Source organism: Protopterus annectens, chromosome 2.part0 (assembly GCF_019279795.1).
Source record: "Protopterus annectens isolate FY-2018-M chromosome 2.part0, PAN1.0, whole genome shotgun sequence".
Taxonomy (NCBI): Eukaryota; Metazoa; Chordata; order Ceratodontiformes; family Protopteridae; genus Protopterus; species Protopterus annectens.
In genome coordinates, this window is record NC_056728.1 from 893,919,748 (window position 1) to 894,063,926 (window position 144,179).

Here is a 144,179-nt window from a genome sequence, read left to right on the forward strand (position 1 = left end):
TGAACTAGGGGACAGGAATTTTTTAGATCAGTCACGAAAATATAGCGAGATTAGTTAAGTATTGTTTTTCTGTATCTGTGTGAACTTTTTCATCTGTGCTTTTACTATTACCTGTGATTGAAACTCTGGTGTTTATTGTAAATAGATATTTAGTATTTTCATGTTCTTCTATTACTTATTATTAAATATATTTAAACGTTTCATTCTGGCTGTTCTTTTAGCAAATATTTTAACCATCCAAAGTCAGAGGTCATGCTTACAATCTCTCTAGCGGTAGTAGATAAACCCTTTGGTCATGCTTACAATCTGTCTAGTGGTAGTACATAAACCCTTTCTAAGCTTCAAAAACAGGAGGTTCAAGAGTTTATCCTGAGGAACAAGGATATATTTTCTGAACTACCATGAGAGCAATCCTTAATAAATATGATATTCGGACAGTCCCAGCCAAGAAGATCAGCTTGATACACTACTGGATATCAAAGCTCAAAAACCAGCAATGAATGAGAATGTAAAAAGATGATGAAGTTAGGAGTTATCAAGGAGTCCACTAGTAACTGGAAAAATGCTATTTTTTAATTTCAAAATCATACTATATGGTCAGGTTCTGGAGTGAAATCAGGAAGCTTAATAAACTTTGTCACCTCACAGCAAGAGGTTCCGTGGTTCGCTTATTGGCTAGGCTGCCTTCTGTGTGGAGTTTGCATATCCTCCCTGCATTTGTGTAGGTTTCCTCCGGGTGCTCCAGTTTCCTCCCATGTTACAAAGACATGCATTTGGAGTGTTTCTCCCCGGGCCTCTGCTAAAAATTGGCTTCATTCTAAGTCGGACTTTCCTGGTAAAAATTGTTAAACAAATAAATAAATAAAATATCTCTAAATTTGACAGCTACTCAATGCCTAAAGGCAGATGAGCTAGTGAAGAGTTTTGTTCATCTTAGACCTCACAGATGGATATTGGCAAATTCCCCTTGATCAACAAGGCTAAAGAGAAGATGGCATTCTTCATATCAGATGGATTGTTTTGGTTTACTGTCTTACATTAGGCCTCCACAGGCCTTCAGCCACGTTCAACAGTCTAAGGGATAACGTACTAAAGTCTCATCAAGCTTATGCTGCAGCCTTTCTGGATGACATCTGCATCCATTCAGAAGTTTGGAATTCCTATATTCCAAGGTAGAGGCAGTGCTTTGTTCACTGAAGCAGGCTTTGTTTACTCTTAACACCCCAAAATATAGAATAGGGGTGTCTGCGGTAATGAACCTGTTGTACATGATTGGAAGAAGTCTGATAAAGTATGAAAGAGAAAAGACAGAAGTCTGGAAAGGCCTACTCCTCAAACCAAGAAACAATTAACAACTTTTCTAAGGTTGGATAGCTATTACCATAAATTTGTCCGACAGTTTGTCTTCATAGCATGCTCTCTTACCAGCATCACTAAGAGGAAGTTGATGGAGTAAATTGGGTAGACTCAAGAGGTTGAGGAAAGTTTCCAGCAGCTTATTCAATGCCTCTGTGAAGAGACAGTCCTAATGCCCCCTAAATTTTCATGGCCATTTTTCATACACAGACACTCCTCAGGCTGACTTGGAGGTCATGTTAGCACAAAAAGTCGGGACCACTGATCCTGGGAACTATCACCCTATTAACCTGAAGAGCCTGGTCTGCAAGGCTATGGAATGTATCATCATGGAACTCATAAACAAAGACATTGGTATCCTCCAAACTCCAGACCCCACCCAGTTCGGGTTTGTGAAAGGCAGATCATGCCTTCTGAACCTGATCAACATATTTGAGGAAGTCACCAAAGCTGTCGACAAGGATAAGTTGGCTCACACAGCCTATCTTGACCTTGCCAAGGCTTTCAACACCATCCCCCATTCTGGAATTATAGCTAAACCCACTAAACTAGGTATAAATCCCTATGTCACAAGATGGGTTGCCAACTGGCTCACTGACAGAACCCACACTGTAAAAGTTGCAGACTCCAAATCTGACTTCAAACCAGTGACAAGTGGAGTACCACAGGGTTCAGTCCTGGAACCTCTCCTGTTTGGTATCTACTTCTCTGAAGTACAGGCTAACACAGAAGGCCTCTGGCTAATGAAGTTCACAGATGACTGCAAACTAGGAGCCATAGTTGAGTCCCCAAATGATGTGGACATCCCACAGAAGGGCCTCACTGAGACAGATGCCTGGTGCCAGAGGCATGGCCTCAAGCTCAATGCCAAAATGTGCATTGTCATTCCCTTTGGTAAAAACTCTGTACCTATGAACTACCACACAAATGGCAGTCTACTTAACGATGAATGTGTGATAAGAGACCTTGGGACCCAGGTGGACAGTGGTCTCTCCTTAGATAATCACATCACCATAGTAGTCAGGAAATCCTTCTATGTGGCACACCTCATCACAAAAGGGTTCTCATCCAGGAAAAAAAGAGGTCATTGTTCCCCTCTACTCGGCACTCATTAAACCCATTATAGAGTACAACACCCCATTTGGAATGTACCTCACAAGACATCTGCGGCAGCTGGAAAGGCCACAGAAGTACCGCACAAAGAGGATTACTGGCCTCAAACAGATGCCCTACACTGACCGTCTCAAAAAACTCCAGCTTTACTCTGTAGCATATCACCTACTCCGAGGAGATCTCTTCCTAACATATAAAGCTATGTTAAACCCAGAGCTGTTGGACATGCTACACCTTAAGAAATCCCAATCCCTCTGAGCTACATGCTGTAGGGAACTTAAACCTTGTCTTCACAATAAACAGGACATGCTGGAGGGATATATTCCTATCCCAGAGACCTCCTATACTCTGGAACAAGCTACCCATCTATGTCAAGCAAAGTTTCTCATTAGCACTCTTCAAGAAAGGTCTTGATGGGTGGATGGGAAATAGGAAATACACCCCGGGGATCACTTCTGTGGCTCTGCTCAACAGGGGCACAGGAAATTAACTTTCTTGGGTGGCATAAACCAGGGAACCCTGTTGGCTAGGCTTACTTAGGCCCTTGGGCCAATAGTCTAGTACCTATCTAGGAACCTAGGAACCTATGACTGTGGAACATACAGTATGCTACCTTAGTCGTACAACTTAAATAAGATGAAGGCTAATTACTCCTTCTCTGAAAGAGTGTGTTTGGCCAACAAGTGTGACTTAGGTTCCCTGTGTTATTACCTATTGAGTGTGGAAGTCACACTGGCCATAGATAATGAACTCCTGTAATGGATTCAGCAGAAGTAGGTAAAATTCACCACTACAGTATAGTCTAATGGGTTCAAACTCAGATAATCGTCTATAATATAGTGCGGTAGTTCCACTGCATGACTGCCGTGCAGCTAAGGCAAACATGGCAGAAAAAGGATAATTTGGTGTTATGACTCTAGTTTGGGCCAAACATTGGAGTACTTAGATTGCAAAAGAGCAATAGGAAACCTATTGTGTGGGAAAAGGCAGCAAAGTAGTAATGGAGACAGGCTCCTTTAAACCAGAATGTTTAAATTTTCATTAGGAAAAATTAACATTAACCTGCTCTTTTTAAGCAGAGGTCTGTTTCAAGATGGCAGAACCTGTTAGGATGTCCAGATAAGTCTGGAACACTTGTGTTTCTGGAATTATTTAAGGAGAAAAGAGACTACAAAGAAAAAAAAATGCCAGTTGCAGGTCAGCAGTAAAACAGTGAGCAAACCCTATCCAAAAGACAGCCAATAAAATTGACAGGATTCCCTTAAAAAGGTTACATAAAAATCACTTATGGTTTTATAAAAAATAGCCAACAGATTGAGTGCTTTTGTCCACACTGGACATCTTCAGAACCTGCTTCATTTAATAAGATTTCCATTTAAATATACGTACAATAATAGTCACATGGTGAGCAAACACCATTTCAGTTAAATAACAAACATACATAAAAATAAATTTTTTAGTACCACATGAAATAAATAATAGTATATATGACACACAATCAAATCTTACTAGAGTGAGAGTGAAATTGAAGCATTTAAAATCCTCACAAATGTCAACATGTTTAGCTAATGCATTAGATAGATATGTCCTTTTTAATTATGCAGTATGTATGTTGGTAAATACTCCTTTTCAAAGCCAGCTCTGTCTTACTTACATAAAATGCAGAGCAGATAATGCAACAAATGAGGTATACTACTCTTGAAGTATTGCAGCTGACCTTTCCTGTAACCTTTCATTTTAATGATATTCCTAAAAACAGCCTCGTGCTCATCCACATTAATACTGGGGACAATGTTCATACTTTCTTATTTCTGTTGGTTCACCAATATTCATTTTCTCTCTGATTCCAAATGTTTTAACCTTTGTTCTCCTTTTGCAACCTATGTTGGCTCTTGATCCTATAACATCATATGGGTGTCCCTCACAAGTTATAATCTCCCAGTGTTTTAAAATGGCTTTGATGCTTCCTTTGCAATTAACAGAAAACTGCATAACCATCAAGTTGCCATTCTTAAATGTATTTTTCTGTAACAGAGTCAAACTATATTTTAAAATAAGTTTGTAGTTGCTTTTCCTTTTGTCTACCACTTCCTGAGCTCTTCTATTAGTTAAATGAATGGGATAACCCCCCGATACCTCATTTCAAAAAACATAAATATACGTCTGTTAATCTCTAATAAAAAGACCAAGTCATCAGAAACAGTCCTGGTGACATATATCATTTGATTCTTAACTGCTCCCTTTTTCTGATAGACCAGATCACAATTAGTGTAGAATAAAAATTAATTACTGAAGTGTAGTTTTCTCTATAGTTTTACCTTGGCAATATAGCTGTGCCTATGATTTCTTGACACAGTCTCATTGCCTTGGATGAAAATAAGTATGCACATCATTTTACAAATCATACTACATACTTGTTTGGAAGAAATGGTCACAGCCATATATTTATTATGCCAGTCAAACTAGCTATCAGATCAGTGCCAGATTATATTTCAATGTTAATCAAATCAATGCCAGCCAAGAATATTTGGATGTGCAAAAAGGGCAAAATTTGGAAGAAAGTCAAATCCAATCAACCAGGCCATAACATACCACCATAGTCCCTGTAAATGCTCAACCAACACCAATGGCTGAAGGAATCTACAACCAAACACCAACTGTATCCTGGCACCATTCAGCCAGATACCAGTGGCTGTAGGGGGATCTGCCACTTGCAGGATCCCAGACTGTGGCCCCCAGCCTGCCCAATACAGCAACAGCATAAGGTGGCCCACTAGAAAAGGGCTAAGCTGTTTGAGCCTGCACACCCTTTGCAATTTTAGTTTTCCAAGTCTGCCCTTCTGCCACAGGACGATAGCTTGTGCTACATGCCAACAATGCAATTTCCTCTTTACAGTTTCCTATAAATAACTTTGATCCTGAATGTAACCAGTGAACTTCATCACTTCTGTACAGACCTAGCGAACTGATATTAGTCTGGTGTAGTACCCAACCTCCTGTTGTGTAATGAATCTGTTGGTCAACAACTACCTTGCCCTTTTCACTGCTCTGACATTATTTGCTCCTTGTTGCACTGGTCCTGGAAATATATCTGACCACATATGCTTAACATTCAGTCATTTCTGTCTGATCTGCCTGGACCATTGACAAATTTTATTTTTTGAGCTACAACAATGGGCTGTTTGTCACATCATCCCCCCCTATATGTAATACAGTTAAACTTGGCTCACATAATGACTCAGAATACTCTGTTAAAGCTGTCAGCAGATGCCTGCACTGCATTCCTCTCCTTTCCAGCCAGTGACCCTGCATTTCTCTCTCTTTGAAACCCAGGTTCACCCAATTGTTTGCTTGGATGGTACACAAAAGAATGCCCCAGAGTCCACATCTCTGTCAGCTGGTTTATAACACCTGCAAAATAGAAAGCTGATAAGTCATCATGATCTGACATATCTTATGTAAGCTTGCAATCTCAGATCTAAGTGCAGAATGTCAATTTCTGATTTCCATTTGCGCAGGCATGCGATGCAGCTTTTTTCAGGGCTCCCCTGAATTGGTAAGTAGATAAGGGAGCACATGCACTGTGACACATGAATGATGCATCACCACTCGGATACATCACCTGGTATTTCATAAACCATCTAATTATGTCCCCCCTCTATCATTCAGAGGCTCAAGCTTCTGCCATACTCCTTTTGCTAGCTGGTCTGTTTTAGTCTTCATCACATGAACCCCTACCCTATCAGCCTCTAGCTTAATATCATTGACCTCTAGAACTCATGCAGGATTGTCACTTTTATTGCACTGCACTATCTCAGATATCCAAAATGAGCCAAAAAATGCTATTAAATGTTCTGAATGAAGCAGCCATAGTTCATACTCCAAACTATATACCCATCTCAGAACTCTCCATAGTCATGCAAAATTACTTGACCTGATGGGTTGCTGCACATTTGCTCCTCTGACCTCCATTCTTACCCAACATTGAAGCATCTTTGTAATTGCAAATTATTGCATTGTGTCCTGCCACCCTCACACCCTTTGATACCAACTAATTGGTGCCATTTGTGCACCAGCACTGCACCTAGACATACTCAACTTTTTAAACTAAAGTGTAACTTAATATTTGTGGTACAGGTAATGGCTGTTTTACTTGCCACTTTGCATCAGCCCTTGTTTCTATAAAATTGACATTACATTTCTTATACAGTACTCATGTAGCTGGATGCAGTGTGTTCTCTATCATGTCTCATACCCACTTTCATCATGTCCCAAAAGTGTTGTGGAATCTTGTAAGGCTTTGGGTCTGCTGCTGGCAACAATTGCCTGAACCTGTCCCACTGAAAATGAGAAAGTGAGTCAGTGTTAGCATTCTTTCATAGAACATGCTGTGCTCTGAATGTTATGTTGTGCTGCCTGGATTTCAGTACAAAACCCCCCCCACACCTTTTGTTTTGCCTTTTTAAGAATTTGCTTGACAGCAACAATTATGTTAACTTCCATGTAAATGCAGTTTTCTGTATTCATGTATTGTATTTTACCTCTCTGTATATGTACAGTTTCCTACATTCATGTATTTTATATGTTAATACCATGTAGATGTAGAATTCTGGTTTTGTTAATACACATCCCAGACTGAGCCTGCTATTGGTCATTAGTGATCAGTGTTCCACTCCAGTAAACTAATAGAAACAAAATACAATAAAATAAATAAAAATGGCTAGCTGACTACTCTCGTGTTGTGCCCCACAACATACTGTGCTTTTCCTACAGCTCTCACCCTGATGTGTACTGCCCCAGCTCTCTTACCCTAATGTTTACTGCCCCAGCTAAACAGATGCAAGACTGTACTCATTACCATTCCTTAAATCATAACTCTGCAAACCATTTCCCATTCAAATACCTCCCAAAACCTAATGCCTCCTGTTGAAACTGTGAATTGTTGCATCAATAATTCTACATGACAAATAGCATAGTAATTTATGTCATCCTATACTTAATCTAACACTGCCTGTGTGCCAGTAATAAAAGATCTACCATACTTACCCTGTGAAACTTAAGTCTTCTTAGCTGCCACCGAGCACCAAACCACCAACTGTACTGGAGAATGAAGCAACAATCCTCTTGTTATCACTTCAATACTCCCCTTGTCACCACTCCATTTTTCTCCTTGAACTGCCTTATTATCTACCACTCAGGCTTAAACTCAGTTAAGAGGCATCATTCTGAAACTCTGTGTAAAGAGTAATGCTGGAGTATTAGGATAAAAATATTCAAGGTTCTGCAGCAAACCCTAAGTTAGATTTGTTGTTGCTCTTTCAGTGCATTAATCATTGAGACAAAATTAGACACTGTCATCTGTGCTAGCATGTCTGGCTGAAGTTTTGTACATAATTTCAGATTAACCTAAAGATTGATCTATTTTAGTAAAGTATTCCTCATGTATTGTCTTAGTCTGATAGTGGAGCTTTTCTCCTCGGGCCTCTGCTGAAAATGGACATGTATCCAGCCAGACTAGCCCGGTTAACAAATGTAAAATAAATAAATAAAACCTGTATAATATATGTCAGCATGGCTAGCTATGGTATTGTAAATAAGTTCTTGCATGTTGATAAATACTCTGTTTGTACAGGATGTTTTAAGAGTTGAGCCGTGTTCTGTTACATGTCTAACTGCACATATTTGTGAAGGTGATTCTAAATGCAGACTTTCTCAGAGTCAGCTGATCTGCAGATGATGTCATTGGAATGTTTCCAGTTGCTCTGTGTTTACTGTCAGAGACTGAAAGACAGGAAGGAACTTTAATATACAGCTGTCTGTTGATTTTCAAACAGTGAAATGAAAATAAGAACTGGACCAGTTGAGACAGTTAACCTGGTCTATAAAAAAAGCTTGCTGAATATAGTTGAAGTCAGTTATAGTTGTTGTTCAGTTGTGTTCAGTTGAGTTTGCAGTTCAGTTCAGTTTACAGTACACAGTTGTACTGAGCAGTGGATACCCAAAGGACTCACCAAAAACTGTAAGTCTGCCTTTGCTCTGCCATGATATTAATTTAGATCAGGGAAGGTGTTCTTCAGTTAGATAGGAAATTATAGGTAGATTAGTCAGAATTTTTCTAAATGTTAGATTTCTCGCCTTCAGAATTAATTTAATTTTCCTGGTGACTGAATTCTGTTTATTAATTGAAATTACTGTTTTATATTTTTTAATCATTTTGCTCATTACTAAATATTTTTATTATCTTACATTGTGGTTGGTTAATCAGTATATTCTTTAGTGATTTGAGAGTGCTTATACCTGTTTTTATAATTCCCAGGCCACACTGAAAGCTTGGCTACTTTAGGCAATTTGCTACCATTTGTTTTAATACCTAATTTTAATACTTTGGCACCCCTTTGAAAGGGCATGTAGATGCTCTGATTGGTGGCAGTGTTTTACCATATTATTTTGGGGAAAGGGGCACAGCTGGAAACGTGTGTCAGGCTTTCCCAGAAGTGTTTGGATGTGTTAGATTTAATTTATTTAAGTGTGAGTCTATCAGAGATCTTAAACTGAGACACATTCCTCTGGAGTGTGTAATAAGGAGTTACATTAGGGGTGGGCAGAAGTACACAGCCGAGTCCCAAGTTATAGAGTGTGCTCTTAGGGGAAATTGTGAAATATTAATCCTGCTTAAGTGTTGGTCACACATTGGAGTCAGTAGTATGGATTGAAGTTCCTTAGTTACTGACCCAGGAAAGTAGAGGATGTCACATTATTGGTGGCAGTTTGGTGGGATATTGACCAGAAATCACAGTCATGTTGCAATTGTGCAAGCACCAGATGTAGCATACTCATATATGTGATTCATAGGTTCACAGATTAGTACTAGTTTAACTGCCCTTGTGGGCCATTTTAAGCCTAACCAATTACCCCATGTGAGAATCAAATCCTGTACCTTGTGTCTATAAGGTGAGCGCTTTAACCAGTATGGCTACCTCCCACCCTGTCCCACTTGGTAACAGGGTATTCCCAAACCTGGGACATCTTTTTCATTCTGGATCTTCACATTCATTTTATTAATTAATTTCTCTTCCCAGCATGTACTGACCTAGCAAAGTAATTTCCTTTCAGGGTGCAGATCCACACCCCAGGATTAAATATGTCTGTGCCTGCCAAACAGGTCTCATTTAATCGTAGCTTATGACTAAGTCTAAACCCTGCCAATCCTTTATCTTGTTATCCAGTTTACCACATAATCTGTCCTTAACTCCCACTTACTAAAGCTGAGTGGCATAATGTAAGGCTTTTGTATCACCTTTCTGCGTGCAACCCAGTAAAACATACAAATAATGTTTGATGAGATGCATGTCAACATTTCATCTTGTTTCAGCCAGCACACTTTCACCCCACTGACCACCACCGCGTCTCATCCATATATATGCCGCAGTTACCCCGCCAAACTATAGTGTAAGATCTGCTTACTGCCTTATCAAGTCTTCCTTAATACCCATCTGCCTACTTTGTCTACTCCTGTTCATGTCTGCTGCAATATCATGAATCTGGCTGTTGCCAACCATGACAATACCTTTAGAAGCAATAAAACTGTTATCAAAGCAGTGTGATAATCTATGATCCCATCAAGAAAATAAGGGACATATGACTTGGGGAAATAGGCTCTAGCAGTTTTAATTCATACTGCTACCCTGCATTTCTTTGAGTTAACTATTCAGACTATAAGCAGTAAATAATTTTAAGTCTGCATTCCTTACTGAAAGTCTGTATGGTGTATTGTACAACTATAAACTTCTATCTTCAGAAATATAAAATGTATCCTTGGGTTGATGCACACCAAAAAAAAACAGGAATTATTGTTATTATTGTTATTATTATTATTTCAGGTACCATTCCAAATGACAGCTTGGTCTTCATTTAGTGATTTGGAAAGTCTGATCAATCCAAGTACAACTATGCTTGCCTGCAGATCTGAAATGTCATTTATTTGCTTAAACTACTGTTGTATGGCGTCAGCTTTTGTTATTCACCTAGTTGCTAACAAAAAGATGGGTAGGTTATCAGAATGTATATAGACCCGACCCATACTCCATGAAGAGCTCCAAATAAATATCTGCAGAAAAATACACAAGTGATTCAAAGAAGTTGGCAATTTATCTTAACATTATAACTGAAGAGATGAACAGGATGAAAATAAAAAGCCGCTCGTACCAACCACAGTAATTTATTGTAAAACGTAAAAGAACAAAGTTAAGCGCTTTCAACTGATAATGCAGTCTTCATCAGAACAAAATGAAGAAAAAAACATAGTTTTATATAAACTCTAATTACTTAATTACATAAAAAGTGCGCCAAAAAATTAAAAGCTGTACAACATATCTAATGATGAAATTCAAATCTATTACATCACTAAAATGAATAAATAAATGTACATATATACACTATAAATATATCCTATGTTAACTCTAAATATAAAATACTGTATAAAATGCAAATGCTCACTCATCAATAATACTACATGAAACACTCATCAAGTGATACTAATTATTAAATAAATACAAAACATTACTTCATAAAATACCACTTCATATGATTATAATGTCCTACTAACAAAATCTTATGCTAAAGCCAAAAAAGGTTTGATGCTGATATGATCATTTAAACCAGGGGGTCTAGTGGCATCAGTATAGATCTGCCATTTGCTTTCCAACAATGCCAAAAGCATTTTCCAATTCCCTCCACAGGGTGAGCAGATGACTGGATCTATAATAGCAAATAAAAACCTATGTTCATTCCCTTTCTCTAAGATATGTCTACATAAAGCATTATTGCTGTCCTGCTTCTGTATTTTATAATGATGTTCATAAATACGTTTTTTGAACTGACGTTCTGTTTTTCCTATATAATAAGCAGAGCAACGTATACAGGTTGCTATGTAGACCACTTGCTTAGTGTTACAATTCCCATATCTACACTTAATTATGGTATGATTGATGTCATCAAGATGAACTCTAGTAACTTCATTAATGTATCTACACTGATTACAAGAGCCACACTTTAATGTACCCTTAAATCTGTCAGATCGTTGATTATTAGTGCCAGCTTTCTCTTATTTATCTTAACATAATTACGGAGTAGCATTTACCATACAATAAACTAAACAGTATACCCAGTAGGTCTCAACTTGCATGACAACACAAGAATTATACAGCAAAGTAGATCCCCCAAGTGAATACTAGATTGCCGCCCCCCCTTGTTTTTTTTTTCTGTCCTGCCTACAAGTTTGATTTTCTGATGTTTCTCTGATGGCTATAGTCGGTCCACAATGCCAGATATTACAGTTTTTCTTCTTACTGGTGACCATGCACACACATCAGTAACTGTAGTCCTGTTAACTTTGAAGTGCATTACATTAATCCTTCTAAACTTTCCTGATTTTGGCTTTTTTTTCTCTCCATTAAGTTTGGCTTTGCCCAGAATTCTTGAGCAAAGAAGTTGAGAGATTTGTTGCAACTTTCTACCTCAAAACACAGAGATCTTCATTCTATCAGATTAGAGATTTTTTTTTTAATTATACTTATCTACACCTATCAGATTTCTAAGTAAATCTGGAATAGCATTTGCAACTATGTGACTAAGCTTTATTGTTCTGCATTGCGGAAGTCTTCCCAGAAACTGATGTAAATATCCAAAGGCAAGCACTAGTATATTAATGTGCTTGCAGATTTTTAAAATAAACTTACAGGAATATGAGTAAATATTGATTGCTAGGAAAGATTTACAACCCAAGGCACTTACAACGCCCCAGAATTATCAAGATAAAGCTCATAAAACATTCTCATCAGGAACTGTCTGTGGAAAGCCATACAATATTTTTCAATTAATGTAGGGGGTATATATACCTAACTATGCTATCTGTTATGTCTCCACTCAACACCCCCCCCCATGAAACCTAATGATTCTGAGGGAACCAGTTTTACTGCTCCTACAAAAACCTTTGCAGTCATGACCAGGATCAGAGTTTGAATTTAGCAACTAAAATGAAATATTGGCTTTTACAGTATTAACCCCCCCCCCATGCGCAGTAGCAAGGCCCACCCAAACCCTGCCCAACACTCAGCACCAGGCGCAGATGATGTTTTACTAAATTTATGAATAAACATGATGATGTTTTACTCATCCGCATGAATATTCATCTTGGATTGTCAGCATGTGGAAAGCAGATCGTGGGATTTGTTAGTGTACTAAAGAGACACAGGCCATAGTAATTATGTTTCCAGCTGCTTTTTCATGAACCCACATTATAAAGCAAAGACAGCATCTTTCCATCAAGGCATTTTGTTAATTATATATTTGTTAGTGTACTAAAGAGACACGGGTCACAGCACTTATGTTTTCAGCTGCTTTTTTATGAACCCACATTAAAAATAATCTACCCAAAGTAAAATGCATCCCAGATCCAGTAATAACACATGCACCCAGCAACCTGAAAAACAAAATACCAAAGCAACACCACCATGACACATTCAGCCTCAACTCTCAGTGTCTCTGTGTCTAAGCCCATAGGCAGATCACCACACAGTTCAACACTTTGGCCATGGGAGACTCCATTGTGAGGCAGACCAATATCTCACTCAACAGACTGAGCAAGTAGTGAGTTATGGTTAGTTGCTTAACAGGGACCAGGATAAATCAGAACAAGCATACTCTCAGGCCATTGAATGACAAGTACTAGTGTGACTCAGTCATAGTCCATGAGGCAGTGATGGAGCTCTTGGACTACGTGCCCCAGGCCAGTATGAGCCTAAAATTGAGCATCTTTCTACCTTCTCCAAGGGTGATGCAATAATAAAAACAAAAATAATTAATTTTAATAATAAACTTAGTTTTTTATATCATTCAATGTGGTACAATATTTTTCAGTTTGGCAGGATATGATTGACAGACCACGATGCTTCACCAAAGATGGTCTGCTTCTGTCCTTTCTTCTCTCTTGAATATTGTCTAAAACATTTTCTACCTCCATAGCACCCATTTCAGGCATTGTTATTCTGATAAACCATCTGGCATATCTAAATCAACTCAGAATAGTCCAAAGGTGATACTGCTCAATGCCAGGAGTCTAAAAAAAAAAAAAAAAAACCGATGCTGTCCTCACTTACACGTCTGTGTAGTTACTAACACATAGTTTATAGCTGTAGAGAGCAACCTAGCAATGCACAAAAAAAGGACAAAAGGTAGAGGTGTGTTAATTTGCAGCAAAAACACACACTTCAAGGCTGGTCAAGTAGTATGATGGACTTAATCTCCACCATATTAACCATAGGCAAAGACTTATATCACATCTTTGCAAGCTATAGGTTCCACTATATGACCGTGGAAACCCATAGCATATACTTAAGTGAACTCAAGTTACTCTCCCTCTCCATTTAATCCAACACCATATAAATAGAAGACATGAATTACCCCACTATAAAACTAGGAATCATACATGACCTCAAACACTAGGGGCGGCCAGTATCCTTGATCTAGTTCTCACCAACACTGGCCTGGTTGGATCTTAATGCTGTCTCATTCAAAATAAAAATAAAACCTGGACATCAGGTAACCCTGGAACTTTTAGGAATTATTCTACAGCAAACATCAGACTTTTAAGTGACACCCTGGCAGAATTTCAAGCCACCCCCCCCAACCCAAGGAATAATGTTGCATATGCATAGTTGGTCACAAAAAACCTTTACAATCATGTATACACTGTATAGAGATAGTGTTACCTACCTGAAGTAAGACCTGGACAAGCTCAAAAAACCAAGCCATGCAAGTGGAATCCCAACATCAACAGGTCGTACAGCAAAAGAAAGAAAATCATGGCCAAAACCAGTAAGTGCGATGCCCAGCAGGGTGTAAACTATTTCATTAACTAAATAAACAATGCAGGGCACTAATTAAGCCTACGTAAGCCAAATCTGAGGAAAGAGTAGCCTCCCAGACAAAGGAAGGACAGCCACAAAACATTCTTCAGCTATGTCTGAAACCTCAAAGGCAATACACAACAACGTGACAAACTAATTGTAAATAGAGCCACCAATACTGAACCAAAGGATATAACAAATCTACTGGCTGTTAAACTCATCTCCAGTTTTGACCCACTTTCTCCCCAAAACACATCTCAAAAAAATACTCTCTTCACTGTCACTAGGGAAGAGGTCCTTAATACATTCTCCAAGTCCAAAAACACTGCATTAATGGGACCTGATGATATCCCATGATACCTCCTTATGAGCATAAAACAGGACCTATTGGGTCCACTAAAATGACTGCTCAATCTTAGCCTCCAAACAGGCTTCCTGACATGCAAAGGGAAGTATACAACTATTATCCCTCTGCACAAGGGCAGGCCATTCATGGACTTGGTGAAACTACTGACCCATAAGTCTGACTAGTCTGTCTCATGTAAGGCCATGGAAAGGATAATCACAAACATAATAAGTAATGGTGTAGCAAACCTTCAGACATTGGATCCAACCCAGTTTAGTTTTGTCAAGGGCAGATCATCTATACTCAACCTGGTATACTTCTTTGAGAAGGTCACCAAAGCAATGAACAAGGGCAAAACAGTACATACTGCCTACCTCAACCTGGCCAGGGCATTCAACACAGTATTCTCTCAGACATTGTAGATATATTTACAAAGTTAGGTATATATACCCCCTACATTATCTGCTACAAAGCCAGTTGGCTCATAGGTAGGGCATACAAAGTCAGGAAAGGTGAATCTACCTCCACAAAAAGGCCAGTCACTAGAGGAGTTCCCCAGAGATCAGTGCTGGGGCTCTTCATTTTGGTATTTAAATCTCTGAAGCCAATGGTTGACTTAGTTTGCAGATGATTGCAAACAAGATGCAGTCAGAGAACCACCTAAAGACACAAACATCCCTCAAGATGGCCTGACACAGACTAATGACTTTTGTCAGAGTCATGGTCTAATACTCAATGCCAAAAATCCTGTGGTCAGAGACTTGGGAATGCATGTAGACAGTGAGTTGGCCTTTAGCCATCATGTGTCTAAGTTGTGAAACTTATAAGCAAAGGTATGGCATCTAGGTGCCAAGATGTCATTGTTCCATTGTACTTTGCCCTTATTATACAAAGCAATGGGTAGAATGCTCTCTTCAGTATGTAACTGATCAGGCACATGCAAAAACTAGAGTGTTCTCAAAAAAAGTATACATGGTGTAGCTAGCGTGTCCTATGGTCCACCTTGTACTCAGTCTCCTGCAGACTGCTGAGAAACAATGCATGATTGCCATTCAAAGCATCCTTTGATCTGATCCTCATAGACCTGTTACTCCTTTGCAAAATGAATAACATTAAAAACACCCAATCTAGGAAACTAAACATTGTCTGCAAAATAGACATGTTGGAGGGAAAGGTATGTGTCTCAGATACTACACTTTCTTTGGAAAAGGCTTCCCATCCATGTGAAGCATAGTAACCCCCTGCACTTATTTAAGTAATTTGAATCATTGGATAGGGTATCATAAATGTACCCCAGGGTACATGTCCCAATTAGAAAGGAGAAGCTTGTAAATACTTAACCAGTCATACCCAAGGTAAAAGGAGTGGCATTAAAACTTGTCAATTACATTTGGGAACCATTTTATGCTCTGTCCCTCATCATTGCATTTATTCCCACCCTTTTTAAACATCTATTTCTACTATACAGTCTCATTTTCTGATAACCCACTGATCCACCTCAGCAATCTTCAAGTAGGCTATACCTCTTCACCCAGCCCTCTTTTTTCAACAAAAACTTTTATTCATATTATGCATAAACAATGTGTACATACTGTGCTTTCATGAGCTCCCTATTGAAATGCTCGGACTCACAATGCTATGTCCAGAAATACAGAAAACAAAATACAGAAAATATAGAAGAATGAATATCAAGCATTGTTTTTCTCCTTTAAACTTGATTTTTTTTATTGCAAAGGGCAAGATGTGATGTGCAGTATCCTCTAGGCAGGAGAACATGGATTATTGACTGTATGAATACTGTCAGAGTTACCCATTTCATGGTGTAAAAAATGCCTCTAGGTGATTTAATTGTGTTGACTAATGTCACCAAAAATGGGCATGCTTATTTGCTGGTAGTAAGTGGGTTGAGGACCTGGGCTACTCTGACTTATGCCAAAGATCCATGCTAATGGTGTGAGGGGTTTATGTGCTGTTTGGCAATGTGTGCCTGCCATAAAGCCCAGCAACCATAGATGAATAAGCTACTAACCGTCCAGTGTTCAGTTGCACAGCTTGACTTACATGGACGTAAAACCAATCAATTTGCCAATCATGAATTCAGCGCAGATTCGCTGACAGACACAGCTTGGAAGCTGATGACTTGATGGTTAAGAGGATGCTTGACATCCTCTGTATCCAGGACACAAAACGAAAGGACAGTGCAGCAATGCCAAAAGGCTTGGCATCCAGAGTCTACTACTCAGGGGAAGGACAGACTAGAAATGGTGTAGATATTGTGGTGAGGGAGAGGTTTCAGAAGACAGTGAGCAATGTCATCAGAATTAGTGATTGACTCATGGCAATCAGGCCCAAATGTAAGGATAGGGCAGTATTCATAACCTCAGCCTATGACCCACAGCAAGGTTCAGACAGAGAGGAAAAAAGTGCATTCAGACAGCAGTTGCAGGACTTACTAGATGATGTTGCAGGACAAAATGAGCTGGTGTTGATAATTGGGGATCTGAATGGACATATCAGGACAGAAGAGGATATGAGGACTGCCAGGGTCAACATAGGTGAGGAACAGGAATAAGGAAGGACAATCCATTCTAGACTTCTGTCTGGCAAATGTCTTGATGGTGGCAAACACATGGTTTAGCAAGAAAGAAAATCAAAAGATCACATGCAAGAGATTTCAACATTCAACTCAGGCAGGCTTCCTCCTAGTATGGAAAGAGCACTGGGGTAGAATCAGCAACTGCAAAGTGATCCCCAGTAAAATAGTCATTCCACAGCATAAACCACTTGTTGCCCTTGCCAACAGCCAGTGGTCAGAGAAACCTCCAAGGTCAACGGAGACTAGGCTGAAGACCTGGAGGTTGACTAGAGAGAGACCACAAGAGTTCAAGGAAATAATCAGAGCTCTGGCACCACAGTAAGAGGTGAAAATATGCGGAGTTGAAGAAGAAGAATGCAGTGCCCTCAAAAAAGCATGTGTGAAGGCTGTAGAACAGATTAAAATACACAAAAAAGCTTGGTGTTGAAATGCAGAAGTCCAAGAAATCATCCAAAGAATGAAGGGGTGCAGGACAAAGTGGGAGACAGAAAAAATGAAGAAAGCTAAGAAGGAATATGGATTGGCTAACAACAGGCTACAAGAGCAGTCAAAATAGCAAAACACAAAGCATCAGAGGCACTCTACTAGCTTCTGAAAAGGGACTCAGCAGTAAACTCTTTCAAGTTGCAAGACAAAGACAGAAAGATAAAAAAGAGAGTCATCATATCCCCTTCATAAGGAATGCTGACAACAGCCTGCTCACCTGCCCAGATGCCATCAAAGGCAGATGAGAGGAGCACTTCCAGCAGCACATTTCCCCTCCCTCAACTGAGTACCTCCTACCATAATAAAATCCCACACTTTAGCTTGCACCCAGTCTCTGTTAAATACATAAAAAACTACTTCAATAATTGAAACCAACCACGCTAGCTGCAGATAGTCTCCCTGCTGATTTTCTAAAAATTGCCCCTGATGCCATATCCTATCCAGTAGCCATTCTCATAAACAGATCTATTTCTGAAAATCAAGTACCCAGTATCTGGAGAACCTCCCACATACCGCCACTGCACAAAGGAGATAATTCCACAGAATTTACAAATTACCGCCCTACTGCAATCCTATTTCCCTTGTCCAAAATACTAGAAAGAGTAGTGCATGCCCAATTTATGAACTGACTTCTCACCCACAAACTATTATCAGACATCCAACATGGGTTTTGACCATATCATAGCACCACAACCTCATTTATGTCCTTTACTGACATTACCAACATACGAACAACTGACTGCATGTATCCTCCATATTCTTACATCTGTCCAAGGCATTTGACCTGGTAGATCACAATAAACTTATTTCCATTCTCTCCATCCTAAATATTAGCAACTCTGGTATTACATGGCTCCAAAACTACCTAACAGGACATCTACAAGCAGTTCAATGGCAAAATCAACTCTCCCCTCTGATCCCAGTTCTCATAGGGGTTCCTCAAGGCTACATCCTTGGTCCTCTACTCTTCTCTATATTTACCAACTAACTCAGTACCTCCATACCTCATGCCTCTGTAGTTCAATATGCAGATGACTCTACTCTAATTTCTGCAGCCCCCACACTACAAGATCTTCATATCTTAACCCAAGATTCCTTCCTATCTGTCGAAACATGGCTCACTAACTCCAGACTCATTCTAAATCCCAACAAAACTAAACTTTCTCTTTAACCCAACTAGACATCACTCAGCTTCCCACTCATTTGCTATCTTGTCCAAAAATAAAACCGTGACCAACACAGTACCACATACTAAACTGCTTGGGGTTGAAATTGACAATCACCTAAACTTTGATATACACATAGCCCAAACCATCAAGAAGGTCCACAAGAAACTTGGTGTCTTATACCAGAAGAAACTATTTCTAACAAAAAACACAAAAACTACCATAGCCAGTGCACAGCTCCTGTCAACCCTCCCTAGTACTAACCAACCTCCACAAATCTGATTTAATCAAGCTAGAAACTTGCTATAATAAAATTGCAAAATTTGCAACAGGTGCCTCCTATAGGTCACATCACTGTACATCTCTGAAACAACTAAAGTGGCCTGAACTTCCTCAGCTTCTAAACTTTAACCAGCTTACCATTGCACACACAATTCTTCAACAACCTGAAAAAACTCCTGCTCTCCAAAATATTATTCACCCAGACAAAAGCTGTCATTGTCTCCGCTCTAGTAACCTTCACCTTTTAGACACCACTAAAGCCAACAACCATGCCGGCGATTTTCTCTTCTCTAATTACATTCCCAAAATATGGAATAAACTTCCACCCCCTGAACTGCAAATAGCTCTACTTCACAATTTAAAAGGTTCTTTAAATTATACCTGAAAGACACTTGGCTATGTCCTTGTAACGCTCTTGGATAGACCCCCTTTTCTCTCTACTAGCTTAATACTCACTTCAACTGCCTCTTTCACTGTGGTTGATGCACTCCTCTGAATGTTCATGTGAACACTTCCAACTATAGAGATTATTGTTTTTACATCTCAGTTTTACCAGCGAGGTAATCCATGGAACAGACTTATGTGAATCTCTGCATAAATCTCTAAACTTATCCACTGTTGATCCTATATATGTTGATAAAAATTTAACTTGTTTTATTGCTTCTTTCTCAGTTGTTTATGTACTTGCTATGCCTGATATATGTACTTGCATTTTCATACATGTAAATTGTTATTACTGGAGCTTTTCTCCCCAGGCCTTGTGTCCAGTCCTACTTTCCCGGTAAACAAATGTAAAACAAATGTAAAATAAAATCAAAGTTCTGGAGAGGATGATTGGATGATTGATAAACAAGTAGAGTAGTAAAAAGTAAGATGGGAGATGAGCAGTTCAGATTCAGATCAAGACGCTGCACAATTGCCCTCATTTTTTCACTGAGATTGATATTTGAGAATAAGCTAGACATGAAATTCCCAGACTCGGAGGAAGCATAGGACAAGGTCCCAAGAAAGCTGACTCGGGCAGTTCTGTTATGGTTTAAAGTCTCAAAAATGCTAGTAGAATTATTGCAGGCTATGCACAAGGACTCGATGACAAAAGTAAGAACAGTGTCAAATTCACAGAGGGGTTCCAAGTGGGTGTACATTAGGATTCACCTCTTAGCCTGCTGCAGTTTGTACTGGTGATAAACTACATCAGCAAACAGACTGGAGGGAACTAATTAACAAAGGTGATATATGCAGATGATGTGGCATTACAAGCAGACTCTGAACAAGAACTTCAGAAAATGATATGGGAATGGAATGGAATGCAAAGCTGAAGGCACATGGGTGAAACCTGATAAGACAGTTTGTAATGACAGCAATTGGGAAAATCAGAAGAAGTTAAAAATTAAGACTGAATGGAAAGCAGTGGAATAGGTTAATAGCTACAAGTAACTTGGTGGGGTGGTTTCAGATAAGGGAAGTTTAAATGAGGAAGTCAAAACTATAATCAGATGGGTGCAGCCAACTGGCACAGTGTCAGGGGTAATGTATGACAGAAGAATGCCAAAGAAATTGAAAACTGAGGTGTATCAAACAGTGGTGTGACCAGTACTACTGCATGATACAGAAACCTGGGCAGTAAAGGCAGAGCAGTTAAGGACGCTAGAGGTGATGGAGCTGAAGTACCAGAGATGGGTGGTAGGATGCACACTGTGGTACAGATGAAGAAATGATATAAGAGAGGAAGCCTGTAGAACAGAGAGTGTGTATGTACCTTTAAGAAGCATTTCCAGATGTAGGCGCGTGCATATAAATAGTAAACATGTGCAGGCAGCAGTACCATTTTGAGAGAATAGCCAGAGTATTAACATGTATGAGTGTGGTAGTCAGTCTGTTTGTAAGTTTATTTAAGTTTAAGTTACAAAGCCTCATTCCTCATGTGTTTGTGCGCAATAAAGTTTCTTTAACTTAACCCACAACCATTCATCTGTTTTATCCTGACCGGATAAGTGGCATGGTGTCAGAACTGGGAATGAGAGTGCAACTTCTTCAAGCCATGAGGTGCAGAGTTGACGGTGAAGGTATACTGAACAGGCTGGGTGATAAAGAGCTCAAACAATCAAAAAGGCTCAGAAATGAACTTCAGGTAACCAAATCTTGCACAAATGACTTATCTTGCAAAGAAAATGAAATGGAGCATTCATGAGGCACAAAACACATTAATTAATTAAACAAATAGCACAAAAACAAATTAATCAAATGAAAGACACAAAATGCATTATAAGTAAAAAAAAAATGCTCAAAACCGTGATATTTGATAAAGCTAGCAGAGATATTCATGAGGCTCAAAATTACCTCCAGTTTGTATAACGAGCATGTTTAGAGTAAAACAATTACAAGGAAAGTATAACGGGCATGATAAGAGGTTAAAAGGACATAACAAGTACAATAAAAGGGCAAAATAAGCTTAAAAAGCAAGGTGACTGCATGTTTTTAGTAAACAACTGTGTTTTGGGCACAAACTACTATTTTGCATTGACTGACACCATTCAAAGCATAACTAGAGTTGTTCAAAGTATCTGTGTGTGCAAAGTGTTTGCAGAGTGTGTGCTTTATTACAGTGCAATTGTTCAAAGAGTTTGCTGTGTGCAAAGTGCAGTTATTTTGCAAAGAGCAGTCAAAGTACAGCCATTTCAAAAATTTTCTTGTGCTGTGTACATTTATTCACAGAGTGGCACCATTTCAAAGTGTTTCTTACACTGTACAGGGTTATTTCGTAAAAGTCCAGCCATTTTGAAGAGTTTTTGTGCTGTATACAGTTCATTTGCAAGGTGCATTCATCTCAAAGTGTTTCTTGCTCTGAGCTTTTTCAGCTGTGTACAATTTATTCACAAAGTACAGTCATTTTGAAGTATTTCCTAAACTGATAAAGAGTGGTTTTATAAAGTACAGTGATTTTAAGGTGTTCTTGCTCTACAGAGACATATTTGGCAAAGTACACTTATTTCAAAGAGTCTGTTGTGCTATTGGGCATAATTACAAGTTCTGGAATATTTATATGTGTGTGTATATTTGTACATAATTCCAGGCATCTTCACTACTGTGTGTTGATATGGCAGAGGCATTTTGCAGACCCAGTCCACTTGTGTTTGATCATAATATAGCAAAGAATTGGAGAGTATTTGACTAGGAATACAATATTTTCATGCAAGCAGCTTGTTCTGACAAAGATGCACATATGAGGGCATTCATGTTGTTTAACTTAGCTAGGGCAGAAGTCAATGAAAGAGAGTGTTCATTTATGTATGCACTAGACGCATATGCAGGAGAGGGAGAAAACCACCACATTGCTGTATCAGCTGAATCAAGAGAGGACCTTGAGTGCTTGAAACATAAATTCAGAGAAATGTGCAACCCCCAGACAAATTTTACATTAGAGAGGCACTTATTATACACAAGAGGCCAAAAAACAGGTGAAAGTTTGCAGTTTATATCACTGACTTGAGAAATAAGGCTAAAACATGCAGATTTGGTGATGTGAAAAATGAGTTAATAAAGGGCAGGCTTGTGTGTGATGTTAATAATGATGCAGTGAGTAAGATTTTGCCTTGTGACATTGATTTTATGTTAGGCAAAGCCAGACAGATTTGCCAAATCCATGAACTCACAGAAAGGCACACAAGTATGCTTGTAAGTGATAAGAACATGGTTTCAACAGCCTTTAGAACAAGCGTAGACAGCATGCAGCACATTGCAAGCAGAAGCAGGCCTAAGCACATGGCAGCTGCAACCCCTGTGAGTTTTCCTGGGAGGACCCGTAACTTTCTAGCAAGTTCCAAGACTGGCTCAGTAAAAAGGACATGCTCCGTGCAGTACAAGGGTGAGTCAGCAAAACCCAAGTCAAGTTTTATTGTTATTGTTACAAGCTTTCTTTATATTATGCCATTTTATTTGTCACAGAACATTTTCCTTTCATTAGTAGTCAATTTTGATGACATTTTCCCAGATTTTATTCTATTTTAGTCTCTGGAAGTATTACACGTGACTTCTTCAGAATAAAATCATGCAACGCAGCTCTTCTTTATATAACCTGACTGGGCCAGGTCACTTAATTAAACACTTAAATGTTTAACTAGGTAGTCTGCACAAGACCTTACCCTATCCTATTACATTTTTAAATGAAGTTGAAACAACCCAAATATAAAAATAAAAACCATGCATTAAATGAAATACATAAGTGAAACCTATTTGAATTATATAATACTTTTCAGTTAAAACCACAGAAAAAATTCCATAGCAAATTATACATATATAATAATCTAACCAAATATACATGCATACATCCCTTTCCCTTTTATTTAACTAATTACTCTCACCACATTATATATGAAATACAGCTTTGAGTTTCAGAACACTGGTTAGGGAAACTACATCATTCAAACCTGGTGAACATGTGGTATTCACCCTAAGTTGCCACATAAGTTCCTTATATTCAAGAAACAATTCCCCCTCTACTATTATAATCTATCTGGTCAATAACGATGAATCTAAAACTATGACCAAGAAATTGATTTTGATGCAATGCATTGTTCAAATGCCCTTTTTGTATATCATATGCATGCTGATACATATGTTTTCTAAAAGCATTCTTGGTTTTGCCTACGTAAAAAGTTCCACAATCCTGGCACTTAGCTGTATATACTAGCATTTTACTACCACTATTGAACTTATGTTTGAGACTAATTGTTCCAAATTTTGGGATCCTTACATTTTTACCTTCCATTTTATACCGACATGGCCCACAATGTCCACACCTACTCATTTTCCCTTTCTTATAGCTTCCAGTCCCTTCTTTATTTCTTTCGAAAATATTTTTAAAACTCATATGTTTTTGAAGACAACCACAGGCTTGTCCCCTATTCTTCTTATATTTTCTTCCTCTCCTCTAAATATGAACCAGTTTTTATTCAAAATATCTTTGATACCATAGAACTGTGGTTGAATGTTAAAATCATTGCGTTACTATAACTCTTTGTTCTAGTGCCACCTTGTTCCCCATTATCCACATTGTCATTAAGAGGGGTGCCAGCCTGGGATCCTATGCCTAATAACAGGTAAAAATATCCTGTCATTCTCTTCTGTGTTACTTCCTTCATAATGGGGTCTAGGAATGCTAACGGGTAACCCCCGCTATTGACCAGATAGATTATAATAGTAGAGGGGGGCCGGTTGAATTGTTTCTCGAATATAAGGAACTTATGTGGCAACTTAGGGTGAATACCACATGTTCACCAGGTTTGAATGATGTAGTTTCCGTAACCAGTGTTCTGAAACTCAAAGCTGTATTTCATATATAATGTGGTGAGAGTAATTTGTTAAATAAAAGGGAAAGGGATGTATGCATGTATATTTGGTTAGGTTATTATATATGTAAAATTTACTATGGAATTTTTTCTGTGCTTTTAATTGAAAAGTATTATATAATGCAAATAAGTTTCACTTACGTATTTCATTTAATGCATGGTTTTTATTTTTATATTTGGTTTGTTTCAACTTCATTTAAAAATGTCATAGGATAGGGTAAGTTCTTGTGCAGACTACCTATTTAAAAGTTTAAGTGTTTAATTAAGTCACCTGGCCCAGTCTGGTTATATAAGGAAGAGCTGCGTCACATGATTTTATTCTGAAGAAGTCACATGTAATATTGATGAAAGTGCTAAATAAAAAGTATCAAGTCCAGTTTCCACTTCGGAGTGTCTTCACTTGGTGAATTTATCAGTTTTGGTGTTTTTTCATGTTATTAGTCTCCAGAAGTGTTAATTAATCTGTTATACATATATCAGTACATTTTATTCTCTAGGTTTGTTCAATCAATATAATGTCATACTTATTTTAGTTACTAATGTATATTTTTTGATCAGACTAGTTGTACTTTGCATTACTATTCTATTTATATTGTCTTTGATGAGCTTTTTTCCCCTGGGTCTCGGCGGAAAATGAGCTTCTGGCCCAGTCGGATACTATCCGGTTAAGAAATATAAATAAATAAACTGTCGTAATTGTGGAGCCAATCATGAGTTTAAAAGAGAGAAGTGCTTAGCATTTTGGTCAGCAATGCTACAAATGTAAAAAAATGGAACCACTTTAAAAAGTTTTATAAATCAAGCAAGCCTCATTCATTTATTAAGAAAGGTCACTCAAAAAAGCAAGGTGATGATATAGAAAGCTGCAACCCTACTTTTTATGTAGATGGTGTATCAATGGTCGATGAAAAGGTTAATGCAGTAGATCTGTTGGCAAATAATGAAATATTCTGTACTGTCCTGATCAGTGGTAAACCCATGGAGCTCAAAGTAGACATTGGTTCAAAGTGTAATGTAATGTCAGCAGAAAAATTTGCTAAAGTGAGAGCTGGTTACCAACTTAATTTGGCCAATTATGGGAAGCTTGTTGCTTATGGAGGTAAAGAGATTCAAACCAAAGGCTCAGTAGTGCTTTCCTGCTATTCATCTGGGAACAGTTACAGCTTGCATTTCTATGTAGTCAGAAGACCTGTGCAGTCATTATTAGGTCTCAGAGACAATTTGAGACTAAAACTGCTTTCTTACATGTCCCAGTTCCAGTTTCACTGATGTTATTTTCTAGGAGTATGCTGATGTTTTCGATGACAAGCTAAGCAAACTTCCAGTTGTGTACGCCATGAAAGTAGACCCAGAGATCAGTCCAGTGGTCAGAACAGAAGGGAGAGTTCCAATAGCTGTGCAGGACAAAGTTAAGGTTCAGTTAGACAAAATGGTGGTGCAATGTGTGATTTGTCCAGTCATAGAACCAAATGAATGAGTTTCTTCCATGGCAGCTGCTCATATGAAAAATTCTGATGAAATCAGAATATGCATTGACTCAAGAGACTTGAACAAGGCATTAGACAGACCTCATCATCCTATGCATATGGTTGAGGATATTGCCACCCTCATGACAAATGCCACTGTTTTTTCTGTCTTAAATTCAGAGTTCATTTTGGCAAGTAACCCTTGATCGCTTCACTACTGACTACATTCAGTACTTCATTTGGTAGATACAGATTCCTCAGAATGACTTTCAGAATAAATTCTGCCAGTGAAGTCTTTCAGTGTTCAATGGAGCAAATTTTTGTGGGCTATCCATGTGCAATAATAGTGGATGATTTACTGGTTGGAGGCAATGGTGAAGCAGAGCATGACAGAAACCTCAAGAAAGTTCTGGACAGAGCGCGTGAAGTAAACTTGAAGCTTAATCCAATGAAATGTAAATTCAGACTACCAGATGTTACTTATGTAGGTCATTTATTTACCTGTATAGGCTTACAACCAGATCCTTCTAAGCAAGCAGCCATTATTAAAATGCCAGCTCCAGACAATGTCCAAGCCTTACAGCATTTTCTTGGTATGGTTAATTATTTGGGAAAATTTACCCTGACTTTAGTGAATTATCAGTACCTTTAAGAGAGCTGACATGCAAAAATGTTGCTTAGTCATGGTTAGAACAACACCAGAGAGCATTTGATAACCTCAAACAGCAAATTGTGAACCCACCTACATTAAAGTACTATGATGTTCACAAACCAGTAGTTTTTTCCTGTGATGCTTCAAAGTTCGGTCTTGGTGCAGTTATTCTTCAGAAGGGCAGACCTGTTGCCTATGCATCTAGAACTCTTACCCAAATTGAGATACAGTATGTTCAAACTGAGAAGGGACTTTTGTCAATTGTGTTCACGTGTTCAAAGTTCCGTGATTATACTTATGGTCTAGCTATCCAAATAGAAACTGATCATCAACCTCTAGTTGCTATTTTAAAGAAGCATATGTGTTCAGCTCCAGCAAGACTGTAAAGAATTATGCTTAAATTACAAAAGTATAGTTTCAAAATTGTCTATACAAAAGGTAAACTTCTTTATCTCGCTGATATCTTATCCAAACCACCCAGAAATACCACCGAACAGCTTGTTGCAGAAAATTTCAACTTCGATGTCATGGAAGTATGTAATTTTTCTACCACGAGACTTGATGAGCTGAGAGATCACACAAAGACTGATCCAATTTTGCAAAAGCTCAACCACTTCATTAATGTAGGATGGCCATCTAGGAAAACTTGTGTACTGCCAGAAATGTAACCTTACTTTCTATATAGAGATGAGATGCTGATGGAAAATGGTATCATTTTCAAAGGTCCCAAAAAGATTGTTCCTACTTCCTTACAACGTGAATACATTCAGATTTTGCATCATGGCGACCAAGGTTCTGAGTCTACCAAAAGAAGGGCAAGAGGACTAGTATTTTGGCCTTCTCTAGCAAAAGACATTGATAAAGTTCTTTCTTCTTGTTCAGTGTGCAACAGTGCTAAGCCACATTTGCAAAAAGAGCCACTTCAACTAAGCCAAATTCCTGAACTACCTTGATCAACAATAGCCAGTAACATACTTGAATGAAATAATCAGCATTATTTAGTGTTGGTAGACTCTTATTCAAACTGGTTTGAGATCAATTTGCTACCTAACCTAACATCCAATACTGTTATTACTAAGAGGAAATGTAATTTCTCAGTCCATGGTAGTCCACACAGTTATTTCTGACAATGGTACCCAGTTTACCAGTGAATTGTTTCAGAGATTTGCTAAAGAATGGGACTTTATCCATGTTACTAGCAGTCCTGAATATACACAGCCAAATGGCCTTGCTGAACATGCATTACAGAGTGCAAAGCAATTATTAGAGAGGTCAAAGCACGACAATACAAATACCTTCTTGAATTTACTCAATCTCAGAAATATACACCGTGACAACCTACTTGTCTCCTCTGCTGAAAGATTTCTATCTAGGCAAACCAGAACAACCTTGCCTATCAGTCCCAGTTTGTTAGTGCCTAATGCTAAAACAGAGCAATCAAAGCCCAACTTTGTAAGAAGCATTCTTCTCAGAAGTTCAGCTATGATAAAATGAGCAGATTTCTTTGTCAGTTAAAAGAAGCAGAGGCAGTGAGGATGCAAACAGCAAAAGGCTTTGATCAAATTGGTCAAGTGAGAGGTATATGTGCCGAACCGAGATTGTACTTAGTGGAATCTGAGGGTATAGAATACAGGAGAAACTGCAGGCATCTTCTTCCTGTATCAGAAACAATATCACAGCATCGTACCTGTGGTACAGACTCTAGATCTCAGAGTAATACTGACAATGTTCATACAGAACAACATGTCTCAGTATCCATTTCCATTCCTGATGATGTCCCAGTTGTCCACAGAGTTGAACATTCCTTGAAGACAGCCCTGTTGCTAGATCCAATTCTGGCGTTTATGTTACATGGTCAGGTCATATTTCTGGAAGTAGTGTGGAATACATAGCAACCTGGATATGATTGTTTTATGTGTGTTTTATTTTGTATGATTGCATGTCAAATAATTAGTTCTGTATAACTGCATGTCAAAAGATCATTTCTGTAAATTGCATGTCATTGAATAGTGTCATTTAGTATATGGATCATTTCTCAAAGAGGGAGGATGGAAAACAGAGTGTGCGTATGTACCTTTAAGAAACATTTCCAGATGTAAGCCCGTGCATATAAATTGTGAGCACGTGCAGGCAGCAGTGCCATTTTGAGAGAACAGCCAGAGCGTTAACATATATGAGTGCATGTAGTAAGTCAGTTTATTTAAGTTTAAATTACAAAGCCTCATTCCTGATGTGTTTGTGCGTAATAAAGCTGCTTGACCTGAACCCACAGCCGTTTGTCTGTTTTATCCTGACCAGATGAGTAACAAAGCCCAGGTAGATTCAATTGCAGAAACTGTCAAAGAAAACAAGTTTAGAGTGGTTTGGGGAAAATGTGCAGGAAAGCAAAAGACAATCTGGTGAAGAAGATTTTGGAGCGACAAGAGGAAAGCAAAAGAAAATGTTAGCATTAAGCAAAAAGCTGGATAGATAAGACCTGAGGCAGTCATGTATAACTGTTGAAGAAGGTAGGACAGTGTCATCAAATCAAGAGATGGCAGCAGTTGATGTAACACCCAACCCCATATAAAAAAATTTGGGAAAAAGGGATCGATGATGATGATGATGATGATGACGATGATGAAGAAGCCTCTCATTCCACCTGAACTTATATCATATTTTAGAGAAAAGGGAATGGTCTGAAAAATGGCAATGTTGGACTTAATATTTGTAAGTCTGGACTTTTTCCCATTTAGTCTTTACATTCGAGGACTTAGCATATTGCTTGTCTCAGCAATTCGAACGATTACCACTTTTATGTTGTAATATGAACTGCCTCATTCAGTGTACTCTGAAACAGCAGTATTTGTCTAATTGCCTACATTAATATATTCTATTATTTAAAATAATATCTCTGTAAAACTGAATTGTCAGCTGCTTTTTTAGCGTCTCTTGAGTTGTTATTTCTATGTCCGCAAGCTGACCTTGAAAACTGTCAGTCTGGATCAATACTGTCCCCAAGGTATCAAACAGGCAAATAACAACATAAATAGAATTCAGGTGCAATATTTTAGGACAGGGGATTATGCTAAGCTGAGGTGGAGGCTTGACAATGATTTGGAAGATGGGGAACAAAATAAAGCTGGATCATGGATGGCATATTCAGGGTTTGGTTAAGGATGTGATGGAGAAGTAGAAATGAACCAGAGTGGAAGACCATTGTAGCTTCACAGGAATGTGAGTCTAGCTATTACTGCAAAGGGTCACGTCTTCAGCTGTCAATAGGCCTGCTGCAGGACTCATTACCACTATTAACTATTTTGCAGGATTACTCTTTTACATCAGAGCTGAAGGTTAATGTTGCTAAGACTGGATTGCTCCTGGCCAGTGTTTCAGCAAGAAACTTGCAAACGTTATGCACTAAAGCTTAAGTTTTTTTTTCTTGTGCAAGTCCCCTGTAACTACACTAGATTTCAAATTCACACTTCCCAACTCTTCTGTTAGAATTAATTGATAAATTACTCAAGGAACAGCTGAAGGCTTTAGCATCCAGATCCTTTCACTGCATGTTTTAAGCATGGGAAAAAAATGAAAGTATTCAAGATAATAGTCTATACAAACATTTTTCTCTACAGCCAGGCATATGGTCAGGAAAATACACAAGCTAGCCATTCAGTTTACATGGACTGGAAAAAAAATCAGTAGCCCAATCTTAATAACTCATCATAAAGAAGGTTGTATTGTATTTTACAACCTAAGGACGTGTTCAGAAACATTCACCACCTATCCGCATGTATTCCAGGCACTACTTCCCATTTAGCTATGATCTGGTCCATTTCTGTGATTCCCAAAAATTACAGAAGAGGGTACAAAATTCACACTACCTACAATAGAAAAAGGTTGCAGCTTTAAGCATTATCCGAGAATCAACTCTTCTCACACGGAATCAACATAAATTCTAAGTAAATTGCCTGTTATCTGGTAAAATGAAAAAATAAAAAAGGATTTAAACTTTTAGCTAATATGATATACACTGTGGAAAATAAACTTTACATTTGTCTCTTTCATTAGTTAAAGACACATGCCGTGAAATGATATTTGGATGTATTTATAACTCCTAGACATCAGCACCCATTCACCAATTAAATATATTCATAATTAGATCACTGCTATAGTAGCCTTTAGCAATATGGGGTGCCCTGTCAGGGATCAAGTCCAGATGACCACTATATGAAGCTTTATAACTCCACCACAGCTAAAGCCACTTGTATGCATGAAGGATGCTGGGGGGGCAAATACTTCAGAACATTCTGGCCACTGAAGAGTGTACTGCTCTGTTGGCTTCAGCAGATTGACAGTTGGCTAGCATTTTGTCAAAGTTTAGTAGATAAGCTCCCCATTGGGTATTACCTTTCACATTTATTTAAAAAATAGAAAGAAAAAATAAATTCTTCTTATTATTATTAATATTTGATTTAAAGGCATTTCTGCCTGTTGAAATACTTGTCACTAGAAAACTTTATCTCAGAGCTTCCGTTTTATTGTTGGGACTTCTCTGAGGTAAATTATGTGTAAAATTGTTTTCTTTTTAAAACTAATAATAATTTACTTCAGAACATTTCTGTGGAGCTTATGTTTTCTTGCACAGGGAAATCTTTCACATTTTTTCAACAAAGTTTCCTTTTCTGTTTGAAGTGGAGATCTTCTCTTCTTAACTCCACTGACCACTTATGAGACACAGTACTTGGCTGTAAGCCATTCATGAGTCCCTGTGGGGATTCCCCTATTTTTTTTGTAAATTTTAGTGCATTTTGTGAAAGAATATGTCCTGCTTATATACATAGGGCCAGATTCACAAAGGCTTGCATGAAGTCTAAAAGTAGAGTAAGACTCCAGACAGCCAATATGTCTGCCGAGCGATCCAGGAACAGCCGGCAGGGGCGTGCATGAGAGTTCCTAAAACTACCCTTGCACGGACAGTGTTATGTTATGCAAATTACCTCATTTGCTGCTGAAAGCTATGCAAATGAGGTAAATTTGCAATCCAGGTAACACTAACCTGTCCGAGTAAGAGTAGTGTTATTTGCAGAAATGTACTCAGTTGGTAACGGAGTACCGTTCTGCAAATAGCAAAACGGAGCTATGACAGCTCCAAATAAAGAATGCATCCAGTTGGGGAAGCATGCCAATGACCAAATATAAGGCTATTGGCATTTTTATCTGTTGCAAAATAATAAAAAATATTTTTTTCCCCGATTTCAGATGTTTAAGCGTAGCTCAGCGCCGCGCAAACGTGCAGCGCTCTAAAAACCAGAAAAAAAAATAAAAGCCAAAAATAGGCATTCTATTAAAAATATTCATCTGCCATGCAGGTGAATGGCAGGCTGAAGACAACATGGCTACTGAGTAGTGGTTGCTATGGGGGGAAGCTCAGTCTGAGAGATGTAACCAAGCATTAGTAGGCAATCCTATGCAAATGAGGATAAGGATAGTGAATCCCAATTTTCCCTGCCATGTGAACCATGTCCCTAGAGTGTAAGAGTAGGATTAGGGGAGTAACAGATTAGAAAATAGGTGACATCATGAGGGGGTATGTATCAAAGAGTGTAAGCTTATTGGAGCAGAGTGGCATGTGTTTGCTGTAAGTTACTCAGGACTGGAAGAGGCATGTCTACAGTTGTCTTAACTGAAACACAGAAACCGAAGGTGTACGCTGTGGATATCACTAAAGTTTCTTGCAAAGATGCTTACACTGTGTGCGTGCGTGTGCATGCCTGTAAACCCGTCTAAGCCTGTGTGCACGTGTGTGCACCTGTGTAAGCCTGTGTAAGGCTGTCTAAGCCTGTGTGCGTGCATGTACACCCGCCTAAGCCTGTGTAAGCCTGTGTGCGCATGTGTGCACTCGTGTGCGCATGTTTACACTTGTTTGTGCATCGCTGCCCCCTGCGGAAACAGAAAGGGAAAGGGAAGGAAAAGAAGCAATAGGAAGTTAACCAAGGAGAACTAGCAGACCTGCCAGGTGAAATCAATCAGAATCAGCCAATTACACAGGCAGTACACTAGCTCAGCCCAGCCCAGCACTTAAAACTCTGCAAACAACATTCTCCAATGTTTTTCTCAGAAACACTGCAACACTGCAGTCTACAAAGAGAAGTGAAAACTTAAAAAGCTTAACTGACACAAAAAATGTTAGGGGCTGCCATTGCTATTATAAGGCAACATGTGCAAGATGCTGAGGGTGGTGCCATTGCAAATGCTGCTGAGCAACCCACAGTGAGGAAACGGAGAAGAGTGTACAGACCCAGGGTAACCTACCAGGGGCTACATGAACTGGAGATAGTGGAGCACTATAGAGTGGACAGAGACCTCCTGCAGCAAATTGTTGAGCTGTGCAGGCCATGCCTCACACACAGAACCAACAGAGGGGAACCCATCCCAGTGGAAACCAAGGTATGTGTTGGCCTAAGAATACTAGCAACAGGTACCTTCCAGAGACCAACTGGTGATATGATGGGGATTTCACAGGCATCAGCATCCAGGGTACTGCACCAGCTCTGGAATGCCATGTCAGCACATGTCGGTGATCATGTATATTTCCCCAATTCCCGTGAGGTATCGGCCAGCAATATGCATCTCTTCCAGCAAATAGCGGAATACCCTGAGGTAGTGGGTGCAATTGACTGCGTGCACATACACATCAAAGCACCAGCCAGTGAGCGGGGTAGGGCCTACATCAACCGCAAGGGCTTTCACTCCATCAACTGTCAGGTTGTGTGCGATGCCCAGGGCATAATGCTGAATGTGTGTGCTGGCTGCCCTGGAAGCTACCACGATTCCCATATCTGGCATCTGACACAGCTGTACCAGACATTTGCCAATGGGGACATCCCTGACGGTCACCTAGTGGGGGATGCTGGATACGCACTGGAGCCGTGGCTGATGACACCCATCAGAAATGCACACACATACCTGAACAAGAACACCATAATGAGGCACACGCACAAACATGAAATGTAATTGAGCATGTGTTTGGGATGCTCAAGTCATGGTTCCAGAACCTGGACACATCTGGTGGAGCCTTGCAGTATTCACCAACTACATGTACCCAAATTGTCATGATATGTCCCATGCTACACAATATGATCTTGCGAAAACAGCTGCAGCAGGAACAGCATGGGGCAGGGTCAGACAGCCCTCCACCATTGCCAAGGCCTGCACAGGCACAGCGTGACTCAGAGGAGGAACAACCTGAGCCTGCCCCAGTAGGCAGAAGGAGGCATGCCCAGTATGCCTTGGCCTTGGCAAAGAGGCAACGCATAGCATATACACTGGCTCAGTAGGAACCCTGGAAATTATACCTCTCTCTGACTCACACATAAAATAAAAGGGATGCCTAACTTGACACTACCTGTTTCCAAACATGTATAGGGAGTCTAGTATGTGCATCCGACATAAACAGCCCTGCAGCACCACCTGAGGCATGATTGCCATGTTTTAAGCAATATAAAGCAGTGCTAAGCAGCTTTTACCAATATTTAGTATATGTAAACAAAATTTTCTATGCTAACTAGCGCAAAGTCAGGCAACATTGAGCAATGTTGGGCAAGGTCGGGCAAAGTTGAGCAAAGTCAGGTAAACATGCTCATATTAGCTTTACTGTCCCTTAAGCAGTCTGGTCTGCCCAGCATGAAAATAGAAAGCAGTGACAGGGCTCGAATCCAGGATACTGTGCATTACAGTCACAGTACTGAACCACAAAGCCATGATAGCATTTCAGTGGCACAGACACAGCAGGACAACTGTACACTAACACAAACACAAACAAATGCTGTAACATGGCCCTAAAGAGGCATATGGTAACCTCCCCCACAGGCCTATGCAGACAGAGAACATCAGGCCAGGTGGTGTGATGTGGGTTGTGTAGGCTATGAAGTCGCAATCTAATATACGTGACATTGGATGGTAAGATGTGTAGTACAGTAGTATGCCTCAAGCCAGTACAATAGGCAACAGTACAGACTGAAATGGTGTACCGTACATAACAGTGCAGGCATAGCGAATGTGTATAAGTGTCAGGTGAGCCCCTCATCCTATGTACACCCACAGTAGCAATCAGGTGTGCCCCCGGGTAGAAATGTACAAAGAATAGCTGTCCCCCCTGTATGTAGAAATGTTGATACGTCTCTGCAAAGTGTCTCATGGAAGCCCTGCAGGTACAGCATGATCCCTGCTGATCTATGACATAAAGGTGAGCCCTACTGTAAAAATACAACTTGATTTTCCATACACATATAGTATAAATGTCTAAACCGGGTGTACTCACACACTCCAACAAATGTAGTGGATTTCATTCAGGATCACACTGAAAGGTCATACCAGGCATGCTCACACACTTAAATAAATGAAGCAAATGTCAGGCAACAACATATTGAAAGGTCATACTGGGTATGCTCACACACATGCTAACTATGGAGGTGATAATAAGGGATCTATGGACAAATGTGGATAGTCATCTCTCCTTCAAGAAACACATTCACAAAGTTGTCAGAAAATCATGCTATGTGTTCACACAAACTGCCAAGGTCTGTGCATTTAGGTCAAAGGAGGTTCCCACTACTCATCAGGCATCAGACCCGTCAGAGAGTACCACAACACACTTGCAATGAATCTGAATAGGCACGTTCAGCAGCCAGAAAGACCACTGAAGTACCCTAACAAGAGGATTACTGGCCTCAAACAGTTGCCCCATGCAACAAGACTGAATGTAACCCAATCTGTACTCTGTTGCATACTGTCTACTCAGGGGATCTCTGCCCAACAGACAGGTTCATGTCATGGCTACACTCAGATCTGTTCTGAGGCACAGCTCAATGGCACTAAATATACAGACCCAACTGATATTGCCAACATCCTGGCAGATAGGATGTGTTAACTTTACCCCCCTTTCACCCATGAAAGAGCACATCTCTATAATGGAAGACTGCAAAGTTGCTGTCATCATGGCTGCACAGGTAAAAAACACTCTCCAAAGCCAGTATCACAGCAGCCATGGGACCAGATAACTTCCCAGGCTGTGTTCTACACAAACCACAGAACGAACAGGCACCACACTGACGTACCATGTGCAGTCATAGCCTCACCTCATGCTTTGTGCCTGCTGAATGGTGTACAGTGATGATTATCCCACTACACAAGGGTGGAGACACCACGGACCACAGGAACTAGTGTCCCATTAGCCTGATGAGCCCGCTCTTCAAGGCCATGGAATGTATCATCATACAACTTATAAATAATTACATTGGTAATCCCCAAACCCTGGACCACAACCATGATGGGTTTTTAAAATGCATATCATGTCTCCTAAACCTGATAGATGACATTGAAGCAGTCACCAGAACCATAGACAAGGGTAAGGTGGTTCGCACAGCCTATGTAGATCCTGCCACAGCTAATAACACCACCCCACACTCTGGAAATATAGATAAACCCACTAAACTAGGTATAAATTTCTATGTCACAAGATAGGTTGCCAACAGGCTTACTAACAGAACACACACTGTGAAAGTAGCAGACTCCAAGTATGACTTTGGACCAGTGACGAGTGCAGTACCACAGGGTCCAGTCTTGTGTCTTGTCCTGTTTAGTATCTACTTCCCTGAAGTAAACTTTAACATGGAAGGTCTGTGGCTACTGAAGTTTCCAGAGGACTGCAAACTAGGAGCCATAATTGTAAACACTAAAGATGTGATCATCCTACAAAAGTGCTTCACTGAGACAGATGGCTGTTGTCAAAGCCATGGGCTCTAGCTCAATGCCAAAAGGTGCATTGTCATCCCCTTTGTTAAAAACTCTGTAGCCAAGAACTACAACATAGGCGGTAGTATACTTAACACTGAAAGTGTGACAAGAGACCTTGGGTCACAGGTGGACAGTGGACACAACTGTGATAATCACATCCCCACAGTAGTCAGGAAACCCTCCTATGTGGCACACCTCATCACAAAATGTGTCTCATGCAGAATAGATGCGGACATTGTTCCCCTCTACTCATCACTCACTAGAACTATAATAGAGTACAATCCCACTGTTGCTATGTACCTCACAAGACAGCTACAACAACTGGAAAGCCTGCAGCAATACCTCACAAAGAGCATTAGCGGCCTGAAATACATGCCATACACAGACCATCTCAAAATGCTCCATCCGTACTCCCTTGCATATCGCCTACTCAGAGGTGTTCACTGTCTAACATACAAAGCTATGTCAAACACAGAGCTGTTGGACATGCTCCACGTAAAACAATCACAATCCCTCTGACCTTTGGACCCAAAACCACGAGTGAAATACAAAAGGAAGGGGTGTACCCATTTACCTTATGGATACCCACACCTTCAGGTTAGTGGCACAGCATGAGGCCTTGGAGACCATGCAAGTGCAACTAACATTGGGCAAAGCTGCTCATCAGATTGTAGCCTGCTACAGATCACCTACCTTGTCTCAGGAACCTCACTCAGTATTCCTGAGAACAGTGGAAAATATAAAGGTCCTATCAAACACCATTATATGAGGAGATTACAACTACCCAAACATTGAGTGGGAGAATTACTCATGTACAACGTCCTTTGCCCAATGTTTCCTAGAGTTTAAAAACTCTAACACCCTGGAACAGCTGGTCACCATGCCCACTAGAGGTGACACCATACTGGACATGATCATCACCAACATGGGGTACCAGTGTTCCACAACAGAGATAAACCCCTCGCTGGTAATATCAGATCATAAAATAATCACACTGGACATCCACATCCCGCCCCCACACCCAGTCAATGAAACCACTGTGAAGACATTTTCAAAAGCAAGCTGCACACTTCCCAACACCAAAGTGGAGTGTTCCAAAGCCCTCTTGCTATAGGATAATGGTATACAATCTGCCAAATCATTTACAAATGCATTCTATGAGCATCTACAGGGATGCATGGATCGAGACATCACAAATAAAACCAAGATGCACTCCTCCAAAAATAAGAAAACAATCTGGTGGTCATTGCCCATAAATAAGCTAGACAAAAGAAGGAGGAGGAAACTAACACATGATAGAGCCAACTTCACTAAAGGAAAGGCATCACTGATCATTATTAGAAAGAAACAATGATCACTCATAAAATAATCCAAGGACAGTTTCTAAAGACAAATTGCCAAGGAATATAAGAATAACAACCACAAAGCCTTCGGTAGCTATACCAGACATGTAGGTGTCAACTTCCAAATATGCTGTCAGCTATTGACAAATGGCAAGAAATACACTGAACCAACTTTCATTGCCCACATCCTGGGGGACAAGTTCAGTGTAAACTTCCCCCCATCACCCCCAAAAGGGCCTGTGTCCATCACAGAAGGATGCAGAGCCCCAGACTTCATGGACATGCAGGTAAAGACAGCCCTCTCCAAAGCCAAGAACACAGCATCAATGGGACTGGATGGTGACCCAGGCTGCATCTTACACTAGGCCCAAAAGGTACTACACCCTCACCTACATTCACTGTCCAGACTCTATCGTACCACAGGCTATGTACCCAAAGAATGGCATACACTAACAGTCATGCAGCTCCACAAAGGGGGTGCCACAACAGAACCTGGAAACTATTGCCCTATATGTCTACTCAGCCTGGTCTACAAAGCTATTGAGCAAATTGTCATGGAACCAATAAACAGAGACATTGGGGACCTCCAGACACTGGACTCTACACAACCTCACCTTGTTAAAGGCAGATCCTGCCTCCTAAACATAGTTGACTTATTTCAAACAGTTACCAAGGACATAGATGGAGGTGAAAGTAGTCCACACAGCCCGCCTGGACCTCACTAAGGACTTTCCACACCATTTCCCACTCTGTCACCATGGACAGGCATACCAGCTGGAACATTAACAGCTATGTCACAGGATGGGTGGCCAAGTGGCTCACAGATCAAACACACACATGTTCAGAGTTGCAGGTGCCATGTCCGACTCTAAGCCAGTCACAAATGGCATCCCACAGGTCTTGGTCCTGGGACCCCACCTGTTCAGTAGACACTGCTCAGAGGTACAGGCAAGCACGGGAGGAGTATGGCTGAACAGGTTTGCAGATGACTGCTAACTGTGATCCATAATCGACTCTACGGCTGACACACACATCCTCCAGAAGGGGCTTACAGAGACAGATACCTGGTGTCAAAACAATGCCCTCAAGCAGAATGCCAAGGAATGCATAGTCATCCCCTTTGACTAAAACAAAGTGCAAACAAATTACCACATAGGTGGCACTCCAGTATGTACAGAGAAAGTCAGTAAGGCCCTGGGGACACAGGTGGATAGCAAACTCTCCTTTGCTGATCACATGGCCAAAGTGTTTAGACATTCCTTCTATGTAGCCCACCTAATGTCACCTAATGTAACCCACTTTGTCTAGTCTGATGATGTCACCATCCTACAAATATACCTTTGGAAAATGAAGCTCACAGTAATGTGTATAGCACGCTGTGTAAATGCGTACACCAGTGGTATCATAAAGCATTTTGGTAGGGGTTTGAATCCTGCACTTGACATATGTGTGTCTGTTTGTGTGCAATTTCCTTGAAGAGAAACACCTCTAAAGTAGTATACTAATCTTTGTCAAGTCTGATGATGTCACCAGCCTACAAATATACCTGTGGAAAGGAGAACTCCCAGTAATGTGTGTTGTGTAAATGCATACTCTTGTAATGTCATAAACCAGTTAGGTTGGGGATTGAATCCTGCACTTGAGAAGTTTGTATGTGATCTCCTTGGAGAGGATCAACCTTTTTGGAGAGTACTCAAACACCTTAAAAGTGATATACTAATCTTTGTCAGGTCTGATGATGTCACCATCCTACAAATATACCTGTGGAAAAAAGAACTCACAATAATGTGTATAGTGTGTCGTGTAAATGTGTACTCCTGTTGCATCATAACCAGTTAAGTCGGGGTATGAATCCTGCAGTTGAGAAGTGTTTGTGTGTAATCTCCCTGGAAAGGGACAACATTTTTGGAGAGTACTCAAACACTTTAAAAGTGGTATACTAATCTTTGTCGGGTCTGATGATGTCACCATTCTACAAATATACCTGTGGAAAAGAAACCTCAGCGTAATCATATAGCATGTCATGTAAATGCTTACTCCTGCAGTATCATAAACCAGTTAGGTAGTGGTTTGAATCCTGCACTTGACAAGTGTGTGTGACCTTCATGGAGAGGAGCAACTTTTTGGAGAGTACTCAAACATCTTAAAAGTGGTATACTAATCTTTGTCAGGTCTGATGATGTCACCATCCTACAAATATACCTGTGGAAAAGAAATCTCACAGTAGTGTGTATAGCGTGTCGTGTAAATGTGTACTCCTGTTATGTCATAAACCAGTTAGGTAGGGGTTTGAATCCTGCAATTGACAAGTGTTTGTGTGTGATCTCCATAGAAAAAAGCAACATTTTTGGAGAGTACTCAAACACCTTAAAAGTGGTATACTAATCTTTGTCAGGTCTGATGATGTCACCATTCTACAAATATACCTGTGGAAAAGAGAACTCACAGTAATGTGTATAGTGCATCATGTAAATGCATGCTACTATAGTATCATAAACCAGCTAGATAGGGGTTTGAATCCTGCACTTGTCAAGTGTGCCTATTTGCATGTGATCTCATTGGAAAGGCACAGCATTTTTGGAGAGTACTGAAACACCTTAAAAGTGGTATACTAATCTTTGTCAAGTCTGATGATGTCACCATCCTACAAATATACCTGTGGAAATGCAAGCTCACAGTAATGTGTATAGCACATTGTGTTAATGTATACTCCTCTAGTGTTATGAAGTAGTTAGGTAGGGGTTTGAATCTTGCACGTGGTGAGTGTGTGTGTGTGACACTGTTGATTAATGTGTTGTGGGTTTTGCTTTTACTACTGTATGACAACAGTATGTGCATTGCACATGTGAGGTAGCTGTGTGGCAAATACATGTGACCTCAATTATTGCATGTTTGGGAACCCTGCTTTCTCCAAGAACACATCTGTCATCTTTGCCAGAGTGTGCTGCTGCTTTCCAGACATTAGGTCACATCTGTATGCTTGTGACAAGGCCAGCCACTGCAGTGATCTCTGGCCTAGGTCATCCGTGTCACACACACTCATTACAGTTTCTATTGAATTGTGTGAGTGAGGGTTTATGGCCGAAGTATATGTCAGACCTGTTCAAACGCAGCAAAGTCTGTCAATGATGGCTATTCATTATAGGTGTACAACAACCTTTGTGGATATGCATGCAGACCCCTTATTGCTTATGTGATCCACCGAGGGATTTCAAAATACTTTTGGAAATGTGATTATCAAAGGAGAGATGACGTAACACTTGGTTGCATGCAACATCGGTACCTGTTCTTCATGTCGGAGGCTACTACCTATGTGGTACTGTGGGGATACTATGTTCCATAAAGGTGGATGACTATGCTTTGGTTGGCTTATAGCTTTACAGCATGGGTTTGACAACAGGTATCTGTCTGTATGATACCCTTGTGGAGGATGTGTGTCATCTGGAGAATGCATTATAGGCCACAGTATGCATTACCAGACGTGGATGGACATATCCCTACTGTGATTGCTTGTACCTAAGAGAGTTATATGCCAAACAGGAGTGGTCTCAGTAATGGGTGCAGGTGAATACCACTGGTTACTGGCATAGTATAGTACCTGAAGGATCCAAATGTTACTGTGTGTCCTACATCTGTGTGTCAGTTGTCAAGACATCATCTAACGATTGGTTATGGTCAGGCTGTTGAAGTTATGTATACTACCAGAATGCAAAACAATGACAGATAGTAACAGTATCACCCACAGCACAGTGTCAAACCATGTCATACACACATGTAGTCAAGTCCCGAAATGTGTGTAGTACAATGCATACTGGCCACCAATAGAAACTATGGAGTGTTACTGTGTAATACAGGGCATGTCACCCTGCCCATGTGTCCACTATGCATGTACATGCAGACAGTGCACCTCCACCATGTTCACAAATGTACACCTGCAAATCTGTGCTACACACATCCCACACATACTGTCCACTCTCTAACACATGCTGCCAATACTACACACATCAGCCAAGTGGCACGTGGGCGGACAATACACTATTGGAACTAACCCTGGTCTAAACAATACTACATTGACAATCATTGCTTTAATGCATCATGCCTGCTCAGCTACACCTTCAAGCATATCATTACACTCTACTGCTGACAACATGCTAACATTGCTATACTGCTATAAAGTCACCCAGTGCATCAGCACCATGGTAGCCTGTTCCTGCATCAATGTTACAGATGACAGGAGGTGGCACAGGTTTCATCATATGCACAGGGTGTGTTGTTGGTTTGCCAGAGGCCTACAGTGAGCCATATAATCGACATGTATGCATGTGTGTGTCTGTGTGTGTGTGTGTGCGTGTGTGTGTGTGTGTGTGTGTGTGTGTGTGTGTGTGTGTGAGAGCCAAGAGTACTGCTATGGGCCAATGTTGATGTAATGTGTGCAGGTATGTGTTAGCCCTAGGTGTCTGGTTTATGTGTGTGTGTGTGTGTGTGTGTGTGTGTGTGTGTGTGCACACAGTTCCACCATTTGACTGCCATATACGGGTATTTGTGGGACAGCCACAGACTGTACCTGCCAGGCTTTACAGATCACCATCTCTGGCCACGGATACGGTACCTGTGCCTGGCAGGGGTGCTACTGACACTATCAGGTACTAAGCCAGACTGGGTACTATCTCCAGAGGTAGATGGATGTACACTGGACCCAGGTCCCTGCTGGGACTGTCCAGAGCCATGTGCACATGGTCTTCTAGGACATTCTAAGGACAGCCCACCTCCAACATTGCTGGGGCTGGTACTGGCACTACGGGAGCGGCTGTGACTTGAGGGACGTCCGCGGTGACTGCCAGCTGCTGATGTTGCTGGCATACATCCACGTCAACGAATCAACAATCCCGCACTCTCCTGATACATGGACATGACATTGTGGAGGACATCTAATGTCTCACCCCAATGTCTATCAGTGACCTCAGTGTAATTATGGATGGCTCCTGCTAGATCACGGATACTGTCAATTACAGCGGTGTTATGTGCCCTCTGTGCCCTTAGTCCCTGTCTGGTGTACCGTTCTATAAGTGCCTGTGCCTCCATGACAGACTGGAACATGCGTGAGGTTGTAAGACCTGTGGCACTTCCGCCAGTGGCTTGATGAGCAGCAGTGCTCCGACGAGAACCCCTGGACATCTGCCTATGTGGTGCCCTTCCAGACATCTGGGTATGGCTGCTGTGTCGGGATGCATGTGCTATAGATACCACACTGTCCTGGCCAATGCCGACTGTACGCTGTCCCTCAGCTAAGGGCATTGGTGATGGATGTATTGACAGTATGACTGTGTGCATGGATGGGGTGGACACTTGTGTACTGTTGATTGGTGGCCCAACGACAGACCCTGGCAAACATGCCTGTGCCTCAACACACCTATCATCATTATCACTATTTTGCTCAGTGACAGTTTCCCTACTGCAGTGAACCAGACCAAACTCAGCACCTGTGAGAGGAAGACAGGAAACACACTTTACGACCTGTACATGATGTCGGCATACATGCACACATGAACACATGCACACATGCACACATGAACACATGCACACATGAACACATGAACACATGCACACATGAACACATGCACACACACACATGCACACATGCACACAAATACACTCCTCACTAAAACAGACACACACACACACACACACACACACACACACACACACACACACACACACACACACACATACACACACACACACACACACACACACACACCACCAGCAATCCAGAACATACTCAATAGCGGGTGATGATGGGGTACAGTATCATAAGTCAAACATTTATATCACACGTGTCAGCATGCAGGACATGTGTTGCTCAACAGCATGCAGTGCAAGTGTAGACAGCCCTTGCTAATAACAGTATACATGGCTTTGATGCATGTGTGTTGTTGCTCAGTGATTGGCCTCACCCTGGAACACAATGTGTACATGGACACAACATTGCTGTGCAAGTATTAAAAGCTCTGCAATGTCCTGTGCACTATCACTCACAGGTATACATACCATGGCTGGATGTGTGTCTGTGTGTCACATAGATATCCATTTCTGATTAGAGTGTCTGTGTCTTTAGCAGATAATTGTGGACACAAGGTTAGCACATGCATGCTATGTATACACACAGGATGAATACTATTGCTCAACATAGCCATTGTACAGTGGTTATGGTGAGTGTAGAACATATTGTGGACATGCCAGTGCCAGCCATGACATGGCATGCTACAACACAACTGCAACATTAAACATCACACATATACAATGTGTGTCATGTGACCTATACTCTCAATAGCATTACAAGACATATGTGTGTCACTTTGTACAAATGGTGATTGCTATATTTATTGTGTATAGGTGCATATGTTTGCACACACACACAACATTGAGGTGCATAGCAATTAATGCTATGTGTAGTACTGTGGTCACTGTAACTGTATGGGGTGTAGTACCATGAGCCATCATCATGCAGCATCATGTGGTCACTCAAGGCTACTAATGTGTGCCAGACCATCACATAACATGCTGTACCTGAACTGCAGTACCATGGCTACATTTACCATCTCACAACCAGTTGTTACATGGGTTTGTAAGGTGCCCAATAGGGGGCATTGACTAACATGAATGTGTTATGTGTTGAAGAGTGTTGCACAGCTACGTGAGAGGCCTCTACCCCTCAAGTATATTATGTGTGCTGTGTGGATGACATTTGGGATATTGGAGTGTGACCTTACAGCGGGTGTCTGAATATGCCATGTGTAGCATGTTAACGTGTACTGCGTATGACACAGTTGTGTATGTTGTGTGCATGTGTATCAACTCTGCCTATCCAATGTCTACTACAGTGTTGCCACAATTGTGTGGGATGCTCTGTGTATTGCATGTGTTTGAGGCAGCTACTCACGTTACTGAGATGTGCATGGTCTCACAGCAAATATGCACAGCATGCATTATGCGCAGGTGTGTGACATGTACATGGCCTATACCTCACCTATGACATGCACATTTAATTAGCAATATTAAATGTAGAACACACTAACCAGCATGGGTCTGCTGCCTTGCTGTCACACCAGAGGGACCTACAAGGATATGAGACAGTTTGTCAGTGGCAACAACTGTGGCATTGCTACTGTGTGTTTGCAATCTTACAGTAGTACAATGGTTGATAGTCACAGGCCTGCAGATTATATTCCTAATTATTAGTATTGCACAACACTAGGCAGCACATCTTCTAATTACACAGTACACATCTCACATAAGCATGATCTACCAATAGAGGTAACAGTAGTCTACAGCTATGCCATGTTACCTGCATGCTCCATGTCAACTTGCTGGGTGGCTCTGGCCTCCATGATGATAAATGTTAGTTGTTGTTGTTGGCCAGGAGCCACCTGGCTCAGGAGCAGCTCATCCACTCTGATGAGGGGGGGATGGATGGCTACCCCACCACCTGTGGCAAGCTGTTGTCTACAGATATCAGACACACCCTGCTGGACATATCTAATTAAATCACTGCAGTGATGGCATACCTGCACATATGTCCGGTTATGCATGCCTATGTCATTTACCCTACGGACAAGATCTTGCCACAGTGCAGTCTGCTCATGCTGGTCCTGGCTGGTTCTTGAGAACAGCAGGGCATAGTGCTGGACCAAGCTGGTTGTAATCTGTTCCTCCTCTGCTGGGCTATATGAGGGATTACAATGGTGGGCCATGACCCTGGAAGACAATGAAACAATATGTGTGAGCAAGTCATGTGGCACACTTAACATTCTAAAATATATATATCAATTAACTGCCATATATAGCAACCTATTGGCTGTCACAGGATACACACTTTCAATACCACATATCAGTGCTCAACCCACAACTGCCTGACAGTGCCTGGCACACTCTATATATCAAACCATGTTTTGCACAGCAACTAAGATAAACCAGTATGTAAGACTATGCAACAGTACATGGCACACTGTATGCGACACAATGCCCCACCTAGCCACAGGAGGTATATATCAAGCTAATGCATAAAGAAACATGTAATCCATTGCAATGATTGTAAAGTCCAGTTACAGTATTACCAGTATACCACACTAGTCGTTGATGGCAAACCCCTGCCTAACATATGCGCACATTCATTAATATAGGTGGCATACTGCTGTACTAGACTATACATGTTGCTAGATATGCACTTATATCCTGTAACACACATATGACTGAGGCCATGGTACAGGCATACCCACACACACATCAGACATACATACCAGACACAAAGGTATGGCAACCCAGATGACCTTTACCTGTGTACCATACAGTACTGTGTGTCAGTAGTTACAAAACCTTATGCCTGAGGTATGTAATCTGTGAGGACTACGGGGAACACACAAAACAGTGGTTCCAAGAAATGTGGACATACACCATACTGTGCTGTTTAGGCATACAGCTTCAGGTAGTACTACAGTTCATACAGGAGATGGATTCACCAGCAGTAACACTCAATAAGCATACATGTACTGCTGTAGCCTACAATGGGACACCCCAGTTGACACCAAGGGACTACGTCAGACCGTATGGCATACTGTTTTTCTGCCTAGCAATAGCATACACATCTTTTGCTGGGATCACAGCTAGGACACATAATACAATGACAGAAACAGTTTCCCACTTAGCTATCGCAGTCAACCTCACATAGCAATTATTGCAACAAGTACGTGTGGGTGTGTATCGGTTCATAGGTAGGTAATAGGCTATTGGCCTTATGGCCTATAGATGTCTAGCCATATGCTACCCTGGCCTTTGACACACGGGTAATTTCATTTCACATGGACCTGTCAAGCAGAGCCACAGAGGTGATTCCCGGGGTGTATTTCCTATCTCCCATAAAATCATCAGGATTATTTATGACGACTGCTAATTAGGAGCTTTGCTTGCTATTGATAGGTGGTTTGTTCCAGAGTATGGGATGTCTCTGAGATAGGAATCTATCCCTCCAGCATGTGCTGTTTATTGAGGTCACAAGGTTTAGGTCCCTAGAGTGTGTAGCTCGTAGGGATTGTGATCTGTTTATGTGGAGCATGTCCAACAGCTCTGGGTTTGACATAGCTTTGTATGTTAGGCAGAGATCACCTCTGGGTAGGAGGTACGCAACACAGTCTAGCTGTGGTTTTGTGAGACAGTCTGCATAGGGCATCTATTTGAGGCCAGTATTACTATTTGTGAAGTATGTCTGTGTCCTTTCCAGTTGCTGTAGATGTCTTGTGAGGTACATACCACATGGGGCATTGTACTCTATAATGGGTTTTATGTTTGTTGAGTAGAGGGGAACATTGACCTATATTTCCCTGGATGACACACCTTTTGTGATGATGTGTGCCACGTAGACAGATTACATGACTAGTGTGGCACTGTGATTATCAAAGGGGAGACTACTGTCCACCTGTGTCCCATGGTCTCTTATCACACCTTTGGTGTTAAGTAGACTACCACCTATGTGGTAGTTAATGGGTACAGAGTTTTTGCAAGAAGGGATGCCAATGCAGTGTCAACATCGAGCTTGAGTCCATGGCTTTGTCACCAGGCATCTGTTGCAGTAAATATGACCCTGTCTCTCTCTCTCTCTTATATACACACATACATATAAACATCCATTGGTGTACATATAGATATACATATAGGCACATATACAGTCCACCTTTCATGGTGGGAATATCAATTATGTGAAGGTTGTGAGGTATACAGTTATGTCATAATATTGCACAGTGGTCTGTGGAATGCATTGAAGGTGTTCTCAGCCCATGTAGCTTTAGCAGGCCTCACTGGCTGCAACACTGTAAACCTGACGAATCATACCCACAGCGTTTAACCACCACATGTCATATACCAGCACTGTATGCTGTCTTGTTTGCCACACACTACAACCTACATAGAAATATGCACGTAACAACCTTCAACAACATATATATGTCCACCTTTCACAAACAGTTGCAGTATGTCCCTTGCTCTATGCACATGTACAAATGCTAATACATCTGACACAGAAATATCTCTCCGTATATGTGTGCCATACACACACAAGGACCACACTGTTGTAAGTCCGTGTACCTCATGGCTGACCTGTTGGGCCTTGCTGCAACATGAACAGGTGTCACATGTGAGCACACAGTAATATTAGAGGGTGTATATATAGCTGCAAATGCTAGATTAGCATACTAGCCTGGTACAGCTGTTGCCAATGCTAATCTACACGTTAATATGACTATCATGCATTTGTTACTCTGTCACTTCCATGTTTATATAACTGTATGCTCTACTCCCCCCAAACAGACATTGTACACACTACTGTACAGAACACAGATAACATGGATCAGATGTTTGATATTTAATGCTGAAGTACATATGTCACAGTCATATTCCACTGCACACAGCTACACAGTGATTTCTCCATGGCAGTAGTTATGCAGGGCATCTGTGCATAGCTATGTACTGCTGCCACATATGGATGATTCAAACTATGTAGAGTACTCTTCAAAAACATCTACTACATGCCAGTAAATACATATCTGTTACATACCTTTCCTTTGTATGTGTTTGTATTAGTTAGTTCCATGTGTTTTTTAATTTTTTTTATATCTTTTGTTCAATATATTTTTTAATTTTCAATATTTTTTTTATCTTTTTTTCAATATATTATTTTTTTTCAATATATTTTCTTTTATATCTTTTGTTTTTTTTCTGTTGCTGTTGTCTGTCTCTCTCTCTCTCTCTCTCTCCATACCTGCAATGAAATGATTGCATGTGTGGACAGAAAGTACAGAATGCTTTTATAGGTGTCTGCACCAATTGTTGGCCACCATTTGGCAATTGCATGCAGCCTGCTGTGTGGTACTTGCAGTACTCACTGTCATAGCAACCCAATGCTATAAATTGCTAAGTCAGGTAGGCATAGCCCTTTCAGCTTTCCAAAGTGGGGACCATGCTTGTTTGCTGTGGACACCGTTGTGTAAGTCAGAAGGTTGGTGTACTTCTTGTATCTGATGCTAGGGGTGTAGCCAGTGATTTGAATGTTGTACTCAGACCTGAATGTTGCCACTTCCAGTACACAGTTGTCAGTGTAGAATTGTAGTCACCCCTACAAATGCTAACACAAGATACATGGGAGTATGTAGTTTCTTTTCTACTTATACAATTAGCTGCCATACATACGTAGTTATTGAGATGTTTTCATTTGGTGCATGAACTGTTTGTGAACTGCTATACTGTGGATATTAATGTACTCACTTCTACACAGTTTTTTTTTTTTTTTTTTGACATTAGCACAGGATGCTCATGAAAACTGGACAATTCCAGTGCTGAGTATGCCTAACAACATTCTTGCTGGACCTTGAACACACAGGTATTTTGTACATTTGGGTGGGGATTGTCCTGCTATGATACTGTGTGGGGGTTGTAAAGTGCTGCTGTAACATTATTTACTGCTAAAATGGCTGGTTCTGTTATCACAGTCATGTAATGCAATTCAACAGCCCCTCCACAATAGTTACTGATGCTGGTGTTGATGACATTAAGATTGACAACATCAAATACACTTACAAAGACTTTTCTATTTATAATTATAGTAATTTTATTTTAAACAAAGATCATTTTAATTTACTTAGCAAAGGATTTAAATTTATGCCCTGGAATAAGGGTGACACAGCCACCACAATATTAGACACAAAATTATTTGTTAGGAAAATCAATTTAGGAATTTTAGCTTCTAGAAATGGTTATAATAATGAAAGCAATAAAATAGGTTTGAGAAGGAAATCAATTTACAACCCACCCTTATTACCACAGCTAAAGAATTTTGAAAAAATACTAGAAGAAGAGATTAGAGATACACAGGTTAAGAATAAGTGTAGATATATTAACAATCTAAAGAAGGGTGAGAATGAAGTGTTAGTAGAATTAATGAACAATACGTTCATAAGAGTGATGAAGCCAGATAAGGGTGGGGGGATAGCAATTATGGACAACATTACTTACGAAGGGAAGATGAACATGATTCTTAGGGATGAACATAAATATACAGTAGTTTCAAGAAACAAAGTCAATGTAGCATATCAACGTATAGATATTATGCTAAAAGATTATATGTTTGAAGGAATTATGGATCTTGATTTATTCAAATTTCTCACTGTTAACAAACCTAGAATAGCAACAATGTTTGGAATCCCTAAAGTCCATAAAAATTGGTTGGACCCCCCTCTTAGACCTATAGTTACAGCTGAAGGGTCAAAAACGACTCCTTTAGCGAAATATGTTGACTCTAAAACAAAACATATCTGGGTCAACAATAAAACCATTTTAAAAGATTCCTGGGATTTTTTAAAACAACTTTCCCCTGAGATTTTTAAGGAAGATTTGTTGTTTATTACCATAGATATTGTGGACTTATTTTCTAGCATTCCACATAATAGTGGGATGGAAATGTTTGAAGAGAGCATATTTCTGGACAATACTATGACACACAACGAGAAAATATTATCAGTGGCCTTCATGGATACCATATTAAGATATAATTTTTTATTATTTGATGGGGAGTATTTTCAACAGAAAGAAGGAGTTTCCATGGGGGCGGCGTGTGCACATAGTATTGTCCAAATGGGAAGAGAATTTTGTGTTGAATTCTGATTTCAATAAGGAATGGTTACTGTATCGAAGGTTCCTTGATGATATAGTTATTTTTTGGACTGGGGGACATGAAAAGTTTCTAGAGTTCATGGAATATATTAGTCATACTACTAATTTTCTCAAATTCACTTACAATATCAGTTCAGAGGTATTACAATATTTAGATATAGAAATATGTAAAAACAAAAACAAACAAAATTTTGAATCTAGGGTGTTTAGAAAGGACACTTATTGCAATTCCTATTTGCATTTTGATAGTGCTCATCCCCTGCACTGCAAAAGAAACATAGTAAAGGGACAATTTGTGAGGGGATCAAGAATGACCAGTTTAAATGCTGATTTTGATAAGGAATGTAACAAAATGGAAAAAATGTTTATAGAAAGGGGGTATCCCAAGAATTTTGTGACTAATATAAGAAGAGAAGTAGAAGAAGGTAGGGGGGACAGATTTAAACCTATTATAGGAATGAATTAATTTATGACATTTCAAGATGAACAAAACAAATTAAAAGTTAAAGAAGAACAGTTCCAAAGAAATTTGGTAGTGGAATATAATGGGTATAATTACATTTTGAGAGATACACTACAAAAAGAATTGAACAAATTTGTAGCCCTTACTGATATAGAGGAAATTAATAATATTAAACCAAAGATAATATATAGAAACTCTAGAAGTATAAAGAATATGTTGGAGAAAAGTAAAAAGAACACCACACAGACAAGCAACAATAAAAAGTTTGGAACTTTTAGATGTGGTAGGTGTAATCAATGTTCTTATATTATTAATAAAAGTGAAATTCTTTTGGAAAGCAGAAATATATTGATCAAAAGCAGGGGCCTTTTTAATTGTGATACTAAAGGTGTGGTGTATTTGGTAACTTGTGATAAATGTCCCTCCTACTACGTAGGAAAAACTGAAAGAGAATTAAGGAAAAGAATATATGAACATTCTTATGATATTTCAAGAGAGAAAGAGACTAATGCCCTCTTCAAACACAGTAGGAATTGTGTGGGTTGTAACTTCAATTTTTTTGTCCTTCAACAAGTCAAACAGGATGCCAGGGGTGGTATATGGGAAGAGATTTTGGAGAGTAGGGAACTGTGGTGGCAGGTGTACCTGGAAGCAGGTAAAAAGCCTGGCTTAAATGACTTTTTAAGTACAGTTTCATTGTTAAAGTTAAAAGCAAATAAAATATAACAGCAGTAAGAGTTTTTTAACACTAGAGGGCGTAACAGCCAGATTTTATGTAGGAAAACACATATCAAACACATTTTATGATACTATTTATATTAAATTATATTATTTATTAATATTTATTAATGGTTCATGAAATATATTTATATAAATTAACTTTTTATGATATTATTTTTTTATGTTGTCAAGGTATTTACATGATAAATAGTAATATGGTGGTCAAATTAGTTTTAATTAATTAATATTCATGAGGTTAGGGTATGTTTGATTTGCACATTTAAAAGTTTCATTTTATGTCTAATTGGTTAGTGTCTAATGAATGTTTGTATATAATTGCCCAATGAATTACTAACGGTTGTCTGATGAAGTCCATTTGTTTGGACGAAAACGCATGAGAGTACCTGTGGATTGAAAAGCGTTAATGTGTATGTTCGATTTGTGTCATTAAACTTTTCGAAAGAAGCATTGAGTGTTCTTTCTGGCTGGCTGCACTCTTTTACAGTTTTGTTGGTTTTCTTGAGTGCTATCCACTATCATTTCTTACTGTGGCTTAGTGATACTTCATGCAGTCTAGTGTGTACAAGGTCAGGGGTTTGAGACTGACAGTGGTGTTTTATTTTGTTGCTGATTAGAACAAGGGCCCTCACATGCAGGGTGACTAAGGCACTTTTAAGCAGTCGTAAGCGGGTTTGTGTGACTCTTAGTAATACTTAGCTAAGTGCACACAAGCACACACTCACGCAAACCCACTAACTGCTGCTTATAAGTGCTTACTCCCACTAACCCCAGCGCTCATTTCTTTGAAAGAAAAGAAAATGGGGAGATAGGACAGTGGTAAACAAGGGGCACAAAGAGGAAAAGACATTAGGGAAAACAGCTAGGGATGTGCAGGACGGGTGTAGGGAAGGTCCATAGCTGCCCATTTCTTTAACAGCAACAGCTGTGCATATACTAGTAATTTGGAGGGAAATTTGAAACCTTCCACCCCTGAGAGAGAGGTGAGGACAACGAAGTAAGTTGTACTGCCAATTAAATTTCAGTTTATGTGTCCAGCGGGCATGTGTGCAAAATGGGCAGCTATGTATGGGGCGTAATTTGTTTGTGGGAGCAGATTGCCCATTTTTTTTTCAGGTGAGAATGGAATGTGGGGTAGGGGAAGTAGGTATATTTTGGGTGGTAGGTTGGAGAGGTAAACAGACAAGACAAACAAGATGCATACAGGGGAGGAATATGACACATGGGGTGGGTGAACATCATTGACGGGGAAGGATGTTTGGAATTCACGAGCCCATGAGCCCACAGATGGCAACAGTGGAACTGAGATCCCCACCCATGGGCAGTCACCACTGTACCTTCACAGCCCAGAGGGTGGCTGTGCTGGGGGCTGCATAGGAGGGGCAGGCTCACCCATGAGTCGCGCCACTCATGCCTTGAGCTGGCATAGAGGATCAGCGACTGAACGCTCGATCTCCCTACGCACCACAGCCCGGACCGTTCGGAGGGTGATAGATGGCCCTCCTCCAGCCACACTTGCACAGGGGGGATGAGCCCCATCCCCTGCAGCGCTTCCACCTGAAGGTGGCACAGGGCCAATGGAGGAGAAGGTCCCGGGCTGGGCAGCAGACCTGCTGGTGCCAGGTGCTACCGCCAGCTAAGGTGGGACAGGTGGGTCCTCTGGGACCGGCCTTCCCATACATTTTATGTTTAGGAGGATTTAATGACAATATGGGTTAGTAATAGCCAACAGCATTCCAAATTAGTTGTAACAGCATGCAGTAATATTCCCATTAACCCAACACACCAGAGTTCCAACAGTTGAACAGCAAGCATAATACATGCATATATAGAACAACAGTGGACATTCCAACAGCATGCAGGATTGATTGGTGGCAACAGGCCACCAAGATTGTGGTATTTGAACAGGGCACATGCATCAAAGTAAATGCATATATTTATAAACCAATAGGACATATATCCCAACAAATGTTTTGAGATTAGACATACCCACTGAGGTGTGGAATTGCATTGTTTACATACAGTAGGGTGTAGAAAGATACCTCCATTAACAACTTATATGTACTTATAGTTTACACCACATTCCTATTGACTGCAGGTATATATCCCCTACATGTCTTATTACACTAGGCAATATCAATTAAATTGTGAAATGGGTTTTGCTAGTTCCTTATATACCTGACCTGTATCTTACATACAAACTGTCCAGGATGCAGATGTTAATGCTACGTATTTATATATTTTATTTATATTTATATATCTACATATCTGGATGTGTTCAGGTGACATTATCAGTTATATTATAACAGCCCCCTACATTTCTAGTAGCACACTGACATTTCTGGGGAACACTATAACAAGCTACTCATGTGGCAGATTTACCTATACATGCCAACCATGAACCAACAGTTGAGGACTGTATATATGCTTAACAGCTACTGGCACTCCCTTCATCCACTTTGTATGGGCCTACCCAAGTGTGGGTTGACAGCACTTAATACAACAGTACTATTTCTATAATGCAAGAGTACAACAACATTTCGAAGAAAGTGACACGGACACACTCCAGGAATTATACCTTTATTAATTACATTACACACTTTTCTAGAGGCTCTCTCATTTATTTGATATATCAGTGCATGCAGAAGACTCATTCAAGATGTATTATACCTTTATTAATGGGTTACAGCACTCTTTTTCAGGCTCTCTCATTTATTTTATATAACAGTACATGCAGATATGTTATTCAAGACTTATTATATCTTTAGTATTGGGCTACAACACTTTTTTTTAGGCTCTCTCACTTATTTGATATAACAACACATGCAGAATAATTACTAACCTGCCTGGTGGTGCAGCCTTAGCAGCCTATCTGCATAGCCTTGCTGATTCGCAGCACGGACACATGCAGCTGTGAAGTAAATGAAGGGATATTGAGACATACCTATCCATAATATAGACTACGATAGAAATTCTTACATAATTCATTCCATGGCTACCTACTCAGTAGTGGGGCATTTTCCATCCCATGGGCCTCCTATATCCACTGGTTCAGTCGGTCCTCCTTGCGTCTCTTCAGGCCTGAGTAGTGGTGTCTGACCTGCTCACCAGTCCGAGGGACACCTGTGGCACTGGTGAGATCATGTGTGAGATGGTTCCAGGCTTCTGCTTTGTATTCAGTGCCCTGGAACTGGCCCTGCAGGAGTCTGGCATCATGATTATGGATGAGGAGCCAAACCATTACTTTTGACTCCTCAATGCCCCACCGTTGCGCTCAGAAGCGAGAGCCCTCTCCAACACCAGCCATGCTGCCTGCAGATGGGAGCTACAACCAGTTATGGCAAGTATTCCCACCTATGGAGCTTAAATATGCCTCATTTCCAGCACTTATTTGTGATTGGCTGGTTTTTAAAATTCTCAGCTGAAAGCACACCTGCTTAGCACTGGGTAAACTTTCATTAATATGTATATGTGTGTTGACAGTGCATGTATATCAAAAGCTGCCATGGCTTAGTGGTTCAGTATTGTGATTATGGTGCACAGTATCCCGGGTTCGAAGCCTGTCATTGCTTTTTATTTTACTACTGGCCAGACCGGCTAGGGGGTGTGGCTGTGTTTAGCCGACTTTGCTCAACTTTGCCCAGTGTTGCTCAACGTTGCTCGACGTTGCCCGACGTTGTGCTAGTTAGCGTGGTGAGCAGCTACGCACAAACATGTTTTGTTTGCACTAGTTGGCGCGATGCGCAGCTCCGCGCAAAGCCATTGCACTAGTTAAAGCAGTCCTAAGCTATGAGCATTTATACTTAAATGTGCTTAATACTGGTAAACTTTGCTTAGCAGTGCTTCACATTGTTTAAGATATGTTACTTATTCATTCATCAGTATGCATAACCAATTCACCTTCTTATATATATATATATAAAATATTGTTCACTACTACATAGGCCATTTCAATGCTTTTTACTAAAATTTAAATGATAAATGTCAGGAATTATTTTTCTATACCAGTTTCCTACAGAAAATAGAAAGGGGAGTGGTGGGACTCCCTCCTCTTTGTGCAAAGGCTCTACCACTACGCTATTGCTATTTGGCTTAATTTGCATATAAGTTTATTTTTATCCTCTTCGATCTCTAAACTAACTGTAGCTAAGCAATGGGCAAACCTGTACAAACACATGCAAATACAGGCAGCTATATCGAGAATAATAAAAAAAAGGAAAGTTTTACATTTTAAAATTGTACAGGGATTTAGAATGTGGGGGAGTGGAGTGTTGGGTATGTACACATTTGAGCTCATTTCAGTTGACATTTGCAGATTGAGGGACTTGCAGGGGCATGGATTTTTGGACTGCTTGGCAGTCTGACATGCCCCCTGCACTTGTGCACTCTCCATGTTAGCCTTAGAGTTGAGTAAGCGCACCCTCATGAATATGCATGGCATGCTGACGTCATCCTCTTAGGCTGCAGTTTCCAAGTAAGACTTATTTAGTCTTACAGGGAGGATTAGTGAATCCCGGCCAGTGTCCCACCTACTCCAAAGTCACACATCAGAGGAGAAAAGAGAAAACTTCATTGCTGCCTAAAATTGTTTCACCTGGTAGACTTTGTAGTATTGGTACTATCTAAAAGAGTGTTCATTGTACCTACAATGGTGCATAACTTGACTTTTTTTTACCAGGTAATGGTAATAGAATGCTAGTTTGAAAATGTGTCAAAGAAAATACATTGTATAAGCAGAGACATTATGATCAAAGCTGGAAAACATATTTGCACTCCATCATCACATAAAAAGCTGAAAATAAAATAAATATGTTATCGACACTTGTGTGTGATCACAGACATGCACACACAGTTGCAAACACAAACACACACACCTAGAAAGGAATGCAAAGATGATAGCACACTGAACCCTTTGAGTGCACTGAACCCTTTCATTGTTTGAAGCTAAACATTGAGAGACTTAATGCCATTGTGACACACATTTCCTCACCTGTATGGAAATGAAAACAATATAATTTAATTAAACATCAGCACAGCAGCAGTATTTGTGTGGTGCTCCATTCAAGGCCTATTAAATTTTATCTTCCCATAACCCTTTCTTCATGTCTAACCTTTATATTTTCAGACAAAAGCAATATAAATCACAGTTCTGAGTGAAAGTCCTATAGGTGTGTTGCACGCATCATTCTAATACTGTGGAAGCATAATACTATGTAGTGCTGCTGGTAATTCTTCAGATCTGGAAGATTCTGTCAGTTCTTTGCTATGACTGTGAATTTTGAGGCATCTATCCTATACAGAATGATAATGTCAAGGTATCCTCTATAGTTCCCAAAATAGCAACAGATTCTGCTGTATTGCTACCTTACCAGTATGACCAAACTCAGAGAGAAAACATTCATTCTAGTCACACCACTACTCACTGCATGTGAAGGACAACACTAGCAAGGGAGAACAGCCACCACACTGACAAAGGTTATAATTAATTTTCTCTGGTAACTCAACTGATATCTCACTACTGAGTACAGCTGTGTGTGATAATGTTGTGGTTAGTTTAACAGTGTCCTTAGAAACACCACAATAATTGCTGTTTATGCACACACACACACACACACACACACACACACACACACACACACACACACACACACACACACACACACACACACACACAAACAAACAAACACATATTAAGTGAATGTTAACATAGCCTTGTGTTTTTGGGAGGCTACATTCACCAGAAAAGGACAACACACTGGCTAACACCATATGTAAGTGTAGCACTGAAACAGCTAAAGAATTTTAAGCAGTTATGTCATATATCTAGTGTGAGTATCTGGTTGAAACCTTTGCCTCAGGTGGATGATGAGTTAAATGCTTTAAGTACTTCAAACTATCTTGAGTATCCCTATGCATCTCAAATAAATCAGAGAATCACAGGTTTGCTTATTAAAATAAAGCTATGTATTAAAATACTGAATTGCTTCAGTTTATAAGGGCACAGCTTCAAATACACTTTTACACAAAGAAAAGGAAAATAAATGATTTAACCAGACAGATACTGAATAAGAAAACCTTATGTTCCTACTTCTTAGACAAATTTTCTGAATAAAAAACAAAATGCATGTCAAATAGGAGGAACAGAGACAGATACAATAAGACTGAAACATAGCAAAATGCAGTTGTCCCTATGTTTGAGTAAGTTTCTGAGCTGTGTGTGATGTCTCAAAATATTCTGTTCTGTTGACTTTCACTGAACAGTACTGCTTCAGTTGTATTGCAGTTACTTCTTCGGGTCTTTGCAATAACTAGAATAAATATGCATTCCATGTAAGCTCTTTATAGGATCATAGGCATTAAAGTGCAACTGAGACATATGACCATTTATGCATTGCCAGTACCTACTGTCAGACCAAGCCCATTCTCTCAAATTTTATTTGTCTGATCTATTTGCCTTGTTTTACTTTGCATTTGAACACTAACCTGTGCTTTTTAATGTCCATGTCCGTGTGAGTGTTCACACCAAGGGCATTTGGTTGCTACCAGAGGCTATTCAGTATTTGGGTTGGTCAAAGACAGTTCATATCCTTATCCTAGTACTCCTAATACAACACATTTTATATTCCTACAGAACAACTTTTACACTTAAAACCAATAATTCATTAAAACATTTCTTTGTCAAGCTGCAGAAATAATTTTAAAGCAAACAACTTTATCTGCCTCCACATAGCTTTCCAGGAAGTAAAATCAAAGCATAAAATTAAAACAGTTTATAAAGCCAGACAGTTCATGTAAATCATTCTGTAAGAAGCAAATAAGTAATCCGACAAATCCATTTACATTTAGCAATAAACGATATTTCCAAAGGCACGGAATGGAATTCAACATTTTGATTCCACTTCTGCCTTTCCTTGGTTGTAACATTCTGCCTATTGTGTAATGTGCAATATTTTGTATCTTCACATTCTATAATTATTAGAAAAATGACTTTTAAAATAACTTATTTTGCCTTTAGTTTCCTAGCCTGTCTGACGTGCCTTTCTGTGAGGCATATCTGCATGAAATGTAGTGATGGAATTTTCAGTGTGTTGCCTTTCTTTTAGTTATGATAGCTTGTGCAAAGCAATATAATCTCACTGCGGTTTTTTCTTTAAATATTGAAAATGGCTACTGTCAAGAAGCAGTCATTGTCCAGAGTTAGGGTGGTGCAGATGTGAGGAAAGAGTGGATATATCCTGCATGATGGCAAACAGTTTCATCCTTCACATATACTAATTTTGACAAGTATAGTAAACGGTGACTCATTCAAGAAGGCTGGACTTATGAGACAATGTTTCAAGAAAAAGAAGAATGGCCCAATTTGTATGTGTGTGTGTGTGTGTGTGTGTGTGTGTGTGTGTGTGTGTGTGTGTGTGTGTGTGTGTGTGTGTGTGTGTGTCTGTGTATGCATGTGTCTGGGTGTGTGTATGTGATGGGGGGGTTATTAGAAGAACTATGATCTTAAAAATATTGCAAATATCATCCACAGTATTGCTGAGATGCTGCTTAGTTCATTCTGTACTTTTTTGTTTCTGCTCCCAGATTAATGACATCAAATTGTAGTAATGCCAGAAATGCGGGCACTAATTGCCTTTATCAGATGCTCATATTTTATTTTATGTCTATTGTTTGGGCCTCAACCATCTTCAGATACACTATCTGCAAAGCTTTTAATTCGCTAGCAGTGGCGGATAGGGAGGATAATTTAATATTGAAAGGATTACTACCATCATCCTTTTCAGAAGCCATTTCTGGGGCTCACTCCCCCAAACCAAGGACAAATGAACCTGCATCAAGGTCTGTGAGGCCCTCTGGGTCCTCAACTCTATCTTCAGAATCACCAAAGAAAAAGCATAGGTGGGATCTGAAAACTGCTCCTGCCCAGCGGGTGTCAGAGTTGACAAAGGATTCCTTGGATCCCAGCTCTTTGGATCTGAAACCTTTGCCTAGGAAAAGGTATTCCCCATCTTTAGACCCAGTACCCTCTAGTGTACCTTCCCCTTACCTCGAATCATACCAGCAATCCAGGTCTCCATTGGTGGCTTCCTTTCATTCTTCAAAAGTCTGATGAGGCCAGAATGATGAGGAAATTTCTCTCAGTGCAGATACAGATGGGAGTTTTTCTGGTTCCTGTGATGATATGGTCAAGTACCAGCATAGCCAGCGGAAGTTGTGTAAAATGATATGTCCTTTGAATATCAAACTGATTTATACAAGATGCTTGTGTTACAAATGTATTAGAAATGAATGTCATTTTTATATCAAACTGATTTTGTACAGATGTTTGCACTGAAAATGTATTTGCGAGCTTTGCTTGTGTTGAAATGTATTAACACTGCCCCCTGCTGAAATGAAGAGAAATGTACATGTATTATTGCAGCTGAATTCAATGTATATGTCTTAATAGAGGATACTGGCACAGCAGAGGTTAACTTTGAGAAAAATAAGGGAAATGTAAATGAGCTGTTAAACAATTAAAAGGTAGATCACAGTGCTGAGTATGAATGGAGATGTTGGGTCTGGGGAAGAGCCTTTGCTCATTAGCTCAGTGAAAAGGAGGGGAGGACCCAGGCACTGCCATAAACATTTGGATGTTTATTGTAGCCATCTTTCCTTATTTCCTGTCTCAGCTTTAAAGTGGAATACTGTGAGAACATAGAGTCAGGTGACCAGATGAGATAATTCTGCCAACCCTCTTGGAAATTATATTTTAGATACTACAAAGAGAAATCTCAGAGTATTGAGTATTCTGTTTGGAAAGCCTGACTAAAAAGACCCTCACCTAAAGCATCTTGCCATGCTGTAGTAAGTAACTTAACTAGGGAACAGTAATTCTCGTAGATTCAGTCAGGAATATAGTGAAGCTTAGTTTAGATATTGTTTTTCTTTATTTGTCTGAGTCTGTCCATCAATGTTCTTTTTAATATGTCCTGTGATCTGAACTCTGTGGTTTACTGTGGATATATATTCAGTGTTTTCATGTATCTTTTTTATTTATTATTAAATATATTTAAAATGTTTATTGTGGCTGGTCCATTTAGAAAGTATCTAACCTTGTAAAGTCCTTATATTTATTTGGTGATACTGTGTGGGCTGCTCCAGAAGGCCAAGCTGTTTTGATGAACTACTACCATTTGTATTAGTATTAATATTACACAGTATAATTGGATACCCTTTTAAGTGTGTTATAGTTACTGACTGGTGGCAGTGATAACTACCTTATAGTCTGGGAAAAGCTTGTAGAGTGGGTAATCTGTGCCAGCCTTTCCCAGGTGTGTGTGTGTGTGTGTGTGTGTGTGTGTGTGTGTGTGTGTGTGTGTGTGTGTGTGTGTGTGTGTGTGTGTGTGTGTGTGTGTGTGTGTGGTGTATAAATTAAATCTTAAAGAGTGTGCATCAGTTACTTGGGGCAGAGACACAAAGCACTGGGTTTACAGAGAGGGTACTGGAGGACTTGCCTTGGACATTCAGCTGAGGACCTAACCCTACAACTGTACCAATGGGTAGTCTTACTGAGGAGTTGGAGTGAGACAGATAAGAGACATCCAGACCCAGGGCTGAGTGTGTTCCCTGTGTGCTCTTAAGGAAAATTGTACTTGATGCAGAGAGGTCCGCATCTGGAAATACTGAGTGTATCCATTTGTGTTCTAAGTGCATGTCCCTCTCAAGTATCAGTGGTGAGGAGTCAGGCTCCTTGATTACTAGCCCCAGCATGGGGATGACACATATTGGTGGCCATCACATATTGGTAGCAGTGGTGGGCATCATAGCTCCTACCAGTTCAGGTCAGGAAGCCTGTGTTTCTACTACTTCAACAATGTTAGCTGCTTCTCCAATCTGACCTGTCATTTTGGAGCCTCTGGGTCTGAGCCTTCTGGGCATATCTGGATTGGATCCAAACCAAAGATGTTGGTATCTTCACCTCTGAAGCTATCTCTGATTACACCATCTCCAAATTTTTCAGAGCCAGATGACTTTCAGAGCCAAAGCATCCTTGTTGGATCCAAGGTGATAGAGTTGACTCTGAAGTTTTCAGACCCATCTCTTCCTCAGAGCTCCAGCATTGGACAGCTTGGCTGTGACTTCCACCTTGGGTAGACTGCCTTTCAGGCAGGGGGAGCCAATGGAATGGAAGCATAGTGTTCAGCTCCATTGGCTTCCTTCTCTCCAGAAGATTCTGCCTTTGAGGTGGTGCAGAGTCTCTTCTGTGCTTCGCAGGACAGAAGGATCCTGCCGCCTTGGATCTTCCCTCTGGATCCTGTGTGTATCTACACCACCTCCACTAACTACCTTGATGATAGCAAGCTCAGATGCTCATAAGCCTAGTACTTATTATACAGCAGAAACTTCTCATTGTTACATTTGTTAATGCCTGTTATGTACTTCACAGATAAAGATTCTAGTTTTCTACTGATGTACTATGTTCTTCATCTGTAAATATGTTGTAAGTAATTTCTGTGTTAAATTGTTAATCACTATGTAATCCAATGTAACTACTGTCTGTTTATTTTACTGTGGAGCTTTTCTCCCTGGGCCTCCGCTGAAAATGGCCCCACGTCCAGTCGGACACTCCCGGTCAACAAATTTAAATAAATAAATAAATAAATAAATAAATAAATTGATCCCCATCATTCTACACCACAGGGACAGCTAACTCAAAGTCTTCAGGTTACCCAGCAGGGTAATTCTATCTCTTCTGAAGCTTCTCCTAAACTCCCACTGAGGAAGTCCCTAGGAAGAGGAAGTGCAAAAGGTGGCACTTAGACTCCCCTCGGGAGTTAATCACAGAAAATATTGATTTCAATGAAGGGGAAAGGTCCCCAAGATCACCACCTGAAGATGTCTCTTTTTGAGATATCCTTGAAATCCTTGGAAGGAGCCTGACACAGCTGAGCAAATTCCCAAAGGACTGGATTGGATTCTGGCACCACCTGTAAGATTGGGGTTTTGGAGCAAGAGTGTGTCCATAGATGCTATGGCCATGCCAGCGGCCACCAAAAATGAATTTCCTGAGCAGAGTTCCTCTGTCCATCCCTCTAACAGGGAGTCTATGATGTTGGACAGATTTTGGAAAAGTGTGTATGCTTCAGCAACCTTTGCCCACAGGTCACTGAACTACTTGGCACACTTTACCAGACTAGAAAGGGTCTTGGTAAAGGAACTGTCAAATTCCCTTTCTAGGACCATGACTGTTTAGACTCAGACTTCGGTGGTCTCACAGCTGGCTACCCTACAATCTGTTTTTCCATGAGGCTCATCTCTCATGCAGCTGAAAGGGGTACTGCGATTCAGGCATTTCCACCAGGAGGCATGCCTAAATGCACTTGTGTGATTTTTCTGGAGTCCTTCAAGTCTTGATTCATCAATGCACCCTTGATGTCCATTTGTTGTTTGGCCCAAGAGTGAAGAACACACACTCTAAGTGTGGAAAAGATGGAAAGACCCTCTCTGCAGTAGGTGTATATTTTTCACCCCCCTCAAAGAACCTTCCCAAGAAATCAATGAGATATTCAAAAGACATGGTTCAGAAAGTCCTAACGTCCTTTCCAAGATCCATGAGCAGATGGTTCCCCAGGGCAGAGGGGGACACTCAAATGGAAGACACCACACATGTGGCATAGGGGGCCAGCAGAACCAGGGGACTAGAGATTCCTTCTCTGACAGACCCTAACAGTGCTCCTGAAAGCAGCCTGATTGTTCCCCTCTGGAGGCAACTGGGGGTCAATTATCCCTGCACCAGAGAGCCTGGCTAGATATCACAAAAGATACATGGGTGCAGAGGATCATTTCCAAAGGTTATACAATTCTCTTTTCACTTCCACCTCCATATGTATGCACATTTCACAATATACCCAGTCAGAAGAAAGCAGCAGCACTTGAAATACAAAAGCTGCTATAAAAAATGTCATCCAAGAGGTCCCACCAGACCAGACAGCATCTGGAACTTACTCAAGATTCTTTTTAGTGTCAAAGAAAACAGGGGACTGGAGGCCAATTTTGGATCTCAGCAACTTAAACAAATCAATTCGACAAACAAAGTCCCAAATGGTAATGGTTAAGTTCATTTTGCCCTTTTTGTGCAAGGATGACTGGATGTGCTCAGTAGACCTTCAGAATGCATATTATCACATAAAAATGAGCAGACAATCCAGAAGGTATCTATGCTTCCAGCTGGGACCCAGTCATTACCAGTTCAGAGCACAACCTGTTGGTCTCACTAAAGCCCCTAGGGCATTCACCAAAGGCATGGCAGTGGAAGCAGCTCACTTCAAACTGCAGGGACTCAAAGTGTTTCCATTCCTGGATGACTGGCCTATTACTGCCCCCAACTCAGCATCTACTAATAAGAGCATGAGATCAGGTAGTCCAGACTTGCTCCCATCTGAGGATAACAACAAATTACTACATGTCTCAGTTAGAATCATCTCAAACATTGGAATTCATAGGAGAAAAATGTCAGCATGGTTTCAGTGACAGCTTTTCTTCCTCTCTCAAGAGAACAATCAGATTTCAGGACAGAAAAATAATTCACGGTACCACAATCTCAACCCAATTTATTCTACAAGCCTTGGGATCAATGTCTGTGGCTATAGTCCTAGTTCTGCCTGAAAATTCTTCAGTGGATGTTAGCAACACAATGATCTATTCTTTACCAACATGTTAGTTCAAATAAGAATCAGTCACAGATGCAAGAGCTATCTTTGGTGGTGGATTCGATCAGATCAAGTTCTACAAGGCTATCCTTTCATTCTCCCTCAGACTAAGGCCATAGTGACCATGGACACTTCCCATATTGGGTGGGGGTTACTTCTTGGGGAAAACAGTCCAAACCAGTTGGTCCCCCGCAGAGGCCAACACATGTATCAATGTCCTGGAAACAAGAGCAGTGCTCTTAGCATTGCAAGCCTTCCAAAACTCTCTCTCTCTTTTGGGACCATTGTGATTCAGACAGACAATATATCAGTGGTTTGGTACATCACCAAACAAGGAGGAACCAGGCCTTAACCCTTGTATCAGGAAGCTCTCAGGGTATGGCAATGGGTGATCTCATTCAACCATTTTCTGAGGGTAATGCACATTCTGGGGAAATCCAGCTTGATAGCAGACAAGTTGAACAGATCCATTCTACTACCTCATGAGTGGTCTATCAACATGAAGGTAGCAGAAATAATTTTTCATCAGTGGGGCCAGTGTTTTTTGCGACCTCCTTGCATCTCCCCTAAACAAGTGCAGCTGCTTCTTTGCCCTGATCCTCCCAAGGGGAAATCACACATCAATGTGGTGGAAATGACAGAAAAAGAACAGGAAAGGGGAAAACAGCAAGCAATGAGAGACACATAATGATAAGCATGAGGTATGAAAGATGACAGGAAAGAAGGATGTTTTTGTAGAAAAAGATCTCTTTTTTTAAGGCTTACAAAAAAGGATTGGTGGAGAAACATAGTGGTGAACAGCTGTGGATGGGATGGTGGTTTATGACAGCGAACGGGTAAACATACTACAGACTCAAATGGATAAGGGAGGTATATACACATATCACAAAACGACACAGGCAAAAAGGTATAAAATAACAAACAAGGCCTGTGAAAGAGACCCAAACTTTAATATAAAATGTACAAAAAAACAATACAAGCTCCAGCACCTCAGCCAAAAAGGCCTTTCAAGAGTCAAAAAGCATAACACCGGCAAACAATTAAATACATCACTGCATTAAAAATCCACCAATAAAAATAATTCAGTTAAACAATTAAAAATAAAATAAAACAATTCAGTTCAAGAACCCTATACTTTATAAAAACACTTTCCAAAGGTCAGAGTACCATATTTCAAAATAAATAAACTCTCTTTAAAAAGTAGCTTCTGTTTTAAACCACTGTCCATAAAAACTTAACTTTTCTAATACGGTACCATGAAGCAGTTTTTCATTCCTATTATGCCACAAAAAACTGCAGGGCAACTGAATTTTCGACCCTTTGGTTTTTTATATCCTTCAGATGTTCTAAAAGCCTGGTTCTAAATGTTCTTTTTGTTTCTCCTATGTAAAAAAAGATTACATGGCCAGTTCAGGGCATATACTACCCCTTCTGTACTATAACTGTACAACTCCTTAAGTGTATAAATCACATTATTAATTCTGTCAAAGAAAATTGAACTACAAGTGCACAACCAGAACAATGCTTACAGGGAATGGTAGGAGCTTCTCCCACACCCATGTTCCTATATAGAACCAGTGTGGTATAATAACTATGAACCAACATGTCCTTCATATTATGGCCCCTCTTATAAGAAAAATATAATTTATCAGAATGCAAGCCAACTAAGCTCTTATCTTTAAATGAGAAATTCCAATAATATCTTACATTAGAAAAAACATCCGCAAAAATAGTGTACTCTGTAACAAAAGGTCCACCTCTTATGTTACTATACCATTTACTATGTCTGGACATATCATGTCTATCATACTTGGCTAGCCAATTAGTGGATGCTTTATAGTACGCATCTTGAATACAAGAGCTATCATTGTCCCATTGTTTAAATTGATCAAACATCTTTTTAAACTTGACGTCAAGAACCTTTTGTTCATTACAAAGTCTTTTTATACAGAATAATTCTCCATAAGGTAAAGATCTCATCAAATGGATGGGGTGCTGACAGCTCCCACCATGCAAAAAGTGGTTGCCGTCCTCAAATTTCCTCTGTATTCTAGTTTTCACCCCCAAATTTACAACACCTTCCAATTTTAGATCGAAAAAGATGACATTCCTACCTGTTTGTACTCCATCAAAACATAAACCAAACTGATTATTATGTAAATCACCTAAAAGGTCATTAAACTTGACATCTCCCCCATCACATAAAAATATTAAATCATCAATATATCTATAGTATCGAACAACATGTCTTTTTATAAAACCCAATATGATGAAGAAATTATTTTTTTATAAAACCCAATATGATGAAGAAATTGTTTTTTTATAAAACCCAATATGATGATGAAATTGTGACTCAAAAAAACCCATAAACAAGTTGGCATACATGGGGGCAAAAGATACTTCCATGGGTGTGCCCTTCCCTTGCCTTTAAGTCCTACCATTAAACTGAAAAAAAATCATTAGTTAAACAAAACAAAACCATATCTAACAAAAATCAGACAAAGGACCATCTCCCAAGAAATATCTCAAGGCCTTTATACCCCATTCATGACATATATTAGTGTAGAGGCTACAAACATCCATCACTAGCCAAAATTTCCCTGTTGACCAATTTATTGTTTTTATCTTTTCCAAAAAATCAAAACTGTCACATATGTAACAGTCTAATCTTTCTACATAAGGTAGTCATGATGCAATAAAAAGCCCATGTTATTCAAAAGATAGTTGCTGGCTGAAACTAAGGGCCTCCCTGGGGGTGGAAACAGGTTCTTGTGTACCTTAGGTAAACAGTAAAATTAAGCCAGTGTACATCCACTTTAGACATGTAACCCAGTCTATAATCTCTTTGTATTAACTCAGTAAAACTAGCCTTTGCTTGATTATATTCAAACACATTTACAACCTTATATGTATCAGTATAATTTAGATCTTCATTACACAGTTTTTCATACTGTAAATAATGCATTACCACAATCTTATTCCCCTTGTCTGATGGCTTAATTATTAACTCATGCCATTGGCTTAAGCTCTTCAGAGCCAGCCATTCACATTTAGTTAGTGATATTTCACCTCATATTTTTTCTTTTCAAAATCCTTAAAATCTTTTTCTTTTGCATAATTAAACATAGCTGAGAAAGTTTTTATACTTTCATGTATAAATAATGGAATAAAGTCACTTTTATATAAAATGCCATCAGTATTCAATAAACAGTATGCATTCACTGAATCATCTTCCAAAGAAGAATCACAAGAAAATAACATTTAATTGTTGTCATCCAGAAATATGTTATCCAAATTTTCCTCTAACATATCCCCTTCTGGTTGAGATTCCACATTACAATGAGAAAAATAAAACAATAGATGCAACTTTCTAACAAAACAGAAAATGTCTATTTTAATCTTGTGTAACACTGGTAAGACAGTACAAACTTCAGTCCATAATTTAAAACAGATTATACAATGGCCCCCCCTCCATTAATATTCCAAAGTGTGCAATCTGATTGGTCAGCGTGCCCGTTGTAAATCAGACATAATAATGGAAAAAGGTCTGGTCACCCGGACTTTTTCCATTAGTATGTCTTTTTTTGTGTGTTAGACAGCAACAGAGAATGGAAGAGCTCCGTTGCTGTAATCTCACTAAGTTAAATGGGTTTAACATAATGAGATATCTTTAAAAAAAGCAACGGAGATCTTCCTTTCTTCGTTGCTTTTTTTAAAGCTGTCTCACTATCTTAAACTTGTTTAACATAGCGAGACAGCTTTAAAAAAATCAACGGAGAAAGGAAGATCTCTGTTGCTTTTTTTACTGCTATCTTGCTATGTTAAACTCTTTTAAGATAGCGAGACACCTTTTAAAAAGCAATGGAGATATTCCTTTCTCCGTTGCTTCCACACACAGCTCTGATGTACTGCATAAGCATACGCATGTGCAGTACATCAGAACTGCTGCAGAATACCAGACAGCTGCAGAAGAGCAGCATGGAGGCATTATACAATGCCATTATTTAAGAAAAGTAAGTATTTTTTTTCTTAAATAATGTCATTGTATAATAGCAATAACCCACTTCTGGGTGTGGGTAATGCTGAATTTATCCACAGTTGTCTTTGTTTGGCCACTCGGACTTCGCCCTTGTGACCAAACCACACCAACTGTGGGTAAATCCAGCATTACCCACATCCAGGCATAGGTTATTGTTTAAATATTCAATATCAGTCAATTCCAGCCCAGAAAATTTCAAAACAAGGCCAGCAGAAGCATTATGAAAAGTACTTTGAGAAACAGAAAGAGAAGAAGGAATATCAGTGCCATTTTCTTCTCTTATCATGTTCCTGAAACTGACACTCTCTTGTTTGTTCTGTATGCTGTCTTTTCCATGGTGTATCATCCATCCTCATTCTTCGTGAAAAGTTCAGTCAAAATATGAAGGCTGTTAAGCCCATGGCAAAGGGGATAAGCCATATCTTCCCCTGACAAGCTCACAGCCTCAGAGGAAGCAAAAGACACTCTGCTTTGTCTTGGATTAGTTTCCTGATTAAAGGAGTGCCCAGCTGTTTGCTGTCTCTTTTTATTCACATCAGCCTAAAAGGCTGAACCATTACTATAGTCATTAATGTCCCTTTTTAACTTTTTCATTTTCCATTCTATCAATTCTTTGGAAAAGTCCTTCAAACTATTATTAATATTATTTAAAGATTGTTCAAAGCGGGGCAGAGGCATTTGGCTAGTAAGAGTGGTACAAACGGAGGAAATTTCCTCCCTAAGCACATGTTTTCGTACATCCTGTTCAATCAGTATGCTAACCCACTCAATCACACAATGATATGCTGCTGCTTTCCAGCGTATCTCAAAACTGTTTATCTTCAACATTAGCTGGTTCAAAAGGTGTTGAAGGATTTTTATACACCCTTAGACCCCCTGCTGTTATATTTAATTCATTGTATCTTTTTAAACTTGCCAAATGATAAAAAAAACTGAGGTTTCATTACGCAATAAACACTCCACTTTATCTGAATTCATTTTTACCTCAGCAAAAAGATGTTCATCTGATCTCTGTCCCACTGATGCAAAAGGATCCATCATTCTCAAATTATGACCATCTTCCAGAAGCCTTTGCCAGGCATGCAAAGGGACACTATTTCTAAAGTTACTTCCCCAGTCTGTAACTTGTTCTGCAGACTGTAGCATATACTGTTCCATAGTTCTCTGTGTGGCATGGCTAGTGTTAACATGATTGGGCAGTATATTGTAGACTGTCAGAAAATGACAGACAATAAGGCTAAATGACTTCATTAATATAGCCATTGTGCTGCATTGCTCTTATTAGCATGGCATAGATCATCAGTGTTAGTTTGTACAACAGTGCTTACAAATGTCCAACTGTGAAATACAGGAATTTCAATATGGATTGTATAAATCTAGACTTTCACAAAGTTAAAAAAGGAGCGTTGCCTAGTAAAATACCTCAGTAACAACAATAATCCATGGGGTGGATGTGAATGACAGTGAGCCAGATGTTGTAGCAAGTGCAAATGGGAACCCATGACACTAGCACTGAATTGCTGCTTAAGGTAAGTAAATACGTGCGGGACTGCAGCTGACAACCAGGGTGCACAAAGGGAGGGAGGCTGTGCCCATAGGTATGTGCATTCAGCAGTGTGTCAGATGCACTCAAAGACTGTCATGTTTCACCAAAATATCCATGCACACTAGCATGGCTACCTGAGGGGGAGGCAACACCTGCAAAAGTTCACTAGCCAGGAGAATGAAGTACTACTGCAGGTCCTTTGCACATACAGCATGTGTCTTCTAGGCAAATATGCCACAGGCAGCATTATCAGGACTAGATTTGTCAGGATGTGAATGTTGTATGTAGACATAATAGGGCTTTACAACAGGTGCAACAAAAGCCTTTTGATATGCTACACTATACAAAGGACAAAGCACAGCATATTGTATGAGACAGGCTCACTACAGGAGTAAACCGCCAACAATGAAACAGCTCATGCAAGCTGAAGTGATTTTGGTGTCACTCACCATGAAGGGGGAGCAGCCTCCCTGTACTTGGGGTGATTTAGATATGGGAGCTGGGCTGGCACCAAGCACTGGTACATCTGGACTATCAGAATCAGTTTAGTCATGTCCGTTATAGTGTAGTACAGCACTGCTCAAGTGCATGTTTGAAGGGACTATGATGACTTCCTTCTCTGACCATTCATGTCACCGTGTGTAACTCCTCAGCACCATTCTTAGTGCTCTGATTTATTTATTGTAATGATAGGCAGGAGTTTGTGTCTAAGGAATGAAATCTTGGTATAGTGTTTGGCTAATGGTTTACTTTTAAGGACCGGGTCTCAACTTCCCTCAAATATTCTTGCTATCACACCATTCTGAAATTAAGAAACTAATATTGCTCTTCATTAGTTTTACTAACAAAATTATTACATTTTATGCACATTTTAGTGCATTTTGTTCATTTTTTCTGAGTGCAGTTTATACTCTTTTTATATGTAAATGCATTTATAATTCATTTTTTGATAAGACATGTGATTGTTCTGTTGCATGGCTCATGTTATGTTATTTTTTTACTACATCAGTGAATGGAACATTTTTCTGTTTTCTATTCTAAAGAAATGTGATATTTTCAGATGAAATCACTACCTGCAATAAAATGCATCACATTTCATTCCAGTGGCTTATTATTTTGGTTTATTGCAATTTGAGTGCATTCTTGATATATCACCTGAAAAACATCTCACTGATTAAGCACCTTATCTCACGTGCTGATTCCATCACATTGGTGTAAGCTTTCTTCTACTGCAATGTGCTCTTCCTAGGATTACCAAACATTAACTGGTTATAACTGGTACAGAACTCTGCTGCCCAGCTACTAATTTGAGTGTATGGATACCATTATATTATACCACTGCCAAATATACTGCTGTAGTTGCCTACTCTGTCATTTATTCCCAATAAAACCCTTGGCTTGGATTATTTAATCAAATACAACTTGAGTCTTCCTTAAGGAACCTCTCAGTGAATACCAGCCTACGCACAATTTCTTCACTTGGTTTGTTTGAGGTTCTTAAAGTCTATCTTGACACTTCTGGGGATCACACCTTTGTATACTACGGGTGCTGTATATGGAATCTCTTGACTGATTGACTGTGATGAACCCCAATGCTTGATGATGATTTCAAAGGCTCATTCAAAACCTGCCTTCTATGACATGATATTTTTATTCTGTATATATTATTGCTTTATTTATTATTTTGTATTATTCTTAGTCTTAAGCACACTTGAATTATTTGTCAAAGCTCACCTGCATATCTATCCTTCAAGGCACCTCTGGTCTGCAACTGCAGCAACCTGCTTGACAAGGTATGCTACAGTGTATGTTCTTGAGTATCAGCATACATAATAAAGGGTGTTGTCAGCCCACTGTTTAACTCCATATACATGCTATGGGGGGGGGGGGTTAAACAGTGAGTTGACAATGGTGTCATGTGATTCTTCTTTCATACGTCCTGCTGATGACTCTAGCATAACAAGACAACAGGGTTTACTATGAAAAACATGAAAATCACTTACCTGAATGGTGATTTCCACGACAAATAACGCCAACTCATACATATTAATAAGGCTATATGGTCGACGCAACAAAATCGACAAATTCTTTCAATCATAGTGTGTAAATCTCCCATTTACTTCAGTGCTGTGAGTCCCTGCCCTGTGTACGGCCTTCTAAGCAGATGTACACATCAACATCGATATTCCGATTATCGCTCCTACCATGGTCGATGAGGTGGCTGCCGTGCATGTCATTGTTGACCTTTTGACTGTAAACCAGACAACAGAGGCCTGATGTCAGTATGGCACTTGTGATGGGCAATAGCAACAAAATAGAGTGGTATAGTCTAATAATACAGTGGCATTTTATTTAACAATACAGGGTGAAGTTTGAGCGTCTTGCAGAGGTACAAGTTGAGCACACAGCCCAACTACTGCATGACAGACATTCTGTACCTGGGAATCTCTCCCCAGCCCTCAGAACATCTGACGTATGCACTTCCTCTGAGACTTGAATACCCAACATGGGCGTGAGGCACAGGGGGTTGTACCAATGCCATGACTGCAAGTATGTCCTTGATATGGCTACAGCTCTCAGCATTTTATTTTATTTGTAGAGCACTGACCCATCTGGACCAGTTTCAGGTTCAGCCTTAGGTTACTAAGAATCTGCTACATAGACTAGTACATAGTAAAGCAATGTCTTCTGGCTTTTCCCAGTTAGGGGTTGTCACAGCAGATCAATGGTCTGCAGATTGATTGGCAGTGCTTTTTTTACAGTGTCAAGTTGCCAGTCCGGTGCCCAACCTTCACAGAAGGCACGCACACACACCTACCTGCATGTCTTTAAAACTCACTTGAGCGCAGGGAGGACATGAACCAAGGAACCTCTTGCTGTGAGGCAACAATGCTAACTGCTGCACCACTGTGGCCTGTTATTTATTCTTAGAAAAAACAGAGTAAATGCTTATCTAAGACATTTGCAGAGATTTGATATACATTCTCAGAGTGATGGAATGTAACAGATGCTATGTAATGGGCTGCTGCCTGCATGACAATTATATGCAGTGTATACAGATGTCAAGCTGTAAGGCAGAGGAAGAATGAGGGGGAAGAGTGAAAGATGAGGAAAGGTGAATGAAGAAAGAGATGAAACAGGATGGTAAGGAAGCTAGATCTACAAGGGTGTTATGGAGAAGAAGAAAGGTTAATGAGTGTGAGGAGGTTTCCACTACTGGTGATGAATATTTGTTGATAGGCCACCTTTTCATATGTCCAAAATGAGATATTTTTTTCATGGAGATATGAAATTTTGTAGGACAGACTTTACCCACTACCAGTACAAAGGACTGGATTTAATGTTTTTCATGAAATGTAAGCTTATTTTTTAGAATCTAAGTAGTTTCCGTTGTTTCATACAATATATAAGGGGTTTGAATTACAAAATAATTGTCTTATACTTATGCAGGTTTTTTTCTCCTAAAAATCTCAGGACGTTCATGCTTTTTTTCATGTTTTTGGGCAAGATGAACTTGCACAAATTGAGACTGTTCCACTTAAAGAGGGATAGACAGGTGATAACCATGTATGCTGAGGAGGAAAAAGTACTGAGAAAAGGGAAGAAACTTAGGTGATTCCATTATTTTTGGGTCATATACATAGTGCCTATTTGCATCAGAATGCTTTTAGTTCAGTGTACACTTTAGAAAGGTATTCATGTATTTTATATGAGATGGGATGGATAACCACACATTTGGAGTTTTATAGTTTTACATGCAGGGGCTGTAGGCTCATGGTGTCTGTTGGAAAAATCTTAATTCACAGAGGCTAGATTTTTCATGCAGCTTCCTTGCTATGAATGGAACTAATTCCTAATTCCAGATGTAAATCATATGGATATGATATCATTGCTGGAGCCCTCCTGTGTCCTGACAGAGTGCTTTTCAAACTATCTGGAGATATACAGAGCTGAATATATTTTTCTGGCACTTCAGAGTTGTGTACTGGTAGTTGTTGCTTGACTAATTTGATATCATTGCTGACTGACGTCAGAGTTGTGCACTGTTATTTTTGCTTCACTGTATAGTTTTTCAGATCTCTGCTGAAGGTGTTGGTTTTCCCATATCCACCCTCCCTATTCCTGTTTTGTTGATTAAATTTGGAGGCTTTTGCAGTTGCCCGCCCCCACTGTAGATTTGATCTGGGACACTTCCCCTAGTCCCATCTCTTTACCTCATTCTACCTAATAGACTCATTCTGCACTTGTTTTAGTCATCTTTAATTTAATTGCATTTGTTAAACTGGTCTAACATTGCTACATACTCAAGTGTGCTAGCTTGCACTGCATTTGAATTTTTACTGCTGTTTTAGCTACTTTTCTGTGTGTGTGTGTGTATATATATATATATATATATATATATATATATATATATATATATATATATATATATATATATATATATATATATATATATATATATATATATATATATATATATATATATATATATATACCTTTCCTGTAACTAGTGTAGTCCAGATTCAGATTTGCTGTATCCAGGACTGTATGTAAGCTTCTGAGCCCCCCTAAGCTTTCTGTATTGGAGGGAAGCCTTTTAGCTTATCAGTGGGAGTGGTAAGCACTAGGTAACCTGTCTACCACATAAGGAGCAGTTCTGGCCCAGAAATTGTAGTTATTGGCTGTTTGGGCAGCTTTTCCATCTCTCTCAACCTTCTGATTTAAAAGCCCACATTTGCACTTGTTTTCCCCCTTTCCTGTAACTAGTTTTGTCCAGATACAAATTCTTAGTTTTAGCACTTGAATTTGCTTATTCGTGATCAGCACTTGTTCTGAACTTGTAAGCACTAAATAAGCTACTAATTACTATAGCACTCAACCTTCCTCATTACCTAGAGGAAAACAGTTTTGGTACTTACTTTCCTCACTTGCTTAGAGAAAAACAGCTCTTGTACTCACTTTCCTCACTTATCAAGAGGAAAATAGCTTTTTTATTCAGGCATGTCCAAGGGTCAGCTCCCAGTGTTCTCTCCTGTATATCTGATGAATATGGGTATCTTGAGGCAATGTAGAAATTGCCTCATGTACACGGACAACCCTCTCTTCCTACCACCCAACACTACAAACTGTGAGAGATGCACTTATCTAGCCAAACTGGAGGTAAAACTCTCTCCAATCAAGATTGAACTTGACAGTCAAGAGGAGAAGGTAAACACTTGCACCACACCACACTCATCACATAGTCTCACTAAACCTACACCACCAAAATCCACACTTAGTAACACAAAAACATTCACGGAGGCTCTCAATAATAATCTGTCTAAGCAACAAAGACCACCAAAGCAGAAACGTAAGCAACCTCCATCCCCCAACACAACCCAAATGACACATAGCCCACAGACGCAGTGTGCCATTCAACCACAGCCAATAAGGCAAAACACCGTACCCAACACACTAGTCATAGGTGACTCTATAGTCAGGCACACTGATGTCCCACTCACCAGGCTAAACAAGGATAAGGTTACTGTCAGCTGCCTGTCGGGTGCCATTATCCGCCACATAACCCACGCACTCAGGTCACTCCACAACAAGTACAAATATGACTCTGTCATTGTCCATGTTGGTGTGAATGACCTGAGACGTACCTCCCTGGACTGCATGTAAAGAGACATGGAATAGCTCTCTGATCTTGTAGCCCAGGCAAGTATGACCCTAGCCCTGAGTAGCATTCTGCCATCATCCAGAATGATGCTGCAGTACAAGGACAAAATGATCGACTTCAACAATTGGCTAAGCTTCTGGTTCCATTCTAAAGTGATCCAGTATCTGTTTGTCTGGGATGACATGGTCAACAGACCATGATGCTTTGCCAGAGATGGCCTGCACCTGTCACCCCTGGGATTCCGGATACTGGCTAAGGTTCTTGCTGCCCCTATAGTGCCTTTTTTAGGCAAGGTTCAAATGAAAAATTCACTACCATAACAGGAACAGGCAAGCAAAAACTGAGGGTGATGCTACTCAATGCTAGAAGTCTAAATCTCAAAATGCACTCACTCAAGGCACTCCTTAAAATGGAGAACATCGATATCTGTGCAGTGACTGAGACCTGGTTCAAGGCTCCAGAGAGCACCCCTGCACTACCAGGCTATAACTCATACCACACTTTTTGGCCATGTAAACTGGACTGGAACACCAAAGGCATAGGTGTGTCCATATTCATTAAGCATATCCACACCTCCAGGCTAGTTGCTCAGCATAATGCAGCCAAGGTATAGAAGTGCAACTAACTCTGGGCAAAACTGCAATCCAAATTGTAGCTTGCTACAGATCTCCCACCATGCCCCAGGATTCCCACTCCTCTTTTCTTGATGTACTGGAAAATATTAGGGTTCAACCAAACACCCTAATAATGGGCAATTTCAACTACCCCACCATTAACTGGGAAAACTACTCATGTACCAATTCCTTTGCTCAATGCTTCCTGGAATTCATAAACTCCAGTGCCCTGGATCAACTTATCCACACCCCCACCAGGGGCAACAATATCCCAAATCTAGTCATTACCAACATGAGTGACCAGTGTTCCACACCTGAAGTCAACATGTCATTGGTCCGATCTGACCATAAGCTAATTACCCTAGATATCCACATCCTCCCCCCAACCCCCATTAAGGAAACCATGGTAAAACATTTCTCCAAAGTCAACTTCATGCTTCTTAAGACAAAAGTGGTGAACTTCATGACACCCATGCAGATGGACAATACACTTACGACTACTGAATCCTACACAATTGCACTTTATAAGCACTTACATGAGTGCATGGATCGTGCTATCCCAAACAGAACCAAGATGCTATTCTGCAAAAAAAGGAAGCCAATCTGGTGGTCCCCTGCCATAAACAAACTGTACAACAGAAGGAAGAAACTGTTGCAAAAGAGAGTAAAATCCCATGAGTGGAAGAGCTCTCTGGTCAGCCTCAGTATTAAGCTGTGATCCCTGATAAAATCCTCCAAAGCTAGTTATGAAAACAAAATTGCCACTGATTCTAAAAACAACCACAAAACATTCTATAGCTATGTCAAGAATCTCAATGGCAACACTCAGATCTGCTCTGAGTTACAGCATAATGGCACTAAATATACAGACCCAACTGATATTGCCAACTTCCTGGCAGATAGGTTTAGTGCTAACATTACCCCCCTCTCACCCCCTAAAGAGCCCATCTCTATACCGGAAGAATGCAAAGTTCCTGTAATCATGGCTGCACAGGTAAAAACCACACTCTCCAAAGCCAAGAACACAGCATCCATGGGACCAGACAACATCCCAGGCTGCGTTCTACATGAACTACAGAATGAACTTACACCCCACCTAAGTACCATGTTCAATCATAGCCTCACCTCAGGCTTTGTGCCTGCTGAATGGTGCACAGCGACGGTTGTCCCACTCCACAAGGGAGGAGCCACCACGGACCCCAGGAACTACCGCCCATTAGCCTGATGAGCCTGGTCTTCAAGGCCATGGAATGTATCATCATGGAACTTATAAACAAAGACATTGGCAATGTCCAAACTCTGGGCCCCACCCAGTTCGGGTTTGTAAAAGGCAGATCATTTCTCCTAAATCTGATAGACTTCTTTGAAGCAGTCACCAAAGCCGTAGACAAGGGTAAGGTGGTTCACACAGCCTATCTAGATCTTGCCAAGGCTTTTGACACCATCCCCCACTCTGGAATTATAGATAACTCACTAAACTAGGTATAAATCCCTATGTCACAAGATGGATTGCCAACTGGCTCACTGACAGAACCCACACTTTGAAAGTAGCAGACTCCAAATCTGACTTCAGACCAGTGACAAGTGGAATACCACAGGGTTTAGTCCTGGGTCCTCTCCTGTTTTGTATCTACTTCTCTGAAGTGCAGGATAACACAGAAGGTCTTTGGCTAACGAAGTTCACAGATGACTGCAAACTAGGAGCCATAATTGAAACTCCTAACGATGTGGACATCCTACAAAAGGGCCTCACTGAGACAGATGCCTGGTGTCAAAGCCATGGCCTCAAGCTCAATGCCAAAAAGTGCATTGTCATCCCCTTTGGTAAAAACTCTGTACCCATGAACTACAACATAGGCGGTAGTATACTTAACACCGAAAGTGTGATAAGAGACCTTGGGACACAGGTGGACAGTAGTCTCTCCTTTGATAATCACATCGCCACAGTAGTCAGGAAATCCTTCTACGTGGCACACCTCATCACAAAAGGTTTGTCATCCAGAAAAAAAGAGGTCACAGTTCCCCTCTACTCATCACTCATTAGACCCATTATAGAGTACAATGCCCCTTTTGGTATGTACCTCACAAGACATCTACAACAACTGGAAAGGCCGCAGAAATACCTCACAAAGAGGATTACCGGCCTCAAACAGATGCCCTACACAGACCGTCTCAAAAAACTCCAGCTTTACTCCGTTGTGTATCGCCTACTCAGAGGTGATCTCTGCCTAACATACAAAGCTATGTCAAACCCAGAGCTGTTGGACATGCTCCACTTAAAGAAATCCCAATCCCTCCAAGCTACACGCTCTAGGGACCTAAACCTTGTCACCACAATAAACAGAACATGCCGGAGGGATAAATTCCTGTCCTAGAGACTTCCCATACACTGGAATAAACTACCTATCTATATCAAATAAAGCTCCTCATTAGCACTCTTCAAGAAAAATCATGATGATTGGATGGGAAATAGGAAATTCACCCTGGGGATCACCTCTGTGGCTCTGCTCAACAGTGGCACAGGAAAATAATTTTCTTGGGTGGCAAAAGCCAGAGTACCTTTTTGGCTGGGCTTGTATAGGCCTCACGGCCGATAGCCTACTACCTACCTATGAACATATGAACCTATAAAAGTCAGTAATCTAGACACATACAGCTACTACCCCGAGTATTGTGGAGATGGTGACTTGTGGGACAATGTGGATAAAAGGCACAATGATAAGACGTATAGGGACAGTCAGTAAATAGTACTGCTACATAGTGACAGAGAGTAAATAGTACTGCTGTAAAGGGACAGCGAGTAAACAGTACTACTGCATACTGACAGAGTAAATAGTACTGTTGCGTAGGAATATTGAGTAAATAATACTGCTGTATAAGGATAGTGAGTAAATAATACTACTGCATAGTGACAGAGAGTAAAAAGTACTGCTGTGTAGGGACAACGAATAAGTAGTACTACTGCGTAGTGACAGAGAGTAAATTGTACTGCTGTATAGGGACAGCGAATAAATAGTACTACTGCATAGTGACAGAGAGTAAATAGTACTGCTGTACAGGGACAGCGAATAAATAGTACTACTGCATAGTGACAGAGAGTAAATAGTACTGCTGTATAGGGACAGAGAGTAAATAGTACTGTTGTACAGGGACAGTGAATAAATAGTACTACTGCATAGTGACAGGGAGTAAATAGTACTGCTGTATAGGGACAGAGAGTAAATAGTACTGTTGTACAGGGACAGTGAATAAATAGTACTACTGCATAGTGACAGGGAGTAAATAGTACTGCTGTATAGGGACAGTAAGTAAATAGTACTACTGCATAGTGACAGAGAGTAAATAGTACTGCTGTATAGGGACAAAGAGTAAATAGTACTACTGCATAGGGATATTGAGTAAATAATACTGCTGTATAGGGACAATGAGTAAATAGTGCTGCTGAGGTCACCAGTACCAAATAATACCTCCATGAGAATTATTGCAGCTGTAATCTGGACTGGTTCCTCAGATCATGCAGTCTTTAGCCATGGGAGGATCTGGATATGAGAAAAGGCCATTCAACTCAGACTGTAGAATCATTTTTTTTAGACAGTGTCATTGTCAATGTCACCTCTGGTCACACAACCTGCCTTCCTTGGCTATGTGTGTTGTCCAGGGCATGGTAACCAGTGATGCTACTGCTCAACACCTGGAATACCACTCCCAGCTGCTCATATCACCTGTGGCCACACAACCTGTCACCCCAGTTCAAGGGCATTATCCAGGGCATGGATGATACTGTTTATTGGGCTCAACACATAGGAAACCTGTCAGGGTGCATGCACATGATCAATACCTCTCAACTTCTTAGAACAAAAAATCTGGACAAAGCTAAATAATAGGGGGACAAAGGCCAATAATAGGCACACACGTTAAGTATTGCTCTTACAAATGTAAAATTTAAAACAGGTTTTAAATTAGCAATAATTTTCTGAATGCTATAAAGTCTGAAACTCAAATGTCTGTCATTATTTTTTGACTTCACCCCTCAAAGATTTACCAACAATTTGCCTGTAAACCTCAATTTTAGTGTAACAAGCCAAAAATATGAGGCACAAATCTGGAAATTCTGTGAAAATCTGTACAGTTCAGAGGTATGACATGATCCCATAGTTTTACACATCCCTGCCAGGGACCACAGCAAATCACAACACTTCAAGCCAATGCAGTCAGCATTGCTAAAAGCTTAACAACAGTTTAACCGCACCATTGCAAGATACAATTCCTGACATCACACTACCATACAGAATATGTGGCTGCCATATTCATCTCTCATCCCAAAGTATAGTGGGGAGTGCATTGTGAGTTTTCACATGGGTTTTGTTATTGCCCATTTCCTGCATGGTCTGGGTCTTGTTTATGGGGTCATCAATCAGTGCTCTAGGCCATACATGGCATGTGCAACACTCAGCAAGCAACACCATGTGAACTACGTCTTGCCTGCATGGTACCTCTGTTTATAGACTTGTCCATATAGCATAACTACCAACTCAGATTCAGACCCTATGATAAGCCCCCTTAGATGAACCAAATGTATCAATTATATGAACTGCCCAGGTAATGCATTAATATATTATAAATAATACCTTAGAAATTAAAGATCATGTGGCAGTTTACAGTTTCATAGGTACTTACTAGACTATTAATCTGTGAGGATCTTAAGAAGCGCAGTCTTGCATTCCAATGGTAATTATTAGCTCTTATGCAATTTGAATATCCAAGTTGGGATGAACAATTATATGTTGGGTTAAGAACATATTTCCTTTATCTGTGAAGGGCAGTGGTGTAAACCAGGGATAATTTGCAATTACCCATCCAGTTGTCCAAATTATGTTTTAATAGAGTAAGACAAGTACTCTGCTTTACATGGTGTGGAAGACAGTTTCATAAGAGTAGTATTCTCTGTGATACATACCTATCCCTCTAGTAAGTTCTATACATTTTTTCAAAAAAGATTTAGATCTGAGAGTGGGTTTTTATGACACTATAGTTTTTGTGAATGTGTAATAGGTGTGACAGCATGGCATCTGCTGAGGCTGTATATGTGAGGCAGATAACACCTCTCAATAGCCTGTACAATACTGAAAGGCCAGAGAAGGCTTTGAGTTGGTCTGCATAGTTTTCATGATTGAGGCCCTTGATTTTTTTACTAAGAAAATGTTGTGGTCATTCCACCTGTGGCAAATGTTTGAACAGGTACATACCGAACAGGGGCATTAAACTCAATGATTGGCCTAATTGTTGTTGAGTACAGTGAAAAAATAACATATTGGGATCTGGAAACCATTCCTTTAGATATAAGCTGTGCAATGAAAAGGACTTTCTTACAATAGTGGATATGTAGTGATCAAAGTACAGTTTATTGTCAGCATAGGTTCCCAGATTTCTAAGTACAGACTCAATTTTCATAGGTTTATAGGTTCATGAATGACTATTAAACTAACTGACCTGAAGGGCCATTTTAAGCTTAGCTAACAACCAAAGGTCAGAATCAAACCCTTTATCTTGTGTCAATGAGGCAAAGACTTTACCCATTATACCCAACCCACCCTTTCAAGCAGGTATTGTCAATGTGATAGTTACAAAAGGAGTCATGCTTGCCAAAGAATATGGTTACACATTTGTTGGCATTAAGCTTTAGTCCATGTTTTTTGCACCAACTAACTGTTTGGGATGGGCCATCTTGTAGGATCCTGATAGCCTCAGATAAGTTTATGATGGCACCACAAACTCTTAACATTAGCTTTGACCTCCAAGAAGTAAATGACAGAGAGGAGTTGTCCAAGAACTGAACCCTAGGCCATTCAGTTAGTGTCAGGTATTTTGGAGGAGGTAGAGTGGCCCAGTCTCACTTCCTGGGTTAATTTAATGAGCCAATTTGCTAGCCAATGAGTTACATGGGGGTTAAGAAAACAGCTGGGAAAGTTTATCTACAATGTCTGAGTGTGGGATGCCGTTGAATGCCTTTGTGAGGTCCAGATATAAAGTGCACACTGATTTGCCATGATCCATTGCCTCCATGACCTTTTCAAAGAAATCGAGCAGGTTAAGTAGGCAGGACCTGCCCTTGATGAATCTAAATTGGGTTAGGTCAGTAGTCTGTAGGTTACTTATATCATTATTTATTAATTACATAATCATCCTTTCCATAGTCTTACACGTAAGACTGGTCAGGTTTATAGATTTATAATTACCCCATTCCAATGAAGCAACAACTTTAACCCAGCCACTGGGGATGCACAAGCCAGTGCATTTCTTTGTGCCAGTCCCAAGCCCGGATAAATTGGGAGGGTTGCATCAGGAAAGGCATCTGGCGTAAAACTTCACCAAATCATTCATGCGGACAGCAGTAAATATTTACATACCAGATCAGTTGAGGCCCAGGTTAACAACGACCGCCACCAGTACTGTTAGCCAACAGGGTGCTGGCAGAAATTGGGCTACTGTTCACTGAAGGAGGAGAAGAGGGGGAAGGCATGGCCAAAGGCAGGAAGAGAGAAGAAAGGCTAGGACTGTGATAGTGAGGGTCGGAACTTTGAATGTTGGCAGTCTGACTGGTATAGGGAGAGAGCTAGCCGATATGATGGACAGAAGGAATGTTGGTATATTATGTGTGCAAGTGACCAGATGGAAGGGGAGTAAGGCTAGGTGTATCGGACGTGAGTTCAAATTGTTTTATCATGGTGTGGATGGGAGGAGAAATGGCATAGGAGTTATCCTGAAGGAACAGTATGCTAAGAGTGTTTTGGAGGTGAAAAGAGTGTCAGATAGAGTGATGTTTATGAAGATGGAAACTGATGGTGTAATGATGAATATTGTTAGTGCATATGCTCCACAAGCTGGGTGTGCGATGGATGAGAAAGAAAAATTTTGGAGTGAGTTGGATGAAGTGGTGATGACTGTACCCAAGGGTGAGAGAGTGGTGATTGGAGCAGATTTCAATGGGCATGGTGAAGGGTGAGAGGGGATGAAGAGAAGGGAAGGTGGTAGGGGTGGTGCAAAGGGAATGCAGAAGGTCAGATGGTAGTAGGTTTGCAAAAAAAAGGATGGACATGGTGGTGGTGTGTGTCATTTTAACAAGAGGGGAGAGCATAGGGTGACATACAAGAGTGGAAAGAGATGCACACAGGGTGAATTATATCTTATGTAGGAGGAATGCCTGAAGAATGGGTGAGAGTGTTGATGAGGGTAGGTAGTGTGACAGCGGTGGAGGTCTGCTATGGGAGTGACAGAAATGGTGATGGACAGGTTGACAGACGAGATCAGACAGGAGTCCCTGTGGACTATGATGTTTGCAGATGACATTGTGATCTGTAGTGAGAGTAGGGGACAGGTGGAGGAGACCCTGGAGAGAGGGAGATATGCTCTAGAGAGAAGAGGAATGAAGGTCGCAGTAGTAAGACAGAATATATGTGTGTGAATGAGAGGGAGGACAGAGGAATGGTGAGGATGCAAGGAGTAGAGATGGCAAAGGTGGATGAGTTTAAATACTTGGGATCAGTAGTTCAGAGTAATGGTGGGTGTGTAAGAGAGGTGAAGAAGAGTACAGGCAGAATGGAGTGGGTGGAGAAGAGTGTCATGAGTGATTTGTGACAAACGAGTACCATTAAGAGTGAAAGGGAAAGTCTACAAGAGGGTAGTGAGACCAGCTATGTTATATGGGTTGGAGACAGTGGCATTGACAAAAAGGCAGGAGTTAGAGCTGGATGTGGCAGAGTTAAAGATGTTAAGATTTGCACTGGGTGCGGCGAGGGTGTACAGGATTAGGAATAAGTATATTAGATGGTCAGCCAGGTTGGAAGGTTTGGAGACAAAGCCAGAGAGGCAATATTACGTTGGTTTGGACATGTGCTGAGGAGGGATGCTGAGTATATTAGGAAAAAGGTGCTAAGGATGAAGCTAACAGGTCACAGGAAAAGAGGAAAGCCTAAGATAAGGTTTATGGATGTGGTGAGAGAGGACATGCAGGTGGTTGGTGTGACAGAGCAAGATGCAGAGGACAGGAAGAAATAGAAACAGATGATCACCTGTGGCAAGACCCCTAACGGGAACAGCCAAAAGAAGATCATGATGATTGAAGCAACAACTTTGTGCAAGGGAATGACTGTTGCTAACCTCCCTTCATCCAGCACAATGCCAGTTTGGAGGCTAATATTGAATTGCATCTGTAGAGACTCTGACTAGACTTATTCTGGGCTAACTAGTAGGAAGCCTGTTATGTTATTTGGACCCACAGTTGTAATGTTCTTGGCTTAGTGCCTTGTGAGCTTGTTCTAGGGAAATTTGAAGGGAAGAGTAGATGCAGGTATTTAGTCTGGGAATACTGGATAAGGATGCGATGAAGTGAGAGCTGAATTTGTCAGCCAGCAGACTGGCTATGTCCTCTGCGTCCAAGTATTGATATTATTTACATTTAACTTTGCACAGTGCTGGGCACTGTTTCTGACATTTCTAATATAATTGCAGAAGGTTTTATAATTATATGACTAATGATTCAAGAGATGAAGACCTATTACTATACTTTTTTGATATTTTATTAGACCTAAACTCATTTTATGAAAAAAGATTAAGGAACACAGGAACACTTCCTCCTGTAGTAAATGCCATAATGTGACCTTGTAACTTTAGCCATGCAGAAATGTCTAGCAAATGTAAGGTAAGGTTGAAGGACTATAGAGATACTCAAGAAAACTGGACTAGCAGTTTCGTAGTACGCCACTTTTCTTTAGTTCATTAAACAGAGTAGCTGCTTAATTCCTTTCTTACTAACTGGTTTATCTTAACTACTTACTTTTTTGTGTTCAGATTTCTCCCCTTGATAGGCAATGCTGAGATACCAGTGGTTATCTAGTTTTAAATAAAGTTTTTTTCAAAGTTTGTAATAACAATCATCTATTGAAGAGAATGATAGTCTGACTCCCAAAACTTCATTGTGAGTCTCACTTATAAACATTTGTTCCAAGTTTCCTTTTTAAGCTGCCACATGTATGTTAGGGGCTTGTATACTTAAATTCTGTAGCTGTTAACCTTAAGGGCCTATACTGGAATGTAGTTAAGTGTTAATAAGAGAATCCATTGCCAGCCAATGAGAGTGCATTGGCAGACCTATCTTAAACCAGTTACTGCCAGTGCTGAATGTTTTCTTAAACTGGAGATGTACTGGATAATCATTGCTTAAATATATTGGTCAGAATGGTTTTGGGCAGTAACATACAGTACTTTAATATTGATAAATAATATATATATTGGTATCACAGCTACTGTTAAGTGCATCTTTACATAATGACCACACCTCCACAGCTTCTATAGCTCACTTTGCAGAAAAATGTCAAATGTTTTGTGCACTTGAGAGATACATTTTAAAATATCGTTGTTAAAAATAATTAATATGCCACTACTTTCAGAATATAAACAAGAAATATCATGTTTAACATCACAATTAGGTATTCAGTGGAATTCTCACTGACTAAATCTTAAGGAATCTTTGCGATGGATTGATGAATTACTCTGGTGGATATTACAGTGCTAGAAATAAAGAGATTTTTAAGGCGTACTGCAAACACATTAGAACTGTTCTGCTGGCTGACATAAATGAAAAGGCTCTTTGTCATTATCTGTTGAAATGTAGTCATTAATGTTAGCTTTTAATGCTTGAGAACATTCATACAATATTTTGATAAACTGCAATCATTAATTTCATTAGCTGTAAAATGGCATGCATATACTCAATTTTCCTAATTTTTCTATTACGATAGACAGTCTCATGTGACATAAAAGTGAAATTTCTTGTACATTAATTACCATAATGGGTGCATTTTTCATTATTATTTCCTGCTTTTAAAATACATTTCCTTAAAACAAATGTTGTGCACCAAAACCGTTTCCACAGTGCTTGTACATTTTATCCAAGACATCCATTTAGCTAATGAAATGTCCCAGGTAATTCAGTGATGAGTGTTCTTGTCATATAATTTTAATATTCCTTAGGGTACCTAATGGGGCATTGTAAATGATACAGCAATCAGTTGAAAGGCATCGACATTATCTTAGTGCAAGCTGCTGGTATCCTAACACTGAAGATGAGCACCGCTCTCTCTCGCTCTCTTTCTTTGCACAGATATGACTAGGTTGTTCCTAAAATGTTAGCTTTCTACTCATCCATTCCACATGAAGGTGGACTCATGTGACTAGGTTCAGTTAGAACAGTATATATAAGCCTTATATATTAAGATACGAAATTCCAAAATCATACAGCCCTAGAAGGCATTATTTATTCTTTAGACGTAGTATTATAAAGGGTTTACTTGTGACTTTGACCCCATGTCATTGAAAGACTTTTTTCCACTGAATGAGATTACTTTCATAGAATATGTAAGTTGTATTTTACTGATGTGAAATTGTAACTTTATCGATCTGCAAAGCATTATTACCACAGTAATAAAAGTAAAGCATCTTTGAATGACATGCACATTTCTAAAGTTTATGATGGAGTTTCTGGGCTCAGGATTATTTTTTATTCACAGAAGCCATATAACTGTGAAGGAAAAATTTGTTCATTTATGTATGTATATATTATATTCAGGATGACACATTTTGGGAGAAGACAAGAATGGCAAAAGAGTTCCTTACTTACCCCTTAGTTAGAGGTCTGAGAACTGAGGCAGTGTATATAAAATGATGGAGGAGCACTAAGTGTAAAGCAGCGTACCACATAAGTGACACTGCTGCCTCATGAGCACAACTTCCAAGTGTGTGATTGGATACATATATATAAAACTCTCAGGCAACCAGTGCTGGGATCTTCAACACAAGAAAATAACTACAGCAAGCACCATTTGAAAAAAGTCTTTGAGTGAGCACCTGTTTAACACACAATATTATTGACAAAGGCATTCTTTACAATGTGAGCCGAAACATTAATTTTTGAAACACCAACTATATGTGATTATTTTATATCAGTACTATAATAACCAATAGTTAATCAAGAAACACGGCAAATTATTTTGTTTATTGTTTACTGATGTAAAGTTTAATTATATTAAGTAAACCTCTGTACAAGGCAAAGTTAAAAGAAGGCAGATGGGAAATGTGCTGTACACTTGTAAACAATGATTCTGTCAATGTGAAAATATAGCAGTTTATATTGCACAAACATATTGTCTGAACTGGAAATTGTGATTTGTACAAATAAAGAGTTTTATGTTAAAAACAAAACATACTTTACTTGTTTATATTATTATAAGCCTAGTACCTACCTATGAACCTATAAATAATTTTCTTGGGTGGCAAAAGCCAGGGTACCATTTGGCTAGGCTTATATAGGCCCTAGGGCCAATAGCCTAGTACCTACCTATGAACCTATAAGTGATATGACCTTGGGTTTGCAGACTCATGTGGTTTATTTAGACTTCTTTGGTACCTTGGATGCAGTTTTTATGCTAGATATGTTTATGTATTTCCCCATTTGCTAACTGTAGCTTTTTAAGAGAGGAAAAAAAACAATGGGTCCTTGTAGTTAGTGCTGTGTATTTTTTTTCTTCTGCTTGGTAAGCACAGCTTTCTTAGAGCTGTGGGAAATAACAGAAAAGAAAATGATAGATACCTAAAAAGGTTTCAGCCTTGGCACTAAGATACTGTCCCAGATTAGGTATATTTCCTTTTACTGGCTTCTCCTGGCACATTGATTACCCACTAGGAATGTCAGGCATCCATTGTGGATCACCGATTACCAAAGCCCATTTTCTAAAGAGAGTTTAATACCTTTGACAAAGAATAATAATATGCTTATCTATACTAATGCAAATAACTGTTTGTTTTCTGTAAACAAAAAAGTTGATATGACCTATTCACACTAATAAGAACATAGAATGAGCATATGAATTTAAGGATGTTAAAGTCTTTGGGATGTCACACATATTGTTTTGATATGATTCCATCAGCAAACAGTGAACATTCCAATGAGCGAATGCAAAAAGAGAAATTGTTTTTGAATTAATCTAAAAAGAACAGAAAACGAAAACTCATTTTTGCACCCCCTTAAAATGATGGGTGCCTCTCTGATTTTCAAGAAGCCCAAATGTGACATAGCTAAAGGCTGAGTTGATGACATAGATGGCCATAACATCAAAGCACTGAAGGACTGCTTTAGCTGAAATTGTGGAACAGTGGGGATCAAGGAAGTGTCCCTTTCCACACTGTGTTTTGATTTCTTAGTTGATGCATATATAAATGATTAGGGGTACAGGGGGCTTTCCCTCTGCAATTTCTTTTTCCAATTTGCTGTTTTGTCTGTCAGTGATCTGCTTGATCTTCAGTTGTTCAATATCATGGCCATTCAAGAATCTGTCAGGGATCTGCTAATTATAAATGTGTGTGTGTGTGTGTGTGTGTGTGTGTGTGTGTGTGTGTGTGTGTGTGTGTGTGTGTGTGTGTGTGTGTGTGTGTATATATGTGTGTGTGTGTGTGTGTGTGTGTGTGTGTGTATATATATATATATATATATATATATGTGTGTGTGTGTGTGTGTGTGTGTGTGTGCGTCTGTGTGTGTGTGCGCATGTATCTATTTATATATATATATATATATATATATATATATATATATATATATATATATATATATATATATATATATCTTTTTTTTTTGAGAGAGAGAGATTTACCTGGTTATGAAACTCTCAAAAGGAATGCGCTGGATGAATTACATTAAATAGATGACATATATGGAGAGAATTGTTGAAGAGTGTTTTACGTAGGTGTAATAAGCAGAATGCCCTCATCTGTAACTGATGTAATACAATGCAAGGTAAAAATTAAATCCTTTATTTCTGTGGTCATTCCAGCTTGCTAGTAATAGCTTATAGCCAATGAAGTGTGCAGTCATTCTTCTTCTTCTCCTTTTTGCTTTTCCAGTTAGGGATCACCACAGTGAAACAATAGTCTGGGGAACAATTGACAGTGGAGTTTTATGGTGTCGAGTTGCCAGCCCAGCGCCCAACCTTCCACAAAAGGCACACACATGCACATACTCACATCTAGGGCCAATTTAGAGTGCCCAATCCACCTGCAGCATGTTTTGGGAATGTGGGAGGAAACCGGAGCACCTGGAGGAAGCTCACACGACCACAGGGAGGACATGCAGACTCCACAGAAAGCACCCCCAGCTGAGAATCAAATCAGAGAACCTCTTGCCTTGAGCTAGCAATGCCAACTGCTGCACATTGCCCAGTCATTTGATTTTGAAAACGAATGTCATAATCACAGCTTTCTCCCACATTAGTCAGATAGCAAAACCCTTATTCTCATAACTATGAATTATTTATTAGCAATATCAAAGAGATTGGAAATAGCAAAACATGTCTACTTTTTGTTATATCCTAGAATATGAAGATTATTCATATACCACTCAATAGTAGTAAGGAAAAATAAGCAATTAAACTAAGGAAAGAAATTGAAACTTAGCTTTTTGTGAAAATAGTCAAGTAAAAGTAAAAAAGGTTCAAGAATAGGCATTTCACCTCAAAATCAAAGGACGTTTTAGTTAAGATAATCCAGTATTAAAGTATTCAATTTGCTAAAGCAATTTTTTTTGTAAAGCAGCCCTAATAAGAGATAGTCATATAACTTCTACTCTGCATAATTCAAAAAGGAGCTGTTGAAATAGCTAGAAATAGTTAGCAGGGCACAGATTTTATAAGAAATCAGCTCAGACATACTCACGGAGAGCATTCTGTTCTGTTGCAGTCTGTAGGAGATGAAAATTTATGGTTAAAATGAGATCATGTAATAAGCACATTGAAATACTTACAAGAACATATTCTGACTTTCTCAAGATCTCTGCAGTGAAATCATCACTAAATATATATAAACCTCACCAGCTTCAGTAGTGTAACTGGGTACAGGAACAATTAGAAGGTCTAACTACATTTAAGGTGAGGTGATTATGTGTGAAAAGCAACAATGAACTCCAGGGCTTTTATGTACATTTCCTGACTATGCAGCCCTGAAGTTCATTATAAATAGGAAGGCTGCAGGAGTCAAACTCCCTTCATAATGGTATGGAGGTTTGCCCTCAAAAGAAGAGAATACTATCACTGTCTTTTACTTTGTTTTCTTGTTTTGCCTTACCATGATTGACATTCTCATACATGAATGGGCTACCATTTTCTCCAAGACCCATTTCTGTAGCTTGCATAGGGCTGCCACCTTTTGAAATGCCCAAAGTGGGACAACTATGGTACAAACATCAGATTTTGCAGGCCAGAACATACCCACAACCAGTACAAAGGACAGAACTTCACTTTTTTGCCTAAATAAAAGCTTATTCTTGTAGAATTTTAGTTGCTTATTCTGTTTCTTATAACATTTAGATGTTTCAGATACAGAATAACTATTTTATGCAACTATTACATAAAATGTAGGAAATAATTTTGCCATAAGATCTCAGGACATTTGCCATTTTTACAATTTTTTTGCAGGACACAACTGCCCAAAGAGGGACTGTCCTTCGCAAAGTGGGACTGGTGGTAACTAAGCTTGCACTACAAATGAGTTACAAAGTCATCAAAAGAAAACTGTAACACTTTACAAAAGCAGGAGAAGTAGAACATGAGTTTGGAGGTTATTTTAAACATACCTGGGTTTCAAGACCAGTCATAAATATACTCAGACTAGACGATCCAAATGATGATGATGAATGATGATGACAATAATAATAATAATAATAATCTGACAGTTTTAGATTGTCATAAAGGATAAAAAAACAAAAAATTAAGACAGAGCTCAAAATGGAAAAATGCAACCTTAGATACACCACAGCTCAATGCTGGCAAGACTGTATTATTTCTCAGTACTGTATATGGATTATTTGTAACTTCTTATTCAATCAGTTGTGCCTAATAAACTGCTCAGTGTAGGAAACATATGTCTCTAACCAGCTCATTCTACTCCTACATAATATTTAACATTCCACTACTTCAAAAAGATGGCTACTCAGCTGAACACACCCTCTAAAGATCAATAGTCATGCTCTCACCCTATCTGAAACATTAAAAAATGCATGCAAAGTTTGCCACTGACAATAACCTCCCATCCGGTATACAACGTGTTTTTGTCCCCATCATTGTACTAAGGCTCTGGTCAGTTTAATCTCATCAATAACTAATAACAAAAATACAGGCAGCCTCATCACTTCCACAGAAAGGCAACTAGCCTAGTACTTACCTATGAACCTATGGACCTAAAAACTCTAAACTTCAACTCAGACAAAGTTTGATGTCGTTATGGTTGTTCTACTGGCTAATGCCAGCTGTAATCCTTTCATACCTAACTCTGCACCCATCTGTTTGTCATAAAACTGAATACCTGAAATTTTAATCAAGGTGTATTTGTACTCCAACCCATGTACACACATATTTTACAACACTTGTATTTGTAGGTCATATACTAATATTTTCAATTCTTACAATTTCAATATTGACCTTTGACACTCTGTTATCACATCTGTAGTTCTTAACTTCTATATTGGCATGTGAAGTTCTTACAATTTCTGTTCTGATGATTAATCGTATTGTATTTTTTTATTAAAACAGAGTTTTTTCGTTTGTTTTCGATTTTGTGCTGAATTTATTAACTAAATTGTACTTTATATAATTTTTCTGTCCTGTTTTGGATATTGATCCTATTAATCTAACAGAGCATGCTACTACTACTGCTACTACTATCCCTATGTATTCTTGCCTCCTATGACCTACCCTACACTATTGCTAAAACTACTAGTAAAAACTCTAACAAGAAGTAAAGGATTAATCTTTCCATCCACTATACCATTTCTACTAAGTGGAGATATTTACCACAACTCAAGTCTTACTTTCCAGTCTTTCCTAGCAAAAAACAGTCATTCAAACACACCCTCTCAGTCAACATGTCAGCTGACAAGTTTTTCAGTCTGAACTAAAATTCTTCAATATCAGTACTCATGCATCTGCATCAAAGCTGACATAACTCCACTCTAGATACCTTTTCATACCCCATATATTATAAAAGTTACAGAACCCTGGATCAAGACAAATATTAGTGACTCTGAAATTCTCTGACAAGGATATATTATTTACAGATATGACAGAAAAATCAAAAAGCAAGAGATGTGGCAGGAATATACTCTGGTTATCTGATTATACTGCCCTTAAACCATACCTCCCAACTGTCCAGATTTTAGTCACATATTTTTGGTCGCTTCCTCATAAAAGTTGTGGTTTTCTGACAAGTCTCTGAGGATTAAAGTCACAATGTAATGGCAGGCATTCCTATTTCAGACTTCCTATTCTTCCGAAAATGCAAGCTAACACAAACCAGGTTATTCTATTCACTTTCTAACTTTATAAGAGCAATATTTAAAATCTGTCCATATTTTTGGGCCTTTGTTCCCCAATTGGTTTAGGCTTTGTCTGGATCTCTTGAGCTAAGATGTTGAGAGATATACCTTAAACACACAAATGCATTCTTTAACAACATGAAAATGTTATGTGCTCTGTTAAATATAAATCAGAACAAGTCCATATACATCATTTCAGTATATATGCCCCCCCAAAAAAAAATAAACCTCTCAACTCTGAAAGACCTGCTATCATGAGCATCATTTCACATTTCCCCAGAATACTATAATCCTTGACAATGTAAACATTAACTGGATCATGTCCAATACAATTACCTGGCACCCAGACTATTACCCTCTTCAGCTTCACTCAACTTTTAACTTCCACAGCCAGACATATTAAAATCAGCAATAATGACACCACCATTGATTAGGGGTGATACAGTGGCACAACAGATAGATCAAGGGGTTCCCTGGTTCAATTCTTAGCTAGGGTACCTTCTGTGTGGAGTGTGCATGTCCTTCCTGTGATTTTTCGTCTGGGTGCTCCGGTTGCCTCGCACATTGTAAACACATGCAGTAGGTTGATTGGACACTCTAAATTGGCCCTAGGTGTGAGTGTGCCTGTGAGTGTGTGGTGTGGAAGAACTTCTGCAGCAGGCCTAGCCACCTGGTGGTGTAAATCCTACCTCTAGATGATTGTCACTGTTGAAGTGATATCCTGACCCCATGTGTAAAAATGGGAAAAAGGGGTTGTGGATGGAAGGATAGCTTGACTGGATATTAGCATTTGATCTATTGACACTCTCATCTTCAGTGACATTCACCCAACCTTTGGTATTTGCAGAGATAATAAAGATCCCAAGACCACTAAGTACAATACGGTAATCAATCTTAAAAATGTCATCAAAATCAGTTCCATAAACTAACTCAAACAATGCACATTGTCACATCTAAAATGTGTACCACTTTATGAAGTTATGGACAATTTCTCTCCCCAACAAAATGTTTAATTACTCTATCTATAATAAGGGGTGGGTCAGTACTACTAGGAGTATACGTTATGCTCTGCAGTGTGTTTTACCACATTCTGTGTAACACAAATGAAACAAATGCCTACACCAGAGACAACTAAATGCAGTCTGACCAAATTAAGATATCAGATCAGCACAAAGTCAAGCATAGCAACCATTGAAAGAGTACAAAGTTCAAATAAAACCAAGTGAAAACTTTAATAACCATAGGGGGTAGAAAGTCAGATATTTTAATTCTCAATTTTAATATTTGTGTAGCTCAAAGGGTAACTACATAAGTGGAAGGAAGTTTTTCAGAAATCAAGAAAAGCAGGTTATCCATCCAAGCCTGATAAGGTGTTCATTGGAATCCGTGGTTAAATGTGGAGGCATGCTGTATTTTGTCTAATTTTCTAATTTATCTCAGCTATAACTACAGATGGTGACTTCTGGTTAGCAAAATACATTAAAAACTGCAAACTGTGCAATATTGTTGCTTCCAGTAGGGGTGCAGTTATAATTAAATATGGTACAATAACAATCACATAACTAATGCCTCTAAACTCAGTCTTGACAAATATGGTAGAAAATGATGTTTACGTGTGTGTGTGTGTGTGTGTGTGTGTGTGTGTGTGTGTGTGTGTGTGTGTGTGTGTGTGTGTGTGTGTGTGTGTGTTTGTGCATGCGCGTGTGTGTGCCTGTGTGTGTTTGTGCGTGTGTGTGCGCATGTGCATGTGTTTGTGTGTGTGTGTGTGTGTGTGTGTGTGTGTGTGTGTGTGTGTGTGTGTGTGTGTGTGTGTGTGTGTGTGCATGTGTGAGGGACTCTACTACAAGTGTCCAGATGCTAGTTGCTCAAAGTATACTTGCTTATTGCCACTTGCTCAAAAAAGCAAGTGTTCAAATTCCAACTAGCCTGACCTCCCCATAACTACTTAACTCTCCCAACACTGAACCTATAAAACTACATATAACTACCTGTGCTCTAACTCCAATCCTTGAAGTCCTACCTAGTTCCTAACCAGAGTACTTGATCCCTTACCTTAAGACTCCAACTCCAACCCCCTTCCTAAACCTAAATTCCATGATTGCTCTATTTTGTGAGGTGCAGCCTCCCCAAACATAAAAGGCTTATAGGCTAATATGCAATCTCTGCCCTCGAGTCAAATTCTTTAGAGAAAATTCTTTACAAACAACTGCTTAAGCACATTAATTGCTATGGCCTACTTTTAGACATGTAACAGGGTTTCCAAAATGCATTCAGTACCACCGCAACCCTTGTCTTAAAGACAAATGCAATATAGAGTAATATCAGTAATGGCCTCATTACAACTGCCACATTTGTTATCATGACTAGAGCATTTGAAACTGTTAACTACAAGCTACTCTTCATCAAATTACAAAAATTTAATTTAAAACTAATATAATAAACCCCCGGATTCACGAATCCTCCATGTAAGACTAAATAAGTCTTACTCGGAGGCTGCAGTTGAATGGTATGATGTCAGCGTTCCATGAATATTCATGAGGGCACACTGACTCTACTCCAAGTCTAACACGGACCGTGCAGGAAAGCAGAGGGTGTGTCCAACTGCCGAGCAATCTAAAGGTCCACGCCCCTGAAATACAAAATGTCAACACGCAAGAGCGAGTCCGCTCAAATGTCCATGTACCCAACACCACACTCCCTGACATTGTAAACCCCCAGCACAGTTATAAAAAGTAAAACATTATTTTTTTTTCTAATTCTCGATATAGCTGCCCGTATTTGCACGTGTGTGCGCGGGTGTGCCTATTGCTTAGCTGCAGTTAGCAATCTTGACATGGAAGAGCATAATAAGGAATGTTTATGCAAATTACACCAAATACCAATAGCGTAGTGGTAGAGTGTTCGCACAAAGAGGAGGCATTCATGGTACAAGTCCCACCACTCCCCTTCCTATTTTATGTTTAAAATTAGTATATGAAATAATTCTTGACATATATGATTAAAGTTTTACTAAAAAGCATTGAAATGGCCTATGTATCAGTGAACAAAATGTATATTTATAAAGGAACCTGACATATAATTGCCCGCAGTTAAGCAACGCTTTACACAGCGCGATATAGTTGCCCGTAGTTAAGCAGTGCTTTACCCAGCGCAATATAGTTGCATGTAGTTAAGCAGCGCTTTACCTAGCACAATGTAGTTGCCCATAGCTAAATAGCACTTTACCCAGCGCAATTGGTTTGCATGGAGGTGCGCGCCTCACCAACCAGCGCACAGTTGGGCAACGTGGAGCAATGTAGAGCAATGTTGCTTAAACACAGCCACAACCCCTAACCTGTCTGGACAGTAGAAAAATAAAAAGCAATGACAAGGTTTGAACCCAGGACACTGTGTACCATAATCAAAGTACTGAATCACTAAGCCACAACAGCTTAGGATAAACAGCCACTGTTAACATATATATATATATATATATACTTATAAATGGTAGATTAACCATTGCTAAGCAGGTCTGCAGTCAGCCGAGAATTTTCAAAAATGGCCAATCACAAAAAAGTGTGGGAAATGCGGCATATTTAAGCCCCATAGGCAGGAATACTCGCCATAACTGATTGTAGCTCCCATCTGGAGTTAGAATGGCTGGTGCTGGAGAGGGTACACGCTTTAGAGCACAATGCTGGGGCATCGAGGAGTCGAATTACATGGTTTGGCTCCTTGTCCACCGTCATGAGTCAAGACTCCTGCAGGGCCAGTTCCAAGGGACGGAGTACAAAGCAGAGGCTTGGAACCGGTTAGCTCATGACCTCACCAGTGTCACAGGCATTCCTAGGACTGGTGAACAGGTCTGTCACCACCATGCAGACCTGTAGAGATGGAAGCAAGAGCTACTGAACCAGTGGACACAGGAGGCCTGTGGGATGCAAGATGCCCCACAACTGAGTAGGTAGCCATGGAATGCAGTATGTATGACATGCTAATTTATTCTATATAATGGATAGCTATGTCTCAATATCCCTTCATTTACTTCACAGCTGCAGGTGTCCGTGCTGTGAATCAGCAAGCCTATGCAGATAGGCTGCTAAGGCTGTGCCACAAGGCAGGTTAGTAATTATTCTGCATGTATTGTTATATAAAATAGGTGAGAGAGCCTGAAAGAAAGTGCTGTAGCCCAATAATACAGCCATAAAATGTCCTGAATAATTCCTCTGCATGTACTGTTATATAAAAAAAGTCAGAGAGCCAGAAAAAGAGTGTAGTAACCCATTAAGAAAGGTAACATATGTCCGGAATAATATCTCTGCATGTACTGTCATATAAAACAAGTGAGCGAGCCTGAAAAAGAGTGTTCTAACTTGTTAATAAAGGTATAATATGTCTTGAATATGTCTGCCATATGCGCTGTAATATCAAATAAATGAGAGAGCCTGTGGAAAAGTCTGTAATGTAATTAATAAAGGAATAAAACTTGGAGTGTGTCTGTGTCACTTACTTTGAAATGTTGTTGTACCATTGCATTATACAAATAGTACTGTTTTAATAAGTGCTGGCAACTGGCAGTTGGGCAGTCCCATCTAAAGTGGTTGATGGAAGTGCCAGTAGCTGTGAAGCATATATACAGTCCTCAACAGTCAGTTACTGGCTGGCATGCATAAGTAAATCTGGCACATGAGTAGCTCGTTAATTTGTTCCCCAGAAATGTGAGTGTGCTACATGAAATGCAGGGTTCTGTACAAATTGAACTGAAAATGTCATGTGAACACATCCAGATATGTAGATAAAGAAATATAAATAAAATCAATAAATATGTAGCAGGAACATCTGAATCTTGGACAGTTAGTATGTCAGATATAGGTCAGGTATATAATGAACTAGCCAAACCCATTACACGACCTAATGCATGTTGGCAAGTGTAATAATACATGTAGAATATATACACCTGCAGTCAATAGGAATGTAGTGTAGACTAAAAGTACTTATAAGATGTTAATTGAGGTTTCTTTCTGCACCCTACTGTATGTTCATAAACCATGCAATTCCACACCTCAATGGGTATGTGTAATCTCAAAACATTTGTTGGGACATATGTCCTATTGTTCTATAAATATCTGCATTCACTTTGATGCATGTGCCCTGTTCAAACACCACAATCATGGTGGCCTGTTGCTACCAATCAACCCTGCATGCTGTTGGAATGTCCACTGTCATTCAATATATGCATGTGTTGCACTTGCTGTTCAACTGTTGGAACCTCGGTGTGTTGGGTTAATGGGAATATTACTGCATACTGTTACAACTAATTTGGAACGCTGTTGTTTATGTTGTAATTAAACATACCTAATCACAGAATGTATGGGAAGGCCGGTCCCAGTGGACCCACCTGTCCCTCCTCAGCTGGCGAGTGCACCTGGCACCAGCAGGTCCGGTGCCCAGCCCGGGCTCCCCTCCTCCACTGGTCCTGTGCTACCTTTGGGTGCAAGTGCTGCAGGGGATGGGGCTCATTCCCCAGTGCAAGTGTGGGTGGAAAAGGGCCACCAGTCACCCTTCGAAGGGTCCAGGATGTGGTGCATAGGGAGATCCAGCGTTCAGTTGCTGATCTCCTTCGCCAGCTCGAGGTGAGAGTGACGCGTCTCACAGGTGAGCCTGCCCGTCCTACGCAGCCCTCAGCACAGCCACCCTCGGGGCTGTGAAGGTGCAGTAGTGACTGCCCATGGGTGGGGATCTCAGTTCCACTGTTACCATCTGTGGGCTCATGGGCTTGCGATTTCCAAACATCGGTCCTCGTCAATTGTGTTCACCCACCCCATGTGTCATACACCGCCCCTGTATGCGTCTTGTTTGTCTTGTCTGTTTACCTCCCCAACCTTCCTCCCCAAATATACCTACTTCCTCTTCCTCACTTTCCACTATCACCTGAAAAAAAAAAAAAAAAGGGCAATCTGTACCCACAAAAAAACTACGCCCCATACATAGCTGCCCATTTCACACACATGTGCACTGGACATGTAAACTGATAATTATAATTGGCAGTACAACATACTTTGTTGTCCTCACCCCTCTCTCAGGGGTGGAAGGTTTCAAATTTCACTCCAAATTTATTGCATATGCACAGCTGTTGCTGGTAAAGAAATGGGCAGCTATGGACCTTCCCTACACCCGTCCTGCACATCCCGAGCTTGTTTTCCTACTGTCTTTCCCTCTTTGTGCCCCCTTTTTCACCACTTTCCTATCTCCCCATTTTCTTTTCTTTCAAAGAATTTAGTGTGGGGTTAGCGGGAGTAAGCAATTTTAAGCAGTAGGAAGCAGGTTTAAGCAAGTGTGCACATGTGTGCGCTTAGCTAAGCATCGCTAAGCATCACGCAAACCCACGCAAACTTGCTTACAACTGCTTAAAAGTGCCTTAGTCACTCTATGTCAGGGCCCTTGTTTTACTCAGCATCAAAATCAAACTCCTCTGTCAGTCTCGGACCCCAGACCTTGGACACACTAAACTGCATGAAGTTCCACTAAGCCACAGCAGATATACAATAACTTGGTGCTAAAATAAATATATCATACATTACAATGAGTGAATGTAAACGAAAAATAGGAAGGCCATAACACAAAGCTTGTTCTGTGGATCTTTACCAGCAATTGTTGTGGAATTGCATTACATGAGTGTGATGTGAGAAGCAGCCATTCAAGCAGCAAATAACGTTACAGAGGCACTTTACAACCCCCACACAGTATCATAGCAGGACAAACAGTGGCATATCTGATTACGGCAGAGGCCATACTTCCTAACTGTGACTACTTTTCAGGGATGTCCCTGATTGTGAAACATATTTTAGCTGTGTCCCTCTGAATCCCTCTGAAAAGTACTGACGTCAGTCAGAAAGGTGGGGTATTACACAATGAATACTGACAATAATAACAGTAGACACCACTTGTACTTCATAAAAGGAGTACTAATCCATATCAACTGCTTCACTCAAGTCTACACTTACTGTTCCTATTATGTGTAAGGTGTACCTCACTTTTAACTACCTATCCCTGACTCCATGCAAAGATGTATCTGAGTGTTTCATAGGCCTGGCAGAGGCACAAACACACAGGCATATAAGCTATTCTGCTGTTACACACTCTGCAAATAGCTTTGGTAGGACCTCCACAAGCATACCCTTATGTAGGAGTACAACACAGACATAGCAAAGGATGTAGCCATGTACTGGTAGCAACTGACTGTAACAATGCCATTGTACCAGTCCTGAAAACACCTGTCAGTTGCACAGACAAAGAATAACAGTGTAACCTCTGGCTACCATCGTGATCGGTTCACAGTTGGGAACTATGCAGACAGACGACCTGCCTTGATAAACTAACAGGTATACATCAATCCTTTAAGTCCAGTAAGATAACATTCACACAATAATACATAATGCTCTCTGTATGTAAGCATCCCCCCCCCCCACAATTAAAATATACTTGTGTGTTTAGGGTCTACCAAGGATGTAGATAGGCATACTCAGTAATGGAATTGTCCAGTTGTCCTCAGAACCCTGTGCAAATGTCAACAATAAAAAACACAAACCCTGCAGAAGTGAGTACATTAATATTCACAGTATAACAGTTCACAAACAGTTCATGTGCCAAGTGAATTCTTCTCAATAACTACTTTTGTATGGCAGTTAATTATATTAGTAGAAAAGAAACTACATAGTCACATAAATGTTGTGTAAGCATTTGTAGGGGTGAGTTAAACACTACACTGGTAGCTCTGTACTGGAAGTGGCAACAATCAGGTCTGAGTACAACATGTACATCACTGTCTACACCTCTAGCTTCATTTATAAGAAGTATACCAACCTTCTGACTTACACAACAGTGTCCACAGCAAACAAGCATGGGCCCCACCCTGGAAATCTGAAAGGGCTATGCCTACATACTTTAGCAATTTATAGCATTGGGTTGCTATGACAGTGAGTACTGCAATTACCACACAGCAGGCTGTATGCATTTACCAAATGCTGGGCACCAATTGGTGCAGAGGTAGGGTTGCCACCTTTTCAAATGGCCAAAGTGGGACATTTTTGGTACAAACATCAGATTTTGCACGCTGACACATACCCACAGTCAGTACAATGGTTAGAACTTAACTTTTTTGCCTAAATAAAAGCTTATTCTTGTAGCATTTTAGTTGCTTATTCTGTTTCTTATAACATTTAGGTATTTCAGATACAGAATGACTGTTTTATGAAACTATTACATAAACTATAGGAAATAATTTTGTCCTAAAATCTCAGGACATTTGCCATTTTTACAATTTTTTGTCAGGACATAACTGCCCAAAGAGGGACTGTCCCTCGCAAAGTGGGACAGGTGGTAACCCTATGCAGAGGGCATCACATGCACATGCGCAAATACCTATAAAAGCAGATTGTACTTGCTATCCCCACATGCAATCATTACATTGCACATGTCAGCAACTCTAGAACTCCTGGAGAGTAATGACAAACTTTAGTACTTAATAAAGAAATATTTAATTAAGTAACAAATATATATATACTTAATTATAACCTAAATATAGTAATTAAGAAAAAAAATTAATTAATAACCAAAAATAAAACTTAAGTAAAAAACTTTACTTAATAAATAAAAAAAAATTGTTAAAGCATGCACAGACGGACCTGAAAGTGACAAACAGGTATGTAACAGATTTGTAGTTACCGGCAAGTAGTAGATGTTTATGAATAGTACTGTACATACTCTGAAACCTGCATATGTGGCAGCAGTAGATATGTATGCACTGATGCCATGCATAACTACTGCCATGGACAAATTAGTGTGTAGCTGTGTGCAGTGGGACATAACTGTGACATATGTAGCTCAGCATTATATGTCAAACATCTGAACATGTTATCTATGGTCTGTACAGTACTGTGTATAATGGCAGTTTGTGGGGAGTAGTGCAAACACCTATATAAACTTGGATGTGACAGAGTAAGACATGCATGATAGTCACATAATGTGTAGCTTAGCATTGGCAACTGCTGTACCAGGCTAGTATAGTAATGTTGCATTTGCAGCTAAATATACTCCCTGTACTATTACTGTATGCACACATGTGACAACTGTCCATGTTGTAGCAAGTTCCAACAGATCATCTGTGAGGTGCACGAACTTACAACAGTGTGGACCCTGTGTGTGTATGGCACACACATATGGAGAGATATATATGTGTCTGATATATTAGCATCTGAACATGTGCATAGAGCAAGGAACATACTGCAACTGTTTGTGAAGGGTGGACATTTATATGTTGGTGCAGGTTGTTATGTGCATATTTATATGTAGGTTGTAGTGTGTGGCAAACAAGACAGTATACAGTGCTGGCATATGACATGTGGGGTTTAAACGCCGTGGGTATGATTTGTTAGGTTTTTAGTCTTCCAGATAGGGGGTCCTGCTAAAGATACATGGGTTGAGAATACCTTCCATGCATTCTGCACAAGACTGTGCAATATCATTACATAACTGTATCCCTCTCAACCTTTGGATAATTGATATTCCCACCATGAAAGGTGGACTGTATATGTGCCTGTATGTATATCTATATGTACACCAATGGATGTTCATATGTACGCTCAAACTCAATGTTGTACACGTATTGCCATCCCTTGTGTTAAAAACCCTGTACCCATGAACTACCACATAGGTGGTAGTCTACTCAACACCAAAAGTGTGATAAGAGACTATGGGACACAGGTGGACAGTAGTGTCCCTTTTGATAATCACAGTGCCACACTAGTCATGTAAACTGAGTACGGTCCACATGTCATCAGAAAAGGGGTGCAATCCATGGAAAAAGAGGTCAGTGTTCCACTCTACTCATCAGTCTTAACACCCATCATAGAGTACAATGGCCCTGTTGGTATGTACCTCAGAAGGCATCCACAGCAACTGTAGACACCAGACACATACCTCACAAAGAGTATTACCAGACTCAAACAGATGCCCTATGCAGACTGTCTTACAAAACCACAGCTACACTGTGTCGCATACCGCCTACCCAGAGGCTACCTCTGCCTAACATACAAAGCTATGACAAACCCCCAGGTGTTGGACATGCTCCATGTAAACAGATAAAACTACATACAAGCTACACACTGTACTGATCTAAACCTTGTAACATCTAAACCTTGTAACATCAAAAAGCAGAACATGCTGGAGTGGTACATTATCATCTCAGACACATACCGTACTCTGGAACTAACTACCTATCAATAGCAAATGAAGGTCCTCATTAGCAGTTGTCATGAATAATCATGATGATTGGATGTGAGATAGGAAACACAACCCGGGAATCACCTCTGTGGCTCTGCATGACAGGGGCACATAAACCTACATTACATGGGTGTTGAAGGGCAGGGTACCATATGCCTAGGCTTCCATAGGCCTTACGGATAATAGCCTGTTAGCTACCTAGGACCCGATACACACACTCATGTACTTGTTGCATTACTTGCTATGTGAGGTTGACTGGGTGTGATGGAGAATGTGTAGGCGAATGTGTCAAAGATGTGTATATGTGTAATAGCCTAGTAGGAAACTGTGTATATCATGGTATGTAGTGTTGTAGCTCTAATCCCAGCAAATGATACATATGCTATTGCTAGGCAGGAAAACCAGTATGGCATATGGTGTGACGTAGTCCCATGGTGTTGACTGGAGTGTGCCATTGTAGGCTAAAGCAATACATGTATGCTTGTTGATTGTTAACATTAGTGAATACAAATCCCATATGAACTGTAGTACTACCTGAAGCTGTAGGCCTAAACAGCACAGTATGGTTTATATCCACATTGCTTGGAAACACTGTTTTGTTTGTTACCTGTAGTCCTCACACATTACATACCTCAGGCATGAGGTTTTGTAGGTGCTGACACACAGTACTGTATGTTACACAGGTAAAACTAATCTGGGTTGCCATACCTTTGTGTCTTGTAGGTATGTCTGATGTGTGTGTGGGTATGCCTGTAACATGGCCTCGGTGGTATGTGTGTCACAGGACATAAGTGCATATCTAGCAACATGTATAGTGTAGTACAGCAGTATGCCACCTATAGTGATGAATGTGCACATATGTTACTGAGGGGTTTGCTATCAACAAGTAGCGTGGTGTACTGGTAGTACTGTAACTGTACTTTGCAATCATTTCAATGGATGACAAATGTCTGTATGCATTAGCTTCATATACACCTTCTGTGGATAGGTGGTGCATTGTGTTACATACAGTGTGCCATGTACTGTTGTATAGTCTTACATACTGGTTTCACTTTGTTTCTGTGCAGAACATGGCTTGGTATATAGTATGTGTCAGGCACTGTCAGGCAGTTGTGGGCTGAGCAGTCATATGTGGTATTAAAAGTGTGTATCTACTGACAGCCAATAGGTTGCTATATATGGCATTTCATTGATGTCTGTACTTTAGAATGTTAAGTGTGCCACATGACTTGCTCACAGTTACTGTTTTATTGTTTTCTAGGGACATGTCTCACAACAGGAAACCTGCTTATTCCCCTGAGGAGGAGGAAGTCATCGTAGACTCCCTGATACATCATGACAACCTGCTGTTCTCCAGAACCAGCCAGGACCAGCATGGGCACACTGCACTGTGGCAGGATGTTGTCCATTGGGTGAATGATGTAGGCATGCATAACCGGAGTTATGAGCAGGTACGCCATCACTGCAGTGATTTAATCAGACATGTCCGGCAGCATGCCTCTGATGTCCACAGACATCAGCTTGCCACAGGTGGTGGTGCAGCAACACATCCCCTCCTCACCAGAGTGGAAGAGCTGCTCCTCAGCGTGGTGGCTCCTTGCCAACCAGTACAACAGACCTGTGTCATCATGGAGGCCGGAGTCACCCAGCACGTCGATACAGAACGTGCAGGTAACATGGCATATCTGTAGACTACTGTTAGCTCAATTGTTAGAACCTGCATTTATCAGATGTGTACTGTGTATTCAGAAGATGTGGAGCCTGGTGTCATGAAATACTGATAATTTGGGACATACTCGGTATGCCTGTGACTGTCACACCTTGTACTACTGTAAAATTGCAAACTCACAGCAGCAATGCCATAGTTGTTGACACTGACAAACTGTGTTATATCCTTGCAGGTCCCTCTGGTGTGATAGCAAGACAGCAGACCCATGCTGGTGAGTGTTATACATTTAATATAGCATATAACATGTGCATGTCATAGGAGAGTTGTTGGCCATATACACATGTAAAACACCTATACATAATGCATGCTCTGCATGTTCTCTGTGGGACTATGCACATCCCAGTAACATGTATAGCTGCCTCAAACACATGCAATACACAGAGCATCCCAACCAATTGTGGTACACTGTAGTGGACATTGTATAGGCAGAGTCAATATACATGCACACAACATACACCACTTTGTCATATGCAGTAAGTGTTAATATGATACACATGACGTATGTAGACACCTGCTGTAAGGTCATACTCCAGTATCCCAAATGTCATCAACACAGCACATATACTATTACTGAGGGGTAGAGGCCTATCATGGGGTGGTGTGACACGCTTCAACACACAACACATTCATGTTAGGCAATGCTCCCTATTGAACACCTTACATACCCATGTAACAACTGGCTGTGAAATGGTTAATGTAGCCAAAGTGGTTCTGGTGAGGTACAGCAAGATAGTTGCCAGTGTGACATACATTAGTGGCCTTGAGTGACCACATGATGCTGCCTGATGATGGCTCATGGTACTACACTACATCCAGTTACAGTAACTACAGTACTACACATAGCATTCATTGCTATACACCTGACAGTTGTGTGCATCCAGCCATGGTATGTATACCTATGAGTGATGGTGCACAGGACATTGGAAAGCATTTCAGACTTGCACTGCAATGTTGTGTCCATGTACACATTGTGTTCCAGGGTGAGGCCAATCATTGAACAACACACATGCATCAACGACTCGCACTGCATGCTGTTGAGCAACACACATCCTGCATGCTGACACGTGTAATAGGACTCTTTGGCTTGTGATACTGTACTCCACCATCAACCACTAATGAATATGTTCCATATTGCTGTTGGTGTGTGTGTCAACTTGACTGAGTAGTGCATTTGTGTGCATGTGTGCATGTGTTCATGTGTTCATGTGTGCATGTGTGCATGTGTGCATGTGGTCATGTGTGCATGTGTTCATGTGTGCATTTGTGCATGTGTGCATGTGTTCATGTGTGCATGTGTGCATGTGTGCTAACATCCCGTACAGATGATAAAGTGTGTTTCCTGTCTCTCTCTCACAGGTGCTGAGGTATTGTTGGATGAGTGCAGCAGGGAACCTGAAGTCACTGCCACAAATAGTGGACATGATGATACATGTGTTGTGGCACAGGCAGGTTTGACAGGGTCTGTTGTTGGCCCGCCAATTGACAGTGCACAGCTTTCCACCTCATCTATGTGCACATACATACTGCCAATACATCCCTCAACACCAATGGCCTTAGCTGAGGAAAAGCATACAGTAGACATTGACCTGGATAGTGTGGTATCTATGGCACATGCAATCCCATACAGCAGCCATGCCCAGACACCTGGAACGGTACCACATAGGCATATGTCCAGGGGTTCTCGTGGGAGCACTGATGGTTGTAATGCCCCTGGCAGATGTGCCCCCACAGGTCTCATAACCTCAGGTATGTTCCGGGCTGTAATGCAGGCACAGGCATGTATGGAACGGTACACCAGGCAGGGACTAAGGGTTCAGAGGGCTCATAACACCACTATCAGTAACAGTATCCGTGACCTTGTCAGTGCCATCCATAATTACACCGAGGTCATTGATAGACCTTGGGGGAAGACACTAGATGTCCTCCGCAATGTAATGTCCATGCACCAGGACAGTGCAGGATAGCTGAGACGTCGATGTGTACGTATGCCAGCAACATCATCAGCTGGCAGTCATCATGGACGACACACAAGTCCCAGCCGCTCCCATAGTGGTAATACCAGCCCCAGCAATGTTGGGGTTGGGCTGTCAATAGACTGTCCTAGATGACCAGGTGCACGTGGCTCAGCAGGGACATGGGTCCAGATGACATCCCTCTGCCTCTGATGATAGTACCCAGTCTGGCTTAGTACCCGATACTGTCCATGTCAACCCTGTCAGGCACAGGCACTGTGTCTGTGGCCAGAGACAGTGATCTGTACAGCCTGGCAGGTACAGTCTGTGGCTGTCCCACAACCTCCCGTATTTGGCAGCCACAAGGGGAAACTGTGTGCATGCAGACACACGCACATAAACCAAACACCTAGGGCTAACACATACACACACACATTACATCAACACTGACCCATACTGTACTGTTGTCCCTCACACACACACACACACACACACACACACACACACACACACACACACACACACACACACACACACACACACACATGTCAATTGGATGGGTCATTGTCGGGCTCTGGCAAACCAATAACACACCCTGTGCATATGATGAAACTGTGCCACCTCATGTCATCTGTGAAATTGATGCAGGAACAGGCTAACATTGTGCTGATACACAGGGTGACCTAATAGCAGTGTAGCAATGTTAGCATGTTGTCAACAGTAAAGTGTAATGATATCCTTGTAGGTATATCTGAGCAGGCATGATGCATTAAAGCTATGATTATCAATGCAGTATTGTTTACACTAGTGTTAATTCCAAAAATGGATTGTCTGCCCATACACCACTTGGCTGATGTGTGTGGTACTGGCAGCATGTGTTGGTGAGTGGACGGTACGTGTGTGATGTGTGCAGTACAGATCTGCAGGTGTACATTTGTGAACATGGTGGAGGTGCATTGTCTGCATGTACGTGCATGGTGGACACATGGGAAGGGTGACAGGACCTGTATTACACAGTGTTATCACTTCATATTTCCTGTTGGTGGCCAGTATGCATTTTACTACACATATGTTACAACTTGTCATACACATGTGTGTATGACATGGTTTAACACTATGCTGTGGGTGATACTGTTAATATCAGTCATTGGTCTGCATTCTGGTAGTGTACATAATGTCAACAGCCTGATTTTAACCAATTGTTACATGATGTCTTGACAACTGACACACAGCTGTAGGATACACAGTAGTATTTGAATCCTTCCGGTACTATAATATACCAGTTACCAGTGGTATTGACCGCCACACATTCCCGTGACCACTCCTGTTTGGCATGTGGCCATCCTAGGTACAAACAGACACACTAGGAGATATGTCCGTCCACATCTGGTAATGCATACAGTGGCCTACAATGCATTCTCCGGATTAGGCACTTATCTTCCACAAGGGTATCATACAGACAGATACCTGTTGACCAACCCATGCTGTGAAGCTATAAGCCAACTATAGCATAGTCATCCACATTTACTATACATAGTATCCTGACAGTACCACATTGGTAGTAGCCCACAACATGTAGCAGGGGTACCGATGTGTACATACAGCCACATGTGATGTCATCTGTCCTTTGATATTCACATTCCCAAAGGTATGCTGATGTCCCTCAGTGTATCACATAAGCAATAAGGGGTCTGTATGCATATCCACGGAGTTGTTGTATACCTATAATGAATGCCCATTATTGACAGACTGTGTTGTGTTTGAACATGTCTGAAATATGCCCCAGGCATGAACCCTCACTCACACTATTCTATAGAAACTGTCATGTGTGTGTGTGACACAGATGACCTAGGGCACAGATCACTACAGTGGCTGGCCTTGTCACATACATACACATGTGTCCTACGATCTGAGAAGCAGCAGTACGAACTGTCAATGTTAACAGATGTATTAGTGTAGAAAGCAGGCTTCACACCTATGAAGTGATTGAGGTCACATGTACATATATGTCTTTGCCACACAGTTACCAATTGAGGTCACATGTACATATATGTATTTGCCACACAGATACCTGGAGTGTGCAATGTACATACTGTTGTTTTACTGATATGTCATACAGTAATAAAAGCAAAACCCACAATACATTGATCAACAGTGTCACACACACTCAGCAATTGCAGGATTCAAATCCATACCTAACTATGTTATGATATTAGAGAGATATGCCTTACCATGACTTGCTATATGCTTTATTGGGAGTTTTCATTTCCACTGCTATATTTGTGGGATACTGACATCATCAGACTTGCCAAAGAGGAATTTACCTCTTAAGTGTTTTCCCAGTCTCCATAAAGGGCACTCCTCTCAAAAGAAATCACACCCCCCCCCACACACAGTCAGCAATTGTAGGATTCAAACCCCTACCTAACTATATTATGATACTAGAGAGATACGCATTAACACACTGTGCTAGATGCTGTATTGGTGACTTGTGTTTCCACTGCTGTATTTGTGAGACGCTGTCATCATCAGACTAGCCAAAGTGAAATCTACTTCTTTTAATGTGTTCCTAGTCTCCAAAAAGGGCACTCCTCTCAAAGGAAATCACACACACAACAATTGCAAGATTCAAACCCCTACCTAACTATGTTATGATACTAGAGAGATATACATTAACACAACACACTATATGCTTTACTGAGTGGTTCCTTTACTCCTGCTATATTAGTAGGATGCTGACATCATCAGACTGGACATGGTAATGTGTGTGCACTTTGTTTTATGCAATCCCAGGAATGAACCATGTGGGTGAGCAGGTGTTAACAGCTTGAACAGGACTCCACAATTCTTAGCTTGTGTGAACTATCTATGGACAAATTGCCATTCCTTCATATGACAATACATATTTATGCACAGATTGTTGATTTTGTGGATATGACATGTGTCTGGGATGTTGATAAAGGGCTATTCAAAGTCTATGTGGGACATGTGTAGCTCCTTTCAGTGAAGTATGTCCTGGGTGGCTGCCTTGCAAACAGTCTAGCAGGTTTGGGAACCATGATCTGCCCATGAACATACCACAGTTGGTAGGGTTGTGTGTTTGTCGGCTTCCAATAGCTCTCTTTATGACTTCAATCATGATGGACTCCATGGCCTTGCAGATCAGACTTCATAGGCTTATAGGACTATAGTTCCCATGGTCTGTTGTACACCAACACTTGTGGGGTGTGCCATATGTTGCTGTAACACATTCAACAGTTTCAGATCCTGTAGAGAGGGTGAGGCTCAACAGACTGTTCAGGTGCAGGGTCTGTTTGTTCTGTAGTTCACTTATGACACATATAGGGAAACAATGTAATCCAATTGATGCCATGTTTTCAGCTTTGGGAGGAGCTGTTTACCCATTCTACATGTACATCTCCTGGTATGATGATAGGGCCTTTTGTCAGTGGGAGGTGGGTATGTATATATGGGCCTGTCTGACAGGATGTCGGCATTGTCAGTCAGGTACAGTTGGCCCTGACTCAGGACATATATGAGTGTACATTGCTATTTATGACATAGCTGAAGGAGGTATCATGGTTCTGTCTGGACTCCTTCACAGATAATTTTTCCAAAACACTGACAAACCTGAACACTAAACCCCTGTTATACTCTTTTGATCATTTGTGATCAGTCAACAGAGTATGTCATCATAATATCCAGGCATGCCCAGGGGTTGGTTTCGTGTGTACTCTCCAGTCCAGCTGGTGAATATTGGAATTTTGACACAATGTTACAACTGCCTTATGTACACAGACAACCCTCTCCTCCTCCCAACAAACTCAGATATATGTGAGAGATGCAACTATATAGACAAACAGGAGGCTGAGCTCTCTCGACCTATGACTGGCACAGTCTATCAGGTGGCGAAGGTAACCACACACACCACAAATCCAGTCTCACATAGACCTATAGCGACAGCAAACAAAATACATTACCACACAAAAACATACTCGGAGGCTCTAAATAAACTCTGCCTAAGCAGCAGAGACCTCCAAAGCAGACACCCAAACAACTGCTACCTCACAACAATATCCACATATCACATAGTTCACAAAGTCAGTGTGCCACACAATCACTGCCCTTAGGGCTAAACAACACACTTAATACACTTGTAATAGGTGACTCTATTGTCAGACACACTGATGTCCCACTCACCAGGCTGAACAAGGAGAAGGTCACTTTGAGCTGTCTGTCAGGTGCCAGGATCTGCCACATAACACATGCACTCAGGTCACTCCAAAGCAAGTACAAATATGGCTCTATCATTGTCCATGCTGGTGTGAATAACCTCAGACATTCCTCCCTGGACTACATGACAAGAGACATAGAGGAGCTCTCTGATCATGTAGCCCAGGCCAGTATGACCCTGACCTTGTGTAGCATCTTACCCTCACCAAGAATGATGTTACAGTATACAGACAAACTGATCACTTTTAACAGTTGGCTAACATATTGGTGTCATTCAAAGGGGATCCAGTGTCTGTCAGCCTGGGATGACATGCTCGACATGGCACGTAGCTTTGCTATGGATGGCTTGCACCTGTCAGCCCTGGACTTTTGAATACTGGCTAAGGCTCTTGCCACCCCCATAGTACCTTTTTTAAGTGAGGCTCAAAAGACAAACACACCTCCATAGCCGTTACAAGGTAAAAGAAACTAAGGGTAATGCTGCTCAACCCCAGATGTCTAACCCTCAAAATGCACGCACTCAGGACTCTCCTCAGTATGGAGAATGTCAATATCTGTGCAGTAACAGACACCTGGTTCAGGCTCCCGAAAGCACACCAGCACTACCAGGTTATAATTCATACCATGCTTTTCATCCACAAGACTTGGACTGGCCAACAAAAATAGGGGGACTATCCATATACATCACAGATACACACACCTCCAGGTTAGTAGCACTGCACGAAGCATCGGAAACCATACATGTGCAACTAACAGAGGGCCAAGCTGCCTTTCAGTTTGTAGCCTGCTACAGACCACCCTCCCAAACTCAGGAACCCCACTCGGCTTTCCTGGGAACACTGGAGAATATGAAGGTCTCTTCAAACACCATTATATTGGGTGACTTCAACTACCCAAACATTGACTGGGAATACTACTCAAGCCCCAACACCCTCTCCCAACAGTTGCTAGAATTTGTAAACTCAAATGCTATGGCACAGCTGGTCAGCACACCCACAAGAGGGGAAAACATATTGGACCTGATCATCACCAACATGGGGACTCTATGTTCCACACCAGAGGTATAACCCTCATTGGTAAGGTCAGACCATACATTTATCTCACTGGACATCCATATCCCGTCCTCACCCTTATCCTAGGTAATCTCGATGAAGAACTTCTCAAAAGCAAATGTCACACTTCTCCAAACCAAGGTGGTATCCTTCAAAGACCCTGGGACAGTGGTAAATATGGCTCAGACCACTGAATCCTTTACAAATGCATTCTATGGACACCTACTGGAATGCATGGATCGTGCTATCCCAAATAACAACAAGACTCACTCCTCCAAAGGCAGGGGATCTGTCTGGTGGACCCTAGCCATTAATAAGCTATACAATGAAAGGAGGAGGCTACTACATGATAGAGCACAATCCCAAAAAGGGAAGGCATCTCTGATCAGTACTAGAAAAAAAAGCTACGATCACTCATGAATTCATCTAAGGCCTGCTTCTAACGGAAAATTGCACCAGACACTAAGGACAATCACAATGCCTTCTTTAGTTATGTCAGGAACCTGGGTGGAAACTCCCAGATATGCTGTGAGTTACTGCATAATGACAAAACATACACTGAACCCATAGACATTGCCAACATCCTGGCAAACAGGTTCAGTGCAAATGCATCCCCCCCATCCCCGCTAAAGAGCAAATGTCCATCCCAACAGAGTGTAGCCTCCCAGATGAACAGGTGAGTGCTGCCCTCTCCAAAGCAGATAACACAGCATCAATGGGACTGGACGGTGTCCCGGCCTGTGTCTTACACAAGCTACATGATGAACGTAACCCTCACATTAAGTCACTGTTCAATATCAGAGTTACTACAGGATATGTACCCAAGGAATGGCGTACAGCAACAGTGGTCCTGCTCCACAGAGGTTGTGCCACAATGGACCCTGGACAATATCACCCTATAAGCCTAACTAGCCTGGTCTGCAAAGCTATGGAGCATATCTTCATGGAACTCATACACATAGACATCGGGAACCTACAGACACTGGATCCTACACAATTCGGCTTTGTTGTGGGCAGATCTTGCCTCTTGAACCTGTTCAACTTCTTTAAACAGTTACCAGGTCCATAGACATAGGGAAGGTTGTCCACACAGCCTACCTGGACCTCGCAAAACCCTTCAACACAATACCCCACTCGAGCATTATACATAAGCTCACCAGCTTTGATATTGACACATATGTCATAAGATGGATTGCTAACTGGATCAGGGATATCACCCACATGGTCAGTATTGCAGGTGCCATGTCTGACTATACACCAGTTACACGTGGCATCCCACAAGGCTCAGTCCTGGGGCCTCTCTTGTTTAGTATATATTTCTCTGATGTACAGGCTAACACAGGAGGAATATGGCTGACCATGTTAGCAGATGACTGCAAACTGGGTGCCATAATCAACTCTCCAGCTGGCACAAGCATCCTCAAAAAGGGTCTCACAGAGATGGATAACTGGTTCCAGAGCCATGGCCTACAGCTAAATGCCATTAGATGCATAGTCATCCCCTTTGGGAATAACAACATGTCCACACATTACCACATAGGTGGTAATCCATTATGTACGGTAGGAGTTATTAGGGATTTGGGGACATGAGTAGTTAGTACTCTCGCCTTTGACAATCACGTTGCCAAAGTGGTTAGCCAGACCTTCTATATAGCCCACCTTATCCCATAAGGTTTCACATCTATATCAAGTGAGGTCATTGTGCCCCTATACTCATCAGGCCCATGCTTGGATACAATGCCCCATTTGGGATGTACCTTACCCGACACCTGCAGCAACTGTAATGGCCACAAAAGTACCTCACCAAGTAGATCTAGGGACTCACAACGTTGCCCTGTGCAGTTCGGCTAAAGTAACTCCAGCTCTACTGAGTCGCTTACTGCCTACTTGGATGTGATCTGTGCCTGTTGTTTAAAGCCATGTCCAACCCAGAATTAATGGACATGCTCTACCTCAGGATATCCAAATCCCTTAGAGCTACACGCTCCAGGAACGTAAACCTCAGCACAGATATTAATAAGACATGCTGGAGGGACAGATTCTTATCCCAGAGGCTCCACTCACTCTGGAATGAGATCCCAGTCCCACATAGGCAGAGCCCCCCACTGACCACCTACAGGAGACATCTTCACAAGTGGATGGGTGATTGTATGTTTACCACTGGGATATCTTCTGGGTCCCTGCTAGACAGAGGCACAATAAACTAAATGTAAATGGGCTATCTCGTGTGACCTACTATTCACAGGCACAGTCTACTAATCTAACAAGGTTGCTAAAGCCAAACACACTCTGGCTAGGCTTATACATGCCCTAGAGCAGATAGCCTAGTATCAATCTCTGAACCTATGATAATGTTCGGGATGCACATTGTTTATTGATGATACTGATTGCAGGTTTTTTGTCTTCTTTGCTTTCCCACTTTCTATGAACAACCTAAGTATCTGCAGAACATATTTGATTATGACAGGGTTCCACTATATTATATATGTGTCTGTTGTCATATAACTGCGTGCACAAGGTGGATTGGTGAATAGTGAGAGGTTCCTGGGTTAACACATGCAACTGCCGGATATGTGTGGCCCACTGCTGTACTCAGACATGGCTTAAGTGTGTGAGCATGCCCAGTTTGGCCTTTCAGTGTTTTGTTGCCTGACAGTTGTCTCATTTATTCAAGTGTGTGAGCATGCCCAGTGTGACCTTTCAGGATGTTGCTGTCTGAGGTCCACTACATTTGTTGATGTGTGTGAACATGACCAATATTAACATTTATACTATATGTGGGTTGAAAATCAGGTTCTATTCTTACTGCAGGGCTCACCTTTGTGTCATAACTCGACAGGGATTATGCTGTGCCTGCAGGGTTTCCATGAGATACTTTGCATAGACTTATCAACATTTCTTCATACAGGCTGATTACTGAGATGCTGTCATGGTTTAGTGGTTCAGTACTATGACTATAGTGCACAGTATCCTGGATTCGAGGCCTGTCACTGCTTTATATTTTCATACTGAGCAGATCAGACTGCTTAAGGGCCAGTAGAGCAAATATGAGCATGTTGGCTACAGTGTATGTGCTATGCATTGCCTCTTTGCCAAGGCCAAAGAATACTGGGCACACCTCCGTCTGCCTACTGGGGCAGGCTCAGGTTGTTCCTCCTCCGAGTCACGCTCTGCCTGTGATGGAATTGGCAATGGTGGGGGGCTGTTTGGCACGGGCCTATGTTGGTCCTGCTGCAGCTGTTTTCGCAGGATCATATTATGTAGCATAGCACATACCATGACAATTTGGGTACATGTAGTTGGTGAGTACTGCAAGGCTCCACCAGATGTTTCCAGGCACCGGAACCATGACTTGAGCAACCCAAACACACATTCGATTACATTTTGTGTATGTGTGTGTGCCTCATTATGGCATTCCTGTTCAGGTGTGTGTGCGTTTTGTAAAAAAGAGGGAAATGAATCTGAAGGGTCTTTTTGAAAGTAAAAATCATCTTTCAACTAATTTTGCTGTTGTTTCGAAAATAGGCACACATAAATGTGGTGCCTGTAGACAGTGTTCTCTGATTATTAATGATAGTAGTGTATATATATACCTTCAAGAAACTTTAAGGTCCATACAACTGGATATTATAATTGTGCAACCAAGGGTGTGGTTTACATGGGGATCTGTGTTCTATGTTGGAGTTTTTATATAGGGAAGACAGAAAGGCCTTTAAGGCGAAGAATTTATGAACATGTAAACATCTCTAAAAAGAAAGACACAAACACCTTTTATAAGCACTATATACAGTGCCCTGATATGAAAATTAAATTTATGGCACTGGAGCACGTTGCACAGGACCCTAGGGGAGGAGACTGGGAAACATTCCTGGAATACAGAGAACTTATATGGCAATTAAAATTAGACGCAGCTAGGTCCCCAGGTTTAAATGACAGTATTAGTATTTCAAGTGTGCTCAAACTACGTAAAGCGAAACTGTAGTGTTATATATGGTTATATATATATTATATATATTTTTTTAGAATTTTATAGATAGAACATTAATATAATATGGTTGAAAGAATGTTTTTTAATAGTGAACAATGTGTTTGGAAGTATGTTGGTATTAATGTATTGTTTTTTTGTAAGTATATGGCTTGTTAAACATTTTGCAATGCAAAAATGTGGGTGAGGTTTTTAACATTTGTTTTTTAAAGGAATTCAGTTGAAGTAATTCTGACTGATTAATTAACTTAAATTGAAGCAATTAAAAAAACACCATGTGACCAATGGTTATTATAGCAATAACCCATGCCTGGGTGTGGGTAATGCTAAATTTACCCACGGTTGGCGTGGTTTGGTCCTGAGGGCGCCGGGACCAAACAAAGCCAACCGTGGGTAATTAGCATTACCCACACCCAGAAGTGGTTATTGCTATTATATGACATTATTTAAGAAAAGAAACTGTTACTTTTCTTAAATAATGGCATAGTATAATGCCTGTTTACTGCCCTTCCGCAGATGTCTGGCATCCGCAGTTCTGATGTACTGCGCTGCGCAGTACATCAGAGTTGAGCAAAGCACGGAGAAGCAAGATCTCCGTTGCTTTTAGTCTCGCTATGTTAAATGAGTTTAACATAGCGAGACAGTTTTAAAATAAGCAACGGACATCTCTGTTGCTTATTTTAACTGTCTCGCTATGTTAAACTCATTTAACATAGCGAGACAAAAAGCAACGGAGATCTTGCTTTCTCCGTTGCTTTTAAACATTGTCTCGCTATGTTAAATGGCTCTAACATCGTGAGACAGCTTTAAAATAAGCAACGGAGATCTCCGTTGCTTATTTTAAAGCTGTCTCGCTATGTTAAACCCTTTTAACATAGCGAGACAGTGTTTTAAAAAAACGAGTTATACTAATGGAAAAAAGTCCGGGCAACCGGACCTTTTTCCATTAGTATATCTCGATTTACAACGGGCACGCTGGCCAATCAGCGTGCACGTTTTGGGGGGGGTCATGGTATAATATATTTAAGGGCATTACTTTGTTATGTTTGTATCTTGATAAAGCCTGGTAGGAACCAGGTGAAAGCGCTTGAGATATTCAATGTTTTTTGGGTTTTAAAGGTTATTAAAAGACTTCAAACTACAGTTTGCTGCAGCCTGTCATTTCTCTGCTGTGGACTTTGCTGATTGCATTTCTGATGGGTGTCATCAGCCATGGCTCCAGTGCATAGCCAGCATCCCCCACTAGGTGACCATGAGGGATGTCCCCATTGGCAAATGTCTGCTACAGCTGTGTCAGATGCCAGATATGGGAATCATGGTAGCTTCCCAGGCAGCCAGCACACACATTCAGTATTATGCCCTGGGCATCACACACAACCTGGCAGTTGATGGAGGGGAAGCCCTTGCGGTTAAAGTAGACCCTAGCCCGCTTACCGGCTGGTGCTTTGATGCATATGTGCGTGCAGTCTATTGCACCCTCTACCTCAGGGTATTCCGCTATTTGCTGGAAGAGACACATATTGCTGGCCAATACCTCACGGGAATTGGGGAAATATACATGATCACCGACATATGCTGATATGGCATCGAGGAACTGGTGCAGCACCCTGGATGCTGATGCCTGTGATATCCTCATCATATCACCAGTTGGTCTCTGGAAGGTACCTGTTGCTAATATTCTTAGGCCAACAAATACTTTGGTTTCCACTGGGATGGGTTCCCATCTGTTGGTTCTGTGTGTGAGGCGTGGCCTGCACAGCTCAACAATTTGCTGCATGAGGTCTCTGTCCACTCTATAGTGCTCCACTATCTCCAGCTCATGTAGCCCCTGATCGATTACCCTGGGCCTGTACACTCTTCTCTGTCTCCTCACTGTGGGTTGTCCAGCAGGCGCACATGCGTGCACACAGTCTTACTCGGATATACAGGCGCGCACCCACGCGCAAACACATTGCAAGCACTTCTACAAAAAACTTTAGTGTTATCCATGGCATACACCTTCAATTTCTTGCCTTTAGCTAGGGTACCTGTTGACACACCTCTTCCAATGATGAGTAACTGACAGCAAACACATGCCACTCTGCTCCAATGAGCTTCACTTCTTTCATACATACCCCCCTTGTGATGTCACCTATCTTCTACTCTGATACTCCCCATATCCTGCTCCTACACTCCACTGACTGTGCTCATTTGCTATGTAAACTTGGGATTCACTATCCTTACCCTCATTTGCATAGGATTGCCTACTAATGCTTGGTTACATCTCTTAGACTGAGCTTCCCCTCTTAGCAACCTCTACTCGGTAGCCATGTTGTCTTCGGCCTGCCATTCCCTTGAATTGTAAATTAAAAATTACTATAAAATCCACATTTGTGGATTTTAATTATTGGTTTTCTGGTTTTTACAGCGCAGCATAGCGTGTTTGTGCGGCACTGCGCTATGCTTAAACATCGGCGATTGGGATAAAAAAATTCTTTTATTTTTATTTTGCATCGGTAAACATTGCCGATGGCCGTATTTTTGGCCATTGGCATGCTTCCTCAACTGGATGCATCTTTTTTTTGGAGCTGTCGCGGCTCTGTTTTGCTATTTGCAGAACCATACTCAGTTGTCAATGGAGTACATTTCTGCAAATAACACTACTCTTACTCGGACAGATTAGGGTTTCCTGGATCGCAAATTTACCTAATTTGCATAGGTTTTGCCTGCATTTGAGGTAATTTGCATATTCTAGCCCTGTCCGTGTAAGAGTCATTTTAGGAACTCTATTGCACGCCCCTACCGGCTGTTCCTGGATCGCTCGGCGGACATGTTGGCTGCATGGAGTGTTACTCTACTCTTAGACTCCGTGCAAGCCTTTCTGAATCCGGCCCAAAATGATTTCTAAGCTACTTTGAAAATAGAACTTTTTAAGTTGTCTCTAACAACCAATTCACTTCAATTACTCTTTCAATATTGGTGTCCCTCAGGGATTTGTTTTAGGATCCCTGATATTCTAATTATTTATAAATGATCTTGAAGGAAACATTCTTTTGTTGAATATCATATTATATGCCAAAGATATACTTCTCCTTGAAATGCACCGGTCTTCTTTTTGTCTACAACAGCTCCAACAGTCTTTTTCTAACCTCTCCAACTGGGCAGTGAATAATATTGTACTCATTAGCCATAAAAGGCTAATGTGATGCTCTATTTTACCACTCACAAACTTCCACAACTTCTTCACTTAACAAGGAAACTGCAGGCCCCAAATAGTTGTAGTCATCCTATTTAAGCTAAACCAACTTAGTGGCACCAGTAGGCTTAAGCTAGGATGAGCAGAGAAAGGCTTCAAGAGGGTTTGAGCCCTTGATAGCATTAGGTCCCTTGGTAAGAGAACTAATGAGGTATAACAAATTTAAAAAAATGAAGTTTCTTTTTCAGTAATGTTTCTTTAATGAGCTTTATTCATCAATCAGCCTAATCTGATCCAGTACAATTCATGTTAATTATTTGTGAGCAGTTCAAATATATACAGTTTTACAACAATGGAAAGGGGTGGGGTATTCATTAAAATTGGTTAGAAAATATAAGTTTCCTAATTGTAGGGATTTGATGAATTCCATTGGTTGAAAAAATCCACCTGATTTGCACTTAGGTTATTGAGAGGGTGAGTTTTTTTTTAGTTACTAAACAAAGGCAAATGCATACCCTTTTCCTTATTTCATTTTACAAACCATGAGTTTGCAATATTTATGATGCTTTTTACACGACAATCATCTGATTTGGTATAAGCCATATTCCCCAGATGCTGTTCCAAGAGGTAAAATTTCCTAGTGGCTATTTCTTAGTACACCACCCATTTGACAATATATTGGCTTTATAAATTCAAGTTATCTTCTGCAAAGTTTTTGACAAATTATATTTCATGTATTGTTGCTAGCTTAGATTATTGTTTTACATATTCTGCTTTTGTAAATCATTTTCTGCTGATAGATAGGCCAACCAAGATTTGAGATAAGTTCACTTTAACCCACTTTTACAATGCTGTAGTCAGTGTTGAGTTAAGACCTTTTTAAGCACTCCCTCAGTTATATATGTTAACACTTTATCTAAATGGCTGTTTCAAGTCTGGTTCTCCAAGGCTGTGACCATGGAGAACTCAGTGCATTTTAAAACTTTGGCTATCCTTAAAATAATGCATTCACTTCTTAATAAATAGAAACACGCCAAACTAGAAGCCATGGGTTCACTTTTACAGGGCATACTGTTGTTTGTAGATCTTTTACTGTTTGGGCTTATTTTCCATCAATGGTTAAGAGCAGTTAGTTTAAAAACAACTAAAATCTTTAACAAGCACTTTCACTCTATACTGAAAGCAGAGCTTCTTCAGATCCAAGTAGTAAATTAGTAAAATCCAGAGTAAACTATGTCAACATGCAAACTAACTCTATACTCAGTAGCCTGACAAAAATAGGATAGCAGTAGCTACCTTTCTGAAGATAGACTCCATGATGTCACGAGTGTCCTGCAATCCCTCAAACTAGACAGTTATAACTATCACCTGGTGGAGGCTCATGCAGATGTAAATGACCTGAGACAGTCAGCCCAGGACATGCAGAGATACCAGTCTAAGATCACTATGCATGTGTCAAGTACAGGTAATACTCTTGGCCTGAATGGAATCCTATCCTTACTTAGAATGATGCCCAAATAGAAAGAGAAGATAATAAGCATTAACAACTGCTTAAGTAGATGATGTCATGTTAAGGGGATCCAGCATGTATGAGGTTGGGATGAGAATGTCAACAGTCTGAATTGTTTTACTGAGGGTAGCTTGCAACATTTTATTTCATAGTTTCCTCATATTAGCCAAATGTTGGCCTAATGTGCTTTTTTAAGCATAGTCTATATTCTGGACATGCCAACATGACAATAATGTTAGCAGTAAATTCTAGTTCAGACCTCTTCAAGGTTGCTGTGATCAGAGTTAGAAATCTTAATAATAAATTGTCAGATCTCAAGGCTCCCATACAAGTTGAACGCATCCACATCTATGTTGTGACATAGATTTGGATTCACTGTACAAATAACATTCCCTTTCTACTGTGGATCAGTGTGTGTCATAAATTCAGACATTCTGGAAGTGAGGGAACACTGTCAGTATTCTCTGACACTAATTATCTGTAGACAGATTCCCTGTGACCCAAAAACAAAGTCAATGAACTTCAAATTACCCAAAACAAGAGAAGTTTCAATTCATAACTCTCAACAGGTCACCCCATGTCCCCGGAAGGCTACACATGGTTTAGAAATATCTTTTTGAAGGGTTATTTCTTTTAATCATTGATTGATTGGAACACTTATTCCACAAAGGCTGGAGTATACCCAAAGACTTACAGACTTAGTAAATGCTGACTCCCATGTACTAATAGTTCAGCAATAAACCAAACGAAGGAGCACCAAAGGTTCAAAGTGATAGAAAAACAAAACTGTGTAAAAGAATCCACTTGAACCACCAGGCGAAAAAGCAAGGAAATGTAATAAAACAATCAAAACAAACAATAAAATTTAATAAATAAATTAGGGCTTTCAGGACTGTGTCCCTTCATCAGATTGTCCATTACTACTAAATGCAGACTATTTAAACAAATAGGAGCCAATCAAAATCAACATTGCAGTCTTTGCCCCTTCAGAATAGGTTTGAGCGGGATCATTCCATTCAAACATGGGTTTCTATCTCCCCAAAGTTCTATTATCTAGTGGATCTCACATGACTGTGAACTTAATCAGATTGCCCCCTCTAGGATTCTCGTTAACCACTTGTAAAACAAAAAAGAAAAGGAAGTATTAATCTTGACATGCTAAAAAGGGCATTGTGTTCAGTTTGCAATTGCAAAGCTAACAAGTGTTGTAAAATCCTATCTTTTAATCGGTGATTAATCTTGCCTACATAAAAAGAGGTGCATGCATTACACTTTGCTAAATAAATCACATTGCTCATCCGACAATCAGCATGCAGCTTTAGAAAATACTCTTTATGAGTCAATAGATATACAAAAACATTGCTGGTCAATATTGTTGGACAAGCTTTGCAATGTCAACATGGAAGGTCCCAATCTGATTGAAGAGAGGGACTGCTTCAGTTTTTAAATTATGATTGGTACAAAGCATGTGTTTCAAATTCCTGTTACGTCTGAAAGTGAAGAATGGATTATCTCCCACTGCACTCCTGATGAAATCCATTGATCAAATCAATTCAATCGGATCAAATCAGCTCCACCAGGAGTTAAGGTCTTCTAGACCTAATACTCACTAACATCACACCTATTTGCACTACTTATGTAATATCCTCATCTCTGGGGAAATCTGAGCAAAAATCAGTCATCTGTTCCTTTGGGGTGATTAAACCTCATACAGTGAGCACCGCTGAATTCAATTACTTAAAAAAGACAAATCTATTAAAAATATTAATAATGAGTGTTTAAAATTCAGCTGGATAATCCACTGTCCAGATGTAGCCTTAATTGTCTCTTATGCCAATGGGTTTTTCTCCCATCTAACAAACTGTCCCAATCAGAACCAAATATATTGGGGAATGTAAAATGAAAGTACCTTATTGGAATGCCAGAATGAATAAACTCTATCATAAAACAAAAAATAATTAAAGCCCATGGTAATTTAACATCTACCTGCATTAAAGATGATCAAAAACTTCAGCAAAACATATAAAAGTTTCCCAGGAAAGATCAAAGAGGAACATTAAATAAAATTAACATCCAAGACCAAGGATAATCATCACTCTTTCTCTAATTGCATTAGGCAGTTAAGAAATAATACTTAAAAGGCACTGACTTTATTAATAAAGGTATTACCCATTCCAGCTCTGAATATGATGCTAATATACTTCCAGAAACAAATACTGTCAACTTCATCCCAGAAACTGTCATTTTAGTTCCACAAATGACCCAGTTCTGTCTTTTTCCACAGATTATTCTAAAACCTATCCTAACTGCACTCTTTAAAAGGTAGTAATACTCCCTTGGGGGAAGGATGGGTCAATGAGGGAGGTGCTTTTGAACATAGTCAATGATCGTGGGAGTCAGGGTAGGGAGGTGGGGAGGGCATATAAAAACAATCCCCCTCATGATATAATTGGAGACAGCTGAGCCCGCAGGACAGCTTTATGATCTATGACCATCCCCAGCAGTGTCACAATAAGTCCAGGGAGTAGGTGATAAAGGTGGTAGACCCAGCATGGACATGAGGCACTGTGGTTTGGACTAGTTACAAGATGTCCCAAGGGGAACCAAAAAATTGTTGGGTCTACTTTCATTTATCGAAGGTACACCTTTTTGAATGCTAAAAACCTGAACTCATGTCAGCAAAAGTGCAGTTTTCTGAAAATGTACTTTTGCAAAACACAGATATCTCTGCTTCTGCAATGCATCACAAAGTTCAGTCTGCTCTGGCCATATTCTTGTGGCATAGAAGGAGATGGTTTGGTGCAGATGCAGTTAAGATTTCTTCAGGTGCTAAATCCCTCAGTCTTTACCTCAGTGCTTCCATATGTTAAAGTCTCTCCCTGGCTTTACACTTTCAAACTGCAGCATACTACCTTAAACTGCACTGAATCTGGGTAGCAGCCTTAAGTCTTCCAATATCCAAAAACTTGCTTTGAGTCATAATCTGTATGTCAGCTTCGTTGTATAATCTACGCACAAAGAATGTTTCATAATTTGTGCAAAAGATTGTTTTATAACATGTGTATCATCACCATTTTATCATTTGTGTATCAGGATTGTGTTATAATCTATCAGGATTGTGTTATAATCTGTGTATCAGCATTGTATTATAATCTGTGTAGCAGGACTGTTTTATAATCTGTCCAGCAAGATTGTATGCATCAGAATTGCATTACAAATATCTGTGAGTCCCAGAATTATGAATAAAAGTGTAAAAGGACAAGAGAGCAATGAATGTTAAACATCATTACTGTGGTTTAAAGTTTATTTTTTACAGAAGAAAGTTCCCCTGCACCCCCCCCAATGTGTGAGACAAGCCACATACCCCCACACTTATATATACTACCTCAGGTCTATATTATATTAGCGAAAATCCTGTTAAGCAAATAAGAAAACACCGGCACTTATTGTGCGAACTGCGAATATACCGAATGCACTAAACCGCGAAATTCAAAAAGTCAAATCCCCATAGTCGGCCAACTCCACCTCCCACTACATGCTGCCTACCCAAACAAAATAAATAAACCACATACATACACTAACCAAAACCGTACTTCTAACCCTAAAGTAAAGCACCAAAACCCTACTTCTAACCCTACACTAAACCTTACATACATTACTATCAATGCACTTACCTTAACCTGTACCCTAACCCTAAGGTCTAAAACTATTGCACACTTACCCTACAGAGATATACCAAAACAAAATAAATAATCCACACACATACATTTAACAAAACCCTAATTCTAACCCTACATTAAACCTTACATACATTACCTATCTATGCACTTACCTTAACCCGCACCCTAACCCTAAGGTCCGTAACTATCGCACACTTACCTTACGGAGCTATACAACAGATGGGACAACCATGACACTTCGACATTTCAAATTACGCGGTTTTGGACATTTGGCATTTCTGTGGTTCGCGTAATACGTGTCACTCTTTTCGTATTCACGTAAAAGGACTTTCGAGCATCTAAATGGAACCCTACTACCTCTGAGATCACCATGCTTTGGAGAAAAAGGAATATTCTGTGAAATGGCAGTCTTAGACAAAGTATATTTATGTACACATTTTTGGTCATTCAGTCTCACAATTCTGAGACTTGAACTGATGAGTATCAGAATATCAAATGGTTACCAAGCTAGGGTATTTTGTGGTTTTGTGTGCGTGTGTGAGTGTGAGTGTGTGTGTGTGTGTGTGTGTGTGTGTGTGTGTGTGTGTGTGTGTGTGTGTGTGTGTATCATTAAATCATGCCACAAGATAATACCATATCTGCAAATGCAACCAGTCAACTAGCACGGGCTTGACAGCATCTACAATGCCAGTTCATTCTGTCAGATCTACTATGTCATAAGACCTGTTTGGTATACCTGAGGTCAGAACACCAGAGTTCTGATTTGTCTATTTATAAAATGTTGGACAGGAAACATACTTGACAGACATAACAAATTGATCTTAACAGGCCTTATCAAAAGTAATACCCCACAAGCTGATCCTAGACAAGAAAAGAAGTAGAACACAAAGCATAAAGAGGGCAGAGACTCTTCTCTTTCTTCTACTGTGGTTCCTAGTTTACAGCCCACTCTAGCTCATTGAACAGGAACCTATCACAGCTGCTCTCTACCTTCCTGCATTTGTCCAGCAGCTTCCACCAAACCAAAACAGTTGAAATTCTCTAAATCAGCTCCACTTAGAAGACTTGGTAGCTTTCCCACAATCTCCTCCAGAAAATCCTAAATTGATGAAATTCTCAAAATGATGTGGCGAATAGGATTTCCACCCAAACTCCTTTATTCTTCAGAGAAAGAGATTCTGCAGTTGACATTTTTATCCTTTACTACAGCAAGAGATTCTCCCGTTCGATTTTTGGCTTGGCTTGGGAGTACCTTCGGTGCGGAGTCTGCATGTCCTCCCCATGGTTGGGTAGCGCTCAAAAGACATGCATGCGTAAATGGGCGTGCCTTCATTGAAGGTTGGGCGTCGAGCTGGCACCTCGACGTTTCGTAAAAAAATCTACTGCCAATCATTAGCGGACCGGAGTTCCGCTGTGGGGACCCCTTACTGGGAAAAAGCCAAACGACAAACAACAACACTAGCACTCTGGGTAGTCCCTCCATGATAAGATGGTGAGCTGTTTTTGTCAATGTACATGGAGCAAACATGGAGCAAACCTGATGTAGTAAAACCAATCCCATACAAACTAGACATACATACATGCATACCTATATACAAATATTTCAAGCAAAGGCATTAATGCCCCTCTAGTTTGCCACTATACCAAAACACTTGTTCCTATAATAAGTTTCCAGGCTGTTCTTAAAAATATCTAAACTAGTACTTGTTTTAATTTAATTTGGTGGTCTGTTCCATGCATCAGCTACTCTGTCAGAGAACCAATTAGTATACTTCTCATTCATATAGAATCTTCTGCATAGTAAATATTGGCTACCAAGACCAGGTCACAATGGGGCAAGGGACCAATTGTTGATTCCATTATGGTCCCAGCCGCCACAAGAGCAGACACCCCTAAAATGCTCAGACTATGCAGACTTCTAATAAGGAATCAAGCTAGGGATGCATGAGTATGCATCAGGTACACCATCCTTTCCCCTAGATGTTCATCAAAAAAAGGCAGCATCACAAATAGTAAGAAACTTTATATACAAAAGAGTATCATGGCAGTCCCACCAGACTGGAAAGGATCTTGATTTTACACAAGATTCTTTTTTGACACAGTGCATCATGAAAACCACTTTCAAAAGGGATACTGTGTAATCTATTCTTCCTTGTCTGCAGAAGAGAGATGGGTTATGCTCTTTGGCCCTTCAAAATACCCTCTTACACGTTAATTGCTGAGCTTTTAAGATGTTTTCTGCACTTATATAAGGCTGCTAGTTGTTACCAATTTGTTATGCTGCCATTTGGACACGACCTCACCCCTGATATTCACAAAATGTGTGGTTCCTGTTACAGCTCAACTTACTTTAATGAGGATCAAAATCTCCCCATACCCAGCTCACCTTATTCTAATGGGGATTAAAATCTTCCCATACCCAGGAAACTGGCTCATAAATGTGACCTCAAAGAAATCCATGAGCAAAGCAATACACACAAATCCAATGAGTTACAATCATCTCAGCAACTACCATTAATAAGATGCTTCCTGGACACTGCAATCATAAAAGCAACTCTGTCCATACACAGGATAACAGCAGTGCAAGTCAGTACAGGGCCAAAAGTTGCACCCACCTTAGGATGAACCCATCTAGATGGACTGTTAAACCTCTACAATGAATTCTGATTCCTGCATATACAAGAAGTATACAAAACAAAGACTGGTATGTGTTGCCATAAATTGGCATATTTCACCTCTGCCTCTTGGTTTAACTCTGTTAATACAGCTGGAGACGGGGGAAATAATGTGACTTATGCAAGTCCTGTATGGATTGTCTTGCTCTATAGTGGATCAGTTTTTTTTTCTACCATTTATGAATACCTTAATGGACTGAGAATATTTAACTGCTTTATGAATCATGCTGTTTATGGAAGGTATGCTCTAGGATGAGCCTGTAAGAGCAGAATATCAATTTTGTGTTTGTTTTAAATAGCATTTCATTGTAAAAAAAAAGGGATTTATGCACTCTTGAGCCTCATCAAAGTCAGATGTTTTGATGAGTTATCAAAAATTAATTAGCAGTAGCTTTGGTTTTGAAATAAACCATGGTACCTAAAATTGTCTCTACAACAACATTGAGGGAGGAGCAGTGGGACTCTGTGGTAAAAATCAACCTGTGGATGTCTTTCTTCTCTCCAGTTTTTTACCAATCCATCAGTCTGAGTGTTTATTGATTTTGCCACAGTAACACACCCCCTTGGCCTCCCACAATTTAAAAAAATAAATAAATTGATTAAGCTCAGAAGTATGTAACAAGATCTAATGAAGTCTATAGATGAAAGTGCTCATTTTGAATGAAGCTCAACATCCCAGACTTTACAATTCTTCACTTTGTTTTCATTTTTTTTATTTCATAACTCAAATTGATCTGTCTTAATTGGTTGTTCCACTCGTGAATAAGTCTTTAAATCATTAGGTGGCTGAAATCAGCACCTAGGAGGTGAATTTTATTTAACTCACTCGAGCCTACACCACACTTTTTTGTATATTTCCAGTTCACACCCATACCTCCTTATGGAAATCAGGCCTTTTTTGTGGCTTGTCTTCATTAACCAAGTGACTTAACATGGGCAGTGTCCCAGCAGATGCATACTTTAACACATTTATTTGTGTTTGCACTCTGAATCATTAATACGAACTGGCATAAGATATGAATACAGCTATATATATTACATTTTGCTTATTTATTTATTTGACATTTGTTGACCAGGTTAGTCCATCTGAGCTAGGGCCCCTTTTCAGTGGAGACCCAGGGAGAAAAACCCCACATTAAAAAATTATACAAGAACAAAAAGTCAAAGTACAAATCTGGAAGTATAAAAAAAGAAAAAAATCACAATTCTCACAGCTCCACATTACAAAGTATAAAATTCCAAAGGACAAGTTGTACAGAAGATAAAATCATAGTACAAAAATCATATTCACTGTAAAGAATAGGCTAGAGCATAATAATACAAATTAGTTTCAGAAGATATAAAGAAAAATATAGGACAGATGAACGGATGCAGTACAAGAAGAAAAATCTAAAAATGAGCGATTAAAGGAAAAATCCATTTAGTGGTGAATAACAAAAACATACAAGAGCCATGTAAAAATGAGCCAGAATACAAAGGCCCAGTTCCTTTTTCCTATCTCATAACTGACTGAATAGCAAAATATGTACAATATAACGCAATGTTCATCAAAATCATTGGTGTCTGCTAACACAAGTAACGTCTACATAATTTCTGATCTATGTCTTTCAAAAATATACACAGATTCCAAACAGAAAGCAAATTTAAAGCAATTACTATGCATGTCCTTGTTTCACTGACTCTTTTTCAAGTATAAAAATTGGACTGAAACTAAATGCCAAAAAAAAAAAACCACGCTTGCGTTTTTTGGGAAGTCATCTTGTACCCCAGGGAACTACCACATTGCCAATACACACCTAAGAGTTGACCCAGGTGTTTGAGATTTGGGAAGTTATGTGGACAGTGACCTAACTTCTGACTAACATGTGTCTATTGTTGTAAGAAAGTCTTTATATATTCCACAGCTTATAAACAAAGGGATTGGGTCTGTATCTAAGGATGTCATTGCCCCCCTTTACTCAGCCCCATTAGGCCAGTCATTGAATATATGAATAACCTCAATGGCAAAACAAGTCAAATATCAACATTCTAATGAGGACTAAATTAGTCACAAGTGTGATTGTCTCTCTTCTCTACAGTTTTTGTCCAGTCTAATGATCTGAGTACTTATTTTGCCACAGTGACACATCCTTGACACATGCAACAACTGGAATACCAGTAGAGATACCCTACTAAAAGGATACAAGGCCTAAATGTGTCCTTCATGTACCCTCTCAAAACCCTATCACTATATTTGGTACCCTACAGACTGCTAAGAGGTAGGATACAAGGCATCCTCCAACCCATTACTAATGGATTTACTGCACATCAGCAAGTCAGATGGCATTAGAAATACTCAGTCTAGGGATGTAAACCTCTTCTGCAATATCACCAGAATGGTTTGGAGTGACAGGTATATTTCACAGAGGATACCACTGTTGTGGAATACACTTCCCATACACATAAAACAAAGCTCATCCCTGTTGATATTCAAGCATGACATAAATCTATTGATGGGAAACAGAAAATGTTTCCCCAGGACTGCCCCCTGTACTACTAATGGACAAAGCAGCTTCTAAATGCTTTATCCCATGTATGGGTCCCTCAGATTATCTATGGTGTAATCCCAGTTATTCTTATTAGGGGTAATAATATAATTATCAACCATGGGATGGGTAAGGCCAGTCCATAACCAAATGGGATAGGTTACTTTGAGTACAAAAAGGGAAATTGGCTCGACTTAAAATGGCTGTCAAGGATCATGCAATTCTCTGTCTCTTACTCTCTGATTAAAACACTTAGTTTCAACTTCCAGTACTGCAGACTTTAGTTCATTCACCATATTTTCGTAAAATGTATACCTTAGCTGATCTAGACGCTGGTGCATTATCCATATTTATTTCTTTTAAGACATTATCCAACTCATCTCTACTTATCCTTTTTTCTAATGTATTTATTAATCCCTTACTAAAATTCCTAACCCTTTATTTAATTTTTTTCTTTATCACTTTCTTATCATATAATCCCCACACACAGTCAAGTGCAACTATTATGGTTCCGTCGGGGTCATAATGTCTTTTTCCCACCTTGTCTAGCATACATGTTATTTTTTTTCTTCCTTTACCTTGATTTTCTTACCAAAACAAGTGGTGTCACTTCTTTCCTTTGCCCTTACAGAAAATTGCCTCTTTTGTTCCACAGTTTTTATTATACAGCCACCTCTCCTTTTCTAAGACTTTCGTATGTGTGTATATAAAGCAACTTAATATTCCTGCATGCTACTTGAATACTCTTATTTTTTCCTTTGTCCAAAAATCCTTTTCTCTCCTCGTATACTCTTTTCATATTTCTGTGTATACTATCTACCAGAATGATTATATTTTATAAAAGGCCTCAAAGACCAGCAGTCCTTCCGTAAGACTTCCATTTCATCATTAAAGGAAAACTCCAACTTAGAACTCAACAAACATATTTTTTTCATTGTATCTTTGTTTTCAAACTATTTTAATGCCTCAAAATCACTTCAAGTGCTTCTTTTACAATTTGTGTGTTTGTCTCAAAATGGCAGATGATGGGGCCTGCCTTGGTAACATGATCTTGTTTTCTTGCTTTCATTCCTTCTTCCCAGAATACATTTCAAGTTCTCTTTATATGAGTCATGCTAGCATTGTCATCTAAACACACCTTCTGTAACAGAGCTACTTCTATGTTTTCCTGACTGAGCCTCATTTATGTGACTGTCAGAATAGGTTCTATACTATAAATAGCTGTTAGCTACTTCCAGCAAAAGAAAGTAGATAAAAAACAGGTTTTTGTAAAGGAAATCTTTTGTAGCCCTAAAAGAATTGACAGTCCTTCTCCCACATTCTCATGGTGAGGTGTGAAAAGTCTCACTGCATTATATGATCCCTGCTGTACATTTACAAGTGAGAAGTAGTAGGACTCCAGACTAAGTCTCTCTGTTCCTTCCCAATGCTTTCAGTGGGAAGTGTTTTTCTCTCTCAGAATGATAACTCTTTTGGAGCGAACAACACTTGGAAGTACACTGATCAACTTTGTGATAGAGTTGATGGAAATAATTTTGAAAAATAATTTTGTAACCTTTGAAGGTGAGTTTTTCAGGCAGATGTGAAGTCTGCCCACCATTAATCACCAGTTTGGTTATGTACTCTGTGAGAAGAGACACATTTTAGAGAGTGAATTTAGTGAACACTGGTTTTGTTATTTAAGATTTTTGGATGATATATTCATCTTGTAGAAATACAATGATAGGAAAAGGGAAGAGTTTGTTCATTACATTAATAGTATTTGTAATTATTTTCAATTTACATAAAGTCATTCTAATGATAGTGTGGATTTTTTTGGACATGACCATTTCTAAGTATACTGAAAATGAATGTTTCAGTTCTAAATTGTATAGAAAACCAACCTTTTCCAATAATTACTTAGATTTTTGTAGTAATCATCAAAGGTTCATTAAGAATAATTTAATAAGAGGACAGATGATTGGAGCTGCCAGGATGTGCTCTGATTTAACAAATTTCAAATCTGAAATGAGTAATATAGCACAGATGTTTATTAACAGGGGTTATCCCTCTACCTTATTGTTTGAAATTGGGAAACAGGATTTTGGAGGATGGGGGACGAGATATAAGCCCCTGTTGGGAGTACCTTTGGAAACCAATATGTCTGAGAATAACAAGGTTTTTTACACTAATTCTATGGTTTTATTTTATGGAAGTTAAGCAAAGATGTTCGTAATATTATGACTAGGAATTGGATTTTGTTCAATAGCAATGCTGAAATTATCAACATCTTAGGCAATAAGCTGAGTTTTGTCTTTAAAACCACCCATAATTTGAAATACTTATTAGAACGCCCAATGGTTATCCACAATTTGAAGGAGAAATGGACATTGAGAATGTGGAGTGTGTAAGTACTAGAAGTATATCTTACAAGGACAGTGGGTTACTGTAGGACAACCCCCTTTACACGTTAGATTGGCCACTGGTAACTGTGGGGCTAGGGGATTAGTATATATAGCTATTCGTCAGGAATGTTAACATTTTTATGTGGGAAAAACAGAAATGACCTTTAGGAAACGTATTTATGAACATCTACACGCTATGGCACAAGGTTGTGAGAATAATGCCTTATTAAGACATGTAAAGTGTAGTCCCTCATGTAAAAGGTTCTACTTTGGCATTTTAGAAATTGTAGAGGAAGATATCTGAGGAGGTTTTTAGGAAAACAAGCTACAAAAAAACAGAGTTATACTGGTAACTTAGAACAAATGCCACTGAGTTACCTAATATTAATGACTATAGTTCAATCATGCCTGCTTTGAAATTTAAGGCTTTGGATTTGTATTAGGGTTCTGAACATGTATTGTTTTAGTTTAATTATAATTATATTAACAAGTTATATTGATCAAGATGGTTGATAGAAAAGTTGTACATAGTAATTTTTAGGTTTCATGTATTTATATAGGAATGTTTTGACTGGATAATTGATTTTAAAATGAGTACTGAATCATGTGACAAGTGATTTAGAAGTCCTGATTAGTAGGATGAAAGTGCTTGACTATTTTGATTGTTTTTATTGTGATCAAGTAATAAACCTATATTATTTTTACCTAGTTCCTGCTTAGACATTATTATACAACCTACACCACTACAAGGATGTATTTTGGCTTTATGACAGTATAAATAAATCTGAAACAGAAAAATGAGGGTGAACACAACAGAAATAATTAAAGAACTAATAAAGCACATTTTAATTCTACTTCATTCATGAGAGAGAACAATGTTTCCCACTGAAGGCATTGGTTAAGAGCAGATAGGCTTAGTCTGGAGTCCTACTACTTGTCACTTGTAAATGTACACCAGGGATCAAATACTGCAGTGAGAGTTTTCACACCTCAGCATGTAAAGGGTTAGGAAGTTAAGTAAGGCATTAATAAATACAATAGAAAAAAAAGGATGAGTAGAGAAGAGTTGGATAAGGTCTTAAAATAAATAAATATGGATAGTGCACCAGCATCTAGATCAGCTAAGGCATACATTTTTTAAAAAATGTGCTTGCTGAACAAAAGTCTGCAGTAAGAGAAGTTGAAAATAAGTGTTTTAATCAGAGGGTAAGAGACAGAGAATTGCCTGAAGTAATAATAATGTTTATTTTTATAGAAAAAGGGAAATACAAGTAAGGAACTGGAGGTTATTGACATTGTATTTTGTTCATGAAAATATCACATAAGAGATTTAAGAGCATAATAGAGGAGATAATGTATGAAGGAATTCATGGGGTGCAGGGGAGATGGGACATAGTTATACTGAGCTGCACTGATTATGATAAAAGGGATTGCTAATTGTATTTTGGGAGAAGGACGCTACTTCAAGGTAGTCTGGTGTAATGTGTAAAAGGCATTTGGTAGAATAGAACATGATAGTATGTTGGAAAGTATTCAAGAGTATGGATTAAGGGAAAGTGGAAGATTTGTTACATTTGGTATACAATTATAGATGAAATAATGTAATGGTTAATGGATGGATTGTTGAGGGGTATGCATAAAGAGAAGACTGAAGTAACGGTGCCCCCCAAAGGCAATTTTATTTCCATTACTTATAATTGTGGTCATATAATGATGATGGCAGATACTTGAAATGGTGGAATGAAAAATGAGAAGTGGAGTGAGAAATATACCCCTAGATTTAATATAATCTGTGCAGGCATAGTGTAGAACCAACATGGAATGTTACCATGTCAGGGTACACGGTTCCATCTCAGCAGTAAGCCATGCATATTTAATCATGGGGAGGGATAAATGTGGAACATGATTATTTAATCAGTGTAGGGAATGTGGTGCTAAATGTGTCTACAGATGAGTAGCACACTCCCTGCACTGTCCAACTGCATTATAGCAATGTAATTTTTTTTTTAAACTATGTTTATGCCACATGGCTTGGAGTGCAGCAGTGCTAAGTGGTTAGAAGACACTTGTCAGACATTTAAAAATAGAAACTGGATATATTTAATTAGTCTCTAAAGGTCAAGATTAAGTGTAGCTGAGCAGGTTTGCATGGTGCATTGCAGTGCTCAGCACTGCTTAAAGGTAACACAGAGGTATATGTAAAGGTATAACAAAATTCCTCATATCATTGGGTAGAGTTAAGGCCTCATGTGCAGTAGGTGCAGGGTTTGAATGCATGGAAGAGCAAGTTAGCATTTTTGTTCAAAATAGAAATTATGCAAATTATTTTTAAATACTGACCTGCTATACTCGGCTAAGCTCTGCTAAGACCTGCTAAGACTTGCTAAGCATTGCATAAACAAGTAATGGCAGCTAATGTTTATGCACTGCTTGGCACCACTTGACTGGTTTGTGCACTGCTAAGCACTATTAAGCATACAGGTTTTAGCACTGTTCAGCTCAACTGCACTGGTTTGCACACTGCTAAGCAACGCACCACATTTTTAAGTATTGCCCAATGGTGTGGAAGAGTGGGAAAACAGGCTATATTAAGCCCAATAGATGGGAATACAATGCTAGAAGTCTTAATCTCAAAATGCACTCACTCAAAGCACTCCTTAAACTGGAGAACATTGACATTTGTGCTGTAACAGAGACCTGGTTCAAGGCAGGATAAAGCACCCCTGCACTACCAGGCTATAACTCATTCCACACTTTTTGGCCCCAGAACTTGGACCAAAACTCCAAAGGTTGTGCTGTTTCCATATTCATAAAGGATGTGCACACCTCCAGACTGGTAGCCCAACATAACACATCTGAGAATCTTCAGGTGCAGCTAACATTGGGTAAGACAATGAATCAGGTCATAGCCTGCTATAGGTCCCAAATCATGTCCCGAGACTCACACTTCATGTTCCTAAGCAACCTGGAGAATATTAGGGTCCAACATAACACTCTCATACTGGGCAACTTCAACTATCCCTCCATTAACCGAGAAAACTACTCATGTACCAATACACTTGCCCAACATTTTCTGGAATTCATTAATTCCAATGCCCTGGACCAGCTCATTCTTAACCCCACTAGAGGTAGCAACATCCTTGACCTGGTTATTACTAACATGGGTGACCATTGCTCTACACCTATAGTCAAATCCTCACTGGTTAGATCCGACCACAAACTAATCACCTTCGAAAGCCACATCCCTCCCACCTCCCCCCACAAAGGTAACCACCATGAAAAACTTCTCCAAAGCTAACTTTGGGGTCCTAAAAACAGAGGTGGCTAACTTTACAGCACCCATGAAAATAGAGATCAGTTGCATGACCCCAAATCATACACCAATGCACTGTACACAAAACATACACAAATGCATGGATTTCACCATACCCAATAGAACCAAGCCACTCTCCTCCAAAAGAAGGAAGCCAATCTGGTGGTCCCCTGCCATAAACAAACTCTACAACAGAAGGAGAAAACTGAGGAAGAATAAGAGGGAGTCTAAAGACTGGAAAAACTCCCTTATCAGCCTCAACCAAAAGTTGAGATCCCTCATCAAATCCTCTAAAGCTAGCTATGAAAACAGAATTGCAGCAGATAGTAAAGACAAGCACAAGGCCTTCTATAGTTATGTAAAGAATCTCCACGGCAATACCCAGATTTGCTCTGAGCTACTGCATAATGGTACCTCCTATACTGACCCAACAGATATTGCCAATATACTGGCCAACAGATTCAGTGCCAACTTTTCCCCTCTCTCCCCCCCAAGGGAACAGTCACAAAACCAGTAGATTGCCAGGCACCCAGTATTACTGCTGCACAGGTTAAAACAGCAATGTCAAAGGCCAAGAACACAGCTTCTGTGGGACCTGACCTGTCTGTGTTCTACATGAACTACAGAGTGAACTGGCACCTCACCTGTGTGCCCTGTTCAATCACAGCCTCACCTCAAGCTTTGTACCTACCGAATGGCACATTGCTACAGTCATCCCTCTCAACAAAGGAGGAGCAACTGCAGATCCTGGGAACTATTGCCCCATTAACCTGATGAGTCTGATATGCAAAGCTATGGAATGCATCATCATGGACCTAATGAACAAGGATATAGGGAATCTCCAAACTCTGGATCTCACACAGTTTTGTTTTGTGAAGGGTAGATCATGCATGCTCAACTTTGTCAACTTCTTTGAGTCAGTCAACAGAGCTATGGATAAAGGCAAGGTGGGTCATATAGCCTACCTTGATCTGGCCAAGGCCTTTGATACCATTCTCCATTCAGGAATCATTGAAAAACTCACTAAGCTAGGCATCAACCCTATATCACTAGGTAGGTTGCAAACTGGCTCACAGGTAGAACCCACAGTGTGAAAGTAGCTGACTCCAAGTCAGACTGCTGACCAGTCACGGGTGGAGTCCCACAGGGTTCAGTCCTGGGTCCTCTCCTCTTTGGTATCTACTTTTCTGAAGTCCAGGCCAACAAGAAGAGACTCTGGCTGAGAAGGTTCACAGATGATTGCAGGTTGGGAGCCATTATTAACTCCCCAAGTGATGTTAACATCCTACAGAAAGGCCTCACTGAGACTAATGACTGGTGTCAGAACCATGGCCTTAAGCTCAATGCCAAAAAAATGTGTCATCATCCCCTTTGGGGAAAAACCCAGTTCCCATGAATTACCACATCGATGGTAGTCCACTGAATGCAGAAGGCATTATAAAATATCTGGGAACACAGGTTGACAGCAACCTGTCTTTTGACCACCACATTGACACTGTGGTCAGAAAGTCCTTCTGTGTGGCACATCTCATTACTAAGGGTTTGGCATCCAGGAAGAAAGAGGTCATTGTCTCCCTCTGCTCTTCCCTCATTAGGCCAATCATTAAGTACAATTCCCCATTTGGCATGTACCTCACTAAACACCTGCAACAACTGGAGAGGCTGAAAAAGTACCTCACAGAGAGGATCTTAGGTCTTAAACATTTGTCCTATATGGACAGACTAAAAAAACTTCATCTAGTCTCTGTCTCATATCGCCTACTTAGATGCGATCTCCGCTTGACTTACAAAGCCATGCCTGACCCAGCTCTGTTACAAATGCTACATCTAAAGAAATCCCAATCCCCCTACACCACACACTCCAGAGACCTCATCTTCATTGCTACAATCAACAAAACATGCTGGAGGGACAGCTTCATAACCCAGAGACTGCCCATGCTATGGAATAGACTTCCCATACATTTCAAGTAGAGCACCTCACTGGCCCTCTTCAGGAGAAATCTTGATGAGTGGATGGGAAATAGAAAATTCACCCAGGGATCACTCCAGTGGCTTTACTTGACAAAGGCACTTGGAATTAACTTTGAGTGTCATGATGCCAGGGTAATCCTATGGGCTAGACTTGTAAAGGCTCCAGGGCCATTTGCTAGTACACACCTATGAACCTATGAACCTATAATCCATTGGAATTCTGTCTCTGAAGGATACAATGGCAGGTGTTGGAGATGGTTCGAGCTTTTGGGCACAGTGGTGGGGCATTCAAGAGTCCAGGATCATGGTCAGACTCCTTGTCAAAAACCACGAGGGCTGACTGATGCAGATAGGTTACCAGGGCTCAGGGTGCAAGGTGGAAGCCTGGGACCAGCTGACAAGGGGTCTCACCCATGCAACTGGTATACCCTGCACAGGTGAGCAGTGTTGTCACCACCGTGACAACCTAAAAGATGAAGGGGGCTCTGTTGGACACCTGGGTCTAAGAATTCTGGGCTGGGAATGTCCCACATGTATGTAAGTACCATTACCTGTGTTTCACCAATATCTAATCTTGAATGTCTGATAAACTGGTATGCATAATGGTGTGCTTCTCTCCCAACAGCTGCAGAGGAGAGGGCTTGCAACATCGAGGTGCATGCTAGGCGCTTGGCCCGGATGAGCAGTGAGTGTGGTGAGTACAGATGTATTTTCCTATTTATAGTCAAATAAGCAAGCAAGAGTAAAGCATTAACTGTGATTAGGTATATACAATAAAGAGTATATTGCAATGAATGTGGACTTACACCTGTACTGCAAGAAGTGCATACTGCCAACTGTAATGCCATGAGCAGGGAAGACTAAAGCATTAGCCGTAATAAAGTATATGCAATAAAGTTTGCAGTGCAATAACTGTGGAATTACAGCTGTATTGCTACACCTGCATAGTGACAACTGTGGTGCAATAAAAACCTGAAATTATACCAGTAACTGATTTAAGGTATCTGTTGTGCAATGACTGTGGAAGTAGGTCTGTTTAGCAAGAAATCAATTATTACAACTGTTCTGCAATAAAAACAAAATAATATCAGTACCTACATGAAGGTATATCTAATAAAGTCTGTTGTGCAACAGGTCTGTTTTGCAAGAAATCAGTTAGTACAACTGTTCTGCAATAAAAACACAAAATAATATCAGTACCTGCATGAAGGTATATCTAATAGTCTGATGTGCAATACGTGTAGGTTCAGAGTTGTTTTGTAAGAAATGACTTATGACAACTGGTCTGTAATGATACATGGACCAGCAGCAATAACACCAAGGTAAATCGTGCACATCAGGATTGTCTTGTTTTCACCACTGCATGTCAGCTGCAAGCATTCAGGCTGTGAAGTACGGTGCTGCAGTCAGGTACAACGGTGTACTAGTAGTAGACTGCAAATAATAACCCATGATCAGATATTGTTTGTTGACTTCACAGATATTTCAACACACTGACAATGTATTGTGTACACCTACATTCTATGTAGTAATGAATACTTTACCTAGTATCTCTGTCATGCTTGAATATCATGCATGTGTGTTCAACTGTCACTACAGTCAAGTATAAATCTATACCATTATTAGCAGGTCATATTTTGGTACTAGGTGAGTGCTAGGCAAATACAAGTCAGTAGTAAACAGCAGTGACTCAGTAGATCAGTGCTAAATGCTGTGTATGAAGTACATTTTTGCCATACACAGACCAGTGCTCAAATCCAGTGCTGTGTAGATCTAAATATTGCAGTATCAGTCATGTAATGTTTACAGATATTCTCTCCACAGGATCTACAGGTAAATGGGTGTGGTATCCTATATTATGAGTACATTATTGTGTGTTTACTTGTCACAGACTGTTACAGTCATTACCAGGAATGTGAAAATACAGCATAAAATACAGGAAATAAGTGTAATAATAATAAAAGAAAAGAAAAGAAATGAATGTGTAAATGTTGGTATGGCTGCATGCCTGGAGTGTGTGTTAAAGGTTGCTGCAGTCAATTAATACATTTGATGCAGATGTCCTCTGCAGCCACTTCTATTGGGTTCTATGCCCATCTCTGCCAAGCAAGGCATGATAGTTGTTTATTGTCTGTACTGTACACATACATGTTTCTCAAGTGTCACACTGTCATGAAATGTAATTACTAATCCCGCTGTCACAGATGTATCATTGACATGATTATGTAAAGAGCAATGTAACCTACATCAGCCCACAGTACACCTTGGTAGTTATATAGGTACACCTGATGTGCAAGTGTTCTGTGTAGTTTTATATCTGCAGTTGTAACTGCTTGACCCATACTGTCCCATGTGGATAGCTTGAGAGGTATGTACATGCTACAGCAGCTATAAGGCACTTTTACACATAAATAAAGGACAGACCTGTAGAGTAGATATCAGTACTGTTGTCAACTATATAGCCTATAATGGTATTAATGGACTGTATTTCTTTTTCTCTCTCTCCACCCCTTATCTTCAAATATTTATTATTGTTATGCATTGCTTATGGTTTACTATTAATATATGTTGTTCCATAAACTTTATTTTGGGACATGTGTTTTATTATTGTTATGCATTACAATGGTTGCATATTAACATATCTTGTTAAATTACCTTTTCTGTTGATTACTGGCATGCTATTAATACACTGACTGTTCTGTTATTTACTGTTGTGTTTCACATAATATGCATTGAAATGTAATGAGGTTATTTCCAATGTTCTGGCATGCTGTTATTACTAACAATGGTTTTGTTAATAACTCACCTATATGTATTGCTTTACCTCCATAACCACAGCACGTCAGGGTAGGCCAGTTCCTGCTGATCCACCTACCCTACCTCAGCCGGCTGTGGCACCAGGTCCCAGCACATCTGGGACTGAAGCCGGTGGTGCCCCCTCCACTGGCCCTGTATCACCTTTGGGTGGAACCGCCGCAGGGGATGGTAGCAGAGGGGTGGTAGTCAACCAGGATCGACTACCTGCTATGGTGTGCAGGATTGTTCATAGCAGCTATGAATGTCACCTGTGCTGGATTGAGGACAGACTGGGCAACCTGGTAGGGCCAGCTGGCCGTGGCACCCAGCCTCCAGCACAGTCACCTTCGGGGCAGTGATGCATCAGTTTTGACCGCCTATGGGTAGGGATCTCAGTCATGCTGCTGCCATCTGGAGCCATATGCACTTCGGATACCATAACACCTTCCCCATCCAAGGTGTTTAACCCCCTCATGTGTTATGCACTGTCCCTGTCTGCTGTCTTGTCTATCTTGTCTGTCTGCAATTGAATCCTCTCCTACCCAACTTACTTCTTCACATGTACCTATATCCCTTCCCCAACATTCCACTCTCTCCTTATAAAAAAAAAAAAAAAAAAAAAAAAATGGGTACCTGTCCCACAAAAAAAATCAGCTTATACATAGCTCTTCATTTTGCACGTGTCTACTGGACAAAACTAATTGGGTCCAATAGGCTTGCCAACATATTTATGTTGTCCTCAACCCTCTCTCTCTCTGGGGTTTGAGAGTCCAAATTCATTGACAAAATCTGTCAAACTGGACAGCTGTTGCTGTACAAGAAATGGAAAGCTATGATTCTTCCCTACACCTGTTCTGCACATCCCTACTTGCCTTTCACTATGTTTTTCTCCCTGCTTGCCTTTCATCACTGCCCTATCACTCCCTTTTTCTTTTCTTTTTAAATTTTAGAGCAGGTTTGCACAAAGCTAAGCAGAGCTCCACAATACAATGCAGCACTGTGCAAATCCAATTAAATGAGCTTTAATGTGCCTTAATGATCCTATGTGTTTCTTAAAGTGTTAGGCGCATGTACAAAATGATCACCCCTGCCACGTGTCGAACCTGAGCCCCTGTTAGTGACAGCTTATTGCACTAACCTACTAGGCCATAAAGATCTTAATTAAAGCAGGTGTTTCCAGCAATACATACTGATTGCCACTAACAGACTGAAATCAAACCTAATGTGACAAATGGAAGTCTACCTGGGACTGTGATGCAAAAATACACCAGTAGACAGCCAAATAAATAATAATGGCACTATCTGAGGCCTGGGATAACAGATAAATGTTCCCTTTTACCTGCAACATCTTCAAACACACTTGCTAAGGCATCAATTACACAGTACATATGTTTAAATGGGACCCTGCTACAGAACAACTGCCTTTGAAAGCCATGCAAATACTGATGGATGCCAACAACACGTGTTGCTACCTGTATGTCAGCACATATATCTGGAAAATACACCTCCTTCTGAAGTTACTTAGTAACTCCGTCTGTTAAATGCCTTGCAACTAGAGCATTTTGCCACAAACAGTCCTGGGTTTGAATCCAGTGTCTTGCACTTCAGTTACATTGTTGTGAACACAGCATGTAATGACTGAGTCATGCAATTTTAATCCACATAGGTTACTGGTACTGAATTATCAGCTACCCAGTTTTAAAAGTCACAGGCCTGCAGGAAGAGACACACTGCACATATTTGTATAGCCTAACTATATGTCACCTACTACTCTGCTATTGGCACTGTTAAATAACAGATATACCTTAAGCACATGCCTCGATTGGACAGTAACAGGTACCTTTAATCTGGTTCTGCTGTAATGACAGGGCTGACACACCTGCCACAGTTGCATGTACAGATTGCTGGCCTCCAAAGTGTTCACACTCCCTCCATGTATCCTAGGCTGCAGCAGTAGCTGCAGCCTAGAGCATACATGATTGTATGTTAAGGTAGCTGCTACAGAGAGACCATTCCTCCCAAGTCCTTATAACAATGTACCTGGACACAACCATGCATAGGGGGACAAAGGCCCAGAGATAGGTACGTTTCACAGTTTGCTCCTACAAAGATAGTAAGTTGATAAAATAGCAGCTACTGCATATTCTGATGGATATAAAGTGTGACTCTCACATGTCTCCCTCCCCTTGCTGATTTCAACCCACAATTGTTGCCAGTGAATGGCCAGATGACCACACTGTCACAGGACACTGACCACATATATGAGGCAAAACTGTGGAGTGGACATACTCCATACATCTCTACAGTGGACAGTATTTGTACTTACCCTCTGTGATGCTGTAGTCTGCACACTTCAGTAATGTCCATCTTAAAAACTAAGAAAAGGGACAAGACCTACATGAAGGCCTTATATATTGCACTGTGGTGCCATGCCATTGGCTAATGATAGTGCAATTCAGCTGTTTTGGATGCAATTAGCAATTCTGAGCCACAGATTGGTGCAGAGACAATTACCTGTTAATGAGCATTACTTAAAAAAGGCAAGCAAACGCTTATGGGGAAGAGGTCTGTATGTAGTTTTACTCATACAGACAGCATATGTGCACAGCATTTGCAGAAGAATGCTTAAAAAAAGGAATACATCACTCTACCAGTATGTACTACATTTCTCCATAAAATGAGATGCAGATAGGAGGATGGATGTCTATGGAATAGGAATTACAACAGTAGGCTTGTATTAGATCTATGATAATGACCTGTTAGTGATACTCTGCTGTCCAACACTTAAGGGCATGCCTCTCAACTGTTCCTGCTTTGAATCAAATCCCTGCTCTGTCCCTCTCCATCCCTTCTACAATCGTCGGCTATTGTACTAAAGAAAGTGGATTACATGTAAAACATAGTGACAATAAATAAGGGTGGAAACTCCTGTAACATCAAATGATGTACTATAATTCATCTCCTCTCAGTCTGTGAATGTCACACATAAATAGTACTAACATTGTAAAAGTGTCCCTGAATGTTCCTGATGTATTCTGGCTATGTCCCTGTTTCATGGGCATTCATCCCTGTCTGGTTGAGAGCTATGCCTAACATAGCTCTCGACCTCCTACAGTAAGAAATCAGGACAAAGCCATATTTAATGGGAGGACAAAGGCCCAACCTCAATGACAGAGTATACATATTGGCCATGCAAAGTAAGAATGTGAATAGACTAATAGATATTACTGTAGCATAAGTGCTCTCTGAGGGGTCTGATGGGTAACAGATTCTGTGTCAATTTTCTGATAGCAACCATCAGTCAGTGGACAACTATTTCCAGACATCCACAAGTTTGTGCAAAAAGGACCACATCTATGAGGCAAACATGATGACATTCTGCAAACATCTGCATAGCTGAGAGGTATGATGCCTACGGAAAATATATACTACAGCAGGTTTGCATTGCTGTCTGTCACTGTGGCACACTGGTGTTGCTGGACTGTCTCCATATAGTTATTGGAATAGCACACTGGTATTTGTCCAACAGTAGCCATATGACATATTAGTGGGAATTTGCCTGCAGGTGACACACTACAGTAAGTTGCAGTAATGGGTGTAGAGACATATAGTAGAATCTGTCACAGTACACAGGGACATTACCCAGTATTGCTACTATCTCTGTGATAGCCACACATGTAGTGTGTTGCCAAACTGGGGGGTATGATGTGTGAGGGAGGATTGGATAGTGCAGGCCATTATGGGTTTATAGGGTCCGTACATAGTGGACATCCAAGTATCTGGTCCTGTAATGTGTTTCCCACTTGTTGTCTTGCAGGAATGATGTACCAGCAGAGACATTCTCCATTTTCATCTGCAGAAAATGATGCTATACTGGATGCACTCAGACTCAACCATCACATCCTGCTTTCAAGGGGTTGTCACAATCATGAACAGTGGGCGGCATTGTCAGCCAACCTTATGAGGGCTGTTAATCATATTGGCGAACAGGACAGGACCTATGAACAGGTCTGACACCAGGCCACAGATATGGTCAATACTGCACATCAAAGGGCAGCTGCTGTTGCCAGGGCTCATGCTGCCACCAGTGGAGGGCCTGCAACAGAACAACCACTTTCAGCCACAAAGGAATTTCTGGCAAACCTAGGATCAACCAACAACTCCCAGCCAACCATCACTCCATACATCCTGGAGGTGGGTGCCACAGCATCCACATCAGAGGA